Source organism: Mauremys reevesii, linkage group 8 (assembly GCF_016161935.1).
Source record: "Mauremys reevesii isolate NIE-2019 linkage group 8, ASM1616193v1, whole genome shotgun sequence".
NCBI classification, from domain to species: Eukaryota; Metazoa; Chordata; order Testudines; family Geoemydidae; genus Mauremys; species Mauremys reevesii.
In genome coordinates this window covers 63,306,443-63,434,311 of record NC_052630.1, presented here as the reverse complement: position 1 = coordinate 63,434,311, position 127,869 = coordinate 63,306,443, and the positions used below count along the sequence as shown (strand labels likewise).

The following is a 127,869-nucleotide window of genomic DNA, read 5'->3' as shown; positions in this document are numbered from 1 at the left end:
AGATAAGCAATCTTCTATCCACTGTGATACAGGATTCTCATTCTATTAATGTAGTTATCAAGTTGTGTTATACATGTTTATATCCTACATATTACATTGAACTAATTAGCATATATGTGTGACAGAATGTGCAATAGAGTATTTGGCCTTAATATAAGATGCATTGCCAAAGAATGTGTGTAATTTATCTGTTTATTCAAGTAGATTACCTAGTGCAAACAGTGAAGTAGGGTATCAGTAATGTTCACAAAGTAGCAGATAACTTCAAAAGTCATTGAGCAGTATTTCCTCATGATGTAGTTTGGTTCCATTTACCTGAGTTTCTTTGCAAATTTCACCCGATCTGTTTAGGTGATGAGTTGATTAGGTTATAAAGCCTGGATATTTATTACTCAGAAGCATATAATACATTAAATGACATTGTATTTGATTAAATCAGTACTTCTGTGACAAAGTACTGTAGTTGGTGCCAGTTAGCAGTACAGCCAAATGAACCATTTCTCTATCAGCCAGTGCTTCCTTGTTATCACTAAACAAATTTGATTGATACTAAAAAAAAAAACCCACCAAAACCCACATATCTTAAGTCTTTTTAATGTATTCTTTTACAAACAACAAAAGGACTAATATTTACTTGTTCCCACTAAACTGCATTGATTACTGAAGCTAAATCTTTTTCAGGACCTTGCAGCAAGCCTTTAAAAATAAAATTTCCCAATGTATAGAACATACATTATGAGTTGTACATCTTCTGACATCCATACCCTTGACAGTTTTATTTTAAACAGCCTCATCCATTTGCTTGTTCTCAGTTTAAAGCAAGTGCAGTGTGAGAGAACTTTTTTATGCTAACAGCAAGCGAAGAGTCAACATCATGGCACTTTCTGTTAGCATTAGAAAATCCCGACTCACCATTCCAATGAGTTAAGTGCTTATTCTTCTAGAATGTGGATTTAGATCATATTACAAAACTGCTGAGATCCAAGCAACAAACAAATGGAAGCAACATAACCCCAAGAAAAACAGACCACAAGACAAAAAAAGAAAGGTGTTTAGAATCTTCAAAACAGAGATAGTGCTTTGGGAGTTATGGGAATAACCAGCATTTATGGTTAGGATTGTCAAAGGAGCAAAAGAAATCAGTTGCCCAACTCTCACTAACCTCCTTTGAAAACCCCAGACACCATATTTGATCTAGTTTTAACATAGGTACCCTAACAATTTCAAGTATAAAAGACAAACATTGGGCCATATTCTCCACCATAACTTAAATAGAATGACATCAGCAGAGAATTTGTCCATGTGTGAGAGTAAAAACTCATCAAATTACAAAAGAAAAGAAAACCAAACCCTCTCCAAGTTAAACTCAATACCTGAAAAAAGTCACACATAGATGAGCCCTATAACAGGATCAGAAGGTAAAACAAAAAATCAGCCTGCATGGGACAAAGAGTCGCAAAGCAAATTCCAGAGTTAAGAATGCCATGGGTGGAAAGCTCTGAATCAGTTACCTGCTGTATGTATCTGAGATCTATTAGAATGTCCTAGCTAATCTCAGGCTATAGCTACACTATAGAATTTACAGTGACTCAGCTGAACCACTGTAACCTCTGTAGTAGATGCTCTACTAAGCTGATGGGAGAGACCTCTTCCATTGACTTAATCACTCCAGGCCCTGTGAGTGGCAAAAACTGTCTGCGGGAGAAGCTCTCCCACTGAAATAATGCTGTCCACACCAGTGCTTAGATCAGTATACTTTATGTTGCTGAGTACAGTGGCTCATCCACACCCTTGAGCAACATAACTTATACTGACTTACTGTAGTGTGTACATAGCCTGAGTTGATGTGGCAAAGCATGTAGAGGAAGGCAGTCTCTGAGATCCCCAACTGGGGTTTAGCATTAATGAACTGAAAGCCAGATTCAGGTGAAATATAATCCATTTTTTAATCTCTGTTAAGTAAACAGGGAGCTGTATTCTGATATCTCCAAGCAAAGGGGATGATAACAATCCAGTCTGAGGATAAAAAGGCATGGTTGTACTGATATAAGTGTGCATTTTATAGAAATGATTTTCGATGCTTAAAAAACTTTGTTGAGCAGTATTGTTCCCAGTACAGATGCACTATTTACCTTTCTCCACCGTGAAAACTGATAATTATTCCTACCTTTTGTTTCCTATCTTTCAACCAGTTATGGATCCATGAGAGGACCTCCCCTCCTATCCCATTAATGCTTACTTGGCTTAAGAGCCTTTTGTGCTCTTAAGCCAAGTAAGGGACTTTGTCAATAGTTTTCTGAAAGTCCAAGTCCACCATATCCACTATGTCACACTTGTCTATGTTTGTTGACAACCTCAAAGAATTCTAACAAGCTTGTGAAGCATGATTTCCCTTTACAAAAGCTGTGTTGATTCTTCACAAACAAATATATGTTAATTCTGTTCTTCACAATACTTTCAACCCATATGCCTTTTACTGAAGTTAGGTTTCCTGGCCTGTAATTGCCAGGATCACATCTGGAGCCTATTTAAAAAAAAAACAAATTAAAAAAAAAACCAAAAAGAGTTACATTAGCTATAATCCAGTCATCTGGTGCAGTGGCTGACTTAAGCAATAGATTAGTTACACCTCTACCTCTATATAACGCTGTCTTCGGGAGCCAAAAAAATCTTACTGTGTTATAGGTGAAACTGTGTTATATTGAACTTGCTTTGATCCGCTGGAATGCACAGCCCCGCCCCCCCGGAGCACTGCTTTACCGCATTATATCCGAATTTGTGTTATATCGGGTCGTGTTATATTGGGGTAGACGTGTACCACAATTGGTAGTTCTGTAGTTTCTCTATGCATGTGAGTGCCTTCAGAACTTTTGGGCAAATACCATCTGATCCTGGTGAGTTATTACTGTTTAAACTACCAATTTGCTCCAAAATCTTCCCTACTGAGAGACCTCAGTCTGGGACAATTTCTTGCATAATCCTCCCAACATGCCCATGAAGTAGGTAAGTACTATTTCCCCCAGTTTGCAGGTTTGGCGAAACTGAGGCAGAGAAGTGGTACTACTCACCTAAAGACATACAAGCTACTGATCAGATAAGAATGAGAAAGCTCCAGCTATGTAATGTAGAATATTAGGAAATATGCATTAGTACCTATTCTTATTACTGCCTGCCTGATAAACATTTGCAACTAGGGAAGAGCAAACACTTGTATGATTTATCATCATCCACCAAAGAGTGTTCTGGCATTTCTTGTCAACAAGAAACTAACACTTTAATGTTTTACAATGTGCTGAAAAAATGAACAACAACATGATTTCTTGGAAATGTAGGGTAGCTGGATCAGCTGTAATTTTCACTATTTGAGAAAATAATGCAACAAAAAAGATGAGACACAGGAAATAATGCTGGAGAAAAAAAGCAGAAAGAGTTGGCACCGGAACTTGATTTCCAAACCTTCAGTTTCCCATTTATCTTACAAAGAGTAATTTGGCATTTACCTGTGATGGATCATGACATTGATCTAGTGCCCGGATGCTATTGTTTAGCCCAAGACTTGAAATTTCTCTCCAGTTAGTACTTCTACAATATAACTCAATTTATCATTCTTCACAGAAACTATCTCAAAATGCTTTAGAGAGTTAAATTCTGTTGCTGAATTAAATAGAAGAGGGAAAGGAACATTTAGCAGGACAGGCAGCAAAGAAAAGAAATATGTTTTGGGTGAAATTTAAGAAGAAATGGAATCATTGAAATAGAGAAATACAGGAAAAGTTATTAAATAAGCAGGCACTGCAAAAAGAAAAGACTTGTACTAATGGTAGTAATCCAGAGAGAGAGAGAGAGAGAGAGAGAGAGAGAGAGAGAATGGGTACAAATAGGAGGAAACAAAGGAAAAAGGGGAAGGTCTGTGGAAAAAGAACTATATAAATAAGGAGAGCAGTGATGGCCAGTTGTAACTACAGAAGTATTAACTATTCATATTCAGAGTGCAGGTATTGGATAAAAATAAAGATACCTGACAATCTGTCACATATTTCTGCAGTATAGCCTATAGATATCCCCAGTACAGATAGCATAAACCCTGCATAATCATACAATATAGTTTGCCCACATCTGGTCTAAGCAGTAGTTGAAATGAGAAGGAGAGCTCTTGTGACATCAGCCAAGGAGGCTGGGGAACTGTCTCTCTGCTTTTTATCAAAGGGAATGGGGTCTGCATCCATGCAAAATATCTCTTCCCATTCTCCTTAATTCTGTGTAAACATGGCCTTCTGATAGATGGCCCTTCAAATTTAAGCTAAAGAAGAAGCTACATGCCTAAAGTAACCATCTTATGTCACACTGTTGCAGGCTGCTCATCTAATCTTTTCTTATTGGTAAATATTCTTAACACCTGGTATGGTCTGTTTCTCTCCACCACCCCCAGTCCCTGTCTTCCCTTTTTCTCCTGAGGAAATAGCACTTCCTCACACACAAAGCACATCTTCTTTAGATGTCTTTCCTTGTTTACATAGCAGTGAGACATCTTTGCAATTTCTTTCACAGCTCAGCTAGTAATTCTCCTTGTCAGCACAATGACACATCCCAATGGCATTCATTATGTATACCAAATGTCAGGGTTTCAGCTTCTGCAAAAATGCAGGCTGAATGATTCCTGAATTATGTACATTTTCCTCTTAAGTTTCTTTTCAAAGGTGGGAAAGATTACTCTAAAAAGACCAATGGACTGGTGGTGAAAATTGAATGACCAGTGATCATGTAGAAGGTTGATGATATAACACAAACTGACTTCATAACTGTGACGTGAAATCCAAGTTGGCCCTGTTGTGAGAAGAGCTAAGAACATAAGAATGGCCATACTGGGGCAGGATACTGGGCTAGATGGACCATTGGCTTGTCTTTTGACAGTAGCTAGTGCCAGATACTTCAGAGAGAATGAACAGAACAATTATCAAGCAATCCATCTCTAGTCATTCAGTCCCAGCTTTTGACACTCAGACAAACACATCCATGTGAGGAATGTGCTTAAAGAACCCGTTTATTTTTGTTCTTTCCCTGTGCATTGTCCACCTAAGGATAATGTGCTCTTTCTGGAAGGATAGTGTCCTTTGTTTCCGGGTAGTTCCCACTTTGGTATTCAGCAGCTGTTGACATGTACAGTAAAATACTTTGTATTTTCCTGAGTCAATGAGCCATAACATTGGCAAACTGCCACCTCCTCCCCCTTCCTGAAACCTCCAATTACAACACATTAAGACAACATCCTGAGAAGACAAAAGGCTGCAGCTTTGTTTTTACATGTAAAAAACTCTTCACAATAAAGTTGTTAATAGAAAGAATGCAGCCATCCTATAATTGACACATTTATTTATGGTTGTAGATGAAACTCCATTGACCTCATCATGACTAGTGTAGTTACTGAGCCCAGTGCAGCCCTGCACTAGGCAGCAGTGAATTCCATTGTCTTTAGTGGGAACTGGGCATGCTCACACCACGGCTGAATTTCACCATTTTTGTCAGGGCTTGTCCATATGGGGAAATTGTCTGGCATAGTTACTGTGCTATTGCCAGTCTCCATATCACTTGCCATTTACTTTATAAGTCCTCCAACCATTTTTCTCTAACCTAAACATCTAACTTGCCTTTTTAGAAGTATATTAAAGTTTCCAAGAAGTGAACACAAGCTAGCAGTAATACATTTGCCCACATTATTATACTCTTGGGCTGAACTAGAACACCTTCCAGCAACTATTAAATCATCAGAAGAAAATAAAAACACCCATACTTATGATAAGTTAATAGCCTAAGTTGCAAAGTTAAACCTTCAAAAGTCAGGAAAACAGAGTTAAAGTCACCTATGCTACTGGCGCAATTTTAAATTTGTCTCCCCTTGCACATATGCAGGATAGACTTGCTCAATATCACATAGGAAGTTTTGTTGCAGAATCAAGGATGGACCTAGGATTGCTGGATTCTAGATCCAATGCCTTAAATATAAAAGAATATTATTGCAAGCCTCTGCCTTGGTCCCTGTCTACTCTGTAAATTAAATGAAGCAGGGGGTCCTCTAAAGCAAGTAGAATGTGATGATGCCATTATTAAAAGACTATATCAAGGTACACATGCAAGAGGGCCAAAGAAAGGTGTCTTGGACAATTTTGAGAGCTTGACTTTGGACCTTAATGTTCTTTTAACCAATTTTATTTTTATATTATAAAGCAATTTTTAAAAAAATCCATCAGATAGAAGCACAAGGATTCCCTGCATAGGATAGCCACAGTGTTGATACTCAAGTTTTTTAGATCCTCAGCACAGATTTCTAATCACTTGCAGATAAACAAGTAGCTGGTTACAGGAGTAGAGTGTTATCCTTTATGTGCACCAGCTAATTCTGGGGGAGTATGACACATACTTAGTCAACTACTTATTAGACAGTAGATTAATATTGGGACTCAAGATTTTTTGTTCTGTTACTAGTTCTGAAGGGGAGTATGATCCAATAGTTATAGATCACACCACCTAGCACATTTGGCACTCTCAGCCATGCTGAAAAACAGAAATGGAAAATGGAAAATGGAAATGGAAATGGAAATATTTGCCAGATTAGAGACGTGATTTATAATTCCAGAGGTGGCCTTGTGAGCCCTCCCAGTAATCTCATTTGTAAAATGAGTGAAGGGAACTGGGCTACCTTCTAAATCAGCATGTAAGGCCTTGCTCTGTAATAAAGGCTACGAAATCCGCACATCTAAAACCAGCCAGCAGAAGTGCTGAAGTTAGAACTCTCAGGTTATGGCTACACTACATACCTGGCAGTGGCAGAGGTGCACAAATGCAGCTGCACTGCTGTAGTTCTGTTAGTGTAGCTGCTCTAAACCGATGGGAGAGAGCTCTCCCATCAGCTTAATTACTCCAGTCCCCACAAGCAGCGGTAGCTATGGCTGTGAGAGAGGCTCTCTGGTCCACATAGTGCTGTCCACACTAGCATTTAGGTCAGTGTAATTTATGTCACTCAGGGGGTGGTTTATTCACATGGAAGAGCAACATAACTTATCATGACTTAAACTGTAGTGTGTACATAGCATGAGTATAGGAATCTGGAGACTGGGGTTACTTTCCTTATGCCACGGGAAAAACAAGATGGCAGCTGCTACTATGATGTTCTCTTCCCCTCACTTCATCTAGAGCACCGTTTCTCAACCTTTTTTATACAAGAACTGGTTTGCTGCTTCCCTATACTGCATCAGGGAGATCTCAGGGACCAGCACCAGTCCACAGACCTATCTGTGAGAAACACTGATGTAGAGCTCCAGCTCTGTGCTTACAATGGAGGAGGCTTAATGAGGGTTGGGAGCTTGCTTTATGCAGCTAGCACATAGGGGGCTCAATGGGGTTGGAGGATGCTCAATACAGTTAATCCATGGGGAGCTCTTTGGAGCTAGGAGCATGCTTTATACAGATTCAGAGTTGAATTAAAGTTCTTCAGAATAAGAGTTGACTTTTTTTTATCATTGAGAAAGTTACTTATTTTTTCCTAATCTCATTTTCAGAAACTGTCCAAAAAACAATTTAGGCAAGGAGAATTTCAGCCCTAAAAAATGGAAGCTTGGTAAAGTTATTAGCAACAGAAAATTAGGATTATAAAGGAAAGTATTCAGCAACCTTAAATGTAGGTGTTGGGATATGTAAGGGTTAAGTAAAGACCTGGGAAACCACTAGCCTGCTGACATGGTATTAGGGAGTAGAAGCACAGGCTGTTTCTGTGCTTGATAAATAAAGTGCCATTGCTTTCCCTTCCCTTCTCCTTGTTAAGGATTGTAGCTGCATAAGGAATGTGGGGATCTAAAGATACTCCTTGTGTAGAGAAGTGTTATCTCCCCCTCCCTTCCTTTCCCAGCTATGTAAACAAGCTCGGGGTCATGGCCCCTTCCTCCCTTCCCTGCAAACTGTTAATTAAGGGAATTCATGTCTGCAATTATTGTAAAGAAATGAATCTTCAAAGTAAAAATTGTCTGTAAAATATGCTAATGCTGTAAACAATAATCAGGGGTGGGAATAGTTATATTCAGTACATATGTATTAATATTCATTGTATGGGCATTCGTATTACTCAATAAGAGTTTTCGGGGGGGGAGTTGTTGAAGTAAATGTAGGTATTTACATACCAACTTAAATTTTAAAAAGTGTGCTATAACTAATCCAGTGCTTACTCAACAATTCGGTCGAGGGGAACAAACACCACAATAAAGAAGCCTGTCTACTCAATCTGCCTCTAGGTTAGACTGCTCATTCTCTAACACTAGGCATTGCTATGTTCTCTCCCTCCAGTATGATTATGGGCCACATTCTTTGGTCACAATGAATGCAGTTCAGTACAGAACCAGTGGAAGAATGGTGGGGAAAGGTAGTAAGTAGCTAGGGCAGTCTGCCTTATGGAAGGCTGCTTTAACTAACACCAGACTGCTCAGATTGAGCCAAGGGCCTGTGTAAGCAGTCAGAGACCAACCAGGCCATGCACTTTTTCAGTGTTATATCTTCTATGTCCTTATTTAATATATCATTTAAAAAAAATAAAGCTTTTATACACCAGTTTTTCTTCTTTGGAGTTGAATTTTGAAATATTAATGTACTGTGACGTCATCCTTGTGCAAGAAAAAAATAGAAAATAAGATGCAGTGATTGGCACATTAAAAGTTAACTCATCTGGAAAACAGAAAAAGTTAGATGCGACATGGAAAAAACAAAACAAACAACACCGCCCTCAGTCCAGGTTTGTATCTGAAAGCCTCAAAGAGGCATGTCAGAATTTTAAATATTTACCAATTTAGGAACTAACCTCACTTGTGAAATTTTTAAAGAAAACTGTAGCAAATTGCTATTTAATCAGATGTTTAACCAACAGTTTGAGTGTGATGAAATTATTAGAATATCCAATATTGTTTTCTCATCATAGTACCACCTCAGTTCATAGGTTTGTTTTTGCTGTTTCACCAACAATGTATTCTGTTTTCATGGCCTTTCTAAAGGTTCATGAATGCAAGAGCTTATATGATCTTTGAAGCTCCCCAAATATTTATTTGTTTTTCCTAATACACCACAGTTTATGCTGCTGAAGACTGGGGACAAAATCTGAACTTCCCCACACTGAACAATCCCTTTAGCCTTGTAGCTCAATATCACAGGATCTGAAGAAAAAATTACTGCACGATGAAATTTAGCAACATGATTTTCACATAAAACCTTCTCACAAACTGTATGTTCTTTTTTCTGCTGATATGGATTCAAATACATTAGTTAGCCTTATATGAGCCTGAGCCTTTTGGACAGCTGAAGAAAAGAAAAAAAAAACAGCTTTTTTTTCCCCCACTGAAAAGAGCTTTCCTTTAAAATACAAAAACCTGGCTCCACTACTAATATACAGTAGTGCTGAAATGCTGCCATTGCTGGGGTGGACTTGAGCAGCTAGGTCACTTCATGTTTACAAAACAGTATGCAAAGGGGGTATATTGATATAGAAGGGTACAGCTTGCTCAGGAAGGACAGGCAGGGGAAAAAAGGGAGGAGGTGTTGCCTTATATATTAAAAGTTTATACACTTGGACTGAGGTTGAGATAGAAATAAGAGACAGACTTGTTGAAAGTCACTGGGTTAGAATAAAAGAGGTAAAAAACAAGGGTGATGTCATGCTAAGGGCTTACTACAGTCCACCAAACCAGGAAGAAGAGGTGAATGAGGCTTTTTTTAAGCTAACAACAAAATCATCCAGAGCACAGGGGACTTCAACTACCCAGACATCTGTTGGGAAAATAACACAGCAGGGCACAGATAATCTAACAAGCTCTTGGAATGTATTGGAGACATTTTTTATTTCAGAAGGTGGAGAAAGCTACTGTGGGGGAGGCAGTTCCAGATTTTATTTTGACAAATAGGGAGGAACTGGTTGAGAATTTGCAAGTGGAAGGCAACTTGGGTGAAAGTGATCATGAAATGGTAGAGTTCATGATTCTAAGGAATGGTAAGAGGGAGAACAGCACAATAAAGACAATGGATTTCAGGAAGGCAGACTTTAGCAAACTCAGGGGAGTTGGTAGGTAAAATCCCATGGGAAGCAAGTCTAAAGGGAAAAACAATTGAAGACTGTTGGCAGTTTTTCCAATGAGACGTTAAGGGCACAAGAGCAAACTATCCCATCGCGTAGGACAGATAGGAAGTATGGCAAGATACCACCCTGGCTAAACCAGGAGATCTTCAATGATTTAAAACTCAAAAAGGAGTCCTACAAGAAGTGGAAATTAGATCAAATTACAAAGGATGAATATAAACAAACAACACAGGTATGTAGGGACAAAATTAGAAAAGCCAAGACACAAAATGAGATCAAACTAGCTAGGGACATAAAAAGTAACAAGAAAATATTCTACAAATACCTTAGAAGCAAGAAGACGACCAAGGACAGAGTAGAACAGTTACACAATGGGGGGGAAGGGAAGGCAATAACAGAAAATGGCAGAGGTGCTTAATTACTTCTTTGTTTCAGTTTTCACCAACAAAGTTGGTGGCGATTGGACATCTACAGGTAGGATCAGAGTCTAAAATAGGGAAAGAACAAGTCAAAAATTATTTAGACAAGTTACAGAGTGGTAGCCGTGTTAGTCTGTATCAGCAAAAAGAATGAGTCCTTGTGGCACCTTAGAGACTAACACATTTATTTGAGCATAAGCTTTTTTGCACACATACAAAATGGTAAATGACTGCCTAGGAAGGCATACTGCAGAAAGGGATCTGGGTTTCATAGTGGATCACAAGCTAAATATGAAAAAAATATACATCATTCTGAGATATATTAGCAGGAGTATTGTAAGCAAGACATGAGAAGTAATTCTTCCATTCTACTCAACACTGATTAGGTCTCAACTGGAGTATTCTGTCCCATTCTGGGTGCCACAATTCAGGAAAGATGTGGACAAATTGGAGAAAGTGCAGAGAAGAGCAACAAAAATGATTAAAGGTCCAGAAAACATGACCTATGAGGGAAAACTGAAAAAAACTGGTTTTGTCTGGAGAAGAGAAGACTGAGAGGGGACATGATAACAGTTTTCAAGTACATAAAAGGTTGTTGGAAGGAGAAAAAAATGTTCTTTTTAACCTCTGAGGATAGGACGAGCAGCAATGGGCTTAAATTGCAGCAAGGGTGGTTTAGACTGGACATTAGGAAAAAACACTCTGACAGTTATGAAGTTAAGCACTGGAATAAATTGCCTAGGGAGGTTGTGGAATCTCTATCATTGGGGATTTTTAAGAGCAGGTTTAAGAGCAAACACTTGTCAGGGATGGTCTAGTTTAGATAATACTTAGTCCTGCCTTGAGTGCAGGGGACTGGACTAGATGACCTTTTGAGGTCCCTTCCAGTTCTATGATTCTAAGCCAATAAATCATGGATATAAATTCATTATTTGAATAGAGCTTTGGGGTCCAATTCAACTGAAATCCAAGATTGCCTATTTCACCATACATCTTACTTTAACATGCCAGGACAAGTTGATTTACATGCCAAGTTAACACTAACTATGTGAGTCTTTTATTTAGTGTTTCATGTTCAATTGTTTCTATAATAGTAACACAGACATCTACAGTATGGACCCGAGCCCATATCACAGAAGTCAGTGGGAGTTTTGCAATTCTCTTAAATGGTGAGAGAATCAGGCCCTGTCATAAACAGATAGTTAAGGGTTAATGTCTCTTTTACCTGTAAAGGGTTAAGAAGCTCAGTAAACCTGGCTGACACTTGACCAGAGGACCAATAAGGGGACAAGATACTTTCAAATCTTGGTGGAGAGAAGTCTTTGTTTCGTGTTCTTTGTTTTGGGGGTTGTTCATTCTCGGGACTGAGAGGGACCAGACGTCAATCCAGGCTCTCCAAATCTTTCTGAATCAGTCTCTCATGTTTCAAATTAGTAAGTAACAGTCAGGCAAGGCGGGATAGCTTTGTTTTGTTTTCCTCAACTTTTAAATGTTTTTCTTTTTGCTGGAAGGATTTTTACCTCTGTTTGCTGTAACTTTGAACTTGAGGCTAGAGGGGGGTTTTCTCTGGGCTATATAAATCTAAGTACCCTGTAAAGCATTTTCCATCCTGATTTTACAGAGATGATTTTTACCTTTCTTTTTCTTTAATTAAAAGCTTTCTTTTTTAAGAACCTGATTGGTTTTTCTTTGTTTTAAAATCCAGGGAATTGGGTCTGGACTCACCAGGAGTTGGTGGGGGAAAGGGGGGCGGAATGGTTAATTTCTCCTTGTGTTAAGATCTAAGGGGTTTGGATCTGTGTTCCCCAGGGAAGGTTTTGGGGGGACAGGGAATGTGCCAGACACTGACTTCTGGCTGGTGGCAGTGTTACCAGATCTAAGCTAGTAAATTAAGCTTAGAAGTGTCCATGCAGGTCCCCACATTTGTACTCTAAAGTTCAGAGTGGGGGAGGAAACCTTGACAGGCCCTATAATAACTCACTCCTTTCCATGCAGACAATCCCAATAGCCTTCTTGAGGGAGTAACACTAACAGGATCTAGCCCTTAGAATGCAAGAATAAAGTAGCAGTGTCTGTTGGATTCCATTATCCTTGCAGTCTGTAACGTTGCCTATAAACTGTCCACTCAAGGACAATATCCAGAAAATATAGCAGCAAGTCTGTCTAAGGGTAGTGAATGAGATATAGCAGATCCAGTGGGTTAAGTAGTGCCATTTGTGCACTGCCTCGAGCAGGGTGAAGACACCTCAAGGAAAGCAGTGGTATGAGACACTGTGCCTCAGGCCAACATGTAGTATGATTCCATGCTCATCACCTTAAACCCATTAAAGACACAGGAAGAGAAATATAGTCCTTTTAAAAAAAAACTGCACATACAAACACAATAACATCAGGAATTAAAATACAAATGCAGTCCTCAATTTTATTTCAGTTCCAGAAACATTTTTGTTTAAAATAACACCACCTAATTCCTTGAAGTCACTCAGCCAATTCAGACACACACAAGAGAGAAGTCCTGTTCGGACACTAAAGAGTCAGTTCAAAAGAATTCATTTTACCTTTCTTGATTCACTGGAGGAGCACAAATCCATGTGGCCGGATGCGCTGCATCCAAGGGTGCTAGCTAAAGGAGTTGGCGGATGTGATTGCAGAGCCATTGGCCATTATCTTTGAAAACTCATGGCGATCGGGGGAGGTCCCAGATGACTGGAAAAAGGCTAATGTAGTTCCCGTCTTTAAAAAGGGGAAGAAGGAAGATCCGGGGAACTAAGGCCAGTCAGCCTCACCTCAGTACCTCGAAAAATCATGGCGCAGGTCCTCAAGGAATCAATTCTGAAGCACTTAGAGGAGAGGAAGTGATCAGGAACAGTCAGCATGGATTCACCAAGGGCAAGTCATGCCTGACTAACCTTATTGCAGTTCTGCAGAAAAGGACCTAGGGGTTACTGTGGATGAGAAGCTGGATATGAGTCAACAGTGTGCCCTTGTTGCCAAGAAGGCTAATGGCATTTTGGGCTGTATAAGTAGGGGCATTGCCAGCAGATCGAGGGACGTGATAATTCTCCTCTATTTGACATTGGTGAGGCCTCATCTGGAGTACTGTGTCCATTTTTAGGCCCCACACTACAAGAAGGATGTGGATAAATTGGAGAGAGTCCAGCGGAGGGCAACAAAAATGATTAGGGGGCTGGAGCACATGACTTATGAGGAGAGGCTGAAGGATCTGAGATTGTTTAGTCTGCAGAAGAGAAGAACAAGGAGGGATTTGATAGCTGCTTTCAACTATCTGAAAGGGGGTTTCAAAGAGGATGAATCTAGATTGTCCTTAGTGGTAGCAGATGACAGAACAAGAGTAATGGTCTCAAGTTGCAGCGGGGGAGGTTTAGGTTGGATATTAGGAAAAACTTTTTCACTAGGAGGGTGGTGAAGCACTGGAATGGGTTACCTAGGGAGGTGGTGGAATCTCCTTCCTTAGAGGTTTTTAAGGTCAGTCTTGACAAAGCCCTGGCTAGGATGATTTAGTTGGGGATTGGTCCTGCTTTGAGCAGGGGGTTGGACTAGATGACCTCCTGAGGTCCCTTCCAACCCTGATATTCTATGATTCTATGTGTTTTATAGCACTCAAGGCAACAACGTGTCAGTTCTGTGGGGTTATTCACATATTCAGGTTCAAGAGTTAACATTCCCCTCTCCCTTCAGTAATTAGGGCCATATTATGAAACTCATCTGTAATGTTACCTATAGACTGTCCACTTAAAGAATAAATGATTTGAATAACTGGTATTCGATATTTGGAAGTTTAGCTTCTTTTTAGTATTCATTAAATCTGATGGGCCCTAATTATGATTTACAATCATTTCTCCCATATCCACTTGTTATTTTATTTTCTTGTCTATTAGAGCCAACGGTATCGATGTTCTTTTTTTTTTTTTTTATAAGTGAGAAAGATGGACAGGAGCCAAATGCTAATGAACAACATCAACCTATTAAAACTCATTTTTGCATATCATGAAGCACGGGTGAGGGAAATCATTAAAGAAACAATTTCAGTGTCAAAACTTCTAAGGGGTTATTATAAAAAACCTTGAGGAGAAAAACAATTAGTTAAAAATTATAATTATGAAAGAACTTGATAGTGTATTTTTAGATTTACTGTGATTTACATATATTGAGACTGTAAATGCAAAGGTTTTGAGAATAGGCACAAGCTTTCATTTGACAGCAATTAACTTGATGCAGTTCTTCCAATTTGGCCTGTAGCTCGCATTAAACTACAAAGTAAAATTGTCTAAACATGATCTAAATGTACTTTGCATATATTTTGTATTCTGAATTTTAAATGGAGGGAAAAGGTACATTATTATGTTTTTCTTATGTCAGAACATTTCGAAGTGGCTCACAAAAAGCTTTTCTGTAGGTAATATAGTATTTTAAACTTCAAAGCCAATAGCTTTCTATGCCAGTTATTGTAATTGTTAATGATCACATATAATTTTAATGTGTTAAGAATTAGATATGGCACCTGCTATGCATTTCAATCAGTGCAGTCTAATTGGTTTTTAAAGAATCATTAACCACAAATTGCAAATTAGAGTAATTTACAATAGTACAGGAGAGTGTATTTTGATGCAAAATGCTACTGTTCATACTAATTTTTCCTAAAGTTGCAGCTAATTGAGTTTTTATGCAGACAAAATAATGTTACAAAAGTCTCTCTCCTCTCTCACACACCCAACACATACACTTCAGATATTATCTGTCCTTATGTTTCTTTGAGTTTTAAGTAAAAAGTTCTCTCATTACTAATTTACCAGGATTTTATTTTTTAAGTAAAAAAAATTGGTATAGTTGTTCTACAAAATATATTTAGTCTTGTTTTTAATTCAAATTTGGAATTTCAATATCAGTATCAAAATGAATAAATTTGTATTAATTATTTTTATTTGGGATATATATATATACACACACACACATGCACCGCTCCTAGGCTCCCATTTAAGAAAACACTTAAGTACATGCTTAAGAACCCTTCCTGAAGATGGAAGATTTCCTGAATCAGGACCTAAGAACTTAAGAATTCACTAGTGAGCTACAAAAATGATAATATAGTCACTGCAATTCCCCAGTATTATATCAGCAGAGAAAAACTGGTATATTGTTAATGATAACATAATAAAATATGTACACCTTACTCAAGGAATAAAACAACTAAACAGCAAAATATCAGGTATACTAGGCAAGCTATAATATACAATTGGTTCTATACTCTATGTTTTGATAGAAACAACAAAATAAAAGTGAAATGAAGTAAAAAAGTAAGATATTTAGGTCTTGATGCTGCAATTTACCACATGTGAACAAACATTTGCACCTATGCAGAGGCCAGGTGAATTCAATGGTCTCTGCTCAGAGACAGCAGTTCACTCATGCTTAGTAAATTGGGAGATCAGGATCTTAATTTTTAAGGTTTAAAACAGAGCTGATCAGAAACTTTCCAACAGAACATTTTTCCATTGGAAAATGATGATTTGCCCAAAGCTAAACCTTTTACTGAAGTGTGTTGATGTCAAAGATTACTTTCAAAAGCAAATTGAAGAAGAGCATGGAAACATTTTGCCTTTCTATTTTAAAACAACTTTTTGTTTTATAAATGACAAACTAAAATTAATAACATTGAAATTGGAATGTAATATTTCAATTTTATCAAAACTAAATATTTCAATTGACCCCAAATTTTTGTTACTGTTTTGCTGCATGCTGGGGACCACTCACCACAGCAGTGCCTCCTTCATGGAGGATTAGCTCTACCACCATTGCTCCCCTCCAGGCAGTGCCTCTGCCGCCATCATCTCCGCCTGCAGACCTGCCTCCATCCAAGTATTGCAGTGACCTCTTTATAACTCGGCCCTTTGGCCATGTCACCATTTTTGTCCCCCTCTTCTGGGAGTAGGTGTCACCATCCACCAGTCAATCCATTTCCCCAGTGGCAAGCAGTGGGACCTGAACCCCGCATGACTCCAGGTCCCAACCCAGTGATCCTGTAGATAGCAGCCTCCTGCTGTGTCTCCTTACTTCCTCCAAAGCTGCTTCAATTCCCTGGGCCACTTCCCTGTAGCCCAGCACCTTCTTCATCCTCTTCTCAGAGCACCCAGCTAGTGAGTCCCAGCAGCTGGCTAGGAGCTCCCTCTGGATTCTTTGGTCCCAGACAGCAACTGCTCTGTCCAATGTGCTGCCCTTGCTGTAGCCTGCTAGGAACAGAGTCCTCTCTCCTTAGGTTCCCCACAGCAGTTGCTCTGCAGCTCCTTTTGTACTGGGTCACTGGGCCATGATTGGCTGCTTCACTTACCTTCAATGGTCCTTCTTGGAATGGAGCATGGCAGGTCTTGAGGCCTCCATTAACCCCTTCCACTCTTGTGTGGGGTGAACACCCCATCAAATGCAGGATGTTTTTCTTCTTCTTTTGGAATGAAAACAGTTTTCAACCATACAAAATTCCCTGCATAGTGAAAATCAAGTTCCCACGCAGCTCTAGATAAATACTCAGGCTGAAAGGGCATGGAGGCAACAAATCCAATGAAGTTTCATTGTTTCGGATGGGACAGCAAACAGAAAAACCATATAGGGGACCTCTGCATTCTAGGAGTTCTGCAGTAGCCTCCACCAGTTTGCAGAGGTGGGTATTTGTGGGTGAAACACACAGGCAGACTCCACTGGAACTGTGTGGAACAGAAATGTCCATGGGAACTGTATGGAATAGGAAGGAAGAAACCCACTTCTGTCCCTAAGAAATGTATTATATATGGTGGCAGACTAGATTGGATGATTGGGTTCTGGGAGGGATATATTTTCTCAGCTCACAGAACAGCTCAGTTCAAACAAGAACAAAAAGACACATTGGGAAAATGTCAGGGCTTTGTTAACAAGGTGAAGAAGTTCCCTGTCCCTCACACACAGTATTTTGTAGAGGAAACCAGGATTTAAAATATGAGTGAAAGTACACTTGTGATTAAAGGGAGAATCCTGAATGTGAAAAAAAAATTAATGTCTTATCTACATTTGAAATGCTACAGAGACACAGCTTAACTGCCTGTGATGAGGCACCTGCCCCAGGCTAAGAGGTTAATAGAGTCCTAGGGAGGCTGTGCAGGAGGAAGATAATGCAAAAAGGGCTGAAGGGAGCAGTCAATCAGGGCCAAGCAGGCCCATATAAAAAGGGAGCTGCAGGGCAGAGGAAGGCAATTCTCTGCTGGGAGCCCAGGGAGGATGGATTGTCTCTCTGGGGGGCTGAGAGAACTTCCAGCATTCTGGACAGAATAGTGCTGCTAGCAGGGACTGGGGGAGTGACAGCTAGCTCCTGACTGGCTGCTGGGGTTTGCAGGCTGAGGCCCTCAAGCAAGGGCAGAGAGGATGCTGGGGCCACAAGAAGTGGCCAGATAATTAGCTGCAGTAGCCTCTAAAGGAAGTGGCTGATCAGTGGATTGTAGGGCCTTCGGAATGGGGAAGCACAATGTGAGATACGGCCAGAGGGCTGTGTCACTGAAGAGGATGCCATGGTCCATGGAGAAACATGGGTCCTATAGCAGGAGTGATGGTGGTGAGGCACTACGCGAATAGGGCAAACTAACACACAGAGCTAATTCCCATCAGGAGGTGCCAGAGTGGTGAATGAACCCCATTACACTGCTGCAGTTGCAACACTGTAGTACTTCAGTGTAGACACTACCTACACCAACAGGAAGGGTTCTCCCACCAGCATAGCACCAAGTACGGTCTACACCAGGGGTTAGGTCCAATGTGTCTTAAATATAACACTCTGGCATGCAGATTTTTCACACCCTGAGTAAGAAAATTAAGTTGGCTTACCTACCTATTTTGGATTAGCCCATCCTGTGTGACTGGGGTCCAAGTATTTTTAAGTCTCAAAGTCTAAGGAATGAGTAAACACTTTTTTTTTAAAGAAAGAAAAAAAGAACACAAGAACCACTCCCTTGCCTTCTACTAGAAATGTGTGGCTAATCTACAATGGAAGACTTGCAGTTGTGTGTGTCAGTAAAACCTATGTTCCCCATAATGTCTTGACACTTAACATCTGCTTCCAACCTCATCAACCATTTAAACATTCATCTGCTTTAGCTTTTCACACTTACTGGGTTATTTCCAAACTATGTCCATATCAAACATAACACATTCTTGAGCTCTGAATGTTGCTGTGCCTTGCAGTTCAGTCCCTTTGCTTCTTTTACTTACATTTTCTCCTGTTGGGGCAGTGGTTGAGTCACTGAGTCTCTGTATTTACTCCTCTGGAGTCAACTGATTGGGGTTGCACGCTACAACCCCCTTTCTGCCAAGGTCATTAGCAGCTGTATTCTAGCCAGATAGCTCATTATATTAATGGCAGTATCAAAAAATTGTTTAATGGCTATGTGTAATCACTCCCTCTTTGCTACCACAACATTTACCACAGCAAGTCTGCAGAGAGTAAAACTTCCTTCTCACAATGCAGATACCTTCTCTTTGTTCCCCACCATCAAGTTTCTCTTGTCATGGTGGGCATAGGTCTTCTGCTCACAAAAACACATACTTCGCCTTTTGTTTATGTAGTAAAAATGACACCCCCCCTCACTCACACATCTACTTCTGTCATGGGGGATGAGCTTCTGATTCCTTGGTTCATAGTGGATAATCTCTTTTTCCCCACTCCTTACTCTATTCACAAGGTGCAGGGAGACTTGTTAGATATTTAAAACAAAAATATATTATTTTAAAAATACTCTTCTTTCTAGCAGTGGTTTAAGCCCCATTTCTACCAAAAGACTAGCTAATGTGTAGAACTAGAATGGCATGGAGTACACTGCCAAGGCTGCTCTGTTTTCCCCAGGATTGTCTATGGTTCCGGGAAACAGACAGTTGTAACCCTGAGATTGCTCTAACTCACACCAGAGACCAGGCACAAACCAGAAGGGGGTGGAGGAGGGGGGGGGGGGCAGGGGAGCACAGAGGTAGTTTAAAGCCACCTTTGTCCGTCACTCTTCTACTTTTGCCCTATGCGGAAGAATGAAGCAACTTGGGAATCAGGCCCAAGAGTGTCATGGATGCACAGTTAATGCTTATATGAAGTGCATGACATTTGCTGATATCTCACGGCTTTTCTTTTCTTTTTCTGGTGTGCACATTTGTATGAGTAAATATTTCAACCTCTAGTATGATCCAACCCCTTTTTGAATTCAATATGTAAATCTACTGCCTATTATACCATGTTCCTGACACACATAATGCATTGTAAGTGTCTCACTGCAGGGGAAAAGATAAGGAAAAGCCTTTACAACTCTAATTTGCATGTGTGTCTTCTAGCTGTTCAGGCAGGTTTTTATAAAACACCAAACATTTTTGAATCTTTGCCATTTGCATTTGTGATACTTGCAAATGACACAAAATGATTTACATGACATAATCCACTACAAATTGTCTTCCTGACCCTCACCAGTATGCTTATTTCTGCACCCACTACTGTTGTTACCTTTATAGTTCCTAGGTCTGGCTGAAACCAAAAATAAAATTCTCAAAAACCTTAAGGCCTTTTCTCTTGAGAACTCCAAACTCAAGAAGGTAAAGATAATTCTGCTTAGCCTTTGAATATTTGGATGTTTCTCAGTACAATCCAAAACTTTTGTGAAGTTTTTCCCACAATAAAATCATGTTGATTATTAGAGAGAAGTGATCAGATTATTTTTGATTAAAAAAATCAAATGAAATACTAGATTCATTCCTTCCCCCCATATTTTGACCAGCTCTAGTTATTAAATATTAACCAAGGCACTGGGATTTTCACAAAACCTGCCAAATAATCTCTAGCATTTTGAAAAACTTTTAAAAAAAAAACCAACAAAAAACCAACAAATTTAAACTTGCAACATCATGAAGTCTTGGCCTGCAGCACTAGCAATTTATTTGTATTGCTTCTGTTTGTTTTTTGGGTAAACAAAGCAGTAAATATTAATCATGTAGATGCTGCAGACATGAATGGCTCAATTTTTGGAGATGTTAAACACTGACAGAAGTTCAGCACTTCTGAGAATCAGGCCACAAAATTGCACACCCATGCACACTCACAGAGCCAGAAAAGATACAAGACATCTCCATAGCTACTTGGGTGAGCTCAGCTTTTCAAGTTCTCGTTTGATGGTATGAGGTGTGTACTAGCTCTAGCTGAATAGTGGGGGCATCGTTTTGGAAATGGGAATCACTATTCAAGCCAATTATATATATACACACATTTGAGCTTGAGGAAGCAACTGCTACTGATATATATTTACATGTGTGTGTTTGAGAGTAAAGTGGCAAGGAAATTAGGAGAGTTTCAAAATGATTGCCTTTGTCCAATAAAACTTTGGCACGTGCAATAATCAGGGGAAGACTGGATGAAGGACGGTAGGCTGCAGAAAGGTCCCTGTTGGGGAGATACTCTGTATATAGAACAATGTGTCAGCAATTACACGGGGAAATCACTAACTGAGGACGACTGTCTGACCTCTCCAAACAGGACATGTCCATATTTATGGCCTTGCACGCAGTGCCCCAAGGATTTCTTCAGGGATTACTGTTTATAAAGGTTAGATCATCCAACAAGGACCAGAAACCATGTCATGTGACGTAAGGGTCCACTCAGACCACTAGAGTGAATTCAAAAAATGAAATATTCAAAGGAGAACAGCTATGAGGCATTGGCAGATAAGTTTCAATTGTTTGCACACAAAAAACTCCTCCAATAATGATGAACATAGGCATTTTGAAAAATCATGAACAAACAGAGGAGTAAAATCCAACAAGTGCATTGTACACAGCAAACAAGTCTGAGCAGCTTGCGGGTGGAGGATATTGTTCGTGACTTCACTAGTTCCTATAGGTCAGTTAAAGAGCAGCAATGTGGCTTTTGTTTACCATGACATTTAAAGATACAATTGGTGGATGAAATTAAGCCTTTGTGATGAAACCTTTCTATGAATTGAGCAATTTTGCCTTAGAAAACTCAAGCCACAGACCATTTATACACCCTTAATTTTCAGCTTGCTGAGAGAACATTTTGTTCTGTTATTTGCATTACAAAATACCTAATTCTTAGGTTGAAAGTGGTGACTGAATCTAGGTGCAAATCATATAGTGTTCTTTCCCTCCACTTTAAGATTATACATACAAACTGTGCCCCCCCCACCACCACACACACCCACTTTTTTTAGTTGTTGGGAAGGATGCATGATTTGTTTGATTGCAATGTGTTGAAGGATACACATTCTTTAGTACTGGCAACCTTGACAAGTGTAATACAGTAATAAAATACTGATTCTGGTCGCAGAAGGATAGCATCAGTAAAAAGTATCTTTTAAAGTAAAGATAGCCAGACATTAAAAATATGCAGGCAGCTGTATCTTAAAGAAGATTTGTGCATTACTAAGCAACATATTGTAATAAAAGGAAATATATTGTGCTACCTAAGGATTATGAAATACCTAAGAGTCCCATAAAGTATAATTAACAGGGTATCAAGGATTTATAAAGCTATAATGCCATAAGCTTGTATTCATAAATTAAATCAAACTAAGTAGTTGCATGTTTCAAAACTGTTCTTCATGTGCACTAAGTGAATTATTTCAGTGCAATACGGAAACAAGGGACTTAAGGTGGTTTTGAATTATGTTTAAAAGTAAGGGTAACTGAAAAGGGATACTTTATGTTTATGCCTTAAAAAAACAGGATTGTTCTTAAGTGAGCAACAAATTATAAATCAGGTTGGCAAAAAAATACTTATCTGAAATCATTTAGCAATAACACTCTGCAATTTACCTCTCCTCTGTAAACTACTAACACTAAGGGGGGGGGCGGGGGAATCAGATTGGATATACTTCTAAAATGTTTCTCTTTGGGTCAGTAAAGCAGGATAGAAATCTAGCAGAGACTTGCCCATGAGATTGCAGGGCATGCTTGTTTCAGCCAGCTACAAATAGAGTAATATTTCTTGGGATTTTTTGTTGTTGGAAAAGTTCAAACAAAATGTAGGAGAAGAAAAGTTTGAGCACCATTTTTATGGTATTCAGAACTGCTAGCCCAAAGGTAGCCAATAGGCAGACCGCTGGCCTAAGCTGGACTGCCAGATGCTTTTGAACAGGCCCTCCAAAGTCTTATTTACTTAATTTTAATTATAAAATTTTCTCTGGAGTTTGGACCTTTACTATACACCTCTACCCTGATATAACGCGGTTGTGGGGAGCCAAAAATATAGGTGATATGTTGTTATATCAGGGTAGTGGTGGCAGGGCTCCAGCAGTGATTTAAAGGGCCCTGGACTCCCTGCAGCAGCCAGAGCCCCGGCCTTTTAAAGCGCCACCGGAGCTCGGCTACTCCCGCACTAAATGCGAACCTGTGCTATATCGGGTCACGTTATAGGGGGGTAGAGGTGTACCTTGACCAAGAAATTTGGACCTTGACAAAAAAAATAATTGATTGCCCCTGCTATCTCCAGTCTAACACACAGTCCTCTGTAAACCATCACTAAAATAAATTCAGATATAGCCACAACTTCATAAGTTCGGCTACTATGAGTAGCTCAGTCAGCATGAGGTAGGGTGACCAGATGTCCTGATTTTATAGGGACAGTCCTGATCTTTGGGTCCTTTTCTTATATAGGCTCCTATTAACCCCACCCCCACTCCCAATTTTTCATATTTGCTCTCTGGTCACCCTAGCATGAGAAAATCTCATTGATTTCAGTAGAATTAATTATACCAACTAACGCAGTATCTGGCCCATGTATTCACTGTAACTGAAGGATGTTGTACTATCTCTTAGAGATATTAAGATCTTTGCTTTATTTTTTACTTTGTTGAAACATAAATTGGGATTTCCATGTGTTGAGGATGTTCAGGATGAATTATTCAATTTGAACTTTTCAATTGATTAGACACAGGATTAAAGGTCTTTAATTAAATAAATTTTGTCACTGATCTGAGGATAATAGTTTATTCTACACAACTGTGAGACAGATTTCCATGCCTCCTAAGTTACTGATCAGGGAACTCAATTTACAGAAAGTATCCCCCTCTAAACATAGATGTTATTGTCTATAGCACCAGTGTCTGCTACAAGATGTCATGTTATTAATGAAAAAACTCCTTGCACTTATTTGAGAATTTAGGGGCCACAACACACAGATTCCAACAGGTTTCCCCTCTTCTCCTCACATCCTAAACCATCTTTGGCAATATAAGCAACCCAGTGGCTCTTTACATCTACTCCATTGTCCTCATAATAAATTCTAAGGAGAAGGAATCAAAGGGTCAAAGTGTTTCTTTGGAGAAGAGTAAGTAGGCCCACTGCCCTCAATCCACTTTAATATCTTTTGGGGACAGGTAGCCTGTCTTCCCCCACTCCATATTATGCAGCGGCTGCAATACTCCCACTGCACTGGCTTACAAAGCACCTGTGAGAGAGTTTATTAGGCCAAAAAAATGGAGTTACATGACAGACTACGTGGGGCTAGAAGGTGTCAGCCTCACAATCTTAAAGGACCAGGATGGCTATTTCCTGCTGTAGATACTCTCACTACCCACTAGGGTGCTCAAATGGATTGGAGATTAGTGAGCCTACTTTCTGACCTACTGAGAGAAACATGAGGAAGAGGGTCAGTATTACACCACCAGAAGAACTAACAGAAAAGTACTACGAGGCTTCACTCTGAAGACAATAGAAGAAAGGAGTAAAAATGCTACCAGGCCAATGTCCAATCCCAAATACCAAGAATGTGGCTCACAGTACATTCAGTGGAATATGGTTCCATGTCAAAGGAAACATTTCTGAGGAGAGGGAAAAGGAAGGTCTTTTGTAGGTCCCACCCGAATGAGGAGCAAAGAGAATTGGACCTCTCATTCTCAGCCGGAGCAATGGGAAGGGGACCAACTAGTTCTGACTTTACCAGTCCCAAGAGCAGCTAGGGTGACAAAGTATGCAGTACCAGCCTCCCTTGCTCAGAGTAAGGGCCTGCAGGAAGACTGGAATGACCAGTGTCAACATTCAGTGGAGAAAAAAGCCAGTACCAGTGCGGTTCAGTGAAATTAATGTTCAGAACCTAATTTTGCCCAAATATGCTGTATGGCTTGATTATATATTAGCATGAGCACCAACTAAGCAATGTCAATCTGCATACCTCTATTAACTTTGCACCAGATGGCTTCAGTGGAGGGACAGCATTTATTAAATGAGAACAAATATGCAGAGGCCAAAAATAAAACACAATAGGTAAGGACAAAACAAGAGACACATTTTGAGGGGAAATACATCTAATTGGAATGCTTTGATCACATGAAATATTTGAGTATTGATAACTATCAGCATTAAGACTGCCAAATTATAGTTTACTAAACAAATATGGAGTTTTCAAAATGTTAAAGTTGTTCATCTGACCTTAAAAGAGGGTTGGATTTTGAAGGATATAACTGAGAGAAATTGTTGCATAACACACACATTTCAGGGGCTAGATTTTAAGAATATTTCATTTCTGTGCTCCTTTGAAATTACTGGCTGTGAAATTGATGTCTCTGAAATATAGTTCACATCACTACTTCTGCTGCGATCAAAATAAAAGTAAATGGATATTCTGAAGAGAAAATTAAAGAAGAATTAGATTGACAGCTTCAGGTAAAGCTTGTTTCAAAACTAGGCTGTAGCACAATATGCTCTGCTAAAAAATAAATCAAAGTACAGTATAATGAAACAGGAGGAGGTCTGTATGCACTAGAAAACTTAGTGCATGGCAGCAGGTTTCACAGTTAGTGTACAGCCCCCGGTACACTGCAGGTTTACACCCTGCTTGTCATTAACTAACTCACCATCTAGCAAGTATATTAGCCTTCCCATAATTTATCATAATCAACAGGCATTGACATCTTTGCTAGAAACAGTCCTCAGGTCCCATAATCAAAAATGACACCAGAGAGTCAACACATTTTTAACACTGAGCAGCTGAGTTATTGACAGAAAAGTACCACATGAGCAGGTTGTACAGTGGATACTATACATGTGTATGGGCATATCACTGACTTCCACTCGCTTGATTTTTCATATCTGTCTGAGTGTGGTTCATAACAGTGGATATTGAAAGAGCAGTGGAAAAATTTTCCCTCAGCTCATCGTTGAAGTCTATAAACAGACTAACTTGAATTCTGTTCCTACATATGCGTATGAAGTTGTGGTCGGCTGCAGAGATGACCATGAAGTCTTGCCACATCAGTGGGACTGAGGTTCTCCATCCAAATTATAGTTTAACCTTCTTTTTCCTTTGCCTCTACCCTGCTCCCCCTTTAGACGCAGACATTGTTCAATTGCAGTCTGTTCCCTCTTTCATGCTGAACTGCCTTTGGGCCCAAAGTCTTCTGATCATAGCAACCAAAATCCTCTTGGCTTGCTTCCTTTGAAGTACCAAAGCAGCCAGTGTGTGTGTGCGCGGGGGAAGGGGGACATCCAAACACTGCAGCATACGGGGTTACTGAGGGTAAACCACACACCATTTCTGTTTAACCAGTTTTAGGCTTTGTCTCTGCACCTTCCTGTTTCACAAAGGCAATTTTCTAGGCCTTTTTCGTAGAAGTTCTTTGTTCTTATGTTTAAACTATATCCTGCTGAGTGAGAGAACATGTTGCACCAAATGGAATTTTTCTTTTTACCCTCAACCTCTTGAATTGCCCTTTTAAGTGTACACACAAAGATTACATGCAACACTATGCACAGATTTTACTGTGGATTGTTGAAGACATACAGCAACACTGTATGCAAAAATGTCATGTGAGTAAAATATGATGTGAAAATTACCTTGTGGATGGATTTAAATCCCATTATAATATACCAACTAGAGTGAAATATAGCCACATTTACTCTTCCACCTATTTGGCCATGGACGGTTGGCACATGGAACTCAGACAAGGGACCTAATTCAGAGGTAATCAGTAAGTGAATTACAATGAACAAGTGAGTGTGACTGGCTGTAGGAGAACTTAAATGCTTTTTAAGGCGTTAAGATTGTGTAATTCATATACCAAGGGGCCAGGAAAGAAAATATATATCTATCACATACACTTTAGTTTACAGCTTCCTGTCCCTTGATGTGCAAATTACTGCAGCCTAAGACTCTTACACATTTAAACTCTTTTATGCCTACTTAACAGTATCTAAGTTACTACATCTCACTTATTTTTAAATGAACCTTTGGTTTACTTAAAAAAAATGGAATTAAACTTATTAACATTTTATTTTGCCTTGGGTTGTTTTAAGACAGACTGAACAATTATTAGAGACATTGCCTTTGTCTTTCAAGCCTAACAAAAGCAAAAATGTGCTCACTCGTCTTTTCAGTCATGATTTGTGTTATCAATTTTGATGCTGCATTTAGTTCTTGACATTAAAATATAGCATAAAGAAGTAATAGAAGATTAGTTACTCGGAGGGCAAGCATTATGACTAGAGTTCTCTCGTGTTATTTTGTCAAGAGGAATACCATAAGTTACACAAAACAATCATGGAACATAACAGGAACAAGTTACTTATTGGGTTTTCTGTTTTACTCCGTGAGGGGGTCACAGGGTATTGTGCCCTAAAGCTGTAGCCTTTGCTCAGGCAAAGTTTTCATTAAATTCAACAGGCAGCAGGATTCGGCCCATACTAATTATCTTAATACAAATACAGTCTTCTTTATGCGATGCCCAACCAGAGTAACACTAACCTGGTGCCTAAGCAGGTATAACCAACCCTTTTTACACCCCTACCCCACAAAGGAACAAAAGAAAGAAAACCCAAACCAAACCAAAAACTTACTCCTGATTCTGTTCCCATCTGAAAGATTAAAAACTTTTTGAATTTATCAGTGTTATACAAGAAGACCCGGATACTATGTATTGTATTTTCTAAGTTTAAAATATTTTAAAGTCTGTGCATTATATAGCAATAAAAATGAAATAAAATGACAACACATTGTGCCATGCTTCTGTCATGATGCAACTTATTAGCTCCCTTAACTACACTTAACTCCTGATGATTTCTCATACGGAAGTCTTTTCAAGCCTCTAATATTTTTTTTTATTCTTCCCTTGATCTTGTCTGCCTCTGCTATAGGCTTTTTGTGCATAGTTGGTCCATAAGAATGGCAATATTGGGTCAGACCAAAAGTCCAACTAGCCTATTATCCAGTCTTCTGACAGTGGCCAATGCCAGGTGCCCCAGAGGGAATGAACAGAACAGGTAATCATCAAGTGATCCATCCCCTGTCACTCATTCCCAGCTTCTGGCAAACAGAGGTTAGGGACATCATTCCTGCCCATCCTGGCTAATAGGCACTGATGGACCTATCATCCATTAATTTATCTAGATTTTTTTTAAACCCTGTTATAGTCTTGGACTTCACAACATTCTCTGACAAAGAATTTCACCCGTTGACTATGCATTGTGTGAAGAAATACTTCCTTGTGTGTGTTTTAAACTGGATGCCTATTAATTTTATTTGGTGACCCCCTAGTTCTTGTGTTATGAGAAGTAAATACCACTTCTTTATTTACTTTCTCCACACCAATCATGATTTTATAGACCTCTATCATATTCCCCCTTAGTCATCTCTTTTCCAAGATGAAAAGTCCCAGTCTTATTAATTTCTTCTCATACGGAAGCCGTTTCATACCCTTAATTATTTTTGTTGATCTTTTCTGAACCTTTTCCAATTCCAATATATCTTTTTTAGATGGGGCGACCACATCTGCACACCGTATTCAAGAATTGGGCATACCATCGATTTATATAGAGGCAATATGATATTTTCTGTCTTATTATCTCTCTCTTTCCACAGGGATGTTAAATTTAATTAATTATATTATATTCTGGTCACTGTTACCAAGCAGTCCAGCTATATTCACCTCTTGGACCAGATCCTGTGCTCTACATAAGAGTGAACAAGAATTGCCTCTCCTCTTGTGGGTTCCAGGACTAGCTGCTCCAAGCAGCCGTCATTTAAGGTGTCAAACTTTATCTCTGCATCCCATCCTGAAGTGACATGTACTCAGTCAATATGGGGATAGTTGAAATCTCCCATTATTGAGTTTATTTTAATAGCCTTTCTAATCTCCCTGAGCATTTCACAGTCACTATCACCATCCTGGCCAGGTGGTCGGTAATATATCCCGACTGCTATATTCTTATTATTCGAGCATGGAATTACTATCCATAGAGATTCTATGGTATAGTTTGGTTTATTTAAGATTTTTACTTCATTTGATTCTATGCTTTCTTGCACATATAGTGCCACTCCCCAACCCGCACGAGCTGTTCTGTCCTTCTGGTATATTTTGTAACGTGGTATTACCATACTGAAATTCAGCAAGCTGCAAAATAATTTGCAGTTTTTAAAAGAGTGTCTACTACTGACCAGACCATGAATACCTAACTCACTCATGAGGGTACACTCATTCAGACAAGTAGTCCCATGATACTTAGGTGAGTGAATGTAAATAAAGGGTTCACAATCAGGCCATGGGTTAAAAAGACACCCTCTTAGCTAAGAAAACTGTTTTAGGTACTTCACAGTTTATCACTTGAAGATTAAGGACTAACACTATGGAAACTTTAACCCTTTTATGCAGCAAATTAGAAAATGTATTTTTCTTTTTAGTGCCCCATAATCCATGCAAGGGACAGATATTTGGTGCATGTAACACAGTGAATAAGGGATGATGTGGAAGGGAGAGGTGTTGTTCACAACTGTGGCAAAGTCCACCCCTTGCCCCAGTTTTCCTGGAGGGCTTTCTGTGATTAGGTAATCTGTGAGATGAAGGAGATGGGGGAAGAAGGAGGGCAGGGATGATACACATCATACACCAAAGCACAGAGTGGAGGTGCAAGGATTTTGCAAGCTCCACAGAATCCGTGGACTGGCTCCTTGGGGACAGGGGGAGAATTCTCAGCTCTCTAAATGAACAAATAGGGACAATTCTCAGGGAATGGGTCCAATGGGATTGCTTTCCAGAAGCACATCTCAATGTCTATAATGGAGATATGGAATGTCAAATTTTAAGATTCTCCTAAAACCAATATATCATGTTATATATAGATACACACTCTAAACCTGTGGACCTGTCGGAAAGTTCTGAAAGCCTGTCAGGTGGGAAGCAGACATGTAATGTAGAAAGAGCCCAGATTTAAAGTAATCAAGGAATTCACAGTGATGTAATTCTCATTATCATTCATGTAACACAAACAACTAATAGTAGTACCATGAGGCATGACTTTTGCAATAGCGTACATTTCTTCTTGATGCCACCATTATGGTTTCCTTATGTTGACAAATGACTGCTGCCCATTCCCCCATCTGCTACTTTTTCCATTAGAACAAACAATGTTTTGCTTCTCTTCTCCTAAAAAAACAAACCTTTTAATTTCTGGATTCCTTTGTGCCAGGGTTTAGAAGCAGCTATAGATATCTGAATTACTGATTGCTATTTGGTGGCAATTATGCACATTTACATAAAGACAAAGTTGTGAAAATAAAATTAGTTTAGGTTTGATTTAGCATTGCACTAATATATATTGTAACTTAAGGCACAAAACACACCCCCTGTAATAACATTCAGCTCTGACAATACATACCATATATACTGTGTTATTACATAATTAAGACTGGCAGGTTGAATTTTAAACCCTATTTTTAGGAATGCATGATTTGGCCATTAGAGCGTACATACAACAAAATATACTTATTTGTAGCAAGCAAAGTATTCCTCCAGGAGCACTCAGATTCAAAGTTTTCAAGTTATAGGCCCCTAAAGTCATATTAGCACCTACCTGTTTTTCAAGAGTGCTGAGCACAGAACACCTCCCACTGACGACAATATAGCTATGCAGGTAAAGGGCCTGTGAAACCATCTGCACAGATGACTCCTGACTCTGCAGATCTGGGGTTCCCAGTCACTCATATTACCAAACCCTGCAGAGCTGGTATGTTATACTGCAAACTCCTGCTTGAAAGGAATTGCCTCTCTGCTACCTTCTATAGGTCTGTCCATGGGAGAGAATGGTCTGGCCCAGGGGCGGCTCTACCGTTTTGGCCGCCCCAAGCAGTCATGCGCGGGAGGTGCCCCGGAGCCACGGGAGCAGCGGACCTCCCACGGGTATGACTGCAGAGGGTCCCGCGTGGCTCGGCTGGACCCCCGCGGCTGCGGAAGGTTCGCGGATCCCGCGGCTCCGCTTGAGCTGCCGCAGTCATGCCTGCGGGAGGTTCAGCCGAGCCGCGGGACGAGCGCCCCCTCCGCAGTCATGCCTGCGGCAGGTCCGGTTGTCCCGGGGCTCCGGTGGACCTCCCGCAGGCATGACTGCGGCAGGTCCGCCGGCCCAGCCTGCCGCCCCCTAGATTTGGCCGCCCTAGGCACCAGCTTGTTTTGCTGGTGCCTAGAGCCGCCCCTGGTCTGGCCCATATATTTCTGTGGTAATCTCCCATTTTCATACTGTGGAGTTTAAGGGAAGCTCTCATCCTGGAGTCCCATTAAGCAAAAAGGAACCCGGACCTAACAACAAGTCCCCCATTTCCTCACTGCAGACCAGATCTTATATCCCTTTTTGTGCGCAAAGGGGAATACACAGTCTTTGGGGCCTGTTTGTGTTTTACTCTTCAGACAAATTAAACCCAAACCTCCTTGTGGCACTATCCCACAGTACCACTGTCCATTTACGCCATGCCAATTTGTTCATTCCACACTCTGTCTTCTCAGGGTTTTGAAGAAAATTAAAAAGAAACAAAGGCCAAAATACATTTCTTCACTAGTCCTTCCTGCAGTAAGCCTAGATCGAAGTCCTTCAACTCATTCCACTGCTGATTCTTTAAACAGAGTCAGCCTAGAAACCTCTCCACTCCACAGTCAGTTCTAACTAACCCAAACCTGCTTTCATTTCCTGCTTAAGTGTGTACAAATGCTGCTAGGATGAACATAGTTACAGCCTTTGCCTCTAATTGAGGGTGGGACAATTCCTCTTCCTGAAGCTCTTTTAAAAGGTAATTAACTCCTTGCCGGCATTGAGTCAGTGGGAGGTCTAGTAGAGCTAGCTGAATTATTCTGATCAAAAATGTTACCCAGTGAAACATGATTTATCAAAAAGTGATGAGAAATTGAAAATTCCAGAGTAAAAACTAGTGGGAAATTTCCAAATGAACACAAAGTGAAAACTTGTTACATTTCAAATTGCATTTTATTTCATTTAGATTTTTGAACTTCTCTATTTCAAATCACACTGAAGCAAGAAATACGATTTAAATCAAGAGGCACTTCATTTGGTTTGGTTTTCAAAAACTGAAGAGTGTTGGAAATGTTTAGTTTTACCAAACTGAAAAAATTGGCTTTGAATCAAAATAGAATTAAAACTAAAAATTTTGATTTCATTTAAGTATTTCCCACAATCTTTTTCATTTTTAAACAAATAGAAAAAAAAATTCTATGAGCTCTACTGGCATTTCCTTTTTCATTCATTAATCTTCAGTTATCTGTGCAATTTTTGATACATCAGTGGGAAAGACTAGGTATATAAACAGAGAAAAAACACCTCTGAAAATGCAATGGTTTTGTAAACCGCTTTCATGAACATGAAACATTGGGAGAATTACAGCAGTTAGAAGAGAACCTGTATTTGCTTTTTCTAAAACTGGCATGTAGCAGGGTGCTGGTGCAAAGGCACCTAATTAGCCCCTGCTCAGCCAGCCCCAATCAGGGGAAATAGATTGGGGCTGGGGAGAAGGCTGGTGCCTGGCCTTTAGAACTGGCTGCACCTGCAGGCCTGAGGCTTCAAGGGCTATAAAGGCTGGCTGGCAGCCAAAAGCAGGGAGACTGGCCAGGGGAAGGGCAGCCTCCAGACTGAGGGCAGCCTCTGTGCAGAAGAGGCAATTGTAAGGCCTGCAAGCTCTGTATATAGTATATCACTGGTGATGGGAGAACAGAGTGTAAATAAAACCACAGGTGCTGTAGAACTAGAAGCCTCTCTGAACTTTATTGGGGCTGCCAGTGGGCCCCAGGAAGAGGGGTGGGCAGAGGACCTGTTACATGGCACAAAATATATTAGCTTTGTTTACTTTCAAACCTTTCAGAAAGCCATAGTTTCAATAGCACAAGGAGTGTTTGCCTTGGAAACAAAAATGAAATTGGCAACTGCTTTCATACCATGTGCAATCTTCTTGGAATAACTATTCAGTATTTGTAGTAAAATATACATTAGGTTTTTTATTTACAAACAAATTAATCCTCACTTGCAAGGGGAAATTAAATAATCATTACCAAGGGGCAATGTTTCTATAAATGCATCATTTGTAGTCAAAGATGAAACGACTGTACTTATAACATTTCAAATAGGAAACAGTGTTTTATTGAAGAGGTTATGCTGGAAACTTCATAAGTAAAAGCAGCAAACTAGAGGGAAAAAGACAATAAAAAGAAATATTTAACTTTTATCCCAGAAACCAATAGGTTAATCAAAATAATCTTAAATTAGCAGAACACTGGAATGCCTTACAGAAATTCACCACTCTAAGATCTATACCATCTTCACCAAGGACAAGATAACACCAAATCAAGCATTAGATGTAGTGAACAAAAAATCAATGTTTTTTGTTAACTGAAAGTGTTTTTAGGTTAAATTAATAGAAACCTATTGAGAGCCATTTGCTAAACTATGACTGTCTTTGTTGAAACTATTGAACATTATAATTAACATATGAATTTAACCTAACACACTTAAAATATATTGAGAGCAACCCTTTGGAAATTAGTGCAATGGTAAAAAATGCAGGCACAACATCAAACAATTGTCCAAAAACTTTTCCCTTATGAGGGAACTAAACTTATGTCAAATAGTGTTGGGAAACAGCTGAACATTCTTTGGCTCTGATTGCACAGTTCACAGTCAACATCCTAACAGAGTTGCATTGGAGTCAATGATGTTCCATGTGAGCCCAGCTGTTAGCCAGCATACTAGCAATTGGAAGATCAGGTCCACAAAGTCCTTAGAAGATTCTGTAAGATTTAGTCTAAGGGTAAATATTTCAAAATGACTAAGTGACTATGGAGCCTAAGTCTCATTACCATTCAAGGTGACAACCAGAGGAGTGTTTGTAGCCAAATGGCATATTGCTTAGATAGAAGAGCAGGCTGCTTCCAGGGATAGAAGCTTGGCATAGCAACTTGGCTGACCTGGCAGCTAAAGAGCAGGTAACGTTTTCTAAAAAAAAAAAAAAAAAAAAAAGGGACCTCAGACAATTTTGAAAAGATATGGTCTGAATTTTTAGAAAATGTTGATTAATTCCTGCCCCCCTTTGCTTTTTTTGTTTTTTTTTTACTCTCCCCTCCTTATATTTTCTTCAGGGGGAATAATAAAAAAGTGTGTGGGGGGGGGGAAGACAGATTTTTAGACTCATAGACTTTAAGGTCAGAAGGGACCATTATGATCGTCTAGTCTGACCTCCTGCACAATGCAGGCCACAGAATCTCACCCATCCACTCCTGTAACAAACCCCTAACCTATGTCTGAGTTATTGAAGTCCTCAAATTGTGGTTTGAAGACCTCAAGCTGCAGTTTCACCCTACGACAAGAACTTTCTTTTTGTCAATGTTTTAATTAACATCAGACATCTGAATATGTTAAAAGTCTCCATACTCAACCTACATGAGTATGTCTTGTAGGAGTTTTAGACCTCCTTCCTATGAAGATCCACTATGATAGAAGTCAATTAACAATGCTGCAGAGAATTAGGAGCAATATATAAATAATAAAATCACATTTCAGACAAGTGAGCTAATGAGCAATGTACACTGAAATTATATTAGAGGATTAGGTAATTTTATGGTAAACTATACATATGAACAGATAATTCAGGATATACTTACAATAGAGTTGCAGAGAAGAATAGGGATAACTGCTAAGAACTGTAGCTAAAACAAAAATGTTTTCAGATGGCTTAAAAAATTGAGCTCTCATTAGCTCTTCACTTTTTTGGGGGTGGAGGGGCATTAAATAATTCCTCTTCCTAACATTCTTTTTGTCTTTTCCATTTCAAAAGGTCATCATGAGGGGAGATGAAAGCATGGATGAAGATTTTAGTAAAGGTGGCACAGACATTTTTAATGGTGGTTATATAGAAAGAAGTCTGAGTTGAAGTGGCAGATGAAAACAGAACTCAGTCTGAGCACTCTTGCCTTCAAGACACTTCACTGAAGGAAACAGAGTTGGAGCCACAACTTTGTTCAGTAGTGGCATAGAAAGTGCTTTTCAATTTATAAACATATAAATTAACCACTTTTTGCTACAACAGGCTGATCAATATAGATGCCCTGTGTGCTAGATGCTGTTTTTTTTTTAAAGTAATTTCTAAAAGAAAAATCTATATTTTAGTGTTAGTGAGCAGTCCAATTATTGGACTGTAAGAACTCAGAGCAACTTCTATCATGCAGCTGCAGTGTAAAATGGAATTTTATTGCAACATAGAATATAGAACCAGGGAGGGCCTGTAAAAAAGGTCAGAATAACTAGCGTTTATCCATCTTTTTCCCTTTGTTTTCTCATATGTAGATTTATCCTAAAGATGTATAGTCAAAGATAATAAAGTACAATTTAATATAATTAATCTTATCTGCAGAATGGTTCCCATTATTTTATGGCTGTAGCAAATACAAGTCACAAAATGTGATGTGGTTATTTTTGTTGAACAAAAGTTGGAGAAAAACATTCCCTCCTCTTCTGCCCAAGCTACTCTGAAGTTTCTATAGTTTCCATAAAACTGAACTTGAGTATTGACCTTTAAGTTTCTTGAACAGAGCCATCACCTTGAGATATACAGACCAACAATATAAATTAGTGTGAAGGAATTCTCCTCTGCTTGTGTGAGTTTAGGAGGAAGGCTGAAGGAGCAACGTGGCAAGGATGAATGAATGTGGAAAAATTCTCGGTAACACTAGTTTAAGCAATGTAGGAATAACAGAAGCATTTGGTTACGCTTTTGAAAATCTGGCCACTGGGACTTTCAAAGGTTTTAAGGGAGTTAAGTGCTCAGTTTTAGTGTTCATCTTCCTTAGACTATTTTGACAATCCCAGAATTACAAGACTAACATATTTGAAAATCTCGAGCATTAGATTTGAAATACAAGCTGCTGCTGTTCTCAAATACAATACAAGGTTATCACTGCCACATTTGTCATTCCAAAGGTGCTGGGCCAGTTGCCCTGAAATTGAACCTTTTCATTTTACCTTGAAACTCATCGCTTGGTCTGACTTTAAGGAGAACTCTGGTTTGATAAGACTACTTCTGTCTTTGGCATCCATTATTTGGTCTTTTGTCTTTCAAACCCCACTTCAGTCTGGTCCAGCTTTCCTCAATAGGTGCTTTGAAAGAGTGCTAAGTCAGAGAAGTCTGTAGTGGCATTCCATCCAAAGAACTCTACTTTTCATAAGTTATGGTGACTGGTTTGTTTAGTATCAAATCCTTGCCAGCACAAATTCTAGGATAGATTAAAAAAATCCTGTACAAAAGCAATTAAAGATAACACTGCCACTTAAAAAGAAAAGCAAATAAAAGCAAACAGTCTGTTCAGTTCCCTCCCACATTTTTTTTTCTGTCTAGGGTTTTTTCCCCCTAAATGGACTCAAAGTTCATATATGAACAGCTTTATAACCTCAGATGGCAACCCCTCTTCATACTACCAAGGAAGAAAGGAAATAGAAGCATTAAGAAAGGGGTTCTATACAGATCATTATCCTTAAACACCATCATGAAGAAACATTGGGGTAAAGATTTTTTTTTTTTAATTTAATGTTAAGTGACAGAGGAGAGAATTTCCATAAGACCATTTGATAGGAAGAGCCCATAGTCTCCCCTTCAGGAGAGCCCTACATCACTTTGGAAATAAATTTCTGAGGCACAAAACTCAACTTTGGCTCCATATCTAATGTAACATATATTTGATACCTACACAGTGACTTGAAATAGTAGGTCATGAAAATGGTGGAGTGGTAAATAATGATGAGCATAGGGTCAGTCCTACAATGCAATCTGGATAGCTTGGTAAGTTGGCCTGACTTGACCAACATGTATTTGAATATAGCCATATGCAAGAACACACATGTAGGAACAAAGCATGTAGGAAACACCTACCACATGGAGACTCTATTTTGGAAGACAGGTGACTGACAGGGATTTAATGGTCATGGTAGCCAACTAACTGAACGCCAGCTCACAGTGTGATGTGGTGGCTAAGAGTGAGAATATAGTCATTGGTTGTACAAGTAAGGGAGCATTGAGTAGGAGTAGGGAGGTGGCATTAGTGAGACCATAACTCAAATAATTGATTCTACTTGTAGTGTCCATGCTATCAAAAAAGCATGTTGACACACTGGAATTGGAAATGGTACAGAAGAGACCTACAAGAATGATCTGAGCTCTGATGCATTTATTTTTACACTGATAGGCTTAAGAAGCTCAGTCTATTTTGATTATCCAAGTTAAGAGGTGACTTGATCGCTGTCTATAAATACCCTTTGGGAAAATATTTGGTAGTAGAGGGTTCTTCAGTCTAGCAAAGGTTCAATGGCTAAAAGCTGAAGCTAAACAAAATCAGACTAGAAATAAGATGCTATTTTTTTTTAACAGTGAGGGTAATTAACCATTGAAATGTATCTAGGGATAGAGTGGATTCTCCCACTACTTGAAGGCTATAAATAAAAATTGAATGCTTTTTCTAATAAATATGCTCTAGCTCAACCGTTATAAACTTGATGCAGGAATTATTGGTTGAAATTCTGTGTCCTGTGAAGATGGTCAGATTAGATCCCTTCTGGCCTTAAAAAAACAAACAAACAAAAACTTTAAAACTAAATTGCTCTATAGAATTAATAAGTTAAACTTCTTATTGAGGGCCTACCATTTTTCTCATATTTTCACTTCCAAATTCCTGCCTCCTGTAAAATTCACAAGGTATGTTTCTGGCCTTCCTGAAAGTCTGTCGACCACGCCCCCAAAACAATGCCACAAGCTTAGTGGCATACTCTGACAAACGGGACAGCAGGAGGGAGCGCATGTATCCAGCAATGTCTTCTCTTGCTTCAGTTGGTTTCTAAAGTACTAGAAGAAAAAAACATTCCTCATTACACCCAAGGTAAGATGCCTATGGAGTTGAGAAACAGAGTTTAGTTGCTTATTGTGATGTTACCTTTGCTCCAAGGTCAGTTAGTTTACAAGGAAGTGGATAGGGATTTCAGAAGCACTGTGCCTGTAGAGAAACAGAAAAAAAAATTAAAAGGTAGTTTGCCTATGTTTTAGGGATCACAAAATTACTTTGGCAGCCTAAAAGTCAGATTGCAACACACTGACTGGTTTCTATCTGCTGGTGACACTTCGTTTCTCTAAACTGCTGTCTGAAGTTTTGCTTGCAGTGAGACCGTTGAGATTCTACAGCAGGAAAAAAAGATGGGAAAACCATCAGCTGGTGTAGATTTCAGTCATATTTAACTAAAATATATCTAGGTATAAATTATGGGTGTGCATAGATTTAATCACTTTTATGTACATTTTACAACTGCAAGGAACATATGAGAGTGAGAGAAGGTGACATGTTTGAAATGCATTACTATTTCTCTATATCAAGAGCCTCATCTCAAAGGCTCAGCATTCAAACAGAAGAGAAGCATTATTCATTCCCATCCCTCCTTGTCCACCTCCAGCTTTTCGTAACATTCTTGCTAAAGCTTTTAATTAAAAATAATATTTGTAGTCATAGTGCATCTTCACATGTTAGAATTAGGGACACAGAACCATCGTCGAAATCACATGCAACATTAACAATATTCTTATTCCAAAACTGTGCCATCAGCACCACAATATTCATTCTATTCAATCAAACCTATCCTAAGGAATCCTCTATAATCAATTCTGTAGCAACACCAACATCTTAGTGTCTGACCCTACTGTTGTTGTACCTACCACGATAAATAAATAGGAAAATATAACTATGTAGCGCATAGAAGACTAGGCTGCATGAAATTCCCCATTGACATAAAAAGGCTTTCATAGTAATGTAGAAAAGGGCCAGGGGGAGTGGGAGAGAATCACTGTAATTGTAGAACTGTGAAAATTGTTCCAGCTCATACTAGTTCCTTTTACTTAATTCTCTTTCACCCTCATGGGGTAAAATGATAGTAGGTTTTTGGGGGTTTGGGGGGGGGGAGAGAAGGAGGAAAGCCTAGAAAACTTTGGCACAGGGGTGCCAAAACAAGAGAGAAAAAAGTCTCAACCTCACTGAAAAATTAACTAGTAGTGGGACTTATTTGCACAGAACCTATATTGTAGTTACAGTTATACAAATTATTTGTGGCAGTTTGGGAGCATTTAGAAGCAGAATTGTAATCACTGAGCCCGCATGTCTCACCTTCTTCATCATTTTTGTGAGTAGCATGAGAACATGGGTCTCTCTTATTTCTCTGCTGTGCACTTTTGTTTCTGTTCTCACTAATCCATTTCTCTTGTCTGCATACAGTGCATTTAGGAAGGTGGATATTAGCTCACCAGCACTGATATTGCTATTGCTCTGCTTAAGATTTGTGTATGTTCTTTTCAATGGAAAATCTAACTTTCTTCCAATCCTTCTTTGTTGCACTGCTCAGCAGTAAGGAGTGCAGATTGTGAATGGTAAATTACTTGGTAGTATCCAATTTCTATTTTTCCAAAGGATAAGTTAAATATTAAAAAAGGAATATATTTAAGAGGTATGAAATATTCTAACCCAATTACTGAAGAACATTATTTTAATACAGAACCTCTTAACAATTCTTGACAGTTGGACTCTTATCTATTGCCTCATAATTGGTGTCAAAAGTTCAAAGTTGGGTGCAGTTCAGGTCAGTATCCAGGAACTGAGAGAAATATTAAAAGCTTCTCTGCTACCCAGATCTCCTGAGCTGAATCTGCAAAACTGAACAGGAAGCATCATATTCTCAGAATATGCGTTTGAGATTTCCTATACACCCTGCTTCCAGTAGAAGACACCACTTAGCTATTTTCATGGTATTTTGGTACTTCTGCTGCACATTCACAATAATTTGGAAATATGCTATCAAGATTATGATACATATAATACAATTCAAGATCATCTGTAAAAATGGATGAACTATGAGAGATTGTGTTCTGATTTTATCTTCACTTTTTTGTCTATTCCTGGTCAGAGCTTCCCTCAGACTATCAAATAGTTTTTCGGGGACATATGCATTCTTCACCTGACGTTATAAACAAAACAGAAAAAAAATGTGTGAATTGACGTTCTAAAAGAATGGCATTAATAGGACTGGCCTGAGCCCAGTACCATGTGGGAACAAATACCACAAAGTTCTGTATACAGCTATCACACTCTCAAGCAGCTGCAGCTCCTGTGCTTCTCAGCAGAAATAATCAATTTTGTCATACAATGTTGTGGTTTTATGCTAGAGAGTATTAGAAACATTAATAAAACTAGCAGACTCATTCACTTGTGACCTTAAAGAAGATTTGAACTCTGAAGGCTAGAGAGAGGAAAAGTTATAGAAAAATTATCCCATTCACCAAATCCCCATCTGAGTTTTGCTTTAGTAGAAACTGATTTAATTCTTCAGACTGTTAGAGACGCATAAAATCATCATGTCATGTGTTTCACCTATCTGTACAAAGGTAACCAAACCAACTAATATCTGTATTTAAGCCAAACATAATTTAGTTGAATAATGCAAATTTGCTACTGCTTTCTTGTTGTTCTCTCTCACACACTAATTTGTTGAACTGTATTGGTTTTGCTATCAATCTGGTCATGAAAAGATTTGTTTATTGATCAAAATCACAGTAAAACCCACTCTAGCTTTGCAGATTAAATCTACTGCAAAGTCTTACATGACAAACTTACTCAAAAGCGTTTGTGGCTCAAGCAGAGCAAGAAAGTGTTCAAGGAACAGAACAGCAAATGCTATTTCATCAAGACAAATATTTTGTGGGAACATATTGGTTTTGATCATAAAAAGTTGGGAAAGTTTGTCAGGTCCAGGATGGTATTTTAGGGCAGAGGGAGTGAAGAAGGAAAGAAAGAATAGCCCAGTAGTTAGGGAACCCAACTAGGATGTCAGAAATTCAAGTTATGTCCCTGGTCAGAACCAGGCAGCCTAACTAGCAGGTTATTTTGGAGTGGCACACTCTTCTGTTTTTAAATTTAAAAAAAAAATCTTATTTTCATTCTGCCTTAAGTATAAGCAGATCCCAAAACTTCAAAATTTGAACCAAATGAATCTGTTGTTTTCCATCTAGCTGTGGAACAATCCACAGTTGTTTGCTTTTCTTATTTTTCTCATATTAAAAAGCAAGTTGCTAATGCCCCTTAATGTTTTACAGTTGAGCTTCTGGTTTTCCATCTTTTTTTTATAAAATTTTAATCAGTTTGATTCTTGTGAAAGTGATTGGGAGAGCTCCAGGCATTTTCCTCTGATCACAGTCTAAATTCCTCTTGTTCTTTTGGTGAAAGAAGATACAGAGATTAGAATCAGCAGGACTGCTTCCTTACTTTCTTGTGTTTCTTGCAAAGACCAAAATCATGTACGCCTGTCTGTGAAGACTTAGTACAGATCCTTTGGCAAAGATCAAAATATGAGCGGGTAAAAAAGAAGTAGTGATTTGTTATGGAACAGTAGGAAGTGTTGTAGGATGAAAGACAAAGGCAAGTTCCAGCAAATAAAACAACTTATAAAAATGAGCAAGCAGTCCATGGAAGTGAAACCCAGGTGCATACACAATTCTGTTACACGAAAAACAGATTCAAAATCCTCACAGTGAACAGGAAAAAAAGTGAAAGGAAAGGGATGTGGGGAGAAAGAAAAATGGTGTCTTTGGAAAGCTGATGCTATTAAAGATGAAAAATGGGTTGATTTACAGAAACAAACAAGTATGCTGGTTATATGGAACACTAGGAGTTTGTATCTATTCACCACCATTTGTGCCATTATTGTTATTACACTATTGTAAGCAGGGTCTCCTTTTTGACAGCTATTTCTTTTACAATGTACCATTCCCATTAGTTTTTATAAAATGAGGTTCCAGTCTGAGGAGTTACCCGTTCTATTCATTCGCTCTGAAGCACCTGGCATTGGCCGCTGTTAGACTACAGAATACTGGAGTAAATGGACCTTTGGTATGACCTCGTATGACCTTAGTGCTTTGCTGCACACTGGGCTACCCACATTTGCCATCCTTGCCTGACAACTGACCTTCTGTCCAAATCTTCCCATTTCATGTTGAGGTTCTTGATGTCATTCAGAACTGTTCGTTTCCATGTTATTCACGGTCTTCCTCTCTTTCTTTTTGCATTTTCTGGCCTCTATTCAAGGGCGGTATTTGGTAAGCATTCTTTTTCTACTCTCAGCACATGTCCCAGCCACTGATATCTTCTTTTGTAGATTATTTGTGAAAGGGTGCTTTGTCCAGTAATTTTTCTGACTTCTTCATTCATCTTCCTATCTCTATATGTTATTCTCAATATCTTCTTAGACATTTGTGATGAAATGTAGTCAGCTTTTGCGTATCTTTCTTGGTAAGTTGCCATGTCTCACTACTATATGTTGGGATGGCAATAACAGTTGCTTTGTACACGTTCAGTTTTGTCTTGAGGGAGATGTTTTTGAGTTGCCAGATATTGTTGAGTCTTCCAAATGCAGCATTTGCTTTCCCAATTCTTATTTCTTCCTCGGAACTAGTACTATCTTGGCCGATGGTACTTCCAAGATGCGTAAAATTGTCCACATTCTCCAGTGTCTCTTCTTCAATTTTGATTTCTGTCCCTATAGTCCCCATTAACATAAAGAGACAGGGTAAAAGCAAAATAAGCTTTTTAAAGTGATTTCAAATGTGTAAAATGGAGGCTGTATGCAGGAAAGATTATATATTTAATATAAATGACTTGAAAAGCCATGGGAGACTTTAAATACTTTTGTTGATCCCTCCTCCACTTTTATATTAGCTTTTTGCCTAAATTCACATTGATCGAAGTTTTTGAAACGTGCAGTGATAAACTGAGTCTATTTAATAATAAAACTGCTAGGTAATCCTCTCTTACATCAAACAGGAGTATTAAATTTACACTTTCATTGTTTTAAGTGTATAACACATCATAAAATATGCCTTGTGGAAGGAGTGAATAGGGAAATCTGACTTTGTTGGTATCTAGCATAACTGCTTAGGTAATTCATTAATTAGACTGCCCTCACCAAATGGGTCTGATTGATGCAGAAAGAGAAAATGTATTAGGGAAACACTAAGATAATTTCTCTACTTTCTGTTTGCTTTTTTCAAAGCTGAAATATGGGGGATTGGCAATGAGATATTTCACCATTAGGTAACCAATATAAACTCAACCCTGGTTAAATCTAAGCCATTAGCATTAGATGTCACTTTGGGACGCTGTTAGATGAGCCTGATGGCCTCACTCCAGTTTCAAGAAGACATTTGTTCAATAACATTGATCCCAACAATTACGATCAGGGTTCCTTCCCTGAAGAACCTGAAGTCACCTGGAAACAGGGAAGGAAGTGGCCATGTTGAATTTGGAGACCACAGAACAGATTCTGGCTAAGTCATTAAATTCCATTTAGATTCCTCTTTTCTGAATCAACAAGAATTCATTCTGAGACTTGAACACCAATGTGTAGTTTCATTATTAGTGCAGAAGATGCAGCCTACCTCCTTCCCTATTCTGCATTCAGCCACCTCTGCAGTTTTCTTAACCTATTGTGCAGGGCCTGAAAAGCCAGCAAATTTGGCCTCTGGGGATTTTCCCCCAGTATAAGGGAAATTTTGTCTGGTGACCTTGGGCTGGTGGAATGGCCCTATGCTGCCTGCTAGAGAAGAATTGTGGCTGGAACGCACTGTTTTCCATCTACTCTGGGCTGCATTCAGAGACTCATGGTGGTCCATTATAGCAAAATATAAATTTGAGCAGTCCTATGAACCCCAGAATCTGGAAAGTGCATAAGGTTACCTCTGGACTTCTACCTCCATTCCTGCATTGAGCTTAGCACAATCAAAATGGTGATTCAGAGCCATTTGATTGTATGAAAATTATATTACAGATTGTCTCCACAATTTAAACCTCCCTAATGTTTTCAACAGGTATTAATGAATACTGGTGCTGGATCATGCCAAAGTGCTGTGGCATTCTGGTGAACATATAAGGTATAACTTTGGAATGTGACAGACACTACAAAATTCTGAACACTTATGCACTTCTATGCCTTTTAGATACACATTTTCAGAGCTGCCCACTAATGCTGGATGCCCATCTTGAATCAGTTAGGTGTATCAAGCTGGCCAAACAACAGGCACTCATAATTAGACGACATGTAGACATTTAGGCCTTATTGTTCATCATAACCAGCATATCTGTTGTCATAGTGTAGTTTTAAAAAATTGAGAAGAGATCTAGATAATTTTTTTATGATTGCCCCTAGAAAAAAATACCAGTTGTTAGATTCCTTTAAGATAGAAAAATGCAAGCATATTTTGCCTCTCGGAATGCCACCTGCAGCATTGTATTTTTCATTCAGGGAGAATCTCATTTATGGACAAACCAGATCCAACACAGCAAGAGTTTTATAAAGTCAAGTACAGCTAATTTTTATGTCCACATAAATTAACTATGTTCTCCTCAGTTTGCATGTTTTTATTTGGAGTTTTAGATTTCTCATGTTTGTGAATATGCTTTTCCCTGCTTAATCTAGTTTAAATGATTGTCATACATTCTACATGAGGATGCTTGGAGATACTCAGTTATAGCTGGAACAGAATGCAGGTGCCAACCTGTTAGGTAGTGTTAGTTAAAGGAAACATTGCTAATGCACTAGCTTCATAGTCAGATCCAGCTGCAGTTCCTGCAGTTGGCAAGCTGAGCAGAAACTGCAGAGAGCTACCTAGAGATATACTTCCAAATGTCAGTTAATTTAGTTCATCTGGGAGCTCATCATTTTGTCCTTGCTTTTAGCAAATATTCTAACAAGTGAATTTACTGACTTTCCGCTATTCTTGCCTGCTTCCCCTCAAAGCATAAGTCCCTAAATGGATCCCTAGTCAACCTTTTAAAATGATTATGAAATAGGCATATATACACATCTGGTTTCAGAAATTGCTGTTTCACATATTTTGAGTTCATACCATAATATTAATAAATATGAAGATACAGAAAGTTGTCCTCTAGATACAAAACCTCTGGCATTTAGGCACCCTGGATGCACTTGGAAACATTCTCATGTCCACTGCAGTAAGTATTAGCCTTGAGATAAAAAAAAAATAATTAAAATTTTCAAGCTAACAGGATTACTTTATTAATTCATCTAAGAACTCATTATATTTACTGACTTAGATAAGCAGTGTTGATCAAGGGCAGAATATATTGTTCCTAAGAGTGTAACTAATCAATTGACCACTATACATTTCAGAAGTTGGGATTCAAATTTTTCTCCACAGATACAGAGGCCCCAATCAGAGAATACCTATTGCATGTGGCATGCACTAAGTTCACTTCTACCCTCATTGAAATCAGTGACAAAGCTACAGCTGGAATAACAGTAAAACTCTTAAGAGGTTATATGAATATCTATTATTTATTTGCTTACAACAAAAATAAAGAGCATCCAACCCCCAAAATGCATTGAATAGACAATACAAGAGCAGTTTTCTGAAGCTAAAACATAACTAAGTTGGAAAAGCCAAATACCAAACACTTTTACTCATAAATACAATACCTTTAGTGACTATGAGTTGTGTTGTATATGGGGCCCTGATCCACAATCCTTTCTTGTGGACCCATTGGGTTTTCAGTTCCCGTTACACCTAGTTATTTTGAAGGTTCAGGCACTCAGCCTGTTACAGAGAAGGGACACAACTGAGATTGTTGCTAATGGATATAATGCTTCCCCCTAGGGTGACCAGATGTCCCGGTTTTATAGAGAGAGTCCCGATTTTTGGGTCTTTTTCTTATATAGGCTCCTGTTACCTCCCCACCCCCGTCCCTATTTTTCACACTTGTTGTCTGGTCACTCTACTTTCCCCTACCCCAGCATAACTAGCCAATAAATAGTTCCTCTGTGTGTGAGCGTGAGAGAGAGAGAATGAATGTGTGACACTGCTTACCCCTTTGCACAGTAGTTTGCATGGCAGTTGTAGATTTGGGGGTGAATTTAGGGCTTAGGAAGAAGGGAGAGATCATAGCATAGACTTAAATTCCTTATCACTGGTAGCCATTTACCTCTTCTACATGTGTGCTTTGTGCTCTTTCACACAGCAGAGATCAATATGGTTACAGTATTTCTAGATATTTTTTGTAGGTTAGTCAGGTATTCATAGATTCCAAGGTCAGAGGGACCACTGTGATCATCTTGGCAGACCTCCTGTTCTACATAGGCCATAGTGTTATCTGGGGTTATCTGAACCCAAAGCAATGGCTACTAATCTCTCTTTTCCAGGTGGTGTCATGAAATAAATCAGTGGGGGATGCAGCACCATGCAAAAATCATTTTTATTGAATCTAAAGCATACATCAAAACCTAGCAATAGTCTAGAACAGTGGTTCACAAACTGTGGGTCAGGACCTCATTTTAATAGGCTCACCGGGGCTGTCTTAGACCTGCTGTGGCCCAGGACTGAAGCCCAAGCCACACCGCCCAGGGCCAAAGACAAAGCCCAACCACCCAGGACCAAAACTGAATCTCAAGGGCTTGAGCCCTGGGCAGTGGGGCTCAGGTTATATGTCCCCTGCCTGGGCTGAAGAACTCAGGCTTCAGTTTTGTGTCCTCCCTCCGCCACCCATAGTGGTGGGGCTGGGCTTTGGCCCCCTCAGCCAGGGCAGTGGGGCTCTGGTGGGCTCAGTCTTTGGTCCCCCCTCCTAGGGTGGTGTAATAATTTTTGTTATCAGAAGGGGATCGCAGTGCAATGAAGTCTGAGAAAACCCTGGTCTAGAAGCACCTCAGATAGATATAGTTACTCAAAGTCTGAGATGGTATCAAGTTATTCAGCAGCAGGGTTCCTGTGGCGAGCCTTCCTCCTAGCCACTGAGGAGTTTAATGCCAGTCTCCTTGCTCATAGAAACAACAAACTTCTTCAAAGTACCCTCTGTAACTAAACTCTTTATGAGTTATGTGCTTTGTCTGGAGAAAATCTATAATGGCCCCTAATGTGTTAGTAATCTCCCTGGCAACAGCAAATAATTATTTTTTCTACTTAACAGCAAAGAAACTTACAGACATAGGCACCCAGACTGAGGTCAGTTTTCCACACTTCCCTCACCTTCCCCACACCCCAAATCTGTCCTTGTTAGTAACACTGAAGTTTGTGCAGTTGTTTTTGTTCTGTCTGTTTAAGCCAAGGCAAGATTTTCTGACTCTGTGGTGTCCTCAGTTCCAGTTTATGGGGGCTAAATGCATAAGATCATTGCGGTTCATGTAAAATTAAATTCTCTTGTAGCAATGGAACTTCGCTAAAATAATTCCTAGAGCATAGCTTTCAGAGAAACATCCAGTCTTGATGTAAAAATTGTCAGTGATGAAGAATGCACCATGACCCTTGGTGAATTGTTCCAATAGTTGGCTAACCTGACTGTCAAAAATTCATACCTTATGTCCAGTGATATTTGTCTAGCTTCAGCTTCCAGATATTGGATTGTGTTTCACCTTTCTCAGCTAGATTCAAGAGACCATTACTAAATATTTGTTCCCCATGAGGATACTTACAGACTGTCATTAAGTCATCCCTTAACCTTCTCTCTGTTAAGCTAAATAGATTGAGCTATTTGAGTCTCTCACCAGAAGGCACATTTTCTAATCCTTTTATCATTCTTTTGGCTCTTCTCTGAACCCACTCCAATTTATCAACATCTTTCTTGAATTGTGGACACCAGAACTGGAAACAGTATTCCAGCAGAGATCACACAAATCCCAAGTACAGAGGTAAAATAATCTTTCTACTCCTAGTTGAGATTTCCCTGTTTATGCATCCAAGGATCACATTAGCTCTTTTGACCACAGCATCACATTGGGAGCTCTTGTACAGCTATTATCCACAAATGACCCCCAAATCTTTTTCACAGTCGTTGCATAGAGTCCCACATCCTGTAAGTAAGACCTACATCCTTTGTTCCTAGTTGTAAACATTTATATTTAGCCATATTAAAAATGCATATTGTTTGCTTGTGCCAAGTGATCCAGATTGCTCTCAGTGACCTGTCCTCTTCATTATTTACCACTCCCCAATTTTGGGGTCACCTGTGATGATTATATGTTTTCTTCCAGGTCATTGATAAAAATGTTCACTAGCATAGGGCCAAGAACCGATCCATGAGGGACCTGAGAACACATCCTCCCAAAGGCAATTCCCAATTCACAATTGCATTTTGAGACCAATCAGTCCGCCAGTTTTAAATCTATATAATGTGTGACATGTTAATTTTATATTGTTCTAGTTCTACCAATTCAAATACCTTACAGAAATCTAAGTATGTTAAATCAACTCTATTAAAATTACAATTTTGGTTGATAAAAGTATCAAAACATATCAAGATGGTTTTACAGGATCCATAAACTCACTGAGTGATCATCATCATGATTAACTATACAACCCTTATAGTTAGAGCTATATGAGCAGCTAAATTTATGTAGGGTCCCTTGATGTTGTTATACATTGAATTGAATCAGGCATTAATTGACAATTAAGATTGGCATTTCCTGTGAATCCTCACATAGTAATATATGGTATATACATCTCAAGACTTACCTTGATTTCTTAGTATCAGTGAGAATTACTAAATGTGCCAAGTTTGAGTAAAACTGTTTCAGTAGGTTTTAGCAGTACAAATCTAGATATGTATAGATAGGAGTTCTAACAAACCTGAAAAAAATATTCCTCCTCTTCTTTTTTTTTAAACACACACAATAAATATTATCCATAGGATATCTGCAGTTTATTAGGCACCATTACCTACCTTACCTCCTCTTGATCTACAAATCCATCTTTCACAGACTTATTCTAAAATTCCAAACCCTTAAGTTCCAAATAGCTGCTATTCATTCATTCATTCATTCAATAAAAATTCCTGCTACAAAAGTGTTTCCTCTTCACCCCAAAGCAGTGGTGTGCCATGACATTTTTAGTAAGGAATGCAATTCTACGCTGGCATGCACGGTATGACCTTTCATGAGCGGTCACACTGTGCAGAGGATATATTTGTTCTACAAAATGTCATCCTCTATGCACATTTGGGGGCTGGACAGAAATAACCTGTGGGCATAGCTTGTCAGAAGTCATATTCAGGGCTTTCATGCATGTGCAATGCACATCTCCACCCCAGACTGAAATTTTCGTCCAAATGGTACCTGCCCAAGAGTTAGGATGGACAAGATTCAGTCTTGCCTCAGACACCAAAGGCCTTACCTAAGGCATGTTTATACATTGGATTCAGCCATTGGTGACCAGCAATCAATGTATTACACTGGTAGAAACCCCAAATGTAGATTAAAACAGTCATAATTTGCATTAGTGGCACTTACTGTTGCTTGAATTTGGGTCAAGCTCTACCAGTGCTCCTTGTTTACATCTGGGGTATTCAGGAGTTCAGGAGTTCAGCTACATCCTGTCTGATAGTTAAATCAGAGCTTATCCCAGGAATTGAAAGGATCTATGCTATATGCAATTTACACATCTCCGACTCCATCCATTTCAGTATACTTACTCCTGGCTTATATTAGTGCAGGTGAGATGAGAATCGGAGCCAAGAACCAGCTGTGCTGAATAGGAAGCTGACATTTCTATGGTTACTTTTCAGAAGAGAACTGCACTTTGTGTCTTATTTGTCTTTGAGTATTCTTTACCTCATCCTTCTTATTTCCCTTGATTTAGTATGTAATTACCTTTCAGTAGTGGTAACAGCAGATGCATTTTGTACTTTCTACTGAGACAGTGTTCATTTAGGCAGTTTCAGTAACTATATGTTACCGAGACCCAGAACTCTAGCCAGGAATCAAAATATAAAACAAATAAGGAAGGAGCACAACAATATTTTAGTTCAGAAACTGTTTTTCTTATCAACTTTCCCCCTGACAAAAAAGCAGCACAAAGGAAAGAATAAGAGGTATTTTAAATGAAAGAATGAAGAGTTCCTCACTTAGGAATAATTAAAAGGAGAAAGAATAAAATGAAACACCCTTTGTAGTTATAGTTCTAAGGTATAAGAGTGTGTGTATGTGTGTTTAAGTAGCACCTAATTTCCATAGTCATTTTCTTAGTAATCCTACTGAAAATTTAATTTGTAATGCTTGCATTTCACTGTCCCTAGGAACAAGAGAATCAGCAAGGTCAGTCCTTTGCTGAAAAGTGGAATGCAAGTGACAAATCAAAATTAGAGATGTGGTTGAGATTTTTTTTTAAAGGAAACCAATGATTAGGCATAACACTGGTCAAAGATAATCACCCTGGGCCCAATTCTGGTGTTATCTAATTCCATTAGAATTCCATAATTACAGTGCAGTCGATTCTTAATCCTTGTTTTAGTGGTATAACAGAAATCAGAATGACTCCCATATATCTTACTGCTTAGGCAGATATAATCTATATCATATGGATCCTGTAAAGGGGTCCAGTCAGGAGGACATGTTAGCATGGAGTCCCATTGAAGTCAATGGTCCATCTATCTGATTTTTGGAGTATTAGATTACAGAATTACACAGGATTATTTCTGATTTGAGACAGTTTGTTTTTCCTTACCTCATATGTAACTCAGGGGCGGATATCACTGGTTGTAAAATTATGACAGCTCTGTAGCCCTTACTCAGGAGATTATGGGACTATTCACCTGAATAAGAATTGCAGAAATCAGGCCCCAAAAGCTCAGGATTAGATTCAGACAAAACCCCTTTAGATATCACAGAGAAATTTATAGAAAAACCATTCATTATAAACTTTTACAAAATCAAATATCCTACTTGTATGACTAAATCTCACTTCAGTGCTCTGATAACTTGCCCTGTAGTCACAACCATCTGCTTTCTCTTCTGTTAGGCAAAACTTTCAAATTATTTTTTGATTTAATTCTTAGACTTCTTAGTTGTTGGTTAATTTCATGCAGTTTGGGCATCCAACTCCCATTAATATCAACAGGTGACCTTTTGGTGCGGTTAAGTGGTGCATAATCCTTGAGTCCAACTACAGGGTCTACTCACTAGCAGTAAAAGTGGTAGAGCATATTGTTTTCCAATTCCAGCACTATCACAACAAGCTCAGAGGTGTTCATAGAAGTAAAAGGTTTTTTCCTTGAAATGCCAAGTATCCCCCTATCTTGTAAACAGTTAATCATATGCATAAATGTACTCAGGTAGATGGTTCCACTGATTTCAAGATAACCACTAATGTAAGTAAGATTACACGTGTTCTTCAGTATTTCAAGAATTGGAGTCTAAGAGATCATTTGCCCCACGTGCCTACTCTGCCACCAAAATAAACAAAAATAAAAAGATTTTAAAAGTGAATATGAAGTGTCACTTACAAGCAAATTTAGTTCTATTTTGAAAACCATGGTTAAATTGAACACTGAAATGCCCCAATGAGAACACATACTTACATTTTCATCAAAGGCACAGCAGCACTTGATATATATTCTGTATTTTTCTGGGTACCAGAGCAAATACTCCTGTGAAGAATACTATAGCATTTTAAACCAATAAGAAACATGGGACTAGGTCCTCAGCTGGTGGAAATGGACATAGGACCATGGACTTCAACTGAGGTATGCTGATTTGGGAGCTGGCCAATTAAATTTAGGGGGGAAAAATGCGCACACACACAAAAATCTATGAAATGTCAGGTAATTACTATGACACTTTTCTCTGCTTGGTTATATTCAGGACTTTCCCGAACAAAAAGTGATCATTCAGAACACTTGTAGTGTATTTTTATATCTATGAACAATGGTGTATTTATGACAGATTTCCAACCATAAAGCAAGAAGTACATTTAAAAAAAAATAGTGTCACATAGCACATTTTAATGGATAATTAAATATGCCAGTTGTACAATACGGAATGCATCTTACATACTTCCAAATTTCCAAGGACAATGCAACTATCATTTAAAAAATATTTCAATTAAATTTAAAAGAACTCAGAGTTTGTGAATGGTCCTGGACTAATAGCACTAGAAAATTAAGGCCTCTAGGAAACCACAGAACAGGTGTAGCACAGGCCATGACAGTGTGCCTGTCCCAACAATGTACCTCATCTAGTTTCTAGGAGTGAGAGGGCAGTTCATTCTCCTCGCCCATTCATCCTTGGCCTCTTTGCTTAGACTGCCAATAAGGTTATTAAGAGGTGTCATATCTGATGCTGTTTATGGAGTGGAGACACCTGTCCACCAAGACCTGGACTGAAACCAAAATAATAAGCAGATGTTTGACTATATGAAGCTCTATGTATGTGCTAAGTGCTACATAAACATTAACTAATGAATCCTTACAATACCACGGTAAAGTTGTAATTATTACTGTTATCTTCATTTTACAGACTGAGAAAATGAGTCAATGAGGTGTAGTCATCTGCCAAAAATAGTGAAAAACAGCCCCAATAATAGGATTAAAACAATTAGAAGTTCATTTCCTCACCTTATGCTTATTTCTCTGAACCATGGTATTCCTTTTGGTTGACTAGCAGTTAAATGGCTGGTCAGCCAAGAGGAATCCAAGTAGAGCAATTGTCTCCATAAATGCCTGATTTCTATTGTGGTGACTACTGAAAAGTAATGTTCCTTGCAAAGAAAATCTGCATTAGGATGCACATTTCCCTGAAGAGAGCTATTCAGACAAATAACTACAGTAAATTTAACTCCTTTCTGCTAAAAATGAATCCTTGCATCTTTGGCTTCTTTATTTCCAAATATGTTAATAAAGATAAGTACAAAATTTACTCAGCGTAACTGGAGATATCCCTCCTCCCTTTATTTTTTAAATGTGAAGCAAGGGTTATAGTACAAGGTGTTTTAATCAGCCTAAATCCTGCCTGTCTCTTGGGAACAATCCAGAGATTCTGATAAGTAGCTAGTGCTGGAAGGAGCCTGCTCCATGTGGAATATACACCTGTTTAATTAAAAAAAAATCCAAGTTTAGAAAAAAATCTTGAGGACTCCTGGAAACCTCCTCATTAAGTTAATCAACCTGAAGAGAGCTAGGAAGGGAAGTAAGAGGAAGAGGGAATTCACAATGATTCCCCCCCCCACACACACACACGCATTACAAGTTCTTTCGACCCAAAGCTCTTGGTAACTTTTACTCTGTGTGAGGTGGTGTCAGGAAATAAATCAGGGAAGACACGTCCATCCAACCGATAGATGGCTGGCATAAACAGGACAACATAAGAGTGCTTAAAGCTAAACTTTACTTAGTCTCAAGCACTTACACACGTCCGCAACAGGTTAGTAAAACACCCTCAACCTTCAATAATTACCAAAGCTGAATGTGGCTCTTGAAAAAAGAACAGGAGTACTTGTGGCAACTTAGAGACTAACAAATTTATTTGAGCATAAGCTTTCGTGGGCTACAGCCCACTTCATCAGATGCTCTCGAGTCACACAGCGGCAGGTTTCCGGTGGCCAAACATTGCGACTGCCAGTGGGGATCACAAGTTGTATCCAGAGGGAGAGTCCAAAAAGAGTCCAATTATCTCAAACTTTTCCCCCTTATTTATACATTAGTAATAGAATGACATGTCCCTTAAAGAAAACTTGTTAAGTAAGAAGTTTCAATGTTCAAGGAAAAGGTTCCTTCTGCTTATTGATTAACCAGGTGTGGGTTTTTCCAGAGTTTGCAGCCTTGAGACCCGAATAGACATTCCTGGGGCACATCCTGCTCTTCTAAAATGCATGCATCAGCAACTTCAACACAATTCTTATCAGATCAAGCTGCCCTTTCTGTGGCACCCAAAACCCCCTCTCCTCCTGCCTTGGTCAAGTTGCATGGCCACTTTACAGCCTGCTAACTAGGTTGCTTTTAGCAATAAGCCATAGCAGTTTCAGGGACTTTACTGGTTTGCCAAAATCTTCCCATACAGAAGGGTAGATATTTGTAAAGTCTGAATTCTTAAAAACAAAACAAAACAAAACCACTTATGTGAGAGGTTTCTAGTGTGACAAAATATATATGTACAGTCTATAATATCTAAAGATCTTTCTATATAGCTTTTCAGTAAGATTAACAATAATAAAAAAACCTGATTACTTTCAGTGGGAGAAAGATTGGGTCCATTTTGGTAACAATGCTGTGGAAAGACAAATTAAATCATGTTGGAGAACACCTCCAATAAAAAAAAACAAATTGATTTATGTGGGTTTTGGATTAGGCCCATGGATGACAGCCTTAAAATTCATGGGGAATTTGAACTCTTAGACTCTAAGTTAAATGTCCTTTAAAGATAACAGGCTGCATCAAGAGATCCACGGCTAAACAGATACAGAGTTGAGGGTGACTGGAAAGTTCTTAGTAACAGTTGGGATGCCTACATCTTGTAGACTGTTCAAATACCACCAACTCATTTTACACAGCAAGAGATCTCAAATAATATTTTTCAATCACTATTAACCTCAGCTGAATTGGAGTTGAGTGTTGAACGAGAGCTGAAAAGTTCTATGTGCCATTTCCAATCCTCTGACCCATCCAATTCCCCAATTTTGGCAGAAGTTACATTTAAAAAAATAAATACAGCTGAATTAACAAATGTTTATGAAGATGGAAAATGAGCCTATATTTTTATCTTTTGGCTGAATCTGTACTTAAAAAAAATAAATCTTACTTGACCTCCCCCACTCCCATCCCTGAAGTAATTCCTGTTAGAATCAGGGTGAATTTTACATGTTCAGGGATTGTGGAACCAGTAAGATGTTAAAACAGAAGAGAGAGTAATGATATCATTATAAATAGACAGAATCTCCTAAACTACAAACGATGGATTTTGTTAGCTTCACCAACAATAAATCATTTGCCCTGGGGATATTTACCTTTCATCATGGTGAGGCTCTGACCCAATTCAGGATTTCCAGTTTTTATTTATCTTGTTATGGAAAGGACCACATTTCGCTCTTCCACCTTTGGGCCCAATCCAGCAAATTGCTGAACACCCTGATTAGAAACTCCAGGGAAAGGATTTGTTTGTTCATCTGTTTTAGTTATAGAGTAATGGAGAGCAAAAGTGTCCTTTTTCTTCCCTAGCTCACATCATTAATGTTAAGTTATTCCTGATTTCAGGGACAAATGAGCCCAGAATCAAGCCCGAGGTGTTTACTTAAAGTAACCAGATACTACCATGACTTTTTCACACTATTATGCACAAAAAACTATGTTAAAACAACATATTTAAAGCTGCAAAGTCAAACCCTTATAAGTTAGGAAATGCTAGAATGACGGTTGTCTGTGCATGTGCAAACTGGTTTTTCAAATGCTTATGGCATACCAAATTTGGTCATATTTTCACAGGGATAGCAAAAGGTATATCCCTGAGACAAAGGCCACTCCAATGACAATTTTCTGGTCCCTGCTCCAAAACAGGGAGATCATAGATCGTCTCAGAGAAAAGGTTGCTAGAATTTTTAACTTGATGAAGGGTATGTCTACACTACAAGAGTAGTTCGAATCAACTTAAGTCGAATTTGTAGAATCGACCTTACAAAGTCGAATTTGTGTGTCCACAGTAAGGATACTAATTCAACTTTGTGAGTCCACACTAACGGAGCAAGCGTCGCAATTGGAAGCGGTGCACTGTGGGAAGCTATCCCAAAGTTCCCGCACTCCCCGCTGCCCATTGGAATTCTGGGATTTCCCCCCAATGCATGCTGGGGGAAAAACTGTGTCGAGGGTGGTCTTGGGTAACTGTCAGCATTCAACCGTCACTCCCGCCGGTGGGAAATCAGTTCACGCACTTTTCCTGTTAGTGACAGCGCGGACGCCACAGCACTCCACTGCGATCATGGAGCCCGCTGCGATCATCGCTGCACTTATGGCCGTTGTCAACTCCTCGCACCTTATCGTCCACCTCTTCAACAGTCAGATGCTGAGAAATCGGGCGAGGAGGCTCCGGCAGCGCGGTGAGGACATGAAGTCTCAGAGTGGCACAGAACTCTCAGAAAGCACGGTACGCCGCGCCGTGGAGATCATGGTGGCAATGGGTCATTTTCATGCTATGGGAGAGCGATTCTGGGCCCGGGAAACAAGCACGGACTGGTGGGACCGCATAGTGCTGCAGGTCTGGGATGAATCACAGTGGCTGCGAAACTTCAGGATGCGTAAGGGCACTTTCCTTGAACTCTGTGACTTGCTGTCCCCTGCCCTGAAGCGCAAGGACACCCGGATGCGAGCAGCCCTGACTGTGCAGAAGCGAGTGGCCATAGCCCTCTGGAAACTTGCAACACCAGACAGCTACTAGTCAGTAGCGAACCACTTTGGCGTGGGCAAATCTACCGTGGGGGTTGCTGTGATGCAAGTAGCCAACGCAATCGTTGAGCTACTGCTCTCAAAGGTAGTGACTCTGGGAAACATCCAGGTCATCATAGATGGCTTCGCCGCGATGGGATTCCCAAACTGCGGTGGGGCTATAGATGGGACTCACATCCCTATCCTGGGACCAGCTCACCAGGCCAGTCAGTATATTAACCGAAAGGGCTACTTTTCAATGGTGCTGCAAGCAGTGGTGGACCATAGGGGACGTTTTACTAACATCAACGTCGGGTGGCCGGGCAAGGTTCATGACGTGCGTGTTTTCAGGAACTCTGGTCTGTTTAGATGCCTGCAGGAAGGTAGTTTCTTCCCGGACCACAAAATAACTGTTGGGGATGTGGAGATGCCTATAGTGATCCTCGGGGACACAGCCTACCCGCTAATGCCCTGGCTCATGAAGCCCTATACAGGCGCCTTGGACAGTGACAAGGAGCTCTTCAACTACCGGCTGAGCAAGTGCAGAATGGTGGTGGAGTGTGCTTTTGGACGTCTCAAGGGGAGATGGCGAAGCTTACTGACTCGCTCGGATCTCAGCGAAAGCAATATCCCCATTGTTATTGCTGCTTGCTGTGTGCTCAACAATCTCTGTGAGAGCAAGGGGGAGACCTTTATGGCGAGATGGGAGGTTGAGGCAAATCGCCTGGCTGCTGATTACGCTCAGCCAGACACCCGTGCAATTAGAAGAGCCCAGCGGGAAGCGCTGTGCATCCGGGAGGCTTTGAAAGCTAGGTTCATCAGGGAGTGGGGTAACCTGTGACTGTTCAGTTTCTTTACAGAGAAGCTGAACCTGCCCCTGCTTCAGTTACTGTTGACTTTCTTCTGCGGTTGCATACCCCCTTCACCACGTTTCCCCCCTTCCAACACACGTTTAAAAATAAACGTATTGGAATATTGTTAATTAGCAACGTTTTCTTTACTAATGAATTCACGTTAAAGGGTTGAAACAGGGACACAGACTGTGGTGGGTAGGGTGTGCAGTGATGTACAGACCGCTTCTACACTCGAGGAATGACAGGCTCCTGCCCCTAGAGCGGTCTGCACTGCCGGACTGTTTGTTTCAACGGAGACTGCCATCCCTCCTTTTTGGGACTCTGTGTGCAGGGGCTATGTGGCCTTGTGGTGGGGGAGGACTGGGAGCAGGACGTTTACAGGTGGGTGTGAAGGAAGGGGTGAGGGGTGCAGGCTCTGGGCTGGGGGTGGGGGCGTAGGAAAGGGTGAGGGGTGTGTGGGAAGGGGGAGGCAATGCTCCCGGAGTACCTGATGATAGCCTGGCGCGGAAAAGTGTGCTACCACGAAGCACCCAATAAGGCAGCTCTCCCCAGGAACCTCATGCGGAGGCTTTTCGATTACCTGCAGGAGAGCTTCTCGGAAATCTCCCAAGAGGATTTCTGTTCCATCCCCATATATATTAACCTTCTTTTCGCATAGTTAATATTCCTGTTCTGTTAGAAAAAAATGTTTACATGTTTAAAGCACTTACCGACTGATCCTTCCCCTGATTCAGGGTCCGGGGTAACGGCTGGGGAGGGTTGGTAGGGGATCTCAGTGAGGGTGAAGAGATCCTGGCTGACGGGGAAATCAGCGTTGTAAGTGCTGTCGACTGCCTCGTCCTCCTCATCTTCCTCGTCCGAACATCTCCGAGGAACAGTCCGTCAACAGTATCCCATCCTCAAAGTCCATGCACACTGGTGGGGCAGTGGTGGCAGACCCACCGAGAATGGCATGCAGTGCCTCGTAGAACCGGCATGTCTGGGGCTGGGCTCCGGAGCGTCCGTTTGCCACTCTGATTTTTTGGTAGCCTTGTCTCAGCTCCTTGACTTTCACGTGGCACTGCATTGTATCCCGGCTGTATCCTCTGAGTGCCATGGCTTTGGAGACCTTCTCGTAGGTCTTTGCATTCCGTTTGTTGGAGCGCAGCTCCGAAAGCACAGACTTCTCGCCCCACACAGTGATCAGATCCAAGACTTCCTGGTCAGTACATGCTGGGGCCCTCTTTCTAGTCTGAGATTGCATGGACACCTCTGCTGGAGAGCTCTGCATCGCTGCCAGTGCTGCTGAGCTCGCCACAACGTCCACACAGGAAATGAGATTCAAACTGGCCAGACAGGAAAAGGAATTCAAATTTCCACGAGGCTTTTCCTGTGTGGCTGGTCAGAGCATCCAAGCTTGGACTGCTGTCCAGAGCGTCAACAGAGTGGTGCACTGTGGGATAGCTCCCGGAGCTACTAAGGTCGATTTGCATCCACATCTAGCCTAATTCGACATAGCCATGTCGAATTTAGCACTACTCCCCTTGTCGGGGAGGAGTAGAGAAGTCGAACTAAAGAGCCCTCTATGTCGAATTAAATAGCTTCGTGGTGTGGACGGGTGCACGGTTAATTCGAATTAATGCTGCTAAATTTGAATTAAAGTCCTAGTGTGGACCAGGCCGAAGTCATGTATTTTTCCCTAGTCTCATACCCAGAAAAGGCTGAACTGTTTTGGCTGAAGTTTTCCCAAATCAGTCAGCCTGCAGCAGACACATGGAATGGAAAATTTCAGCCCAAATGGTTAAAATTTGGAAGAGTTAGAAGCACCTGAGAGCAGGGTCTTACACTTTAATTATAGGCAGTGCTACTAACAATGCCTATAATGTTTTGCTATATGCTAATTGTTAGAAGCCCAAACAGAGATCGGGGCTTCATTTGTCAGGTATTGCATATCCACATAGTAAGAGACACTCCCTCCTCCTGAGAGCTTACAACTGAAATAGAGAAGAAGAACAAAAGATGGAGTGGAAACAGGGCTTTGGAGAGGTGACATGGATTGTCCAAGGGCAAATACTAGATCTGGATATAAAATTCAGGTCTCATGAATCTCAGTTCAGTGTCTATCTACTAACTACACTGCCTTTTACACAGTTAATAACTGGGGACAAAAATAGATCCCTTCAGAGAAGAGATTCCTCTGAGGGAATCTACAGTTCCAGAGGTCATTATTTTAACTTCTTGAATGATCATGATAGTGCTCGAATTAGGGAAATAGTAAGAAAAGTGGTTGGAATTAAGGAAAGAAGGGAATATTAAAAGGAGCATATACGAGACAACTGAAAAATCAGAAAAAAGTGATACATTCATAATATTGGAATGAAGAAAAATGAACAGACAAAAAGCAGAGCAGCATATAAGCACAGGAAAGAAAAACATGACAGTGAAAAAGGCAAGAAAAATGAACAATAAACTAGAGGGGGGAAAATCTCAGGGAAGGTGACAGAAGAGGAGAAGATAAAGAGAACGAATACAGGAAAAAAAACATACAGGGAGTATTCTGAAGCTGAAAATAATCAATCACTCAGGAAGGCAGAGATGTAGCAGGTCTTCCAAAGAATTGAAAAAAACTGAAGAGAAACTGCACTGACAAAGGCAGCAGCAGCAGCAAAGAAAAAATGATAGATGAATAAAACAACAAGACACTAATCAGGGCACAGAGACCACTTCCAAGTTAGCCTTGAACATCCATTCTCACTTCAAGACCACGTTTTAAAAATGATATTGAATTTTGTTTCCTCATGCAGTTAGCTGTACTGATATCATTAAATGTACATCAACAGCCCTGTCCACATTGCCTACAGGAGTACTTCAGTTGTCTGAGGTAGGGAATGGTAAAGCATTTCTTTTGAAATAAAAGTTACCTACATACTAAGAATTTAGGCCTAGATTGCACCTCTGAGATGTGCGCACAGTGGAGTCCTCCTGGAAGATTCCCCGCGCTCTGTATGGAAAGAAAAGGTTAGCCATCTCATGTCACAGGGAGCAAATGCCACACCTTGATATAACGGTAAGGGGTGTTTTGACTCCTCTCTTCTGGGTGGGAGTGGGGGGGCGGAGTGAAGGGAGGGACAAGGCAATTTAGTCCTTTAATACTATGATGGTATTTCTGGAGTGCCATTCAATAAAATTTACATTACATATATAATCTCTCTCTCTCTACCTCTCTGCATAGGAAACAGTTTTTTTTTTAAATCATAAAAACCTATAGCAAGGGTCAAGTATGGGGGAGGGGAAATAAGTGAGAACATTATTCACCTAGGGAGACTGGGCTGCAATAATAGTAATGGGTGCAATAGCCTGGTGAGTAAGTCATTGGACTATTTGTATCACTCCCCATAACAGGGATTATTAAAACAACCCCACTGTCCACACCAATCATATGATATTGAGAGGCAATGGAGAATGTTTTTTTTTGGGGGGGGGGGAAGAGATGCCAGTGAAAAACAAATATAAGGACTGCCTAATTTAAGGCTGTACCACTGAGACTAAGACTGTTCAAAAATATGTCACACCATTTTTTTAAATAATGGGGAAAATATCAAGTCAAGTCCTCAGGGAAAGTGACCTAAGACAGAATTCTCAAACCTTAGGTATTTAAATCCATAATTTGACAATTATAGGTGGACTGATTTTCGAAGATGTTAAGCCATGCAGTTCTGATTGAAGTCAATGAGAGTTGTGGATATTCAACTCCTATGAGAGTCAGGCCACTTTACTTAGTGAATGCAAGTTTGTTCTGCTCCTCCCCCCCCCCAAAATAAATGAATAAAAAATCAATTTATGGTGATATAAAAATAGCCACTACTAGGGGAGAGAGAGTGCATATTTCCTGGCCATTAGTTTGAAGAAACACTTTAAAAAAAAAAAAACCAGCACTTTCAAGTGCCTGCTACTTTTGGGTTTTTTTAGAGAAATAATATGGTTCAGAGCTTTTTTCTCCCATTAATTAAAAGATTAATTTAGATAACATTCTGGAAATAATTTAAAGTGTTATTACATTCTTGAACCCTAAGAACATCTGTGGGCATTCTAAAGCAAACACCCTGCAGGATAAAGCTTGAACAGGAAATATTTAACTGACTGGTTTATGTTTTCAGAGAACTTAGAAGTAAAATAAATGGCTTTCTTATTAGAAGTTTAATTGCAATTTATGTTTAAATGTGTTTTCTCCTTTCAGTTAGTGGAGTCACTCGTTCTGTCTATTGATGCTGGCTTCAGATTATAACCCCTCACTGATTTGTCTGCTATTCTTTTTGTTTAATTTTCCACCTTCCCCCGCCCCCCCCCCACACTTAGATTTTAATTAAACAGTGATCTTCAGCAAAAGAGGAGTTGTAATACTGTTCCAATCAGTCTAGGTGATTGATGCATGTATTAAAAAAATTGCACATTTGACTGTTGATTATAAATTGACATTATGCAGAATTAACTACAAATATCAGTGCTGCTCAGAATGGTTAAGTCTATTTGCATCTAATAAGAACTCATTGTCCCCTCCACAGCTTATTTCTGTACAAAGGAATGGAAACACCACAGAATTCTCTTGTAGAGTATCTTTGAAAAATTTTCCACTGGAGAGTATGATTTTTCTCACCATGAAAGAGGATGTAGATTCCAGTCCATGACCCTTCAGTTATGATCTTCTTTAGTACCTCAGGTGGTACAGTGGACTCCAAGGGTATGTCTACATTGTAATTAAACAGCTGCATCTGGCCCATGTCAGTTGATTCGGGCTTGACAGGCTTGGGCTATGGGGTTGTAAAACTGCTGTGTAGATGTTTGGGTTCAGGCCCAGGCTCTGGGACCCTGTGAGACAAGCAGTCCCAGAAACCAGGCTCCAGCCCAAGCCTGAACAGCAACACCAAAATTTTACAGCCCATAGTCTGAGCTCGAACTGGCTGCAGGCATTTAATTGCAGTGTAGACATATCCTAAGGGCCTCTATGCTGCCTGTCCTCCATGTACCCCTTTGAATGGATGGCTCCTGGAGGAACCATGCTTCCAGAAGATTTACTGATCATCTGCTTCTGAAACCCTCCTGAGAAGGATAGGGAATTTGAACAAGTTGGTGAGACTCCATCCAAGTGTAAGGGTTTTTTCCAATTACCATATAGTTTGTCTATATAGCGTCTAAAGCAGCTATTATATGGAAATCATATATGGGGGAAGAGTGTACCCTTTTGGATAGAAAGCTCTCCCTGGATAACCCAGGTGGCCCAAAGTGCTTCAGTGGGCTAGTCATACCTGCCATCTTTAAAGTATATTTATTTATGAGGATGTGACTCAGGGTGGAAGTGGGGGCATTAATAGAGGCCAGGAGTGCATGCTTAGGAATGTGGGGATAATATGAGAGTTAGCGATTGAGGTGGACAGAAAAGGAACTAAGCTGACAGACTATAGGAAATCCACTGGCTGACTAGAAGAGCAGAACTTCTAGTACTGCTTCTGACATTCACAGCACACATAATGGGAAGATTTTAAACATGTGCCTGTGATCTCCAGCTTCACTGGAACTCAAACGATTGAACCTGGCACAATTGTGCTGATGCCTGGAAAACCTCAGGCTGCGTAGCATGACTAGAAACATATTTGGCCAGTGACTTAGGAGCTTGTGGGTGTAGATGGGGAACATGTTACAGTCCTGTTACTGTAACAGATTACCCTAGTGAAGAGAGGCATATGGGTTTTTTCCTATGGAAGATGTTAGGGGGCTTATTCCTTCACCCTCTCACTTCCCTGGTCCTTGTATGAACAGAGAGAAACAATACCCAAAGTCCAAAGGCGCAAACAATTCGATGTTTATTGGGGTGAACTTCCAGCAAGCATGATTCCAGTTTCCTTCCTTAGCTCTGACACTACAGAGCTTTGCTTGTGTCCTTGTTTCTGTTCCCATCCCCTATTCCTATTTCCCCCTTTAGCAAAACATGATCCCAATTCCCCCATTCCCAGTCCCTGTTTCCAACCCCCCACTTTACTTCCTGATTGACTGCAGACTATATAGTAAAACCTGAGTTTTGCTTAGCTATACCTTAACCAATCATTTTACTGAAATTTAACTAACCAATCCTAACATATTGTAACATAGTTATTTAACCAATTATATCCCACCACCTTAATTGGTTTACACCCAACAAAATTAATTATACAGCGGACAGAAACAATCACAGAACCAGACAGAGACCATGCAAATAAACATACAAAACAATACAGAAGTGAGGATTTCACAAGTACATCTATACAGACATAAGGGTTTTTCAGCTGTGTCTATTGATGTGAGTTCTTGCCAGACAGGATACTATTAAACTAAGTTTTCTTTTACATCTTCTAGGCTCTTCTTTTTCTCTGGAGGGGATAGGAATATCAGGACAGGTTTGTATTCCTAATAGCCCAATAGCACCTTATTTCAATGTGACTAGTTTGGAATGTAAGGATGTGACCAAACACTTCCCAGCTTATGGCTGCCTCTGCTGCTTAGCCGAAGAACCAGGCCTCAGACTGTCACAGTAAAAGAAGGTCATTACACAGACAGACAGTGATTTTTGATTCATTCTTTTATACCTCTATAACTAGCTAAGTGATAAGAATACACCTAAAGTCATAAAGTATAGGCCTTTGCAGACAGGCCTGAATATCTATATCCTAACAGAAGAGACACTTTAGCCTAAATTCTTTATCTGTAGTAGAATAGTACCAGCTCTTGAAGAACAATTGTCGCAAAAGCTGCTTTTGTTTGAGTGTATTTTAATAATTTTTCTTAGGTTCAGAATTATTTTTCATGGACAGACAATTCATGGATTGGGCTTTTGAAAATATATCACAATAACAAGCCCTGAGTCTTGCTGCAGAATGTGACATAACAAATAAAAAGGACTGTCAAATTTTACTAAACACTGGGGCTTCATCACCAAGGCTCTAATAAAACAGTGCTTCCAGCAAAGCTCTCTCAGTTTTTCATACCTCACTGCTCACTTCTACTCAAACACTCTGGACTGTACATGTATTAAACATCTATATCCACAGATGAGCTGTGTTTAGGTGCCTAATTTTCAGAAATGATAAAAACCTGCAGGTCCCATTGACTTCACTGAAGTTGGGGAAAAAATAAAACAAAAATCAATCTTATTTAAGCACCTAACTGTAATATATGTTCTTTGGGCACCCATTTTTAAGTGACATTTTAATTTATACTTCCCCTAAGAAGTTATTTATTTATTTATTTATAAGTTTTGGAATATTGTGTTCTGCATATCTTCAGAAATCTATATTACATCAGAAAATCCTAAAAAAAAAAAAAAAGCCCACCAACACACACACACACACACCATTTTGTTGAATAATTTTCATCCTATCATTCATTCAGGTGCTGTTTGCCTTCAAATATTCATTATTTGTGTCAGGTGACAAACCAAATGTCATATCCCTGATTGTAGGACAAAGTTTTTGCTAACCCGAAAACAGTCAACATACTTTGGAATGATCATTCCTGTGCGAAACTGAGTTTTACATACATTTTCATAAATATACGGTGGCCATGTCTATATTTGTGAAAACCATGACCCAGTGAATCACTGCAAACCAAATATGTTGCATTCATTCACAGAAATGTTGCAAATCAGGTTTTAATTCTTCTCCCTGTTTCACTTACAACAGAATAGCACAGTTATTGTACATACAAAACAGGAAAAGTGAATGAATTAAGGCTGAACAAAAAACATTTTAGTATGTATGTTTAAGATGGAACACAGTCACAGAAAACAAGCATTTTGTATTCTTCCTGTGTGGTTTTTGTTTAGAATGCAGTTTGTCTTCATTGTCACTCAGTTATTGCTGATCTGTACATATCTGAACAAGTGTATTTCCATTAGAGGGGCAAAAGCCTATACTTATTTATGTGGGTCAACTTAAAGTGAGACCTTACAAGCCTAAAGCAACTATCATATTTTCATATTTATAATTTCAAGAATGCCAGTGCCACTTTTTACTCATGCCAACACGTGGCCTAATCCTGCTCTCATTAAAGTAAATGGAAATTTGGGTATTAGCTTTAATGGGAAGACAATTTGGTCATAATTTTCATGGAAAAAAACCAGATGACCCAGTAAGATTTAACATAAAGCTACTTTATGGAGTGGAGGGGAAAATAAAATTGTGATAAAAAGTGACAAAATCCTGAAAAAGTTTAAGGCCTCGTCACAGTAAAATTGCTCTCCATGGGGTCCCCTGGAGTAAGCAGTTTAGCACTGGAAGTTGCTAGCACTTGCATATATAGTGGAGTGTATTGTGGGAAGAGTTGAAGGTGTGAGTGTGGAATGAAAGATTCCTTTGTGGGTTGCAAGAGGCCGAAGTGGGAGGAAGGGAGAAGGAAATAGGTTAACTCGACGCTCCAGCTAGGTCTGAAGAGGAGGAGCCACTCAAGGCCAGTGCACACAAACAGACTGTCTGATGCCAAAAAAGCTGGGAGCTCATATCTCAACCCTGACCAGCCGTGAAAAAAGAAAAAGAATTGAGCTGAACAAAACTGCAGGGGCTGAAAGCTGGGGAGACTGCGAAGGTCAGCGAGTTGGAAAACAACAGACTCGCATCCCTGAAGCCAGTGTGTTTTGGGAAAGCTGAGGAAGCTGTGGAAAGCCAGTTTGGACTGGTACAAAGAGCACAGGGGATAGAGGTCCCTGAACAAAACGCCCCCAGAAGAACCCAGGACTTAAAACCCTTCAAAGGGCTGAAGCAAGTTGGAGATAAACAGCGGACGCTGAACGGCCTGTGCACAGGACAGAACTCTCGTCCACCCTTCCCCGCTTTTCTTCTTATGTTACACCTGGGTTTGGCCAGCCTTGGGTTGTGCGTCTGTGAGTATGAAAGTGGCTGAGGGCTGAGGCCCAGCACTCACTGATGTTATTTTATTAATAAAGCTTTAAAACATAGTCACTTGGTGTGCTCCTTCATCTCCTCCCGTACCAATCATGTAGGGTGACCAGATGTCCCGATTTTATAGGGACAGTCCTGATTTTAGGGTCTTTTTCTTATATAGGCTCCTATTACCCCCCACCCCCCGTCCCGATTTTTCACATTTTCTGTCTGGTCACCCTACAATCATGCAGCCTCAGCCTGATCACCTGACACCTCAGGCAGATTGGTAACAGAAACCTATCAGGTTTCAGAGTAGCAGCCATGTTAGCCTGTAGCCGCAAAAAGAAGAGGAGTACTTGTGGCACCTTAGAGACTAACACATTTATTTGAGCATAAGCTTTCGTGGGCTACAGCCCTCTTCATCGGATGCATAGAATGGAACATATATACATACATATATCGCCTCACTATATGTTCCATTCTATGCATCCGATGAAGTGGGCTGTAGCCCACGAAAGCTTATGCTCAAATAAATGAGTTAGTCTCTAAGGTGCCACAAGTACTCCTCTTCTTTTTGAGAAATCTGTCACACCCCAACTCAGAAAAGCATATTTATTCAGGAGAATACAAGCATAGGTTTTAATGCTTTCCCGAATTAGGGACTCATGCAGTCATTTTTCCCTTGATCTATATTACTGTATCCAGATATTTGAAGCATGTGCTGTGCATACTACAAAATATTATATTGTGAGCATTCCAATGATCCTTAAGAACAGCCATCAGCTTTAATTGTGAAATTCCTTGTTTGTCTGATCACCTGATTAGTTTTCGTGTTCACTTGCTCTTTTTTTTTTTTTTGGTATTTTTTTTAAAACGTATTTTTGTCACAAATTAGATTATTAATTGCATAGAGTAACCTGCAATGCATTGTTGAGGATTAATGTGGTCTGCTGTGATAAGTGTTTACTGGATATGGGTCTTTGTTTAAAAAATACAAAATTGGGTAAGCACAATCATCTCATGGAACAATTACTCACTACTTTTATACATTATTCAATATAGGCTTTTATGACAGACAGATCAAATGAGAAGTTGGTGAGCAAAAGCAAATTGTGGGAAATCATCCTGAAAGCTCCACTAAACATTTTCTACTGCTCCCAGGAGATCCCATATTGTGGGAGCTGCAAAATCCTATTTGTATTTTCATGACGTAGCAGCAAGAAGAAGGGCTCCAACTGTCTTAGACTAATTCTTTCCTGAAAAAAAAGTAGCTTGGTTCCTTTTGAAACTTCATTTCAGTTTAAAAAAATGTAATTGGACCTATGCTGCTTTAATATGTTTTGACTGAATTTCCCTTTCAAATTAAATGGGGAAAAAACACAACAAAAAACATTACAGAAGCAAAGCAAAGGCATTTGGGTTTTGCTGCAGGGGTTTAGAATGTTTCCCTAATTAAGTACAACAGAGTTTCCTAAAATGAACATTGGTCTCATAATACTAAAAGCTGAACCATAGAATAACATCCTTTTTAAAGAAAGCCTAGTGGCAGTGCAGAGGTTTTTAGGCTGTCACAATGCATCTTATGAACCTACATGCAGTATTGGAACTGAATTACCTTTATAGAACCCTATTAAAAGTTTAAAATAATTAAAACACACACACACACACACTCCCATATCTAGAAAAAAAATGCCAGGAAAAAATGAATCCCTCAAAAGTTCAGTCTTTCTGAAAGCCATGTTCAGTAGGTGCTTGTGTGTTTTGATAGTTTTCTTTTTTTAATCCCAGGTTGTTGTTGGGTGGTTGTTGTTATTTATTTAATTTATTGCTGTAAACCAAAAATATTGATCAACTTGTTTAAAAAGTGAGCTAAATAAAAATCTGGGGGAAAAATCAATTTGGTTGAAAAGCCATTTTTGTTTAACTGTTTCAATGAAAAGTATTCAGCTGTCTCTAGAAATGTATGTAACCTTATGAAATTCTAGTTCACCTGGAAAGCAAATGTGTAGGGTTTTTTTCGTTTCACAAAAACATAAGCCTCCACCTCAAATCCTCAACATGTTGACAAATTACTTTAATATATATACTATGGATTTCTCTCCCCAAATTAAAGTAAATATATACTAGCAGATAAACTTACAACTAAACCTCCCCAACCATCAATCCAAGCCCTTCCCAAATGCCTGAGAGCAGTGTTGTGGCTCAAGCAACTAGGTGCCAGGACTATCAATTTTTATACATTCATAATTTATGCAGGAATCCCAGCGATGCTGGGGTATGAAGTGTCAAGCCTATCGGTGCCAGGGCTCAGCCCTGGCAAGCAAAGAATAAATTAAGCACTGTATGGGAGAAATCATGAGCCTTGCAGTATGCCCAGCTGCTTAGCAGATCTGGATGCTGGTGAAACAAGACAGGCGGCAAATTCCAAAGCCAAGTTGCTCCTATGGAGAATGCACTGTCAGCAGTCCACTCACATTTATCATATTGGGACTTCAATTTGAATGGCTCTGCTGATCTCAACTATGACATAACTATAGCAGGGAGAGAAAGGTTGTCCCTAGGTAGCCAGGTCCCAGACTGTTTAGAGATTAATAAGTGACAAAACAATATTATGAATTCCATATGGAACAAGGTAGATGAAGCAGATCTGGGGCTGACAAGTAGCAGCGATGAGGGAAAGAAAAGAGAAGAGACTGCTAGAAACAGAACACTCAGTTCGCCTCTCTGCCCCTTCACAGAGGCTGTTAGAGTGGGATGGAGGGAAGACCACATAGACGATCCCTTTGTCTAATAGATGCAAGTGAGGGAATACTTCCCCCGCTACAATTAACCAATTAGTTCCCAAGAACTGTCACAGTGGGAAAAAAAACAGGAATAAGCATCTCAGCCTGGCTATTCTGGAACTCTAAGCAGCTTTTTAAAATGCTGAAATGATGACTTCAGTGGGAACAGGATCCTAATTTTTTTGTTGTTTTATTTATATATAAAAACTGCTAAGTACTAAAGGGTTCCTCTCAGGTATTGATTAGAGCTTTATGTATTCTGAACATCCTAATTACTAAAATAAAATATGGCAATTTTTGGTTGATGCCTTTTTGTCATTTTACATCATCATGACAAAAGTAGAGAGATATCCAAGAAACAAACTTTGTGACTATTTCTTATCAGTATATTATGGGTCACCGAGTTAATCATCATCACATTTTCACACAAGAGCTGGGCATTAGCAATATGTATTGGAGATAACACTATCATCTGATGTCTATCTCCATTTACACCTCTTGAGGCTAATTAATTTTGTACTGAAATTGTGGCAATATCTGAGGTCCCTATGTTAAGCCTAGATAGCCTCTTAAGGATACAGTTAACATGTAGCTAACAATATTATTCAGATTTAAAACCTTTACTACATACTCCTTCTTGCAGTATTAGCATTATTTATGGTTATAGGGTCAAAACCTTCAGTCATTCTTTACTCAAGCAAAACTCCCATTGATTTCAATAGTTATTTTGACCAATTAGGAGTGCAGAATTTGAACTATGATGAAGTCAGTTTGTTGAATAGGAATGAAACATTCTTGAAACTTTTCAAGGTTTTGAAGTTTGTTTTTATGCCACTTTGGATAAAAAAAATGGGAGATCTTTTAAATGTCTCTGGAAAAATTTGAATTTTACAAAAAAAATGGAGTTTTAGACTGAACTTTTCAGTCAAAAAAGTTTGACCCAATTTAGTATTCAAGTCTTGTCCATTTCTAAGTAGTGTTAAGTGAAATGCCTCACAGAGTGTCAGATATTTCTAGTGATGGATGAAACCCAAAAGACTCCAGAGGTTCAGTTTTGATAAGGACCTAAAATTTGGATGCTCATCTATCCTAAACTGTCAGTCCTGTACAATTCAGCAGTACAACTCTTGAAAGAAGAAAGCTCCCTCGAGAGGCTCTTTGTACATTCTGCTTCCAACTAGGAAGGAGGTACTATAAAACTTCTTGATTAGCCTGTGAAGGAAGCTTCCTGTCCCAGCTAGTCCTGGGAATATCAGAGATGCCTTTGTGTTGATACTGACTCAGTGCCTCCAGCTTTCCGGGCTCATGCTAAAGCCCAGGCTACTCTGAATTCACTAGCTGTACGTGCTCTAATGTTAAAGCACAGATTTCCAGGATGGCACTGGAAGGAATACATAGAAATGAAGGTTCCAGCAACAGCTTAAAAACAGATGGTGTAAGACTCCTAACACTCTTCTCAAAGAATCCTGCCTCATGTTCTGATCACTGTTTCATCTCTCAGAGGGGAAGAGAGAGATAATCATATAGGCCCAAAGCTTCTTATCCCCACACACATTTTCTCCTCTCATTTTTTTAAAGGGGTTGCAAAGATTTGATTCCATACATTACAATCAGATTGCCTTGACTTCAAGCCTAGTGAAACAAACATCTTGAATTGCTACTCAATGCCTACATCAGCATTATACACCTATCACTATGTTATACCTAGATGAATAGGGAGGAGGCTCATGGAACACCTGAGGGCTAGTAGCTGTGGAATCTGCTTTTTTACGACAGGTACCTTCAAGAAAATACTGATTTGATAGCAGTACTAACACCATACAATGTTAGGTATTGGGAGGAGATATTCTCTCTGAAAGTAACTAAACTTGAAGGTGGCATAGAAGCATGAGAGTAGCAATGAAATATTTAGACTAATTGTTATTCACTTCCAATTTCTCCTAAGTAACACAGCAAATGGAAAACAAGTCACAAGGACTGGCAATATTTTAAACAGATGTCACTTAGCTCACCAATTTCATTATTTTCTTTTTCTGAGGCTATACATAGCTTAGACAGCATGCCAAAAAAAAATAAACAATACCTGTATGTAGTCATTTCTCTGCTTTAAAATATATATTTTTTTATTTTCTGAGAATCATTCCAGCTTAGTCCAACAAATGCTGGAGGCAACAATCAGCAATTTGTGATTTTTTTCTAACTGAATAGCTTTAGGATTTTATTCCAATAACTGTCAGTTTTATCTGATAATGAGACCATTTCCATTTAATGAAATAAGGGGGAAAAAATCAGTAATCTAATACGTGCTCCAGATTTTCCATCAATGCCTTTCTTCTTGAGGATCATTTGAAGATCTGTACTAGAATATAGATCTGACTTGCACTGCTTGTTATTCCATTGCAACCTTGATTACAGAAGTGATGTAATAGCAGGCAGTCACCCCTAGAGTCCATTCTGGCAGCCTGCTGTGGCACAGCAGTTACATCTCTGCCTCAGTTTCTCCCAGTGGGCTTTGGGTAAGTTCAGTGATGCTTGTATATATTGAACAAAGCCCCTCATGGGTCTAGTTCAATCCATCAAACAAACAAACATAGTATGTAAACAAGCTTTCTTCTGCTGCTGTAAGTCCCTGGCTTCTCCACTGCCTGAAGCTCTGCAGCATCTCCCAGGACTCCCTGTCTGGAGAGCTTTTTGTTCTCTCTTCTCCAGCTGTCTGTGTTCTCAGGGCTGTTCCATTCTCTGTGAGCCTCTGCTCTCCAGGGAGACACCAATAGGAACAGCTTCTTACCCAGGCTCCCTGATGAACTCTCCCCCTCATTCCCTCCTAGAGCTTCCTGTGTTCTGGGCACCTGTCTGAGTTCTCATAATCCTCTAGGAGTCCCAAGTGTTCCTTACTAATTAGCTATCACTCAGCTATTTATCCAATTAAGTGTCCACAGGTGGACCTGGTTGGCTCATTTTTCAAGAGAGACTGCCAGAGGGAGGCTAGGTGCCTAACCCATTAGAGGGCCAACCCTCATGACAGGTGCCCATGGATGGAAGGTATCTGATATCCCATCTAAACCCTTAGCCATCAGAGACTATAGCCTTAATTTTCACAAGTGACCAGGGAGTTTTGCTGTCTCATGTACTGAATGCCCAAATGGAGCCACATTTAAGGGGGCAGATTTGCAAAGTGCTGAGTACCTATTCTCTGAAAATCAGGGCCCTTCAAGGTATCTAAGATTGATCACGCAATGACTGGGCCCAGCCAAATGCACTAAGCCTGTTAATTTGCCAAGAGAGAATGCTAGGGACAAAACATTGAGAAAACTGCTTTCAAAATGGTGTGAGGCAGAAAAATTTCTCTGCTGCACTCTAGCTTATTTAAACCATACAGACTTTTCCTTAACTGGTTAAGTTTTGATTTTAACTATCAAGATTGACTGTGCACAGCCCTGTCATAAGGATTACTCTACTTTACAATTCACTTACTTTTATAGATTTCTTGGCCACCAAATCAGATTCTATTCCCACCCATCCATCCCTTGCACACAGTTAGATGGTAGTACAGTATTTTCATGAAGATTTGAGGCAGGTTTTAGGATAAAATTTATTTAACAAAACAAAGTAACTTAAAGTAAAATAATGCTGCTGCTGCTGTAACCAATAACCTGCCTGTATTCTTTGTCTCAGGCCACATCCACAGTATAGCTATGATGGGCAGGGCTGTGAGATCCCACACTGACATAGCGATGCCAACAAAAAATCCTAATGTAGACAGTTGCACAAAGTTATGGGAGGGGAATGGAGGGCAGAGAAGACAGTGGGAATAAGCTATTTCAGAAAAGGCAGAGTTTTACCACTGTCTCCCCACTAGGATCGCTTTGCAAATCTAGTATTCTTATACCAGCAAAATGCTCCTAGTATACATATTGTTTCTACTTCTGCCACTGGTTCTTGTCACTGCAGAATGTGTTGAAACTTAACCATAACTCTTTATACCATATGTGGGACAGTAAGAAGGCCTTTCTACAGTAGGCACTCAAATTCCACTTGTTTGAAAGAGTCTACCAAAATTATCCATTTTTATAAAAGGGATTCTCTTTGGGAAAAAAATGGTTACCTACCTTTTTGTAACTGTTGTTCTTCGAGATGTGTTGTTCACGTCCATTCCACATTAGGTGTGCACACGCCACGTGCATGAGCGTCGGAAATTTTTTCCTTAGTGGTACCCATCGGGCCAGTGGGGTCCCTAACTGAGTGGTGCTACTGTTGCACCGTGCAAATATACTCCCCACTGGCCCGACCCCCTCCAGTTCCTTCTTGCCGGCAACTCCAACAGAGGGATAGGAGGGTGGGTGGTGGAATGGAACATCTCAAAGAACAACAGTTACGAAAAGGTAGGTAACTGTGTTTTCTTCTTCGAGTGCTTGTTCACGTCCATTCCACGTTAGGTGAATCACAAGCTTACCTTCGGAGGAGAATAGGAGTCACGGATCAATTTGATCAGAGGACCACCAAGCCAACTGCTGCATCCTCTCGGGCCTTGTTACCAGATTTGCCCATTACTTTGGGGTATGCTCATTCATTCGGGTTACTCTTCTGGGGAGGGGATTCTATCAATGTACTGCTGTGTCACTTGTGTTTTCATATGGAGCTCTACTTCTCCCTTCTGCAAGTCCCATCCCAATGGAGCTATCCTGCAGGACCTAGGTTCCCTAGGGCTGGGTTTCTCTAGTCCCAGAACCGGATGAACGAACACACACACACACACACACACACACACACTAACAGAGCAAGTCTGAGCGGACCGGGTCAATCACCACTGTCAAGCTGAACCCTTATATGTTTCTGGACTCACTGGGCTGGATGAAGCAGCACTTTCAAGCTGCCCCTCTTTATATGCTCCTGGGCTCCATGGAGTGGGTCAAGCAGCACTTTCAAGCTGTTACCCTTATGCGTCCCAGATTCAGCACATCCCTATCCCCACTCTCACATCACAATTGTACTGGCAGTAACCTACTTGATGAGCAAACCTTACAGTATTTTGGGCGCTGCAGGGATCTTTAGCTTAGGTAAAAGAAGTGTTGCTGTAGAGTCAATGGGGGAAGCTAAAAACACAAAAGAGTAAAGTTCAGCAAGAGAGAGAAGCAACCAACTTAACCATAAAAGTTATTTATTGAATAATTGTGATAACTACACAAGAAGGGCTAAACCAACATAACATACATTATTAATGGTTAATACCTAAGGTAGAAAGGAAAACAGAGAGGGGCAGGAATCTCACCCACTGCATGAGGCTTGAACTGGTTGGGGTTCCCAGGTGATGATGGTCGCTCAGGGTCCTGAGGGCAGGAGACAGGCAGAGTCCCCAGCATGATCAGTCAGGAGAATATGGAGTCCCAGTGGAACTGATGCATAGTTTGGATCTAAGCATCAGAACCCTGACTAGAGGGTGAGTAGGGATTTTTGTAGAGAAAATGCAATGGTTCAAGGGAGAACACTAGATTTGTTTATAGGTAAGCTGATGACTCAAGCATTTTCTTTAGGCTAGACAATAGGAGCTGATCACTCTTGGCTATGGGTGATGTTTTCTTCCAGGGACCTCACAGTGCAACTAGGCTGCTTCAGTATTTTGGATATCAATCAAGGATTTATTACTAGAATTGGTCTAATAATTGCTGAGCTGGGTGTGGGCAGGCATAGGTTCATTAGCATCTGGAGCAGAGATTCCCAGGATGCAGTGCTTCCCTGCTTTTTCTGGTCCCAGAGTTCAGTGCGGTTCTCTGTTCTCCATTCTCTATGCAAATTGAGATGTCTCCCTGTCCCATCTTTCATGCAGATGAGGCTAGGGGAGTTGTTTCTGCTCTCCATTCTGTATGCTAATGGAGATGTCTTAATCTTGTCACCATTATCATTAGTGGTCGAGGTATGTCTCCCAACGCCCTTCTCTGCAAGTTTTTTTCCTCTTATGGGTTTTGGTTTAAGCAGAGGCGGGGGACAGGGGGAGTGGGAGGTCTTTCATGAGTCAGGCTGGATACTGCACCCTGGTTCTCCAAGAACACAGAGCTGACTGGTATCAGCCTGCTGGTGGACCACGTAGTGGGTTGTAAAGGTATGCACTGACGACCAGGTGGCTGCTCTGCAGATCTCCTGGACTGGGACCTGTGCCAGGAAAGCCTCTGAAGCTGCTTGCGCCCTAGTCGAGTGGGCCATGACCACCGGGGAAAGTCATAATACGCCCAAATGCAGTCTGTAATCCAGGAGGATATTCGCTGCACCGGGAGGCCTCTCGTCATTTCTGCCACGGCCACAAACAGCTGCTTGGATTTACGAAAGGGCTTGGTGCGCTCCAAGTAGAACGCCAACACTCGGCGGACATCCAGGGAGTGCACACTGCGGTGACTCAGGTCTGCATGGGGTTTGGGAAAATGGGCAGACAAATGTCCTGGCCTAGATGGAATTGTGAGACCACCTTTAGGAGGAACTTGGGGTATGGGTGGAGCTGCACCTTGTCTTTATGAAATACCATATATGGCGGCTCCGAGGTGAGTGCCTCAGCTCAGATACCCTTCTGGCCAAGGTAATGGCCACCAGGAATGCCACCTTCCAGGAAAAGTGGAGGAGGGAGCAGGTTGCCAGGGGCTCGAACAGGGGCCCCATGACCTTAGAAAGGACTAAGTTGAGATTCCATGGAGAAACTGGAGGGGCATGTGTAAGGGAACACCCTCTCCAGTCCTTTAAGGAACCGCCCCACCATTGGGTGGGAGAACACCGAACCCACTGAAAACCCTGGGTGAAAGGTGGAGATGGCCGCCAGATGCACACTGATCGAGGACGAGGCCAGCCCCTGCTGCTTGAGGTGCGGTAGGAACTCTAGAATGATGGGCACTGGAGCCTGGTATGACTGGACCTGTTGAGGCCCACACTAGCACAAGAACCTTTTCCACTTGGCCATGTAAGTCACCCTGGTAGAGGGCTTCCTATGACCAAGTAGAATCTGCTGCACAGGGAAGGAACACTGGCTCTCCAAAGCATTCAGCCACAGAGCTTCCACGCCGTCAGATGCAGTGATTGTAGGTCAGGGTGGAGGAGCCGCCCTCCATCCTGCATGATGAGGTCCCGGTGTAAGGGCAGGGTTACCGGGGCTTCCACCGATAGCTCCAGGAGCATGGTGAATCAGTGCTGGCGGGGCCAGGCCGGGGCAATGAAGATGACCGCTGCCCCATCCCTGTACACCTTGAGCAAGACCTTGTGCACCAGAGGAAACAGGGGGAAGGCATATTTTAATTCCCCTCCCCATGGGATTGTGAACACGTCTGCTATTGAGCCTGGGCTGCGGCCCTGGAATGAGCAGAACTGCGGGCACTCGGCGTTGCCCCTGGCAGCAAACAGGTCTAACCAGGGAAATCCCCACTTGCAGAAGAGCGAATACACGACGTCCGCTCTGAGCGTCCACTCTGCTACTCTGCTTCCTCCTGCTGGTCCCCTTGGACTCCCTCCCCCAAAGGAGGGGCTTCCAACTCGGGCCCAGAGAGCTGACCCTGGGGCGGCACTGGACTCGGTGCCGTTTCTCCGGTCTCTCGCTCGGCAACGGTGCAGGTGATCTGGACGCCGTATCTTCCCGCATGGAGGAGCGTCGGTGTAGGGACCAGGACCGGTGCACCGAGTAGCTGGCCCTGGAGGGATCCCCTTGCTGCTGGTGGTAGGCTCAGGGGTTTCAGAAGGGCCAGTGTCCCGGCGGTCCCCACTGGGGTTGCCATCCAGCCAGGTGTTCTCTGCTGTCCGGTGCCCAGTACGGGTAACTGTACGGGCCTCAGTCAGCGCTGCATTCTGGCAATGCCAAGCGCAAAGGCCACAGCGCTGTCATTGATCTGTGCTGGTGGGAGGTCAACAAGCAGCTTTTTGCCAATCGGGAACAGGAATGGGACCGGTAACAGTGCTCCTGAGACATGGACCGAGACCGGTGACTTCCGGAAGCCTTCGGCAATGGTTGGCTCACCTTCTCCTGGTGCTGGTCTCTGGAAGGTGTCGGAGAGTGTCAGGTCCCTTGCACCAACCCCGTGCACTGACTCGCCTTCGGTACGGAGGCTTCCCTTTGGCATCAGGGTAACTGAGAGTCCGCAAACTCGACGCACAACTGGGACCAAAACTGAGAGCGATGCCGGGACGGTGACCTCGAATGGTGCACCATTGTTGGCTTTCCCCTCAATGGCACCGTGGGCCCAGGTGCTGGAGGCTTCTCCCTGATCGGGAGGGTGCTCACTACCGACAACCCGATGAGGTCCTTCGCCGCCTCTAAGGTGTCAGGTGTGGAGGGCTGATCTATTACTCTCTCGAGCCCATTGTCCTCACTGAGTTCACTTATGACCAGACTCAGAGGGACTTGTGGCACTGGTGCTACTGGTGCCGGTACAATGTTCATCCTGCTCTTTCCAGTGCCCAGGCCCTTAGTTGGTGCCAGTATCCTTTGGGGAGAATGTCCGTGCCCTTCTTTTGGTTTGGCCTTGGGATGCACCAGGGAGAATGAGCGGTGCTGGGGCCTACTTTTCTCTGGGGCTGACGGCTTGTGGTGCTTGTCCGGCACCGGGCCTCTTGACAACTCCGGGGCACTCCGCACCGAAGAGGCTGGAGCCGGCGTTGGGTGCTCCGGGCCCGATGGCTGCAGTGCTGCTTCCATCAACAACTGCTTCAAGTGAAAGTCTCTCTCTTTCTTTGTTCTAGGCTTAAACGCCTTGCAAATCTTACACTTTTCTGTTTGGTGTGCTTCGCCCAGGCAACGTACAGGAGTCATGGGGGTCACTAACTGGCATAGGCTTGCGGCACGTGGCGTAAGCCTTAAACCCGTGGGCCTGCGGCATGCCCTGCAGCCTGGGGCAGGTGCTGGAAGCCTCCAAGCACCTAATCTATCAAGTGTCCACAACAATAGAATGCTAATGAACTAATAGCAGCTAAGTACTCTAAAGCTAAGGGATTGCTTCTCGTAGGAGAGCAAGAAGTTGTTCCAACACTGCCACAGACAGTAAGAAGGAACTGGAGGGGGTCAGGCCAGTGGGGGTATATATGCATGGCGCAGTGGCACTGCTCAGGCAGGGGCCCTGCTGGCCCAACAGGTACTCCGATGCATGCAGAATGTGCACACCTAATGTGGAATGGATGTGAACAAGCACTTGAAGAAGAACAGATAGAACCTGTCTAAACATAAACTCTAATGCCTTGTCCTGTCAATTTACCTTATTCTTCTCGTTCTGGTGGAATAACATTGTCGACCAGAGAGTACTCTGTGGTCGATTTAGTGGGTCTTCGCTAGACCCACTAAAATCAACCCCAGCTCTATCGATCACAGCAGCATCAATCCCTGGTAAGTGTAGCAATGGCCTAACTGTACCCACTGTACAAAAAGAATGGATGAATCCAAAAAGGTATGGTGCTTAGTTTGGATAAGCATCCTGAAAGTTAGATTGCCATACAATAGGCATTGCTTAAGTTTGGAAGAAATCTTGTTAGATTAGACAGTTTTATCAGCAAGCCTGATTTACTATTATTGGTTGGGGTGGAACTATTGCAAGAACAGCTCTCCTACTTTCAATCTGACACACCTAGTAAGTGCAGAGCCATAGTATCAGTTCATCAAACATTTTGAAACCTCATAAAAGATTTAGTTTAAGTTCTTAATGACACCTTGGGACACTATTTACTTCAGCTAGCTGGTTTGCTACCATCCTTAGTAATGTTTGCATCCCAGATCTGAAAACTTCAGATTTGGGGGTATTTAGTTCAGGATCCAGTTCCAGACTTCCATAAGTTTTAGGGATTCTCAGATCTGGGACTTTCATTTCAAGTTCTTCATTATGACTGGGAGTTTCATGCTCACAAGTGTGTGTAAGTATACATGCAATGTAGTATATAACAGGACCTAATGCTGCAACACTTCCACATCCATGCTTGATTTCAATGAAACTATGTAGGGAACAGACATGAGAATGGAAGCAAAAGTTTGCAGGACTTATTGGTGGGGGTGAATTATTCTAGTAAAGAAACCATCCCTCCTGCCCCCCACAAAAAACACAAGGCAACCATTGTTGTTGTTAAGTTATAAAGGTGACTGAAAATGCAGTGTGTGTCCCGGAGCTTCAGTTTGAGTGTATTCATTTGTTAATAAACAAAAAAAAAACAAAAAAAAAAAACCCACACCGTGGATGGATTGGCAAGTGACCAAATAAGTATTGTAGAAAAAAATGCATTAAATCACACAACCCTGTCACAGACAATTTGATTGCATTTGGCCATCAAAGTATATATAGTGTACCATATAACATGTTTACAACACAAATATAATTTTCTTCTTCCACCCAGAAAATATATAAACAGCACAGAGCCTATGAAAGTACACATCTGAACAATGATATGAAAGTGATATGTTAGTGGCAAATGTATCCTTTTCTGCTTCTATTGGTGGCAGTAAAATACCACAGGGCTCTAAAAATATAATTAAAATGAGGATTTTCTAAACTGATATATCATCAGTCCTGTCATTCTCTCATTAGTCATGTGTGACCTTTCCATGCAATAAAAGGTTAGCCTACACATTTCACAAACAAAGTTTGCTTACAACTGAAGCTAAGAAAATCACCTTGGGTAGGCAGAAAAACCTCCTTTATTTCCCTTTCTTGCCATTTATCTTGCAATGCCAAACTGCCATCTAAACAGTACCTAGAAGCCAGCAACCAAATTAATAAATCACTGTGAATGGGCAAAGCAAGTTGTTCCCTAACAATTAGAACTACAAACTCTCTCAGATTTGTTCCTCAGTTAGTTTCTTTTAATTCTGCAATTATAAAAGCCTCCCTGAAGTACTGGATTGATACACTTTTAGAAATGTATCACTTATGGTGAACAGATAGATGATGAGGTTGGAAACAATGTCACTGTGTTTACAAGGACTGCAGGCCAGCAAACAAAGATCAATGGGGTTCACGTTACTTTTTAATACCAAGTACAATTCTTAACTGTAGTGGCTACGGTCTATATATGACCAAGAGCTTTACTATCTGCATGGTAGCCAAACCAGTTTTTAAATGGGCTCTGAATGCACTTCTGTGATTCAACCTTTATCCTAAGGATATATTTTCAAAGAGGCCTTAACCACTAAAGTAAAAAGTTAATAGATCATATGACTAAAATCCACCATAATAATTTACCTCAGTGTTTACTATACAGTAAACAGATATCTTATTCAGAGGCAAGAACCACTGGGAGAAGGCCATGAAACAGATTCCATCCATTGTTCTAAGTTCTGGTGTCTTAGGTATAGCCTACATGGGTTAATTTGAAAGGTCATTCATTTGAAAGCACAAAAAGATTACGGCCATATTTTTGTCTCAAAGTCCATGCACAGAAGCTTTTAAAATTAAATATGAATTGGCTCCAGGACAAATCTTACATCTGTTGCCTCACACTTCAGTTAACATCTGCAAAACTTGTCTTTTTGCCTGTGGTTCCATTCCATTGTTAGCCATCTGTAACATTTGGCTAAGTTCCTAGGGAAGTTATGAATGGGAGCCACATGCCCAATAAAATTGTGCTCAATAGCCATGGAATTTCTCTTCCAGAAAATGTGCTAGGAGATTTATAGTGTACTGTACTATTGTATTGTAAAAGTATAACTGGCTTAAAAAAAAGAATAAGATAGTTCATGGAGGATAGGTCCATCAATGGGTATTAGCAAGATGGTCAGGAATGTAACCCAATGCTTGGGGTGACCCTAAACCTCTAACTGCCAGAAATCAGAGACGAAGATGGGTGGATCTCCCCCAAATTGCTTTGTTCTGTACAGTCTCCCAAAACTCTGGTACTGGTCACCGTTGGAGACAGAATACGGGGCTAGATGGATTATTAGTCTGAGTCTGACCCACAGGGAAATTCTTATGTACTACATAATGAAGTGAAATGAGGCATTACCCACTGAAAACAAAAATCTTATTTTAAAAGAAGTCCGACAAGATGCCCCCTCTCTCATCACACACAATGTATTTTTTTAAAGAGTACATGTATTTTCTTGTTTATCTGCTTTGGGGATAAATCCTACTCAAGTACATGATAAATGTAGTAATATTGCCTCCAGATTTGAGGGTGGGGGCAGAGACATTTCCATGCAGCGCAACAACACTGCCCTGCAACCCTAGCAAAAGGGCCAATACCACAAGTTCCTTTCTTCTCAAATACCTTAAAATAGGCAGACTTTCCAGCACTTCATTGGCCTCCTCTTGCCTCTTCTCTCATGGTGCCATTTTGTGCTTCACTAGGCCTTCCTGACAGCACTCAGCCACGTTTCCAGCCTCCCCATCCTCTATCACATGAAGCCTTTCCTATTTTTCACCAAGGTCCATGTGGCATTCCCTCAGCTTCACCTTAACATTCCTTCTCAAGATTTTCATCCCACAATATCCCAGGCTCTTCTCTCCCTCAAATGCTTTTCATGCCCTTCTTTGGTCTCTCCTCTCCCACAAACCCTTCACTCTCTGTAGTCTTTCCTCCATTTTCCCAAACTCTTCATTCTCTCCCTCTTACCCCAAAATTTCAAATAGTCTCCTAGACTTGCAAACCCTCCATTTTCTGTCCCAAATATCTCCTGGGAGACTCTTGTCCCTCTCTAAAATCTCCCAACCTTCACATTATCCCTATATTGAAATTCACTATAGTCTCCTTCTTCCCCCCAAATCACCACATGCTCTCTATTCAGGTTGTATTTTGGTTCAGCTGGTCCCGACACTAAACATGATTCATCCTCTTGCTTGGCTCTGATCTCCTAGCCTTAACCTAATCTGACTCACCTGCTCATCCCACCCTTCAATTCCTATTTATGCACATGTTTAATTTTATATATTGCAAGAATTTACAGTGACATCACTGAAGTGACTTGTAGTCAATGGGACTATTCATAGTGCATAAAGTTTACCATGTGCATAAAGTGTGTGATTGGGAGTGATAAAGGTCTAATCCAATTTCCACTGAAGTAAGTGGAAATACTCACTTACTTCAATAGGCTTTGGATCAGGCCCTGAAACTACATCTCCTAGCATTTGTAAAACTTTTGAATAAGTTCCCTATGTTATATCACGCTTTATTATATTATTTATTTTAGCACCAAGGCCCCAATGTACAAGGGGCTTTACAAAACACAGATGAAGAGAGTCCTTGCCCTAAAAAGCTTGCAAAGTATGTATAAGAGATAACAGATGGACATAGACAGATAGGAGGATACATGAAAACAAATGAGACAATATTGGTCAGCATGATAGGCTGTGGTCTTGGCCCATGAGGTTCCTTGAGGATCACCCCAGGATTCTCTAAAATGCCATATTTTCTATTGCCTAAGACATTTTAAAAATATGTTAAAATTAAAACATCTACTTTAGAAGACAATAGAAATGCCAATTCTTGGTGGTAATGTTTGGTATATTTTGTTCCTTTGACTCTGTTGTCAAGAAGACAATTGAATTTTTCCACTGAGATATGATTGATAAGGAAAACATCACTAATATTAGGTCAAAACCAGTGTGACCCCAAAAGGAAAACATAATTTGGCCATATGGCATATTATCTTTCCATGAAAATAAATTGCAAAATATTTGAGTATGTTCATTCAGGGTTATGTCTTTTGAGCAATAAAATGCAGTTCAACATTAAATAAATGTTATAAATCATCAAGACTCTTCATTGAATTAATATAGTCTCGGTGCAGTCTTGGGAGTAGACCTTTCTATTTTGCCATAGGTGTTCTATTTCAAAGTGTACTTCACTGGACGTTTTTAATCAAACAAAATGTAGATGAAATGTTACCATCCAACATAGATTGGAAAAGGAAAACCCATATGTCTTAATCTTTTAGTTATGCAATACAGTCTGCAGGAAGAACATTATGGTTACATAGAGAACAAGACCTATAATTATGATTAAAAGGTCAAATTCACTCTTTCCATCCAAATTAGTCGACACTGCTCTTTTACTTGATATCACTCATTGCATACAACAAGCCATCTCTTTTCAGTAAAGAAAGAGTGTTAAGATATTTGACAACATACATCCCTTTTGTATGGGCAGATGGAAGTCCATACATATTCATCCTGTGGGACTTCTATGAATCATATGGTACCATGGATAATCAAACTGAGGCTACAGTAATGAATGGAACAGAACTGGAAGTGAACACCATGCAATGGCTCATATCCTTCCATTTAAATCAAACCTAGAGGTTCATTATTGTCAACTGGTCCTCTAATTCCAGAACCCTCTCCTGTTAACCGCCACAAGGTTCAGTTCCCACAAACTCTACATCATCTTCAGGAAGATAAGCAGCAGCATTTCTCCATTTCCTCAATGCCTCATTGAAATCAACACCTAAATAAAGCAGTTAACTAGAAGACAGATACTGACAGGAGAATAAAAGCAAGGAAGGTTACTGGGGAAGGAGGATGACAAACTTAAAATGATCTGAAACATTAACTATCCCAATGGCATATTTACTGTTGCTTAGTTTTGGATCACACATTAAGCATTATTTTTTTTGCTATTTACAAATTGTGTTTAAAAGAGGTTTTGATTTTCCAGTTGATTTTAGTTTTAAGCACAAAGAAATCTTGATTAGCAAAGTTAAATGCTTTGAGGGTACATTCCCTCTTTTCCAACATGCATCTTTTTTTTCTTTTTAAACTTAATCTTGAATTTCTGTTTTTACTTTGACCCACTTCTAGAAGTGGCAAGTTATTTTTATGGCTGCTGACTGGTATTTGTGAGAATAGCAGAGAAACTGCTGATAACTGAACTGCTATCCTTTAAAATGCACATGCTTTGCAAGACACAGCTTGATGGTGGATAACTGTGGATCTTACAGCTAGCAGTAGAGATGTTTGTGAACAAAACATCTATCTTCAGAAAGGCTTTATACAGTTCACAGTGTATATCAAAGAAAAGCATTTGGACAAAGCTTTTAAGGGTTGGATTTGAAGTTTACAAAGGTATTTTAATAACTTCTGTAAAATGGTCTCAGAATATATGGTAAAAATTTAGTCCTGGATTACGGCAAACAGCTACTACAAGAAAAAGGAGTGAGAGATTCACCTTTTTTAAGGTCATGCTAAAAATATATTATATATATATATATATAAATAATATAACCATCACCACCCCCCAGCCCATTTTAATGCAGCTAAGGAGATACTGGATACAAATCTCACACAATCCCTTAATGCAGTCCAGATATAAACTGCCCTGGAATGGATACTTTTTACTATGCAGAATCCACCACGTCTCAGTCTGGTTTTGTGTTTACTTTAGTCTTCTAGTAAAATATAGAACTGAAAGTTTCGATGTGTCATCATGTTCCACATGTTAGGCACTTTCTGTAAAAGTGTTCTGCCTGTGTATACAAACATCTAGGCACTGCATCCAGCAAAAACTTTAGACCCATTTTAAATTATAATTTTTTGTTGTTGTTGAATAGCTATGTGAAATAGAAGTAAGTTTCATGGTAATGAGCTCAGTCTTTTGAATGCATAAGACACTTGCATTACTGTGAGTGACATACAGAAGTATTACTTCCTGGTCAGAGGCTTCTCTTCTATGCTTTTGCATTTAACCCAATTGTATGAGGAGTCATTTTAAAGTTAAATTGCCAGTTTCTCAGGTTTCCTCCATTTGTCTAGCTTGATGTGAGGTGCATGTTGTTTTCCATCATTGTATTTCTTTGTTTCATTTTCACACGATAGTCCGGTCTACTTAGGAAGTAACAGAGTTTAATCATCTAGAGCAGTGATGTTCAGACTGAGGCTCACAAGTGGCTCTTTAATGTGTCACCTGTGGCTCTTTGCAGCACGTGATATTAAAACTGATTTAATTATTAATCAGGATGCTTTCACTATGTTATTAACCAACTGTAGTTGGTCATTTTGCTTTGAGTCTATATATAAATAGTAAATGAAACAATGAATTTACACTACTGTGGCTCTTTTGGGTAAAGTTGATCACTAATTTGGCTCCTGAACCACTGCAGTCTGAGTATCACTGATCTATAGATTCTGTAACAAAAGAAAAATCTCAATCTTAAAGACAAACCAACCATCACTGAAGAAGAAAGAATGAGCATAGACAAGTTGCATCTTCAGGACATAATTCCTGTTTCTGTCCCTTTTTTAACATAGTGAGTATGCTCTGCTGTTATGAAAAGGGGGTCATACTAGTCATACCACAGATTTATTCATGAAAATATTTGTGAATCTTGAAGTTTTCACAATTTACCATGACTAGTTATCCTTCTGATAATTCACACCTGAACTTTGTTCTTCTTTTATTTACTCAACTGGCCATTCAGTCAGGGTGCAGCAACAATGCCACATGATGACAATGACAAATCATGCACCATGAATATTTGAAGGGAATATTTCATTGACAAACCATACACTGATATGTGTTTGTATAAGATATTCAGTCAATGCTTTGAATAATAAATACATTTGTAGAAACCAGGATTAATTGGCAAACAAGTCACAAAGTAAAAGAAGGGCTAAGTTTGCTAAGTAATTTATTCCACAATGAATAATTCAACTAGCTCTGACCGGCTGTATTTTGCTATTCAAAGTATTCCTTACCACAACCATTAGTTCCACCATTCCATTTTTTTGGGGGGGTGGGGTGGGGGAGGAGGAGGGAAAGTGACTGGGATTTTCCAAAGTAATTTGAATATACAAAAGACAATCCAATTTATCTCCCCCTTGACATGTAACTTGTACCACTGATTTCCCAGGGTTACACCATCCTGAAGGCTATACACAGTGCTTATTTGTTCAATATTTCAGGAACTTCTCTGAAAACCTCCCAGACTTTGCTTGCGGCACCTTCTACATCTCTCTTCAGATCCATGGAGGAATTCTTCTCAGAATGGTGACAGTTACTTAGGAGGATGATTATGACATACCCTTTGTATGGCGTTCAGGGTTATATCACTCTCTGGATGTCACTGATAGTTCTGTAAGCTCCTACTGCAAACAGTTCTAAAAATATATTTTCCTCCATCAGTACTTTAAACTCAATGGGCAGATTTCATCCCTAGTGAAAATTCACCAGGGATACATCTTGCCCAATGGCTTTGAAAGTTAAAAAGCTTTCATATTCTAACTGCTCACTCACAAACTGTTCTTGGCTTTGTTCTTTTGGAAACTTCTGCATCTGTTCTCTAGGGAATTATCTTAACTTCTAAAATCTTACATATATATTGGATAAAAATAAAACACACTCCAGTGTAAAAGTTCTCCAGCACTGTCACAACTATGCAAAGTTTATTCAAACTCTTAACACTGATGAGACAGAATATTAACTATGTTGTCGGAGAAAAACTCAGTTCTCGCTTTTTCGTTTGGGTGCAGCAAAATCAAATACTTTATTATTTCTCCAGTAATTACAATGGAGGGAGAGAGTGCCATAGGACACAGGGTCTCCCCAGTCCTGGACAGGTCTCTCAACTGGTAAACAATTACAGCAAGCCTTTATACTTTTGTTACAGACAATAACTAGCAATAATACAGACAATAGAGAGCAACAACTACATTTTGTTTATACATAAGCCATTCTGCTATCTTGTTTGTCTCACTCCTAAGAAAAGCAAGCCTGCATATTTGGTTATCAGTTACAAGGTCGTAATAACTTTGTACACAGTTCTTTCCCTATGTCTCACACTATCCTTGCTTCTAGAAGTCTCACGTCATTAGGGTTACAGCTGGGCTAACTCTTGCTAACTAACTGACATGCATTAAGATCCCCTTCAAATCCTTATTAATTCTTTCCTTGCTTCCACAATGTTTAATCAATCAACCTTTCACCTCTCTTTTGTTCCTGCTTATTCTGTTCAAAGAAACAAATATAAAACAAAATACAACACAACTGGGGGAGGGGGAACACTCATCTCAGTCCCTTTCAACTCCCCTTTTCTAGATGTCTCACATAGTAAAGCAATGTTTTTAAGAGTTATTTAAAAAAAAAGTTAAATTTGTTCTCCTTCCCCACTTATTGAAGGTAAAGAAGTGTTTCTTATTTCTTCCTCTACTAGCACTCTAACAACTCCTCCCCCTACCTACTGTTAAAACTCTAGTATATTTCTTGCTTACTGCCTCACTAAGGTGCTTCATTCTGTGCCCACTGAAATCTGATGCCACTCCCACCGATTCATACAACCTCATCCTTTCCAAACCCAACCTTCATCTCATCTCATTTATCCATCACCATCAGTCTAAGATTAAACCTCAACTGATCTAAGTGATCTAAACAGGAAGCTGGTCTCACCCTTAATTATTGCAGAGTGGCCGCTGTGTTGTAATTCTCAAGTGACCTTCCTTTCCCACTGCTGTCGTCACATCATCCAACCAACACATCAATATCACTGTCCCTTCCCCCCACATCTCTTGTATGAAGCTTATTCTTATCACATTCAGGACTCTGCCCGTTTGTGCATTTTTATGTTCAGCATACCCTGGACTCCCCTACCTTGCTTATATCTCTGCTCATGTTTCAGGCTCTTTTTCTCTCACCTCCTTCCCCATCCTAACTTTTCTATTGGATTCCTTTTCACATTCATTTTCTTGCCTTCTTTCATATGGGCCTGTAAACTAGGAACAGCTACCCTCGTCTTCAGTCCCTTTTATATAACCCACTTATTTCATGAAGATTTCCTGCATTAATCAGCAAAGTATCTGGGCTGCATTGTAAAGGAAATCTTGTTCCGCGTACTATGTGTCTGAATTGGAATCTAAACTTTGTGTGAACAGACTTCAACCTATTTTGTGTCTCCAAAGTGAACTTAGTGTACTTTATGAATAATAATGCTTCTGTCTTGCACTATCAACACAAAATTTCTATAATCCTTCCACAAGAGCAACCACTACAGGTTAATAGGTGTTGTAAGAACCAGCTCACGGAAGCGTGGTATAAGGGGATTCATCTTTTACTGCACAATAGTGTGAAATACAAGGCTTTTCTTTCCCATTAAGTCAAGAAACGACCCCAAAAGCAACAAGAAAAAAAATAGATATTTCACTTAACATGTGAAGCTTTAAGCACCAAGCTATTTACTTACAGATCTGAAGTTCAGATATACTGAACATTGAGCCTTTTCTTATGTGTGAAAGAGGCAGGATCTTATACCATTTTCCAATCTCCTCCTTGAGATTTGATTTAAGGTGTGTTTTCCTAGACAATAAACAGTAAGGCTAGTGTAGTGACTCATGACAGGTAAGTTGGAGAAAAATCAAAATCAATTTTCCCTTTTCCCTCCTCCTCAGGGAAGGAAAACGAGAAGAGCAGTTCCATCAGGTTATATATATAGGTGGGAAACGCCATAAAAATAGCTGTTGGGAGTAGCATGTGGGGTGGAGGAAGAGAATCTTGCAATTACCTACAGTCAATATTGTGCTGAGGTAGTAAGCCAGATTGGGGTTTGGTTTGGTTTCTGCCAACATGGTACTGCACTGTAAGGCCCACATGAAATAAAAAGCTTTAGGAAGAATGTGCTTGGCCTGAAAACACTATTTTGTTTTGAATGTTATACTAGCTGACTTATTTCCACCAGTTTACAGGAATGTAAGTGGGGAATTTATATTACAGCAAATTTTTAAGTCAATTAAATAAGACATCTATGAATTGAAGTTGCTTATAGTGGTGACCCAAGCAATAATATTAATTCAGTCAAGAATTATTTTATGAACTCATCAAATCCAGCACAGTTTTACACTGAAAAATAAAACCAATGGAAATGTAATAATTTCTGCTTTAAAATCAGCAATCATCTTCCCAAAACAAATAGTGCTCCAAGGCCTGGTCTACACTATGCGTTTATTTTGAATTTAGCAGTGTTAAACCAAATTAACGCTACACCCGTCCACACAATGAAGCCCTTTATTTCGATATAAAGGGCTCTTCATATCGATATCTGTACTCCTCCCCGATGAGGGGAGTAGTGCTGAAATCAACATTGCCATTTCAGATTAGGGTTAGTGTGGCCGCAATTCGACGGTATTGGCACTCCAGGAGCTATCCCACAGTGCACCACTGTGACCACTCTGGACAGCAATCTGAACTCAGATGCACTGGCCAGGTAGACAGGAAAAGCCCCGCGAACTTTTGAATTTCAATTCCTGTTTGCCCAGCGTGGAGCGCTGATCAGCACAGGTGACCATGCTGTCCCAGAATCAAAAAAGAGCTCCAGCATGGACCGTACGGGAGATACTGAATCTGATCTCTGTATGGGGAGATGAATCTGTTCCACCAGAACTCCGTTCCAAAAGACGAAATGCCAAAACATTTGAAAAAATCTCCAAGGCTATGATGGACAGAGGCCACAACAGGGACTTGACACAGTGCTATGTGAAACTTAAGGAGCTGAGACAAGTGTACCAGAAAGCCAAAGAATGAAATGGACGCTCACGGAGAGAGGGGAGACTGACGACTGTAGCTATCCCACAGTTCCCACACTCTCTGAAAACCATTTGAATTCTTGGCTGAGCTCCCAAAGCCTGAAGGGTCAAAAACATTGTCGCGGGTGGTTCAGGGTATATGTCGTCAGCCCCCCCCCCCCCCCCATGAAGGCAAAGGGAAAAAAAATTGTTTCTTGCCTTTTTTCAATGTCACCGTATGTCTACTGGATGCTGCTGGCAGATGCAGTGCTGCAGTGCTATACAGCAGCATTCCCTTCCCTTCCCTTTCCTTGCCTTGCAGACGGCAGACGGTGCAGTATGACTGATATCCATCATCCTTGTCCTGTGAGTGCTCAGTGAGGTCAGCTGGGGGTGCCTGGGTAAAAATGGGAATGACTCCCGGTCATTCTCTTCTTTAAGTTTTGTCTCCTGGAGATTCAATCCTGCCTGGAATATCATAGCAGCTGGAGGCTGCCCTCCCCTCCCTCTTTTAATCTCTGCTTGCAGAGGCAATAAAGTCATTGTTGTTTCTTATTCATGCATTCTTTATTATTTCATCACACAAATGGAGGGATAACTGCCACGGTAGCCCAGGAGCGGTGGAGGGAGGAAGGAAGCAACAGGTGGCATTGTTGCAGGGGCACCCACTAGAATGGCATGCAGCTCATCATTTCTGCGGGATGTCTGGGGATCTGACCCGGAGCAGCCGTTTGCCTCTCTGGTTCTTTAGTAGACTTGCCTGATATAGGCAGGACTGAATCACCCTTTAGACAAAACTTAAAGACAAGAATGACCTGGGGAGTCATTCCTATTTTTGTCCATGCAGCCCCGGCCGACCTCACTGAGGCTGGCCAGGAGCACCCATGGCACCAGCAGATGGTACAGTAGAGCTGTTAACCATCTTTGCTAACTTGCATAAGGCAAGAAGATGCTGCTGTGTAGCGCTGCAGTACCGCGTCTGTCAGCAGTATCCAGTAGACATACGGTGACAGTGAAAAAAAACAGAACGGGCTCCATGGTTGTCGTGCTATGGCGTCTGCCCGGGCAATCCAGGGAAAAGGGCGTGAAATGATTGTCTGCTGTTGCTTTCATGGAGGGAAGATTGTCTGACAACATTTACCCAGAATCACCAACGACACTGTTTTTGCCCCATCATGCATTGGTATCTCAACCCAGAATTTCAATGGGCGGGGGAGACTGCAGGAACTATAGGATAGCTACTCACAGTGCAATGCTCCAGAAATTGACGATAGCCTCAGTACATGGACGCACACCGCCGAATTAATGTGCTTAGTGTGGCCGCGTGCACTCGACTTTATACAATCTGTTTCCAAAAATTGGTTTCTGTAAAATCAGAAAAATGCCGTAGTGTAGACATACCCCAAGTCTTAGTGTGTGTGTGTGGGGGGGGGGAGAACACAAATTCAGTATGAAGCGTTCTAATGATCTGAGGCACATGACACATAGGGTTGAGAATCACTTAATTTTATATATGGAGTGGTGTTGTAGTTATGTTGATGCAGGATATTAGAAAGATAAGGTTGGCGAGGTAACAACTTATATTGGACCAACTTCTGTAGCGAGGAAAGCTTTGGAGCTTATGCAGCGGTTGTCTTCAGGTCCAGACCAACAACACTGCATGCAAGACATCGCTTAGGCATTTAACCCCAGGAGAGAGTTCATGGCTGAGAATCTTGAGTACCTAAGTTCCTTCAGGGTGGGGCGTAGGCATTGCTTGTTGGCTCAGCTTTCCTATCTTCTACCTTAGATGGCTCCGTTCAATGTGCTGCCTTTGTGAATTCCATTTCTAGGTGCCTAACTCTCGCTATGCACAGTTCAGGGAGCCTAGGTGCTTAATTTTGAACTGAGGATTCCATTGAATGACAGCCCTACAGTTACTTACTGCAAACCTGAGCCTACATTCTCTTTATGAAGAGAAAAGAGAAATTACTTTGATTCTCTGGTTCTTTGTCTTAACTGATTGACCATAGAGACAATGTCTCTTCCTCTCCTGGGTATATCACAGATCCTGATAAGAGAATGATGATGTTTCAAAAAACAGGCCTAAAATGCCAATGGTTTTTGTTTTTAGCAGCCTTAGTGATACTATGCGTGAGCTTGTCCACTGTATTCCAGTTTCTCCAGAGCTTTTAGGAGGTCAATGAACTAGCATTTTTTTATTATCTATTTTAAATTATGAACTTATAGAAGTTACTGAGAAGAAGTCAGATGCCTAGGTTTCAGAGTATAGTATTTCTTTAAAAGAAAAAAAAGCGCTAGTTTCTTAATAACCATTTTCCAATATTTAGAACTTAGAGTGAACAGGGAAATTTCTAAAAGTTTTCATTATTCCCTCCCCCCCACACACACACTTTGAGCAAGTAAAGAGATTTTTTTCTTTCAAGTTTTGAATTTAAAACATATTTTTAAAAGGAAACATTCTAAGCTTTTTTCAATCTCCCCCCCCCCCCCGCACTATAGTTGTCAGTAACAAATATTCCAAAGTAAAATATATAAAGTAATTTATATGTGGCTATGTAGTAACCAGATGAGTTCCATCAGTGAGACAGAACACATGTTTTTTCTTCGTAGGGGTTTGTATGCACAGGGCACATATGATTCAGCTCCTTGATAGAAATATACTACTATTAAAGGCAAACAATATATACAGTGGCAATTCTTATATTGTATCCATCTGATAGGTTTGGTTTATAACTATTTCTTTCTTAGTACCCAAATTGGAAGAAAGATGGGAAAAATCTCTTATTTGACAATATTTACATAGATATTTGACTCATTTCAACCCCTCCACTGAAGTGAAGAATATTTTCAGGACCATTTCTGCTTCTATTGAAGTTGTTAGCATCTGTTTTTGCTATTGTTGACTAAACATAGCAACAAAATATAATGGATAAACTCAGACTGACTTCAGTGGGCAGTTGCCCAATCAACAACTGTTCTGCCTGAAAAAAAAAAAGATGACAGTGTGGTAAAGTAGATTATTTGGTTATTTATCATATCCCATTAATGTAACAGCCCTCCTGGAAAAGGCATAATTAAATGTTTTGCTCCTGTTCAGTGTCTAAATTTTGCTTGTATGTTAACTTTTATAATTTATATACATGAATCTAGGTCAGGATTATTCTCTCATAATTAACTAATTATTCATCACAGTCCATGTTTACTGTATGTAACAGACACTTTATTTATTGAAAGGCTGCTTTGGCTTTGACAGGCTTTTGTTACCATTTCCACTTAGATTAATTCAATAAATTATCACACATTTACTTTCCTTGGATCATTTCCTTAACTACTCTGCTATTTCCCTTAAGACCATTTTCATACAGATATTTGCCAGTGCCGCTCACTCCATGCTTTTTTGGGCACAACTGGAGTATTCTCACAACTAATTGAAATAATTGCAGAGAAATGATTTGTAAGCTGTGCACAGGGACATGCACAGTGGAAAGTGTGTATGTACTGCTACTGTAGTGCTGGTTAAAAACTGTATTTTTCCAATCTTGGTTATATAACCATATGAATATACTTTATACAGTCTAATGCAAGCACCATAGAAACATTTGTTCTGGAATTTTGCAAAACACCTAGATTTAACATACAAAATGTAAAAGCCCTTTAAAAAAATCTGCATTTAGAGAAGACTTTACAAGGAATATATGGGTAAACTGGGTTGGTAGGCACAAATCCTGGAGTAGCTGCATAAATAAGAACATAAAAATGGCCATATTGGGTCAGATCAAAGGTCCATCTAGCTCAGTATCCTCTCTTTCCACAGTGGTCAATGCCAAGTGCCCCAGAGAGAATGAACAGAACAGGTAATCATGAAGTGATCCATTCCCAGCTTCTGGCAAACAAGGCTAGGAACACCATCCTGCTGATCCTGGCTAATAGCCATTGACTGACTTATCATCCATGAATTTAATTTTGTGCTTTTTTGAACCATGTTATAATCTTGGCCTTCAAAACATCCTCTGGCAAGGAGTTCCACAGGATGACTCTACATGGTGTGAAAAAAATGCTTCCTTTTGTTTTAAACCTGCTTTCTATTAATTTGGTGGCCCTTAGTTCTTGTGTTATAAGAAGGAGTAAATACCACTTCCTTATTTACTTTCTCCACATCAGTCATGATTTTTAGACCTCTATCATATCCCTCCTTAGTCATCTTTTTTCCCAAACTGAAAAGTCCCAGTCTTATTAATCTCTCCTCATATGGAAACCATTCCACACCCCTAATAATTTTTGTTGCCCTTTTCTGAATCTTTTCCAATTCCAATATATCTTATTTGAGATGGGGGGGACCACATCGGCACACAGCATTCAAGATGTGGGCGTAAAATTGATTTATATAGAGACAACATGATATTTTCTGTATTACCTATCCCTTCCTTAATGATTCCCAACATTTGGTTCACTTTGACTGCTGCTGAATGGATGTTTTCAGAGAACTACACAAATGACACCAGGATCTCTTTTTTGAGTGGTAACAGCTAATTTAGACTCCATCATTTTATATGTATAGTTGGGATAATATTTTCCAGTGAGAATTACTTTGCAGTTATCAACATGGAATTTCATCTGCCATTTTGTTGCCCAGTCACTCAATTTTAAGAGATCCTTTTGTAGCTCTTCACAGTCTGCCTGGGACTTAACTCTCTTAAGTAGTTTTGTATCATATGTTGCCACCTTTCTGTTTGCCCCTTTTTCCAGATCATTTATGAATATGTTGAATAGGACTGGGCCCAGGACAGACCCCTGGGTGACACCACTATTTACCTCTCTCCATTCTGAGAACTGACCATTTATTCCTACCTTTTGTTATCCCAGCTTACTGTGCTTAAGAGCCTTTGGTGAGGGACCTTGTCAAAGGCTGTCTGAAAATATAAATACATTATATCCACTGGATCTCCGTTGTCCACATGCTTGTTGACCTCCTCAAAGAATTGTAGTAGATTGGTGACGCATGATTTCCCTTTACAAAAACCACGTTGACTCTTCCAACAAATCATGTTCATCTAACTGTCTGACAATTTTGTTCTTTCCTATAGTTTCAACCAGTTTGCCCAGTACTGAAGTCAGATTTACCGGCCTGTAATTGCCAGGATCACCTCTGGAGCCCTTTTTAAAAATTGGCATCACATGAGCTATCCTTCTGTCATCAGGTACAGAAGTTGATTTAAAAGATAGGTTACAAACTAGAGTTAGTAGTTCTGCAATTTCACAATTTAGTTCCTTCAGAACTCTTGGGTGAATATCATCTGGTTGTGGTGACTTATTACTGTTTAGGTTATTAATTTCTTCCAAAACCTCCTCTAATGACACCTCAATCGGGGACAGTTCCTCAGATCTGTCACCTAAAAATGACGACTCCGGTTTGAGAATCTCCCTCACATCCTCAGCTGTGAAGACTGATGCAAAGAATTAATTTAGTTTCTCTGCAATGGCCTCATCATCCTAGATTGCTCCTTTAGCATCTCAATCATCTAGTGATCCCACTTTTTTTAAGCAGGCTTCCTGCTTTTGATATACTTAAAAATAATTGCATTACTTTTTGAGTCTTTGGCTAGCTGTTCTTCAAATTCTTTTTTGGACTTCCTAATTATATTTTTACACTTCATTTGCCAGCGTTTATGCTCCTTTCTATTTTTCTCACTAGGATTTAACTTCTACTTTTTAAAAGGATGCCTTTTTGCCTCTCACTGCTTCTCTCACTTTTTTGTTTAGCCATAATGGCTCTTTTTTGGTTCTCTCACTATATTTTTTTTTAATTTGGGGTATACATTTAAGTTGAGCCTCAAGTTCTAAACAGTTCTAAAACTTCAAAGCTATGCTCTAAAGCTGCATACACTCGATATTTAGGGCTGCCATTTTCAAGTAGGCCTAGAGGAATTAGGTCACCAAATCTATTGGCTTTCAGTAAAAGGTCAGTGCCTAACTCCCTTGAAAACCAACAAACCAACACTTTAGAGCTAAGAAATAGAACAGGGAGAGATCTCTGCTACATTGTGCTTCCCAAAGTCATTGGGAAACCAGTGGAAGTTACTGAAGGGTCCACATTTCTTCCACTATGTGCTGTGGAGTGGCTCCTGGAAGGGGATTCTCTGTTCAGCTCCCTTGGGAAAAGCCATGGCAACATAGTTCTAACACGATCTATACTTTACACCTGCAGCCTCTAAAATATCTGCTTGTTATAGATTATTCAGCTGCTAGCTGAATAAAAGCTGTTCAGAAACCGGTTCTCTTTAACAAAACACCTCTTAAAAATGACTGATTCCATGCATCATGGCAGTAGGAAGCATGGGATTTGGGTGGCAATAGGGAAGCAAAGGGCCTCTGCATGAATAAGCCTTACCTATCTAATTCTAGATCTTAAGGTTTATGCTTCTGTACATCATCACAGTTTGAGTGACTTCCACATGAAAATAGCTGTAGTGAAGTCCTTAGTGGACTCCCTCATTCTAGAATGTCCCAAAGTAGTCATATGTTCATCCTGCATTTTGTGAATTGCCTTGTCCCACAGCAGTGTAGTGTCATGGTGGTTCGTAAAAATCAAAATTTAGTCTATGGTGTAGTTGCAGCTTTCTTTGAAAGTTAGGATCAAGGAATTAAACTGCCATTGGAAGCTGACTGGGAAAGAGTGGAGAGACTTAAGCATGTAGTGGATATGCTTACAGCAGCCTAAGCCATGCATAAGGGGGGCAGCTGAATTCTGTACCAGCTGGAACCTGTACACCATTTTCACATCAGCTTCAGATACAGTGAGATATAGTCATCCAGCCAGGAGGTGACAAATGGCTGGATCGCTAAATAGGAATAACCAACTAAAGGAGATTTAGGAACTCTGATTGCAGGACAGTTGGAGAACAGGAATCATTCTGCTCCAGAGCTCTGCTTACCCCCATTACTCATTATCGAGATTGACAGTTCAATGTAGAGGTGCATCACTATCCATACTTTATCCATGCCTCCAAGATAACACACACACTTATCTTTTGGAGGCAGCCCTTGTTAAAATATGGCTGGTGATGCATATATACACAACCCCCTCAAAACACCCTCATGGATTTTTTTTGAGGGGGAGGGGGCGTTCATGAATCAGAAGCTGGGAACTAGGGAATGTAAAACAAAAATACTTTCTCTTAACTATTGCTACAGAGGGAAGGCAGGCAGGCAACACTACTTAGTAAACACACTCATTAAGTGCATTTCTCTGAAAACAGTTGTGATTTTTGTGACAAATATGCTACATAGACTGGTAGTGGATAACAGTGCACAGCTTGAGTCAATGGTTTTGAGAAGGGGGAGATAAGATGAAGATTTTTTCAGGTTGCTGAGAAAGGGATTCCTTCCCTGGGAAATTCTTTGAAAATATCTAGCTTGGTAAAATCTGTTGCTTTTTAAAAGAAAAAAGCATTTCCTTTTTCTGAAATGTTTTTGTGAGCTCCAGAGAAGTCATCTGAAGCAGGACTGATATTTCATTACCCAAGGAAGGGATAAATTCCTTCAAAGAGAGCAACAATACCCTATTTGGCATAAGAAGCTTCAATTTTTTGAGGAGATGGGTAGCAGATTAGTGAACACTGATAAAATAATTCCTGCAATGGACACATATCAAGTTGGTCATTGATGTAGTACTGCTCTTATCAATAAAAAGAGCAAACACAGTAGTGTTCTAATATATGTATCACAATGATGTTTAAGCTGTCGGTGATTAGGACTCCAACTAGAAAGTGTCTAGCACATTCTGTCCCCTTGATAGGGAGTGGAATTGATACAGATGTAGGATGAAGGTGGGTGTAGCTAGATCATTGAATTTAGGCATTCCCACTTGTATTGAAGATGTAGGGAAATGAGCTATGGTCTTAGGAACAGGCCTCAGGAAGTATTCATTAAAATGAATCTAGTTAGCATTTTGCTGCTGCTATTTCTTCACAAAAATATCCTGACGGTCCATTATTCTGCAAGCTCAACCGATTGATCGGTGTGTGATTACAGGGCAGTTTGGATAGAAAAATAGCTGGACACCATGCTTTTGGTTTTTATTTATAAGTGAAACCAGGACAGCAACTTGGAAATATAACATTTCAGGTCTATTAAACTCATATGAATCCCACAAGGTTTGGCAGAACTTTAAAGCTATTCATTTACTGGTGTTGCCTGACACATTTGCAGAGTTCAAAGCAGTGTGTGCAGATCACGAGACTCTACTGAGGGTCTTGCCACATGGGAAATATAAAAAACATAAGAATGGAAGCTAGTGGTCCTTCAATTTACAAGGGTTTTGATTAATGCTGCAATAAGTAGTAAGTTGCGAGTTTAAAAAAAAAAAGCAAACACAAACATTCTATCAATAGACCAATTTCAGTGGATTAAGTCTCTCCAAAGGATTTACTCAGTGTTATTTATACAACTGTAACACCTGGGTCCCCCAGTCATGGACCAGGACTGAATTGTACAAACAGAGCCAGAAGATAGGTGTCACACATACACACTTAAATAAGGTTTAAGACATGCAGCCTCCTTTTAGCTGAAAAGAGAGACATATTTAACTTGTTTATGACAAACATTACTTGTTTAATCAGAGTATAAAAAAGTCACTTTCTCAGTGTGTGAGATTGGTGTACAGATATCAGAGATCCAGATGAAATGCTGGTAATGTACATTCATTGATGAAAGCAAGCAGAAGTGACAAAGAACATTAATCCCGCTATGAGTGTCTGTTATTTGTCGCCCATGATCACAATTTGGGAGTATGATCAGCTTTCACCAATAGCCAGGACAGACATTTGCTTTTGATGAGGATGTTGTAACCATTTATTTCCTTGATATCACAAATCATACCATCATATCACCCCCAAATTATATTTTTGCAATGTGCTCTGTTTGGGGCTACATCTTAAATCTATCTGGACCAGAATGTAGCAGTCTGCTTAGTAAGATGGGTGTCTTGCCCTGAGCATATTACAGTACTGCTTTATGATCAGCCCTATAGGTGGCCCTTCAATTGCTGGTTGGACATATAAAGATTTAAAATGATCAAGTACATGCCTGATTTAGAAAGAGAGTCACTCTCCACATGTGATGCTTTGCTAACTGCAGCTTCAGAAGTCACCTGAGCTGAAGCTCACTTAGGATGAGAGAGAGCTACTGGAAGGTTGTTCCCAGCCTCCAAAAGGCTTTGGAACCCATTAACCCATGTTGTCTGAAATAGCTTCAAGTTTGATGACTTAAGGACCATCTCAATGAAGGGGCTTAGAAAACCCTTGATGGTGTTTGAGGGGTATTCCTTAGGAAGGATGGAGTATTTCCCCCTTTTAAAAAAAAGTGTAAGTTTGTGCTGCTGCATCTCAGGAGGTTGCTGCTAGTTGTTTCCTTTAGGTGTGTTTTAAAACTAATTATCAGTAATGCCTCAAACTTGCAATATTTATCTTTCTTGCACTGTTACAAATCCTTGCCTTGCCTTCCAGCACACCAATATTTGCCATGAACCTGGCAGTCTCAGACCAAAGTCACTACCACTTCAAGTTTTGCAATAAAATCCTTAATGGATAATGAAATATTTGCTATCTTTTTCTTAACATGACTCCAGCAGCTGGAGATGAATGCAAGAATCTCAGTTTCATTTACTACTTTTAAAAATTGTAATCTGAAGAAAAGCTTGAAAATGTGAACCTTAAATGCTCGAACCTCAAAGGCAAATCAGAACCACCTCAAATTTCTTTTAATCATGATTTTTGGGGACCTGCCTCATCATTTCTCAGCACTTGAGGCTGACACCACAGAATCAGACAGGTGTGTGAGGAGGGGGAAGCAAAAAGCAAAGAAAAAATATCTGGTGTAAACTGACAGGTAAAGGACATACCTTCCTAATCCATCAGAGCAGGATTGGAAGACGCAACCATGCTGACCCTGCCAGGTTTGGGATCCTAGTTTCCCGATGGCAAGCGGGAAATTGGCCTGGGCTTAGCAGAGTTACAGAGTAGATTCAATGAGGTAATCTTTGCTCTGTAATCCATTGCTTTTCTGTAGTCTCAAGCCTCAGAGTGAAAAGTAACAATCCCTCTTTTCAAATAGGGACACCTTTCCCTCCAAAAGTGTTGAGGTTTAAACACTCACTTCCCCTCCAAACAAAAACAAACAAAAAAAACCACACACAAAAAAAAAAAGCCACACACACACACACCCCTTTCCCATGCAGCAAAGGCCAGCCACAACTGCAGACCCTATGCTCCCCCAGGAGGACACTGTCAGAGACCAAGGTATTCCAAAAGGGGTGGAGAGAGGTTGGGTCATGTTTCCATGTCCCTCTCCAGCTAGTCTGCAGACCTTTCCAGCTCTGGGCATGGATGCTTTACACTGCAACCTCCCAAGGGGTTGCACAGGGTATGATAGGGAAACTGCAGGGAGACTTTCTGAAATGCAGCTACACCTCCACTCCCCACCCATATCATCAGTTAAGGTCAGTGCCTCATTGGCACAGTCTTCATCATTCTATAGCCAAGTTCTGCCCTCCCTACTGTGTACAGATCCACTGAAGTATTTTATCTAAAGAAATAGAGTGTTGGGTGATGTGGCCATTGATTTTGATAGTGAGTTTATTAAATGAATAAAGAAAGCAAGACAATAAAAGTAAAACAAAGGTGAAGCTAAGAGGTAGGGCACACTTAGATTTGTTCTAATTTTAATATCCTGTGAATTCCATCTCCTAAATTTTGAGCGCAAATTATAGCTGCTGTTCTATTCTACCCACCAACAGCAAGTCATTGCTAGTTTACACGATCTCAAAGGGCCAAGTTCATGAGCAAAGCTCCCAGCTGAAGTAGACAGGATTTGTCCCCATGTAAGTACATTCAGGACTAAAGAATGGAATCCTGATCCCCAATCTGCAGCAATGCCACTTTACAGTCCTTATTAATGCGGGTGGGGTGGAGGGAGTAGAGATGTGATCCACTGCTGGCTCTCATGCCAGATTTTGGCTGGGGGTTCCGTACTGTTCATGGATCCATAGGCTTTAGTCCCATCATACACCCCAGCCCATCTGCAATCTGAACCCATGCTTCTGCTTAGAGGGTCATGTTAAAGAAGTATGGGCTGGATGAATGGACTAAGGTGGATAGAAAGCTGGCTCAACGGGTAGTGAGCAATGGCTCCATGTCTAGTTGGCAGCCGGTATAAAGCGGAGTGCCCCAAGGGTCTGTCCTGGGGACGATTTTGTTCAATATCTTCATTAATGATCTGGAGGTTGGCGTGGATTGTACAAGTTTGCAGATGACACTAAACTGAGAGGAGTGGTAGATATGCTGGAGGGTAGGGATAGGATACAGAGGGACCCAGACAAGTTAGAGGATTGGGCCAAAAGAAACCTGATGAGGTTCAGCAAGGACAAGTGCAGAGTCCTGCACTTAGGACGGAAGACTCCCATGCACTGCTATAGACTAGGGACAAAATGGCTAGGCAGCAGTTCTGCAGAAAGGGACCTAGGGGTTACGGTGGACGAGAAGCTGGATATGAGTCAACAGTGTGCCCTTGTTGCCAAGAAGGCTAACAGCATTTTGGGCTGTATAAGTAGGGGCATTGACAGAAGACTGAGAGATGTGATCATTCCCCTCTATTTAACATTGGTGAGGCATCGTCTGGAGTACTGTGTCCAGTTTTGGGCCCCACACTACAAGAAGGATGTGGAAAAAATTGGAAAGAGTCCAGCAGAGGGCAAAAATAATGATTAGGGGGCTGGAGCACATGACTTATGAGAAGAGGCTGAGGGAACTGGGATTGCTTAGTCTGCAGAAGAGAAGAATGAGGGGGGATTTGATAGCTGCTTTCAACTACCTGAAAGGGGGTTCCAAAGAGGATGGATCTAGACTGTTCTCAGTGGTACCTGATGACAGAACAAGGAGTAATGGTCTCAAGTTGCTGTGGGGGAGGTTTAGTTGGATATTAGGAAAAACTTTTTCACTAAGAGGGTGATGACGCACTGGAATGGGTTACCTAGGGAGGTGGTGGAATTTCCTTCCGTAGAGGTTTTTAAGATCAAGCTTGACAAAGCCCTGGCTGGGATGATTTAGTTGGGGATTGGTCCTGCTTTGAGCAGGGGTTTGGACTAGATGACCTCCTGAGGTCCCTTCCAACCCAGATATTCTATGACTCTACTGGCACAGGGTTGTGCACTGTCCCCTTTCATTGGCTTTTTGCTCCCTAGTCTCACCGTGTCCTACACAATGCAAGTATAACATTTCCACAGGCTTTTAAATCAGGAACACCTATGGAAGGGAGCAGAGCATTTTGCCTAACATGCCCATAACCATAGAAAGTTTCCTCCAGCTAGAAGCAGTTACTTGGAATCTTAATACAGTAAAGCAGTGTTTCTCTCTGACTGGTCCATGGTCTGGCACTGCTCAGTGGCAGCCTCTTTGCCAGTCCCTGAGATTTCCCTGACAGTTTAAAAAGAATGCGACAAGAGCCTTATCCAATGCAACCGCAAAGGAGGGGTCTTAAGGCAGTCAGACTACCAACGAAAACTGTCAAAGAACAATAACAGGAAAAACCAAATATGGAAAAATACTGAACTGCTTGCTTAATTTGCCACTGTTAATCCCAAATAAGGAAATCTAGGTAAGTGTTCATTTGCGGTTTTAGCCTTTATAAGCTTGGTGAAAATCTGTTGAAGACAAGGCAGCAACCCCCCTTCTTTGCATGGGGCCATGCTAGCCTTCCCTGTATGCATACCTGAATTTCAATAAAGGTGCCTCAGTGTGTGTGACACAAAATCAACGGTGTGGTCAATTTTTCCACAACAATTTGGGGGCTCGTCCGGGATCCACAGATGACATCCCTGGATCGGAGGACTGCGAGCAGTTCCCTTTCAAACCCCGGGCCCATCTGAGAGGTAAGAGGCCTTTTGAAATCTCTGCAGGGGTTTGGGAGAGGACTGGTCCGTAGGCTCCGGCTGGGGTAAGTCACAAGCTGGATCCTACCTTGGGACAAAGTCAGACACACTTGACGCCCTTATTCAGGCCTCAGTAAGTTTGTTTGTCTGTCTCAGGTTTGTGTTAGACTGGGTGGGTCCTGGTCTCAGGTTTATGCTGGGCTGGGTGGGTCCCAGACCCAGGGCAGGGTGAGCCTGCAGTTAGGTTGGGTGGGTCCCAATCTCAGGAAGTGCCGGCAGCCCCAGACCTCGGACCGCGCTCTTTTGGTCCGGAGGAGACTGATCGCCTATTAGAGCTGGGCGTTCGGGGTTCCGGAGCCACTAGGTTGGGAGGAACCAGGGGCAGTTTTCGCCCTGGCGGCTGTGCCATGAAATGTGCCTGTGTGTGTGAAGCCGTGCGGCCTGTGTGTGTGTGTGTATAAGGCCGAGCTGCCGGAGTGTTGTTGGTTGTGGAAAGACGCCCCAGACCCCCTGTGAAGCAATAGCTCGTGACCGGGGGTGTTCTGAAAGCAAGCTCCACAACCCGCTTGAAGAGAGATTGGAAAGCTTCCCTGACTGGCAGGCTTTGGTAAGTGGCTAACCAGCCAGGGTGCTTGTGTGTTCCCCATCCTGTTATCCCTTACCCCTCCACTTCCCCATGGCCCTGTGACTGCTCTTTGAGCACTGCCTTGTAAAAGGCCGCAGAGTCCCTCTTGTTTCCCCCGGAGCCATAAGCTCCCTTCCCTTCCTCAGAGAGGAGGGAAGCCCCAGGAAACCGTACCGTACCGTCAGCTCAAAAGCTACTGCAGCACCGTTGGCTTAAAGGCTGGTGCCCAGGGCTGGAGAGGGACGTACGGGGACCACGGGTTGTTCAGTCAGCCCGCCCCCCTTGTCCGCTTTCCTGTAGGTTCACCAGAGGGAAAATGCCTGGGAACCTGCTCCCTTGTGTTCCTGCCATGAAACAAGGGCAGGCCTGTTTGGGCCATTAGTGTAGAACTGTGGTGACCCCCGAGTTAGCATCCTGGTGTGACTGGCTTGAGTAAAAGTGAGCTGTGGTGAGAATGGGGGCCAAAGGATCGAAAGTCCTGCCGGTCCCACCCCAAGGCACGCCTGCTGCTTATATGTACGTACATTATGGGTCGTCGACGTGTAAATATTTAGAAAAATGGAATTGGTATACCTGAAATGATCCAAAACTGCAGTTTCCCCTGAAGGGCAGTTTTGACCTTGACAGGATTGTACACCTCAGGGGTGCACTCCTTGTCAACGCCATGCCTGTGTTGTGAAGGTTGTTTTGTGTCGGTTATAGGTTTGGGGTTAGAACCCCCGAGGTAGAAGCCACTATGAACCCTGGGGAAGTGAGTAACCCCGAAGTGGCCCTAGAGATAAGGTTGGCCAAGGCTCCCGTCAGCAATAGGCAGACAGTGGAGGGGCCGTAAAACTAGCTGCCAGTAATTGGAGCTAACAGCCCGTAGGTGTGCCAGTGAATGCTGAAATAATTAAGAGTTACACCCTGACTGATGGAGAGAGGGGCAAAAGGGGTGTGGTGTGTTTTGTTGTATGTTTTGTCCACTGTGCTAGCCTGTCTGTTAAGTGTTTTATATTTAGCCCTTTAGGGATGCCTGTCAGCTAGGTTGTAATTGTCTGCCCAGTATCCATAATGGGGGCAAGAGGGAATCTAAGCAGATTCCCATGCCAGAGAAGGGAATTTTAAATTGTGCAATCTGCTGTACCCCAAATGGTATGTATCTGGATGTGTCTGATCCCGCTCACAATGAGGTCCTGGCAGGTTTTCAGAGGGACACTCTGAAGGAGCAGACTGACCCCAGCCCTTCCTCGTTGCAACAGGAACAGCTGGTTAAGGTCTCTCCCTCCCTGTGGGTATTGTGAGCCGATCATGCCAACCAGGTTGGGCACATTGGGGCTGCCCAACTGGCTGAAATTTTGCCTAAACCCAGCAAGACCATTTCCCAAAGTGTAGTAAACCCTCTCAAACTAGACCGAGAGAGGAATTTTACTGTGCTGTTGATGCTGTTGTTTTCGGTGCTGAGGGGTTGTCACCGCCTCAGAGGAGGATTGTATTATGTTCGGACATAGAAAAATGTTATTATTGAATAAAATGCATCAAGATGTAATGTGTATATAAAGGGATGAATGGAGGTTAAGTCAAAAGCCCGCCCTCCTTGCTAAATTGGTAGTGAAACAATGCCTATGCCCATGGAGAGAAGAGAAAAGAAAAAAAAATGTAGCAAAAAAAAAAAAAGGATTGGGCCCAAACAAGCAGGCAACCGCAGTTTGAGGAAGTTAAAAGAAGGAAAGTTATAAGTTAACTCTGTAGTTATTGGAGGAAATTAAGCAATAAAACTATATACAAATATTAAAAGAAGGTGTTATGAAAAGAAATATCTTGGCTTCTTTGCGGTCATTCCTTTGGGAGTGTTTGTGAATAATCCAGGCAAGAGGTTATTTAAGTGAAATCATTTGACTATAAAAGATAGTCAATTTTGTTAAAAACACGTATGGTGGGTACAATCTTTGTTTTATAATACATTGGTGTTGTTTTGGGGTTGTAAAAAGAAACTAGTGTTAATTTTGGAATTTAGTATTTAATCCTTAAGGTAATGTAATGTGTTATAAAATTTTGGTAAGAGATTTTGAATCTGTTTTGGTAACAAATAGCAAATAGAAGCTGTAGTAAGTACCCCACACTAAACTCTAAGTTGGCTCTATGCAATCAACGGTTACGTTGTCAAAGGAAAGCCAAAATGGATTGTGTTTTCCATTTAACGATCAACATGTATTTAAGAGCTGAAGTTAAAAGACAGAAACCATTGGGACCTGACCTGTCTATAGAACAAATAAAGGAAAATATGGGGAGTAATTTAAGTAAGTCCTCGGTTTTGCCTGCAATCAGTAAGGGTATTTATAAAGGAAAATTATTTAGATTAATTTTATGTTTGAATGTTGTAATTGTAAGTATGTGTTAGTTTTAGTAAAGTATTTTCTTGTAAAAAGACAAATGCCAAAACTGCTGTAAAACTTTGGCATACCTGTGAGTAGCAATAGTGATTGTGAACTTAATATACTGGACAAATTGTAATAAGTTATGTGCAGCTTCACAGATCTAGTATGGTCACATGCCCTTTGAAGGCCACTCCCAATTGAAAGGCCAGATTAAGCTTTTATGAAATTTATACCGGGGCACCCAATGCGACTATCAACAGTGCCCTGTGGGCTTTGGCTCAGATGGACATTTATTTAATAAATAACACAATGCTTAATTATTGTAATAGACTAATGAAATGTGTTAGGTCTTTTTATATACAGTAGCTCTGCTGCTTGCTGAAACCAGAAGGCTGAATCTACATGGAGGTCCACCAGTGAGAAACTACTCTGGCCTCATTCTGAAAGACCCTTATCAAGTCCTGTTAATTGCCAACACCGCTGTGAAGTGTCGAGAACTAACTACCTGCCCATGTTTCTCACTGAAATGGCTCTCCAACTGATGATCGGTCTATCCTTCCTTCTGGCGTTGTTGCTCCTTCTAGACAGCAGGAGTGAAGGACAAGGTAAAAATGTGGCAACCTTTCCTTTGTCTGCTGACAGACCCACTGAGCCTTTGAATCTTACCAAGAAAACAACCTCTTCACCTGAGGACATAATAAAGCCTCCAAGCAAGCAAGGTGATTGTGCTACCAACCTCTCCCTTGCTGCCTCACTGCCGGACAGCTAAGTGAATTAAGACTACGAAATCTCGAAGAATAGCTTGCGGAAGCTAGCCAAAACTACCTGAAAATGAAACTTGTAGTGTTCCTCAAACTCTCCTCCTTAATGAACTTAGGGTGGGATGGGGCTAATGGAGCAGCTGGATGGTCGCTCGGTAGCGCCCAATACTTTGTTGCCTTGCTTTGCTCATGTGACCCATGGTTTGGCCCACGTGAGCAAAGGAGGGATGATTGCACTGGTGTCACGACACTAGTAGTACACAATAGTGGTAAGCCGGTCCGGACTAAACCGGCAGCTCACCCCACTCTGTGGGGCCCGTTTGTAAATATCCGGATTGACTTTATCAACATGCCAAAAGGTTGCTCATATGAATATGTGTCTGTATAGTCTCTGGATGGATTGAAGCCTTACCTTGTGCAGAGGCTGCCTCCATCACAGTAGCAAAGAAATTGTTTAGAGGTTTTTATTGATGATTTGGTCTCCCTGTTTCTATGAAAAGTGAACGTGGTACACACTTTACGGGTCAAGTCATGCAGCAAGTCTGCAAGGCTCTACACATTGAGCAGCATTTACATTGTGCTCACCACCCTCAGAGCGCGTAGGCGGGAATGGGTGAATTGCATGTTATTTCAGCCCTTAGTTCTATGACCCAGAAGGTATTAAGAGAGGTGGTATTAAATATCACTGATGCTGGAAAGAAATTGCAGAGGGATCTGGCATGTTTGGGATTTCCTGGGTGACCAGCTAATGGCCATTCAGAGTGATCTTGAGCACCAGGCTTGGCCCACGGCCCTTACAGACATCTCAGGAGTACCATCTGACCTGTGGTCATGGAGGCATAATTGGAAATTCTCTGGGCAAAAGTGTGTGCATTCACAGTGCTCCTTCCAAGCATATGGACCAGTTAAAGGAAGTGTGAGCTTCCACATACCGAATCCTGCCAGGCCCATGGGAAGGATGCATATGAGATTGGGTGATTCACCAAGACATTTGGGAAATCGAGCCACCTCATATGCCTAGCCAATTCATAGTCAGTGCTCCTAAAACAACAATATTTGGATTGGGATAGGAAATCAATGGATGCTCTCGCCATTAGAACCCCCATAGCTTCAGTGTGTATGTAAACTGAAGCCAGAAGAAGTTGTCACAGTTAATGATGGCTTTTGTTAAAAGGGTATAGAACATGAAATTGTCCTGACAGGACACCCACTTCTCTAAGCTAATGACAGTTGTGTGCTTATAAAGACCACCATTTACAGGACATACTTTTAATCTCACCACTGCTGCGGACAGTCGTATATTGTATTTGGCCTGAAAGAGAAATTTTGCAACCAGCCCTTTAGGCTTAGATACCCTTTAATTGGACTAACCTAGTACCTGACTGGTTCCAGAATTTGTTTACAGTTTTACCAAAAGTACAAAAATTTCTGAACTTCAATGGCAAAGTCACATATTCCAGAATATATATCAAATTGAAAATAATGCTTTTATATAGCCTATAGGGTTTTGTACTAAATATGATGTTTTGTGTTTTGTAACTAAAGCCATTTAGTAATCCCAATCCCATCGTTTTATTGCCATAGAACTGTTATTGCTTTATTATTATTGTTTGGTATGGGGTTATGTTATTGTTGCTCTTGTAATGGATGCATTTATCATTGCTTGCCCCGTTTTAACTGCTAGATTTAATGCATAAGAGCGTGTGAAGCTACTAATTGTTAATGAACTTTATGGCAACAGTTGGGAAAAAAGGAAGCCAGAGGCAGTGATGAATGTGTATACGGATAAGCAGGACAAGAAGGCAAATACGATGGGCTTAGACCTTTGACTAAGCTTTTAGGCCTAAACTTTGGATAAGTTTGTCTTCAGGCTGTGTTGAACTTTGATTCAACTTGTCTCTGTGTATAAGGGTAAGAGAGGAGGGGGACAGAGTGATGAAAGAGTGATAGAAAGTTGCTTCTGTGTGTCAAAAGGTAAAAGGAGTCACAGTGGAAAGTTCCCAAAATGGAACAGTGGCTTTTCTGTACAAAGGGCATGTGGGGGCAGACAGATGTGGTCAGGGCCCCAAAAAGAGGAACTAGAATTGGATAAAGGGAAACCAGAATATCTGTTATATTATGACAGCTGAGCTTGCTTTTGGAACTACAGAAAAGGTGGTGAACCAGTTAAACCACCCCACGGCCCTAACTGGTTCTTAATCGGTACCATGAAAATAAGACTGGATCTCTGGATAGGACTAGGTAACCTATGGACATTATGGCCCTTAGAACCCCCTCAACTCCAGTCCATCTGAACGCTTAACCCTGGAGACATTGTTAATGATCATATTTGTTGGGAAGGTAACGGCCAATTAACAACCCTTACTTCCCAACCTCTTATCTAGGCCAATGATTGCTGTGTTCTTGTTAACTCAATTGTTTTATGGGACATTATCAAAACCCTCTAGCCCTCCATACCTCTAGGTACATATACTGGGGCCTTTCAAGGGGAGGGTTGTCATTAAATATTTGTTTTTTGTTATTGTTGCTGTAAAACTTGTTGTCCCTCCCCTATATTTGCTTTGTTTATGCCACTTTACTAAGTGGCCCTTGTTCCCTTGGGGGAATTAGATCCCTGTCTGCCTGAAACCCTGGAAGCACCCTACAAAATGAGCCTACAAGTTCTGAAGTCCAGAACTTAATAAATATTCACATTAAGGAGGTTGATGCCAGTGTTTTGGCATCAAAAGGAGGGAATTGATAGGGATTTTAAGGGGTCCCGTGTGCCCCAGACTGTGTCCCGCTTGCCCCAAGCTGAGATAGCTGCCAGACCCCCACCCATAGGGTCAGAAGCAGACTGCATCCTAACCCCTGCCTTTCAGGCCTAGGCCTGTTAGCAAAACCCAATTGCTATATAGAACAAAGGTTAACTTCTGCAATTCTTGTTTGTCTATATAACACGGGCACGAGGGGGGGTGATGGTGGTGAAGAAACCAGAGAAAGGGGAACTGAGGGAAGCACAGCTAGAATGCGACAAGAGCCTTATCCAATGCAACCGCAAAGGAGGGGTCTTAAGGCAGACAGACTACCAACGAAAACTGTCAAAGAACAATAACAGGAAAAACCAAATATGGAAAAATACTGAACTAGCTTGCTTAATTTGCCACTGTTAATCCCAAATAAGGAAATCTAGGTAAGTGTTCATTTGCAGTTTTAGCCTTTATAAGCTTGGTGAAAATCTGTTGAAGACAAGGCAGCAACCCCCCTTCTTTGCGTGGGGCCATGCTAGCCTTCCCTGTATGCATACCTGAATTTCAATAAAGGTGCCTCAGTGTGTGTGACACAAAATCAACGGTGTGGTCAATTTTTCCACAACAGTCAGCAAGCCAATCCCAGGTATAAAAAGGTTGAAAATGCTGCAGTAAAGGAATTCTCTTTCAGAACTCTGCTACTCTGACTGAAAAAAAAAAGGTTTTTTTTAGCCTTTCCATTGACTATAATGCTTTGAATCTCCGTCTACAAGGGAGTCTAAAAAAAAAAAATAGATGTGAACCTTTTGTTAAAGGTGACAGATTTCTTCTCTTTTCACTTACAGTCACACACAACAACTTAAAATACAGTGTGGTCTTTTATGACAATCAGACATTTTAAAAGTTGTGAGATCTCAATTCCTTAAAAAAAACAAAACTTGGTTCTTAAAGCAAAATATCTTTGATTTTTAAAAGAATGTTCTGATAAACCTAATTTCAGTTTTGAACATACTCCAAAACAAGTCTGGCCTTAAAGATACAGCTCTGTTCAAGATTCCCTCCCCCGCTCACCAAAGGATGGGCTACAAAACAAAGTTGTTCCCCCTCCTATCCCCATGACTTAAGCAGAAATTCTCATTGTATTCCCCAGTTTTTAAACTTTTACATTTGTACAGATACACAAAGTTAGAACACAAAGTAAAATAAAGATAACGTTTAGCAGTATCTTGGAGAGCTTTTAAACTCACAGGACAAGATATTCACTTGGAGTACATGTCCCAGACCTGAAGAAGAGCTCTGTGCAAGCTTGATATCTTCTCTCTCACCAACAGAAGTTGGTCCAATAAAATATATTACCTCCTCCACCTTGTCTCTGTACTACTGACGTCGTATTCAGGGCACTGAGGCCAATACCCTTACTATTGTACAAGTACCTCTGAAGCTTTAATACATATTAAGAACCTTCATTTTACCTTTCATCCAAATTATTTTATATATATATATAGGCCAAGTGTTACACCTGCTAACACCAAGCCTGAAATTGACCCTATTATATCTTCAGCAGCACAGGGCACCTTAGTATTCTGCCTATGACATTTGGTCTTAATGGACTTTGGTCTAATAGTGGTTTAGTGTGTGGGTGTTGGTGGCCTGTGATATATAGGAGGCCAGACTGGATGATCTGGGGGGTCTTAAGATCTGAGTTTGGGTTAGAAGAGTGCCACATACTGAACCATCCTGTAAGAAATGGCCTGAATTAAAGCCCTGGAGCTAAACCCTTCTGAGATTGAGAAATTCAGATCTGGAACAGAAAAATATGGAGTCTGTCACTAGCATCCTTCATCAACCTCATATACAGTGTCCCTATGAACATGCATGCTCCCAAGCCAGATACAGGCTCTTTCAGAGGTGAGATTTACACAATTATATTGATTTAATAGTGCTTTTTAATACTACAGATGTAATTTGTTTGTTTTATTCTAGTTACTGTGCCTATTTTATGCTGTTCTTTTGAAAGGAAAATAATCTCAGCTAGGTTAATCCCAGTTTAAAAAAGCCACACACAGAGGCAGGCACGTACACACAAGACAATTTCTTAAGGCCCAATTTAAAATTGTGCTGAGCACCTCTTCATATTAGTCCCCAGTAGTACCATTCAGATTTGGATGGAAATACATTATTTATCAGACTAGAGGATGAAGTCCTTAGACAAACAATAGATACTGCAATTGAAAGCTGATCTAATTATCCACATAAAGCAGGCCGGATTTAGAAGGATCAGGTCAATCAATTGTCTGTTGCCCAATTCTATATAAATTGTTTTCTTTGAGGCATTTTTAAATAAAGCTGTGTCTAACATCTTCTTTAAAAATCAGCCAATGTCACTCCAAGATACCTGCCGCAGATGGCTGCAAGCAACAGAACAGCGATGGCCATACCTGCTGCAAAGCCTCTGTCATTTCAAAAAATCAGTTTTGTTTTAATCAATATGATGAGGTATCAGTTAGATGAGGTACCTGACATTTTTCAGCATATTATTTGTTATAGGAACTGGGCTGCAAGTAGTTTCCGGTGACATGCATTTTCCATCCTCTCTTATAACAGCACCAGACAGGAGTGATAGCAATATAGTACCAAATACAAAAGCCAATATTTTTTTCAGCTTTTCCTTTACTTAAGGGGTGAGATTCTAAAGGTGATGTTTAGCTGTGCAGACATGGGCAGAGGGAGGGGGCTTCAGCGGCATACCCGTGTGGTCATTCAAGGGTCTCACAATAAACACTTTCACCCAAAAGAACACACAATTTTTGTTGCTTGCTCCCACTCCAGAGCAACTGCCATTTAGAAGTACAGATCCCAATTCTTGGGTCCAGCTACCAGGCATTTGTTGCAAGTCATGATGCTTGGGTGGGGTGGGGGCACTGGTGTCTTTACTTCACCATTATAACTTCCCAAATGTTTCAGCCCCTAGCATAAATTATAACAGCCTCAGTGTTGCTTCAACCTATACCTAGCTGCCTACAGTGTACCCAAAGGATCATTCCAGCAGCCAGGAATAACTAGAGAGCAGATGGATTCTGGCTATACATCTATGTCAGGTGTTGAGAGGGGAGATGCAATAGAGCTATTATGGTGGCTCTACACCAACCAAGGATACTTGATATGCCTGGGGAATGATTGGATAGCTAGTTAAGCACCTTTATGGTACCTTTGCTCAATTACAGCCATGGATTGTTATCTTAAGAGACATGATAACTAGGCTTATAATATTCAGAGACTCCATTAAAGATCGTTAACTTACAGTTTGACTAGCCCCAAATAATTTACTAAATAATGCTTCTAATATGACTGAATATTTTGCTTTTCATATTAGCTAGCTCTTTTAACAACGTTAACTGGATTATATTCAAATTTAGGCTCCATTGAAGTCTCTGGTTTAATATGTCTCCATACTTTACTTTTTAATTACTAACATAGAATTAACAGTCCACAGGTCTTGCTTTATGTCAATCACTCCCACTTTTTCCATGGCATGTCTAAGATTTACTTTATCTGCAAAGAAATTTAATTTCCTTGGTGAAAGGATCACTGGAGTTGTCTGGAAAGAAACCATCCTATTAACACACACATACACATTTTGGAAGTCATCTTCACTCACACATTGTCATGGAGGCATTTACAGCAAAAAAATTTAAATTAATGGCACAACTAATACATTTGCCCTTAAAATCAGGAATGTCATTAAGTGAGCCTCCGCCCGAGTTATAATAGTTACTTCACCTTGCTCTGGAACAGTGGTGGCCCATAAAGGGTGTCAATTTAATCTAAAATAATTAGATATTGTTGTGACAGGACCCCCAGGATGCAGCCTGGGACTGTGGGACCACTGTGCCTCCTGAGCTCTCTCCAGCCTGGACTGTCCCTCATAATGCTTTGCTAGTAACCAACAGCAAACTCTTCCAGAAGCTATGATCACACAGCACAACAGCATGTGGAGCCCGCACACGCAGCTAGATTGCATAAATGCTCACAGAGCCACTGATGAATCTCACAGAGAAAGGCACCAGAGCCAACTCCCCCCAGCTCCCAGCACTGTATCTCAGGAATATACCACCTTGCACTGCTCAAGATGAGAAGATTTGCCACACACTTCATACAAACTCGCTGGTAAAGATCAACAGTTAAACAAATGTATTGACTACAAAAGATAGATTTTAAGTGATAGGCAAAAAAATCAGAGTTAGTTACCAAAAGAAATAAAATATAAGCACACAGTCTAAACTCTCAACCCTATAAGACTGGGCAACAACTAGACTAAGTTTCTCTCACCCCACTGGATATTGCAGTTCATAGTACACAGATTTCACCCTTGAAATCTGGGCCAGTCCCCTCAGTTAGAGTTCTGACTTCTTTGAAGATTTTATTCAAGCCTGACTGACAGCATCCTGACGTAAGGACTGCAATGTTTAATCAGCAGTCAGGTTTGTCAGGCGAGAAGGCACAGTACTTTTTCTTAACTGCACCTCAGCTGAGTCTGCTCAGGCTTGAACTACTTACCTCACACTGAACATGACTTAATATAGGCACAGTATAATCACACATATGGAAAGCTCCCTTTTTGGGCTTGGGCTGAAGCCAGCCCGATACCATGCTAGCAATATGAAATCTGAAGGAATATCTGAATAAAGGGAAAAGACGCCAACTTCAGAGTTGGGCTGTCCCAACAAGGGATCTTGGATCTGAGACAGAGAGGACCTAGAGGCAGGACTGAGCAGTCCTGAGATGGGAACCAGCCAATTTCCAGGAGAAGGCTTGGATTAGACAGTATTATCTAACACCATTAAGACAGAATTAAACTACAGAAAGGGGGAGTTTAACCCTACATAGACAATCTATATACATTGTGTACATGTGAAAAATCTGTTCAAGATGCCCTTTTCAAGCTTAATGTCCTCTCACTAGCATGGTCACTCCCACACTACTAATACAATACTTGTCCTTACAATAGGCAGCAGGAGAAACTGAAACCCTACAAATGCATCACCTGCATTCATGAGATTGCATTTAAGCCCTCAGCCCTTGGCTACATTCCATTACTCCCAACACAACCACTGCACACTTCATTGTGGCCACAAGTGTAGAGACCTCTGCTCTTCAGTGACAGAAATTTATGTGGAGCCTCTCTGACAAACAGTTCCAGCAATAGTGTTCAGGCTTTCTAAACTTCCTTCAGTAATCCCCAGAATCTAGCTGTTTCAGCTGTCACTTGTCCCCATCTTACTCACTGCTTTCAAGTTTTGCCCTTTTTAAAAAAAGTTCCTCCCACATGCCTCTAGCCAGCATCTCTTTACACAGTGTTTCCCTTATCTCTGAATGAGAGATACAACCAACAAAGTTGCATGCATAAGGTAATATGAAAAGATTCCTCTCTCATCTTCATATAATAATCTTGGAGGTGCAGCCCAGAACCCCTGGTCTATTAGAGAGAGAAATGTTAAATAAGTATAGCCTCAGCAATATGGGGGATACATTTTCATGGTTAAAATTCTTTTACCAATTAGAATAGCTATTCACAACTCTGTACCAATTTCAAAGTACTCAAGGTGCATTTATGCATAAGTGGTACCATAACACATCTGAGAGCTATATTTTATCATATTTAAAGTGCATATTCAACAATACTGTACTGTTTTTTTACTTGATGAGAAACTTGGTTATGTTTTATCTCCTCTCAATGTCAAGTACACAATAGGCACCAAACAAAACTACTTTACAGTTCCTCAGATTGTTACTCTTTGTTCTAGGGAACACCTAAGGATTGGATGTATGCTTATATTTGCTTCCACCTTCAGGGCTTATAGCCCTTGGCTTGTCAGGCCTGCAGGTGTTGCCAATCCTCAGGCCAGCATCGGGCCTTTTCCATCAGCCCAAATCTGCTTCCTTTGATTAGAGCTGAACAGGCAGGGGCTAATTAGGTGCCTTTGCACCAGCACCCTGCTACAGGGTTCATTGCCTGAGTATGAGGAAACCTGAATTGTACCATGCGTGGCACTCTCTGAACTTTGAGAAATAAAGGATTCTGATGATCAGAACTATCACTTTTCTAGGTAGCATTAGCAGCAACTTGTGGATAATTTATTCTATGAAATAACATACCATTAGGAAGAAGCAATATTTATATAGACACCAGACAGCAGTGAGACTGACTGACTAACTTTTGAATTCTATACAATACATTCCAAGTTCTATTTTAACATGGAACTACTTTATAATAAAATTTCAGCTCTGACTTCAATTGGCCAGTATCAAACCAGTAAGGACTGAAAGCCTGTCGTGAATATCCTCCTTGTCTGAGTAAAGGGATTGTCCTACTGGATCAGACCCATGATTCCATGCAGTGCTCTGTTGACACCTGATGATTCATTTGAAAGGGTTTAAAAAACAAAATGCACAATAGGTATAGATGTGGGATAACCTACCTCTCATAGTAGGTGTCCTACTCATTCCTAATAAGTAAGGATTGGTTTATACTTTGAAATATGTTTACTATCTCTTCCCATGTGTATTAGCATTAACTATTATAATGCCAAATATTCTTGCTATCCATATAAATGTTCAATCCCTTTTTGACTCCTGCTGAACTTTTGATCTTTGTTACATCTTTTGCAATGAGTGCCACTGTCAAATTGCCTGTTGCATGAAGAAAACAAAACAAAACTACATTTCCTTTAATCAGTTTGGAATCTTCCACCTTTTAATTTCATTAAGATATCTTGTATCTAGATATTTATATAATAACTTTTGCTTTTTAATTCAGTCTGGGCCTACATATCCATGGTTAGTCATTGCTGAATTTTGCTGACTGACTTGCAACAGGTATGACTCTCTCTCTGTTTCCCTGCCTAAACCCTTAGAACCTGAATCTCCTCTCCATCACAGCAGTGCAAGTCAGGATTAGGCTATTGAAATCAATGAAGTTACATTGCTTAAAGCAAGATCATAAGTAGGCCCTCCAAAGCCGTTATAATCTGGGGTTCTTAGATGCATATCATTCTTTATTTTCTGGAGGCACCAAAGGAGATAAATGGAAGCAGTTAGTGTCTTATGGAATTTCAGAATATTCTGAGAATTTTGAGTGCTTTTTTGTGGCCTGATCCAAAGCCCATTGAAGTCAATAGGAGCCCTTTTACTGATTTCAGTGGGGTTTGTTTCAGGCTGTAAATGCATAGCAGTTGGGCACCATCTGTACCATGGTCAATTAGGGAGGCTAGTATTATTTAGGGGCTTTAAAAATGTAGTCAATTGATTATAAAGCCTGTTCTGGATCTATTACAATAGATTATGTAAATCTGCACCTTTGTTTGGGGGCTTTGTTTAAAAAATGGATTTTTTGCTCAGAACATACCAGCTGTAATGAGAACTCAGGGACATCTTAATATGTGGCTTATTGGAACAATTGACCATAATGGTGTCTCTAAATTTATTATGGTCTGTTTGGTCAATCCAGCTACAATATTCAGGGGAGACAGAGTTAGGTGTCTAACTCACGATGAATTTCAATGAGAGTTGAAACCTTAATTCCCTTTGAAAAAATCTCAGCCTCCATCTGTTGTACCTGTTCTATAGCATAGAAATCTTTATAGTATTTCTGTTGAAAAATATTCTAGTGCTTGGGGGGAAAAAAAAAGTATTGGTAATTGTACATGGGGGAAATTTGCTTTTGTTTTACCTTTTCCAAAATACTGCATATCACTAGTGTATGCTATGCAGCAATGGCCTGCAGAATTTTAGTTGAAGAGAAAAAGAAGAATATGAGCAACATAGAATAAAATTGTAAATGAGTGACTCACCAGTCAGTGAGCCCCACACAACTAAGCAGTTCATTGCAAGACTTTCTCCTTCAGTCACTTCCTTCTGATAGGCATTCAGGCCTTGCGGTGATCAAGTTCTTCTAGTGACTTGACCCTCCAGATAGATCACATATAGTCTCACCCTTCTGGCTTATCACTGGCCAAAACAAATAGCCAGTATTGTGTTTTGGCACTATCAATGCAATGTCTTCTACCCCCCCCCACCTCCCGGCTCCTCTTCAATCCAGTTTTAGAGTAGTAGGTTCCCCAGCACTTACTCTCAAAAACCTCCGAGAATGCTAAACACTGCTTAAGCCACAGCCACTCATCTAAGACTTGAGGTTGCAGTTCTCTATTACCCACTTCTGCTTTCACAGCAATAACCCAAAACACTAACTCCTTGGAGCCCTACCACTGTTTCCGGGCTGACCGCAGGTCTGCCTCTCCTTCTATAGCTCTTTTCACCTAGAAGGAAAGTACTAAATGCTTTTTCTCCTAAATCAGTCTCTTTCTCCTGAATCTCCTTCTACCTGGATTTTCATTCCTTTTAGGAAACAAACCTAGCTCTTCCGCCAGCTGGCTGTGATAAAGAATTGACGCTGATACCCCTCCAGGTGCAACAAGTGGACTAAGGTCCTGTTAATGCCTTGTCTACCAGTGTGGGATTTAAACACCCTTAACCCCAAAATATACTAATTTCATAGCTGCTTTTTACTCATTTTGCTTAATAGTGGAGTTAGATGTTCCAATATTTGCTTTTGGCTGAGAAGTGCTCATGCAGCTCAGGAAGTTGATATTCCAAGGGAGCTTTACCCCACTTTTGCACTCCACTGATCCTCTGGCCCCTTTGTGCCATGCTGGTCCCCCAGGAGCCAGGGATTGCCATGATGCAGGTGTCTCAGCCACACCACTTTCCCCCCAGTCTCTACCCTGGCAGCAAGAGAGGTGAAGTTAGTGTAGAAGCCATTGTGTCATGATGATCTGGCCCCACACCTGAATCTCCTTGCAGAGGTGATCCTGCAGTGGCTGGCTTTGCCTGCTATAGGGCAATTTTGGGTAACTCAATCCATGGGAAGATGACTGAATGTAAGGGACAATTTAGCCCAGGAACTCCAAAGGGGGTGAGGTGAGGACCTCTACATTCTCCCCAATTCTGTACCTGGTGGAAGAATGTGGCTGATGTGTGGGAAGGAGATTAAAGGTGCATCGTGGCTGTCCCTCCAAAAAAGTGTTGTGAGAGCCACGTCTCAATATACTCTCTCCCTCCCCAGACATCCCTGGAGCCATTCTCCCAATCTGTGTGCTTTATGGGATGAATATCTTGAGAGGCATTGGTATAGTGCTATTCCATACCCTCTCCAGCATGGTTGTATCTCATAAAGGCCTACATTATGGAAAATAATACTCACTACAACTTTGCTTTCTACTTTTTTTTTCTTTAGGCAAAACCTCCCCCCTCCTTCCTTCCTTGTTTTCCATAATTACTGCATTGATAACTGACTACTTTGGCTCCTATTAGAAAACATCCAGTGATTGGGGATGTCTTTATCTATGATATTCCATTAGGAGTAGCAGCAAAGCACCTTTATAAGATCCTTGTTATTCCAAGAGGAAACAGGAGGGGTTAACAAAAAGCAGATCTGTTCCAGAAAACCGTTTTCAACCTCTCCTGTGATAGTGAGAAAACACTATACATTACAAGATTTTAATCAGTGACAGCTTTTCCCTCTCTGAGCTTGACAATAGGCAGACTGCATTTTGATGAAAGCTATCTTCAGCAGGATCGCTGTCAGACCTTGTTTTGCAATGCTGTGGTGTTTGACTATAAAAAAACTAAAGCCAAAATAACCACCCTCAAGACAATCAAACAATACAATATTTTCAAAGAACAATGATGTTTAGAATGGTTAGAATGGACAGCTGGCCCAATGAATATTTAATAATTTACACAAGATAGTGACCTTGAAAAACTGCATTGAGCTTAGTCTCACTTGTGTCATTGACAGAGTGAGCATCATAGATTTACTGTTTTTTGTATTCTGCTATTAATTTGTCCATATAAATTCTTTGAATTAGAATGAATCAGGTTGTTGCCTTTTATTTCAGGACTCAATATGTCTTGTTATTTTGATGTGTGTTACATCTACTATTCAGCCAACTCTGCAAATGGTTGAATGATTCACAAAAATTATTTGATAAAAACCAGAATTGTTTATCTAATACATTATCTGACAAAAAGCATATACCCAGTTCTAAAATCTACCATACTTTAGGTACATTAGGACTGTCATCCTGAATACAGTAGGGTAAAAAAAAAATCATCTGAACAGGAAGTGTGTCAATTTTTGACAGCAATGTGTCAAAAGATAATTTTGATTTTGTTTCATATGTGTTATTAATATATAATAACTTTTATAATATTTTGTTTCATAATAACATTTCTGAATCAACATTTTCATTCTCCTTTTTAAAATTTTTATATTTTTGTTCCAATTTGAAACAAAAACAACTTTTAAAAGTTGGGATTTCCCATGATCAGCTCTAACCTTGAAGTGGATTGAAATCTTTACCGACTACTGAAATACAGCCACCTCTGGGATGTAATGTCTCAATTATTCTCCATTGGGGCATTATTATGATAGGCACTGCACAAACACATAGTAAGACGTTGTCCTTACCTTGAACATCTTATGACCGGAATAGACTAGACAGACAAATAGTGGGAGGGGAATCAGAGACACAGAGAGGTGAAGTTACACACCTCAGCAGATCAGTGGCAGAGCATGGAATAAAACCTGTGTCTTGTGTCTCTCACATCACTATCTTAGCCATTAGACCACACTGCTCTACACATTTTTTTTAATGGGATGTTTCACCTGAAACTATAGTCAGGCCACAGGAGCTAATACCAGGGAGATTTAGTTCTTTGGCATCTGGATTACAGTTTTTATGGGGCATGATGCAGAGTTAAGGGTACAACGCACAACTGATTGCTGCCATTCCACCAATCACCTATTATTGTCGGAATCCACAATGCACCCTCAAGTCTATATGGTTATGCCATTACATTGTTATATACGCGATCATATGCCAGCAATGCCCCTCTGCTATGTACATCGGCCAAACTGGACAGTCCCCACAGAAAAGGATAAATGGACACAAATCAGATATTAGGAATGGCAATATACAAAAACCTGTAGGAGAACACTTCAATCTCCCTGGACACACAATAGCAGATTTAAAGGTTTTTGCAGCAAAAAAACTTCAGGACCAGACTTCAAAGAGAAACTGCTGAGCTTCAGTTCATCTGCAAATTTGACACCATCAGCTCAGGATTAAACAAAGACTGTGAATGGCTTGGCAACTACAAAAGCAGTTTCTCCTCCCTTGGTTTTCACACCTCAACTGCTAGAAGAGGGCCTCATCCTTCCTGATTGAACTAATCTTGTTATCTCTAGCCTGCTTCTCGCTTGCATATATATACCTGCCCCTGGAAATTTCCACTAACTGCATCCGATGAAGTGGGTATTCACCCACGAAAGCTCATGCTCCAATACGTCTGTTAGTCTATAAGGTGCCACAGAACTCTTTGCTATATTTATGTTTTGCTTTTGATGTAAGAAAGGACAATCATAGAACTGGAAGGGACCTCAAGAGGTCATCTAGTCCAGTCCCCTGCACTCAAGGCAGGACTAAGTATTATCTAGACCAGGAGTTCCCAAACTTGGTTCGCAGCTTGTTCAGGGTAAGCCCCTGGCGGGCCGAGAGGTGCTTTGTTTACCTGAGCATCTACAGGTACGGCTGCTCGCAGCTCTCAGTGACCCCAGTTATGCACTTGAAAATTGTTATCATGGCCCCCCTCAGTCTTCTCTTCTCCAGACTAAAGAAACCCAATTTTTTTTCAAACTTCCCTCGTAGGTCATGATTTCTAGGCCTTTAATTATTTTTGTTGCTCTTCTCTGGACTTTCTCCAATTTGTCCACATCTTTCCTGAAATGTGGAGCCCAGAACTGGACACAATACTCCAGTTGAGGCCTAATCAGCCTCTTGTGTCTTGCTTACAATACTCCTGCTAATACATCCCAGAATGATGTTTGCTTTTTTTGCAACAGCGTTACACTGTTGGCTCATATTTAGCTTGTGATCCACTATAACCCCCAGATCCCTTTCTGCAGTACTCCTACTCAGACAGTCATTTCCCATTTTGTATCTGTGCAACTGATTGTTCCTTCGTAAGTGGAGTACTTTGCATTTGTCCTTTTGATTTTCATCCTATTTACTTCAGACCATTTCTCCAGTTTGTCCAGATCATTTTGAATTTTAATCCTATCCTCCAAAGCACTTGCAACCCCTCCCAGATTGGTACCATCCGCAAACTTTATAAATAAACTCTCTATGCCATTATCTTAATCACTGATGAAGATATTGGACAGAACCAGACCCAGAACCGATCCCTGTGGGACCCCACTCGTTATGCCCTTCCAGCATGACTGTGAACCACTGATAACTACTCTCTGGGAATAATTTTCCAGCTAGTTATGCACCCACCTTATAGTAGTTCCATCTAGGTTGTATTTCCTTATTGTTTATGAGAATGTCATGAGAGATAGTATCAAAAGCCTTAAAGTCAAGATATACCACATCTATTGTTTCCCCACAATGGGCTGAGCTCTCATTCTAGAGGTTGGTACGGTTGGCTAGATGTTTGCACAGAGAGTCTAGCATTTCTGCCATTCTCAACTCTATATAGAAAGTGATTGGTCTGCACATATATTCAAAGAAGTTTTCTATTTTCTCCTACGGTCTTTCACATTACTCCACTCTTATTTTGGATCAGGAAGGTTGAACTGTCTAACTCTTCAACATTTTGTTGTCTGACAAAGTTATCACTTGATTTGGACCCATGGTTTCTCCCAGGAATTCTGAATACTATTTATCAATGAAAGGTCACATTGTGTCTATGTTTTTGGTATCCATGCCTATAAGAGTTCATTCTGGCACATCTATTTCTAATGTAGATGGACTCAGAATATTGTTGTGGCCTATTTTGTGTTTAAAAGTTATGTTTTTGTGATGTTTTTGAGACCATTCATTTGCTAAGTATTTACAAGTAAAATTATAAAAGCAGTAATAATGCTTAAAAAAATCGGCCTCCATTTATCTTTCATAGCTTTTAACAAGCACAAAAATTGCAAAAAGAAAAATAATGCTCCCACTTACTTTTTCCAGCCTGCTTCTCTCTTCCCCCCTAAATTATATTAATAAATCATTTATATTTATTGTTCTCGTCTTTTATTTTGTATATTACTTGCATTCAAGCAGCCACTTTTTTCACCTTCCTCTGTACAGGTTACTTACTGGTTTACACTAGAGTAAATGGTGGAATCTCTGTAAAGTGAAGTCTTTCGATCATGATTTGAGGACTTCAGTAACTCAGACAAGGATTAGGGGTCTATTACAAGAGTGGATGGGGGTGAGGTTCTTTGGCCTGAAATGTTCAGGAGGTCAGACTAGATGATCAGGATGGTCCTTTCTGGCCTTAAAGTCTATGCAGTTCAGCTCTACATGGAGATAAATTTCACATCCGAATGGGGATCTTTTCTCCTCACTCACTACACCCTTATAAAAAAATACAATATTCCAGCCTTGAGCAATGCAACAGTTCAGTGCCATCTGTTAGATATTACTTGCAAATTATGCACCAACATATCACATGCTGATGCAAAAACCACACTATTAACATATTTAAGATTGGGAGCAGAATAGATTATATTTTACCTTCCCCTTATCTCTGTGTATACACAATTTTATACAAAACTCTGCAGAGAGTGCTGGAGGTTTGATCCACACAGAAGAGTAATTATTATGCACATGAACAATGAAGTGCAGTTTCAAAGAGCTTTTGAGTTTGTGTTTGGGCCACACTGAAACTTAAAGACACAGGGCTTCTCTGTACAGTGCCTTATTCCAGAGCTTCCGGGGTGCAATATTGGAATCTGTGTTGGGTCACCCTATACTACACAGGGAGTGTTGCATTCTGCTCCATCCTTTAGTATGGGAAAGCCTGCTCCTCCTAAGTTCTACAGGCTTGTGCAGAGCAGGGGCAGGATCATGGCACTGTCTCCTCCTTATCCTCAACAGCTTTGAATGGCATGTACCCTTGGGGTGCTAAATAGAATTGGTCCCTCTGCTCAGAGAAGTACAGGCACTGTGGTTTTGCATGACTCTTGCATGAGAGGTAGACACAGCTGCACAAAGAGCAGGTACAGTCTACGCTGAAAGGTGAAGGGAGATGTGCAACCACTGAAGCATCTGAGGACATTTTTGATGTTCTAAACAATTTAAAATTCTTTATTTAAAGGCCTGACATCCCAATAGTAGTGTACTAGAGTCTTTTACATTTCAAGTTATAAGGGACTCTATGGCTATAATGTACAATATAACATAGTTAGAAATCTCTGTGTCACATTTCATTTGTTCTGTATTACTCATGTATTCTTGCTTGTTGAACCAGGTTTCAGTTTCCCTTGGATGAAATAGCTATAAGAGGAAATTGGAAGCTTTTGGCTTAGTAGGCTAGCCATATCCACTGCAAGAAGTGATGTTGCAGCCAAAAGTTACATTCAACTGGTTGTCACAGAGGAGGAACATGGAGAGTTGCATTATTCTGTGATGCTTTTAAATGACAAGTTGAAACCTACAGATAATGAGTCAAATTATGTTACCCTTAGAAGTGTTGAGGTGTAGGCTACTCTTCAGGCAGTTTCACTGATGTCAAGGGGTTCTTCTGGCAAATGATCAGATGGTGACCTGGCTTGCATGCCCATGCAGAGGGATAAAAAGGTATAAATTTGCTACCTCCCTGTCCTGGGAATATGGGTTGGAGGGGGCAGCTGAACCAGTGCAATAGGAATGTTCACTGTGCATATATAGAGCTGCAGCAAGGTACTGTTCTCACCAGGAGGCAGACTGGCTCTGAGCCACAAACTACTTCTTAGGGTGCTCCTGGAGCAGCGCAACAGCGCACTGTCTCATGCTTATTGCTAAACCATGATTTAGTTCAAAGTAAGGTACTACCCACTGTGCATAAGGGAATCAGAATCTGGCCTAATGGCATTTTAGACAGCTAAAAATATTATAGATAAAATTATCATTGGTTCACAAACTGACTGCCTCAGCTGAAATCAAGAGGCAGATCAGCATAGTGCCAAGAGGGTAAATATCTGAGGTATTCTCAGAGCATTCTGTAAATGCACACAGCCTGTTTGTGCTATAAGCAACAGTTAAGGGGTTTCTATTATAAATAAATGATAAGGTAGAAATGCATCTACCTCTGTGTATTTGAATACATTCAAAATTTCTTTAGCAAAACCCTCAAATGTACAATCTCAATTAAGAAAAAAACCAAACAAACACCACCACCCACAACAACTTATGCCCAGCACCAGATAAGCAAGACAATAATTGGAAGAAAAATTCGCTGACATGGAAACTCCTCTGGGCCTGTCACATTGTGAACCTTCTCAAGCCATCAGCCAGATCCCTTGTTTTCTCCTGTGTCTCGTACAGCGCTGAACTCACTCTTGGTGCCCAACAAACAGATAATGAAAACCAGAATGGAGATCACAAGGGCTAGACTTTGAGGAATATCATCATAATGACATCCAGACAGACACTTTTCCCAAAGCTTCCTACCATCCTGAAGCTGGTAGCAACACAAAAGATAATGGCTTAGAGCTCTTAAACCTGTATGGTGTTGACTACTTGGGCACAGATCTAGCACTTAAGAACATGCTTTACTCTAAGCATGTGAGTAGTCCCAGAGTAGATGAGGGGAGAAATCAACTGCTTAAAGTTAAGCATATGTTTAATGACTTTGTTGGATCAAAGGCAGAGTGTTCAGTCTCTGGCGGGATGGAGCACGTAAGTAATCAAATTTATATAACAACCAAAGCCTGTTTGAAAAAAAACTATCTTTGGGGGAAAGAAACTCTCTAAAATATCCTGAGCCTCTTGGTCTCTCAGAAAGCAATGAATTTATGTTTGTAGAATATATACAATAATTAGTATAATTAACAATGATTTGTTTAATTGCAGTATGGATAGATAATTGCCTGTTCAAGTTTTCAGTGGCAGAACTCTGAAGATACAACATTTACACAGCACTAACAGATTGCCATGGTTCTTCGTGGATGCAGAAGTCAGAAGGAGAGGTGGGAAAGGGGACAAGACTATAATGACAAAACCTAAATAGGAGCCCAGTCTTGTCTATCTTAACTGTTAAATGGGCTCTATAGGGTTCTGGGTGTGGTCAGGGGAGGGAGGTTAGAGCAGAGGTTCTCAAACTGGGGGTCAGGACCATTCAGGGCATTGCAAGGTTATTACATGGGGGGTTGTGAGCTGTCAGCCTCTACTCCAAACCCTGCTTTGCCTCTAGCATTTATAATAGTGTTAAATATATAAAAACATGTTTTTAATTAATAAGGGGGAGTTGTACTCAGAGGTTCGCTATGTGAAAGGGGTCCACTGTTTGAGAACCACTGTATTAGAGTTAACAGGTTGAGCATGCTGTAGTTGACATGGGTTTCTCCAGTGTGCCATGAAATTCATCCTACTGAAGGAGCATTCTAGGGACAGCAGTGGACTGGAAAGCCCCTGCATGCAGCTAGAACTGTTGAGGAGGGGCAGGTGGCAGAGTGGAGGTAAGATGATTGTATGGATGTCCCTTACCTCCAGTTGATACTCACAGGAGATTGAATTCCTCATTATAAAGTACCAAAGGGAGTTAAATATTCAACTCCCAGTTAAATCCTTCAGCTTCTTCTGTGGTATAAAACCCCCACCTTTTGATGGATAAAGAGAGTCTTTGAATTGAAACTACCTGCTTTTCTACTGCCCTATATTTGAATAGCCTACATAGAGGAGCAAAGGATCAGTAGCTTATAAAACATCATAGTATCCTTCCATGGTGTTAGCAGGAATTGTTTTTCCACACACAATGGCACAAATGTATTTGTTAACAACACTGTTAAAATTCCTAAAAAGATGATTCATTTTGGAGTAGGTAGTCAAAACTGATAACATAATGGTTGGGTTTACAACCTGATTTAACTTAAACAGTTTGACAAGGTGAATTATAGTTTGAGTGACAATACTTATTAACTTTGCCTTTTGTGGGGGGAGGCACCAGCTTGAGAATGATTTAATATAATGGTAGGCAGGGAAACCTGCTTCTTTAAAGCAATTCCTGTGGTTTTATTGTCTCACAAACTGCTTATTTTGAATATTGCCATGCTGACATTTATTTCCTCTCCTGTTATCAGTGGAATATTTGATAGACAAGGTATATTATATTCTGTTGTGAGAATGCTGTGCTTAGAATTTATTCAGATCCCAAAACTAATTTAGTCATTTTAACTTCACATTCCTTCTTAAGGCTTTAAAAAACCAACCAACCAACCAAAAAAAAACAAAAAACCAAAAAACAGCTGCAGTTCTCTTTTCCTCCTCCTCCTCCCTTCTGGCAGATGGATCACAAGTCTGGATGATCATGAGGATGGTTTTCACAGCTAGCATAGAGACTGAATGTCTTCTAGAGAAATAATAAAATTGACCAGTGATTCACCAAATGCTAGTATCAGATCCCAGGAGTAGTTGACAAAACAAAGCTGCAGACTGTGGATTTACACCTTCCTTTGGTGTATTTACACATGGAAAATATTGTAACATATGCTTGCCTAATCCATAACCAATATGTCTAACATTCCTTAACACGATGCTATATTTTATAGTTGTATTTAGACCAGAATTTTCAAAGGCACTTAGAGGAGGTAGGTGCCCAATTTTCTGAAATTCAGTAGGAGCTGGGTGCCTAACTCCATTAGTCTTCTTGGAAAATCCCAGTCTAATCTATCTAGGTCTTGATCCTGCAATGAGCTCATGTAAAGCCAACAAGTGGGTGCAGGGGTGAACCCATGTAGAGCTCTTTGCAAGATCAGTGCTAGAGATGTAGATACTCTAGTTCAAAGAAGAGCCACCAAGCTCTGGGCACCCTTGATGCTCATTTAAAATACAGAAGTATTCAATTAAATAGACCTTCACACTCATTATCCATAAATGATATCCAGGAAGCAAAATTTAAACAAAGACAAAATCCCTTCTTGTCAACAATTATTTCTATCACCAAGAAACAGGGATAGTGAGATGCTGTATTTCTTATACACAGTGAATTTTGACTATTTTACCCCAAAATAACTTCAAAGCTAATAGAGGAATATGAATGTTGTGGTCCAGCTATTCTTTGCTTGACTAGTAATTCTCCATCTTAATTTAGAACCTATGGTTCCCTGTATACTATTTATTTATTTGCTATAAAAATGGATCTTAATTTACCTGTACACATACTCAAATCCAAACAATCAATAAAAACGTGGAAAATTTAAAAACCAACAGAAAAATAAAAAAGTTAAGGTTGCTTAGTGACAATGTCTTATCTATCATTTAGGAAACTAGACAACCTAAAAGCAAGGAAATGAAAAGTTAAGAACTTCATAAATCCTACACTGGCTGTATGATAAATATGAACATATTAATCTGATAAAGCACAAAAAAAATCATAATACAAATTTAATTCAGACATAAAACAAATATTATTCTTTCATCAATATTCTCTGACTATAATCAGAACACAAAATCCATCTGAAAAAAGCATCATAAATATGATATAAGTACACATTAGTGACATAATGATCAGCCTCAAATGCAGATATATAGACCCAATTTCATCATAAATCAACAATGCCATACACTTTGCCTACACTTTGCCATACACCAAAGATGCTACATTATTCTCAAGAAACTATAAATATATATTCTTTACCAAAAATATCTGTCAATATATATTCTATCTTGTTTTTACCACTTAGCATCACTTAATAAATTATTTAGATATTAAAACCAATATTACATTAAAAAGATCAGTTAAGATTATTGAATTGTGATAAATACACAGCTCTCTGAACTTGATAAGAAAACCATGGTTTTCTTATCAAATGGGCAGTGTAGATGTATGATGTCCTTAACATTTCATTTCCTTGTTTTTAAGTGCTTGGATTTATGTGATAGATAAGTACATTGTTATCACTTAGCAACCTTAACTGTTTTTTTGAATTTTGATTTTTTTTTTGTAGGCACTCAGTGCACTTTAAAGAAAACACAGCAGATATGGAATGGTTTGCTTTTTGCATAAATATTGTATAGTTTAATCTTGATCATGTAATCAAATGTTTCAATGCAGCCCAATTATATTCAGAATACTATTTGTTTGGATTTCACATAAACTATATCTATATATGAGCTGTATGTGGCCTAACAATAATTCAACTCAAAATCCATCCAGGAATATCACAAAGGAATGTAATACAACAGAGAAATTAATATAACCCATAAATGCAATAGCAAAAAAAAAAATTCCACTATGCCCCCAAAAATATTCTCTGAACCCTCCACCAAATCCTTATTGACTAAATGGCAATTGAAGATTAACTTTTGATGGGAGAGAAAAAACAAACAGCAACTAAAATGAAGGGAGTGTGTGGAATTTCATTGTTCTGCCCACACAGTG

At 40.4% G+C, this 127,869-nt stretch overlaps 1 long non-coding RNA gene across 6 annotated transcripts; it reads right to left on the bottom strand.

Moving 5' to 3' along the window:
* Positions 1-32,497: 32,497 nt before the first annotated feature.
* Positions 32,498-116,780, bottom strand: LOC120369778. 6 transcript variants are annotated; one of them, XR_005583404.1, is made up of 6 exons: positions 116,247-116,780; positions 44,780-44,897; positions 37,782-37,841; positions 37,494-37,693; positions 35,824-36,095; positions 32,498-32,993 (listed from the first exon to the last, which is right to left on the bottom strand). It is a non-coding gene; the product is annotated as an uncharacterized LOC120369778 (long non-coding RNA). The 6 variants fall into 6 exon arrangements; XR_005583402.1 differs by having other exon boundaries at positions 35,824-36,074; XR_005583400.1 differs by lacking the exons at positions 32,498-32,993; positions 35,824-36,095 and adding exons at positions 37,334-37,411; positions 37,943-38,020.
* Positions 116,781-127,869: the final 11,089 nt, after the last annotated feature.